This window comes from Amblyomma maculatum, chromosome 5 (assembly GCF_055883805.1).
Source record: "Amblyomma maculatum isolate TAMU_Amacu chromosome 5, ASM5588380v1, whole genome shotgun sequence".
Lineage (NCBI taxonomy): Eukaryota > Metazoa > Arthropoda > Arachnida > Ixodida > Ixodidae > Amblyomma > Amblyomma maculatum.
In genome coordinates this window covers 150,691,683-150,835,861 of record NC_139348.1, presented here as the reverse complement: position 1 = coordinate 150,835,861, position 144,179 = coordinate 150,691,683, and the positions used below count along the sequence as shown (strand labels likewise).

General features: G+C 44.6%; 3 protein-coding genes across 8 annotated transcripts; 2 read left to right on the top strand and 1 right to left on the bottom strand.

Annotated features, from left to right (window-relative positions):
* The first annotated feature begins 27,747 nt into the window (after positions 1-27,747).
* On the top strand, positions 27,748-32,894 carry LOC146189969 (4-vinylphenol methyltransferase 2-like). The gene is made up of 4 exons (XM_084603360.1): positions 27,748-27,945; positions 28,975-29,320; positions 31,721-31,880; positions 32,665-32,894. Exons 1-4 carry the CDS (start codon positions 27,761-27,763, stop codon positions 32,832-32,834), a joined length of 861 nt encoding a protein of 286 aa, XP_084459486.1. The 5' UTR covers positions 27,748-27,760; the 3' UTR covers positions 32,835-32,894.
* Positions 32,895-69,203: 36,309 nt separating this feature from the next.
* Positions 69,204-84,095, bottom strand: LOC146189968 (uncharacterized). 2 transcript variants are annotated; one of them, XM_084604693.1, is made up of 4 exons: positions 83,930-84,095; positions 83,743-83,763; positions 73,433-73,722; positions 69,204-70,176 (listed from the first exon to the last, which is right to left on the bottom strand). In XM_084604693.1, the coding sequence occupies exons 1-4, from the start codon at positions 83,962-83,964 to the stop codon at positions 70,004-70,006; spliced, it is 519 nt and encodes a 172-aa protein (XP_084460819.1). In that variant the 5' UTR covers positions 83,965-84,095; the 3' UTR covers positions 69,204-70,003. The 2 variants fall into 2 exon arrangements, with proteins under 2 accessions (XP_084460819.1, XP_084460820.1); XM_084604694.1 differs by lacking the exon at positions 83,743-83,763 and having other exon boundaries at positions 83,930-84,093.
* Positions 84,096-94,935: 10,840 nt separating this feature from the next.
* LOC146189967 (uncharacterized) lies at positions 94,936-140,149 on the top strand. Of its 5 annotated transcripts, none has more exons than XM_084604688.1 (15): positions 94,937-95,274; positions 97,476-97,756; positions 98,117-98,541; positions 99,709-100,034; positions 105,162-106,451; positions 109,189-109,272; positions 115,425-115,808; positions 117,400-117,837; positions 120,436-120,522; positions 123,377-123,589; positions 132,866-132,968; positions 134,465-134,556; positions 136,150-136,420; positions 137,893-138,029; positions 138,248-140,149. In XM_084604688.1, the coding sequence occupies exons 2-15, from the start codon at positions 97,524-97,526 to the stop codon at positions 138,830-138,832; spliced, it is 4,668 nt and encodes a 1,555-aa protein (XP_084460814.1). In that variant the 5' UTR covers positions 94,937-95,274; positions 97,476-97,523; the 3' UTR covers positions 138,833-140,149. The 5 variants fall into 5 exon arrangements, with proteins under 5 accessions (XP_084460817.1, XP_084460818.1, XP_084460814.1 ...); XM_084604689.1 differs by lacking the exon at positions 94,937-95,274 and adding an exon at positions 95,454-95,552; XM_084604690.1 differs by lacking the exon at positions 94,937-95,274 and adding an exon at positions 95,579-96,372.
* The last annotated feature ends 4,030 nt before the right edge of the window (positions 140,150-144,179 follow it).

The window sequence follows — 144,179 nt, the reverse complement described above, 5'->3', positions numbered from 1 at the left end:
CTACGCTATGTCTTGCCTTTGTGAAGAATGCTGAGCTCCAGAAATATGGATCTTTGTGACGCAGTCTTGGTAACAAGCCTTCCAGGTTGCATTGTTTATCTGAATCATTTCTTCGGTGGCAAGTAAGAAAAGAACGTTGCTGGACTGCGAAACCTCAGTGTAGATGAAGCTGCAGCTCTTCAGACCTGATGCTTTGTTATTCAATTGCCTCAAAAAGTGCTAGACAGAACCCTGGCATAGCATTTTAACGTAGGGGAGACCTACGCTGTATGCCAATCCTAGGTCACATTTCAAGACGGCAGAAAGAGCAGCAAAAAGATGTGCACTTTTGTCGGCCGTGTTCTGTGCCTGTATAATTAAAGTATTGGGGCTTGAGACACGGAAGCATTGTTACATCGGCATTTTATTACTGTAGACAGTTCGAGTGAATTGTAATTGGCTTCAGCATTTTAATTGGTTCAAATAACCCACAAGCTTCCTCCGACAGGTTTTCGTGTTTAACTTCCCAGGGCGACTTGGGGTATGAGAGACGGCGTAGTGGAGGACTCTGGAAATTTCGACCACGTGGGGTTCTTTAACGTGCACTGACATCGCACAGCACACGGGCGCCTAACTTTTCGCCTTCGTTTAAAAGCGGCCGCCGAGCGTCCTATGGGCACAGCAGTCTACCGCCCTAACCACTGTGCCACCCCGGCGAGGCCGAATAACCGGCAATGGAAAATTCTTTCGAATGTGGTGCGAAATGAAACTGAATTGGAAGCAAACCCGTCTTCCTTACTTAGAATTTGCAGTAGAATCACTGTATTCAGTGTATACGCCGTTCATGCATGCCGGAACAAAAAAAGAATATGTTAACTTGCATCCTCACGCCAGGGTGGGAAAATATAATCGAGCGCAGATTGCCTTGGTTCAAGGCCGAGATGATCCGAAATAATATCGATGGTGCTATTTACTTGCCAGCATTGACGTTTTACTCTAAATTCATGTCATGAGCAATGCGTGCCAGATACTTGTGTGAGAGTTCCGCGCGCAAATCGTGCAACGTAAAGTCGATGTTCGAGACTTAAAACTGCAGCATAGTTCTTTCCATGTGCCGGTACAATTGAGATGTCTACATTTATACATCAAGCACTCGCTCCCTGGTTGGCGCTTCTTACGTGATGTACAAATCAAACTTGACACCTCCCCTTGTCGAGCGCTCCCGAATATTTTTACTTGTCGACCCTTGACGATCGACGCAGCGGGATCTTATCCGCATGATCCGCAGTCCTGGTCATTTTGGTGCGCTAATAATAGCATTCACTGCCACTGACCCTCTGTGCATTGTAAACTGGTAGTTGTGCGTTTTCATGCGCCCACTCTCCCCGAGGCACTACAGCTGAACCGATGCCAACATGGTGTTACGGGAGCAGTAGCCGCTAGACATGTGGCGCCATACAGTCCTTCCACGAAGGGTAACCGGCGCACGCACAAGAAACCTGGAAAATGACGCCATCCACGCAAGAACACGTCGCATTAAGACTACAGCCTTGATAAAAAACTTTCTGAATGCAATTTGAGCGTTTTCACAGAAAGTTGAAATTTCGCTTTATTGTCTCGTTAAGAACCCAACGTAGCCTAAATTCACCTTTCAGTGCGGTGCCAAATTCATGTACTCTGCACCCCATCTTATAGCCGTTTCTAGGCAGAATTCTTCAGACGTAGATTGCATGTAGATGTAGATAATTTATCCTGGTCAGTGCCGATGCAAACATATGTATATCAGGATTTTTCTCGCCACATTTCAGGGCAGAATAACATAGCAATTACAGCATTTAAAGTCCGCAAAGGCGACAACACTTCACACGTTTGCTTTTAATCTGCACACTACATGGACAGATTTTTTTGTTTTTTTTTTGTCGATATTTATTCCCTCAGGGCATCAGTAGGGTATGAGATGAAGGATGAATAAATGATTAAATGAATGGAAAAAGGTTGGCTGATTTATGAAGTCCAGAAGTTAGCGATGACGAGGTCCCTGCGTCCAAGTGACGTATGAGGCAGGATTGGCTGCTGAAAGGCCACCTATGCTCAGGTGCCGGATTGTGTTGGTTTGAGTGCTGGGCAGTCCCACAGCAAGGGGGGGGGGGGGGGATGTCGGCCTCGACATCTTCGTTTTTACAGATCGGGCATCCTGGGCGAGGATATAAGTGTTGGAAGTGTGACCACGTCCTAGTGACAGCTGGTGTAAGGGCAACACCGACACGGATCCTCCTAAGCGCAACCTCCTCTGCACGGGTGAGACCGCGGGGAAGGGATATCGCACACGGAGGGATAAGTGCACGTGTGCGGCGCCGGAGGTGTTCCTTTCTTGACAAAAGGAGTGTAGCGTCATCCACTTCGAGGAGCCGTGGGATTGATGCGTCTTGGTTCACGAGGCGGGTTCATAAATCAGCTTGACTTTGGGAAGGCAACAGATCCCGTGGGACCCACTCAATGCGTATTGATTGTGGGATGCGCGCCGCAAGCTGGTGGATGTCTTGGCAAATTTTAGGGCAGCGGCTGACACGTCGGAGCAGACGTACTGCTTGAAGTGCGTCGGTGCGGATAACAACGTGTGCTGTAGGGAGAATGGTTATGGAAGCCACGGAGCAGAGTGCCTCCTGAACTGCCACGAGCTCAGCGCCGAAAGATGTAAGTGGTTCCAAAAGCTGAAACGTAGTTGTCTGATTCAGGCTAGGTCTCCGTGGACAGTAGATTGCCGTTTTGGCTTCACAGCCTTGCAGACTTCCATCCACGTACACTACTATGTAATCTTGAGGCAGGTGAGTATCTTGCTCTTCAAATTTCTGCCAAAGCACTACGTGGACAGTTTATGATTCACTACAAGCGGTCGATTCTAAATCCTTCATAATCACCGACAATAGCTGCAATGACCATTCAGTCTGAACGAAAACATTTATTCTTTGGTGTATGATATGTAAACAAAGTGTCTCAAGCACGTAAACTTACACACAAAATGTTTATTGTTGTGGTATGAATGCGCGTTGTTCCATAAAGCACGACATTTGTTGTCCCGCCATCGCGTGGCACATTACTAAAATGTCCGGCCATCTGGGACAGCCTTCACACCCAGCTCATCCAAGTCACACGAAGGTCAAAATTAAATGAATTCAGAATAAGACAAGTATCATTCCTATCTCAATTTTAGGTGCTTCACACTTGGGGCAAGATGTCTGGCCCCATCACACTGCTTGCAGAAGGTCATAATTGTCTCTAAATAACAAAAAAAAAGAGTATAGAAGCTCATCTGTTTCTTTTAGCGCGGAGTTGAAACCTAATCTAGGCATGTTTTTTTTTTTCTTCAAAAGTCACTTCGTGCGGACACACTGTTATGACAGACTCTACCGGCACACTCTGGTGACGTTACTCATGAGACAAGAAAAGCATTCGCCTTAAGAAAGGACCCAATGATGTAATCAGATGTTCTTCAGAGATGTAAACTCGCGGTCCATCAGGAGTGGGTGTCACCTTTGTTTTAACAGTACCGTGCATTTTCTGCTCATCACCGAATAATCTGCTGATGCGTCACCTATAGCAGCAATTTTTCGGCTGTCAATGGTGGCTTTCGGTCCGGCGTAATATTCTATGCCACCTACTCATTGCAAAAGTGGGCCTGAATTCAGCATACAGATACTATGACCAGCCCATTCCGATAACTGGCAGATCTCAATCACTGGCCACTCTATGAACTAACTAGTGACGTGCGTTCATAGTCACTCATTGTGTCATTCAACGCTCTAATGAGCTTCTCGTACAATCTCACTGCTATAGAAGACCATAATAGGTACCGCGCCTAAACGATGTCATAATATTCGTACCTGCATTCAAGTTCAGCCTTTCTGACAAACATCCCCAGCACACAGATTTCACATCTTGTTGAATAAGCTTCAGTCAGGAAATAAGAGGGTTGCGTTGAATATCTTTAGGTCATGAGCATATTGGGACATCTGAGAGTAAGCTGCAACTAGTACAGGTCATCGACGAAGAGGTGGAATAGCATAGGCTCCAAGTAAGCTCCTTGGTGTATCCAGATGTCACAATACCCCATAAATAATTTTCACCTTCTCACACAATTCATAGCGTACTAAAGTACCTTTCACGACCTTCAAGAGAAAAATCTACAATCAATAACATGCAACATCTAAATAGCCCACGCAAATAAGGAATGTGCGAAACTTTCTCGACTTGATTCGTGAAGACGTCTTCGTATGATGATGAGCAAGTTCTTTTCCGCATCTCATTCAAATGACCACACAGAGAAACAATCTCTGGATTCTACCAAATAATATTTTTGCCTCCCAGTATCATGGACGTTCTACTAGACATGTACAAATCATGAAATACTGTTTTTATCAATAGGGATATCGTACTCTTTCAGCTCCCTTAAGATTTGTTTTCAAAATAAATAAAATAACGGTGCCTCATGGCTGAATAATGATGTTCATGACCTCTTCGAGTATGCATAGCGCAATTTTTTTTCTAAATAAGCGGATGAAAACAATGCGTAAAAAATACGTAGTGCTTTTATTGCTTTGCTTGTTTTGCGCTAAGCGGACACTTCAAGAAATATATTAACTAAAGAAAACTGCCTGACCAGTTTGAAGACACAACTGTCGTTTATTCTTGATGTTTTATATGACTGGGAACAAGCTGCAAAAACATAGGTATCTGACATGATTATTACTTAAACATTCATTTCCTGTTCTTTAAATGAACATCATCGCTCTAGGTATTTCCGAGGGCTACTGTCAGATTGAAAACAAGAAATGTTTTCTTATAATTCCATAATCCCTTCTTTCCGCATTTTTATCAACAGTCGTACTAATTTCCCATCATCATCATCGGCAGCAGCAACAGTGGAATTTTGCCCACTGCAGGTCAAAGGTCCAACCCCTATACAGATAATTAACTCTCCAATACGATTGAGCGTATTTACCACAATATTCTGAGACGTTTTGAAGCCTGCAAGCTGCTCTGGACATCCTGACATGGCTGCTGAACCATTCAGTTTTCTTTAAACACGCAACAAAGCTTTGAAATAAACTTTGTAAACATGATGCAAAGACAGCACCTGTCATTTTCTTTTCACATGAAACTACAATTAGGCGTATGAATATACACGCGTACGACTAGAATGGAGATGTGGTACAAAATAAGGCTTTGTTTTCGGGTAAAATTCGATTCTACTAGGTTTTTGCACCCGAACATGCACCAAAAAATTGCGTAAAATCCGATTTTTCTCTATTTCTGGAACACCTGTAGCCACGAAACTTGTTGGAAGCTCGTGTGAAAGCAACAACGTTTTTCGCGAAAATCTCCACAAAATGGGGCTGTGCTCTGAAATCGAACATCTAAGACAAAGAACAAAACCGGTTGATAATGTGGAAACTGGGGACCATACTAGATCCATTCCAGAAGCGGCTGCTGAATTAGTCGTTTGGTGACTACCGACGTCTTTATTTCCATGACGGACGATGTAGGCTCGCTTAGCGAGGAGATTAATCAGTTCTGAAAGCAAGCCCCACAAATGAAAGTGTTCAAGTAATGGACTACTGGAACGACGCAACTGTGCGCTACCCCAGGCTTGCAAATGCTTGTTCACATTGTTGTGTCTAGCTAATGGCAACTGTGACGTTGAGCGAACGTTCTCTCAGCTACGATACCTCTAGAGACCACAGACCTCGGATGGACACCAAAATGTTGCGTATCCAGATGAGTATATATGTCAATAAGGGCGTATAAAGCGCCGATACACTAACCGTTGCACATCACGGAAAGTAATTACGCCAGAAAAGCCGAATTATGATAACTTCCTTGAAAGCAACGGAAATTTTAACCCTTATTGTTACCCACAGTTTAGAAATAATGGAGTAAATATTAGTTTCTAAATTTAACCCGATAAAATCCGAATTTTGAAGTGTTTCCCCTTAAAACGCTATTTCTCCCGTATTATCAAGTCAAAACGTAACTCCCGATTTTTACCCCTGAATTTAATAAAAAATAAATAAAAAACCCGAAAACGAATAACCCTATACAAATACATGTATAACAATGTAGAAAACAGCAAACATAGCATTTAACCACAATTTGCGAGGAAAAATATAAAATTAACACAGCAAACTCTAACTGGAACAAAACAAAAATGTGTTTGCACGACCTTCAGCCTGACATAATATAGTCTAAAATGACAAAACATTAACAAAAATATTATGCAATAAATGTTTATAAATATGTACCAATACTGCCACGATTATCTTTTATTAGAAGCTCTAGGTGTCGATCCGTCTTAAGAATGGCAAGGAAAGTATAGTAGCGCAATGTTTGTAATTTGTAATAGTGCAGAAATAAACAATCCATGGGCCTTTACTGCGTGTTCACGTTTCAATGGTATTAGATGTGAGAGATCCGGTAGCTATTAAAAATCTTTTAGAGCTTTAGAAGTAGAAAGAAAGGATGATAGACTGCGATATTGTATTGGTATTCAACTTTCACCAATCCTTATTTTTGGAAGGAGGCACGTTTCGACGCAAGATATGAAATGTTCGCAATTATGTGGACAACTTTCTTGTGCAATATTGTTAATCTACAGATATTTTGTTTAGTTACCGTGCTCCAGACCATACTACCGTAATTTAGGTGTGAAGAAAACAACCCACAGTAAATCTCAAGCTTAATTTGAGCGGGAAGAAAGGACCTATGTCTGGAGAATGCTCCGAGCAGAAAAAATACTCATTACATATCTGGCTTATGCGCCGGCCCCAAGTAAGTTTTGACGAAAAGGCTACCATTAGTATTCTATGACCATCTACGATATCAGTGTGTTTTCTTTAAAATGTAATGGTAGTTTGCGGGTTAATAATTTTATTTCCAATTTTCTAAAAAGGCGTGCGTCGTTTTTGCATTCATAGCAATTTCATTTGCTTGAGACCAGGAGGAGAGTTTAAACCACACACTGTTGCATTGTATTGCTGATGTGCTTGTTTTGTCCGAAAAACATTGCAGTACTAATGCCAGCATAGATTTTCAAAGTAGCTGTTTCACCAATTTTGCCAATATAATTGGTGTGAATAACCTGTTCCTGTGCTAGCTGCATCCAGTTTAAACGCGGAAGCTTCTTAACATTATCCGGCCACCTAAATTTCTACCACCCTGGCCAGGTTTGCACTCACTTGGAATCCAATTGGTTAACTCCAGGGACCATCAGTCTTGTTTTCGCATTAAATGGCCTGTCGATACCCATTTCTTATTCTCGATTGGGACTAAAATGTGTAGTAAAGCTGAGATCTGGGCAAGTTGGTATGCATTCGTACTGGGGAACAGTATGAATGCATACTGATGTGCATACAATGCATACATTTGCACTTATTGTGCCAAGTGCACATGTAAACATGAAAGGGAGTATGAAAGGAAATCAGAACAAAATGGCGGACTTCCGCTCACAACGTTCCGCTGCAAAAAGTGTAAGTGTGCACCTGAGTACGTGCACCAACGTTGTTTTCCGCCATAAAGATAAGCTGACAGACGAAATAATGGAAGCGCATTACATACACAAGCTTGGTGACCAATGCATCAGCAATCCTTCTGAGACACTAAATGACAAGGAAATAGCATACATCACCTCCCTTGTGACATAGTATTGATATTTATGGCCACTTTTTACGCTGTCTTCTTGCTTCTTTATGTTGTGCTTCTGTATATATTTCCCTTTCCGTCCTTCAATAAACCCAATTGATAGCACTTGTTTCGTCCTTGTTTCACCTTTATTGCGTTGTTCCCCAGTATAAATGGCTAAACTGTGATTAGATCGCGTTTGTTCTCAGACCAAGTCTACACATTAACTCGATACATTTGCAGGTGTTAGTGAGAAGGCCATAGGCGGCAAATTTCACTGCAGTAAACTCTTTATTGGGCTCACTTGCCTCCGCTAAAGAGCTTACAATTCCACGGTGACGGTAGCAATAAGAGTGTTCAGTGGCCGTCTAACTCCGAATGCCCGTCACACTTGTCAATTCTTGATTTAATGGCGCGGAGAAACATCTAGATATAGCCGCAAATGGTGACTGGGATAACTTGGAACATTGCAGAAACACACGCGAGCGGCTGCAACTGTTCGAGATACATCTCGGCGCATCTTTTGCGGCAGATAAAGTGATAAAACCGCGTCTCGCGACGGACATGAGCAACCAACGATTACAGAACCGATCAGTGCGGCACAATTACGGTGGCAAGGCTTATGCTGTCAGCTGTCGAAAAAGAAAAAATTAAGATTTGAATGGTTCGCGGGCAGTATGCACCTACCCTTTTCCCGTGAAAGAGCTTTCTCCGTCTTCCTTTTAGAGTAGAAACCTTTTCTTTAGCCTCCACGTTTCTGTCTCATAGGTGCGTACCGGAAAGACAAAGCTGTTAAGTACTTTCCTCTTGAGGTATACTTGTAAACTGATGCTCATGACCTGATAGTACCCACCAATTGTGCTCCATCCTAATCTGCTTCTATTAGTTATTTTCGTTTCGTAGTCCGGATCAACGGCTACTACCTGCCTCAAGTTGACCTAATTCCTTACCACTTACAGCAGCTCACTACATGCTGAACTGTTGAACATCACTTTAGTGTTCTGCATATTATTTTAGACTTTTCATTTCGCTTTGCCGATCTGTGTCATAATTCATCATTTTCAATTCTTCCCCAGAGTTTCTTATCGGGGCAGTATCATGGGCGAATCGCAGACTACTGAGGTGTTCTCCGTCATCCCCTTATCTCTGTTTTCCTTCCAGGTCTCTGAATACTTCCTCTAAGCTAGTTGTGAACAGTACTTAGGAGACTTCCTTACCGCACCCTTCCGTATGAGATTTTATTATTTTATGGCGGACTATAGTTGTTCTGCATGCATAAGGACAGCAAAAGGTCAGCATCTTGTTATCAAGAAAAAACTGCCGGCGCCAGTTTTCTTGGAATGCTTCCATAAGCTCGTCTTTATCATCGTTGGTTCAGGCCATACTTGCGAGCTCTTTGGCGCAATCAATTACCGGGTCTTTGACACCGCTGGAGTGGTTGTTTGTGCCAAAAGAGGAGAACCTCCAGCGGGCGGCAGTCGCAATTGACCAATAGCACATTCAATAATGCAATATCTTCGGATCGATATCGGGTTTCGTTCTGAGAATACGCTTACGCCTATTGACTCACACGCTACTGATCTCGTAGATAACGCCGAGTTCGGCATTTCTAATTGGGCATTCTTCTGAGCCCACTGCTTTCACTTATCTGAACGACTTTTACCACTAAAAGTCTCTCGTATGCTCTTCGCAGCCAACGCCTGTGATACTGCTTCGGATATTGTCAGGCTTGATATTGACAGAGAGCATAGACATCGCAATACGCACCTCCAGGTAAAACGACTGGCATTTAGTTGAGAAGAAACCTGAGAGAGGTGCAGCATAGCACGGACTGAAGAACGAGTGAGACAACGAATGAATGAAGTAACAAATTTGATCCGATGAAGAGAGAGAATATGCTAACAAGATGATGGGCAGCGCTGTCAACAGGCTGATAAATTCTTGATAAAAGACTGATAAATGTTCTGGCAAGGAATTTTGAAGGCTGAAGATTTCTTTATCACTATAATTATTGTTGAGCCGTGACTTGGAGCGGTTCTGTGATTTTCTTCTAAAGCAGATACCGAATATAAAACTATCCCGAAAAAAAAATCGAGTTCATCTTATCATGTGACTATAATTATGTATTCATTCCTAAACTAAACACCGATGGTTAAGCCCGTATGAAGCTATTTTACTCCCCTTATCAAAAACAACCAGTTTTCTCGAAAAACTGCATAGATTAAAAGGGGTTTTAATGATTCTAATTGCCTATCAGTATAACGAGTACTGCGAAGATTTGTTTCTCAAACATTGGAGCATTTCTCTAAAGAGAAATGTGCTCATTACCATTGTTGCGGATACGCAGAGTCTTTCAACAGAAAGAAAAAAAAAAGAAATTAAATTAATATATGGGTTTAACGCGCCATGCGACATCGGCTATATGACGGATGATGTAGGGGCGGGCCTCGGTGTCGTTGACCACGTAGGATTGTTTAACGTGCAGTCAAATCCTACAGCCGAGGTGCGCCTTTCAAAGTGGCCGGGATCGAACCTCCCGTTCTCGAAATCAGAAGTCGAGCACCCTACCACTGAGACACCGCGACAGAAGTTTAACAGCAAAAGAAATAAATAAATAACTCAGACAACTCTATTGTGGATACAGAAGGCACAGAGTGGCCTGTTCAAACTGGGTTTTGTTATGCAGCAGTCTGCGATCGCATGTTTCAGTAGTTGCGATATTCCAAACAGAAACGGGAATATACAATATTTTAGCGTTTGCATTAAGTTGTATTGACGGCAGCAACCTGTTTTGTTTTGACACGGCGCCTAACGACATGAGCGCTTCGTTTGAGACACCGCTTGTCTAAGAATTTCAAGCGCCGAAGACCGCGACGGATGATGTCCTTTCCAGCGTGACATATGGACAAGTATATTTCATTTCATTTCACTTCATTTATTAACCTTAAAGGCCCCTTTCGGAGTATTACATAACGGGTGGGGTAAATAAACATCGAATGTTACACTTTTCAGAGGTGCGCAGATGTATGGTTCTTGGCGTAGTGAGCTGTAATAGAATATGTGGAAAAGAGAAGGTTGTATAATTATTAGTTGTATAATTATTTTGTATATTTTTAATTGAGCGCGGGGTAATAGCCTATTCATATTTCTTTTGCAAGAGGCACATAGGTAAGCAAAAGCGCACAGGAACCGCGAAACAAACAATAAGCACTCTTTTACAAGTCGCACGCACGCACGGAAATCCCTGCGGGCTGGCACGTGACGCGAACACGCATCCACACAGGGTAGGTTTCGCCGCTAATCCGCTAGATGGAGACTCTGCTCGATCTCGAGGCCACACCCTGCACTCTGCTTCATATCCTCCTATTGTATTCTCCAGACTGGTGACGCCGCGTATCGTGCAGCGGTGAAGTCAAGTAGCAGAAAGACCGCGGATGCACAAAAATGGCGCTATCTAACAAAAATGTCAGTGTGAAAGATCTGCACTGGCCCAATTTACGTGGTTTTAAAAATGCGTGATGAAAATAGCACTGGTCCTCCCCCTCCACGCCCCTAACCAACCCTTTCCGAAGTGAGTCATCAGCCCCTGAATTCAAGTCTAACACGATGCACCGTGCAAGTTGTTCGCGGAAAGCAAAGTGGTTTCAGTGAGAAATATTTCAATGTAACTATGCATATTCTTGATAGATGCAACGCACTTATTGAGGCGCTTCCGACTGCCCATCATCGGGCGTTAATTGGCTTTGGTATATATATATATATATATATATATATATATATATATATATATATATATATATATATATATATATATATAGTAGCTTTCTATAAAGGTCGTTACAACGCCGCGCAAATTTCAGCATTATGCGCGATGCCCGATGTCAACGTCATATCAGTTGATCACTAGGCACGTGTGCTCTTATCGGTTCACATCCGAAGTGCAATAACACAGAGTTGTCTGCTTTGCGTTGGGACTTTTCCTTTTCTATTGCAACTGTAAAGTGCCAGACACAACTTAGCTAGTGTCAAGTGCTCAAGGTGCTCCAATTGTTTGGCACCCTTCTCGGAGGCGCCACTCTTCGTTATGTTCACGCCGCTACACTCTTAAGTAGCTGACGCAAGCGCCAAAGAGAGAGAGAGAGAGAGAACTTTTATTCGTCCAACATAGTGACTATCCCGCTCTTCGGGGGTTAGACCCGGAAGGTGGGACAGTCGCCTTAGTTGCAGGCCGGTAGTTCTTGGATTCCGGCGGCATCTTCGGCCAGTCTAACAATTTCTCTTTGGGCTCTTGGGTCTGAGCTTCGCAGAAGGGTCTCCCATGTGTCTTTAGTTATATTTTAGCCCTGCCTGGTGACTTTGCACATTCCTATACTATGTGATCTAGAGATCCCCTTTCCTTACATAATTAACATAGGTCTGATCGTATTTCTGGCCATATATGGTTGACAATAACTGGGTTCGGGTATGTATTTGCCTGTAGCTTTCTCCATGCTACTGCTTCCTCTTTGCCTAACGTGGGGTCTGATGGTGGTAGGGCTCTCCTGCTCAGTCTGTAGTGCATTTTTATTTCGCTATAGTTAATCAGGTCCTCTTGTTTGCCTTGCTCCGGTGGCACTCCTCCAGTCCGGTGTGTGAATTCTCGGGCTAGTTTGTGTGCCGCCTTGTTTCCGGGCACGCCTGAGTGGACTGGCGTCCAAACAAGGGTGACGTCTCTTTATATTCGCTTTTGATCGAGGATTCTACCTGCGAATTTTGCTATTACTCCAGCGGTGTAGCTCCTGATTGCGCTTTTGCTGTCACTGACTATGTATTTTGCCTCGGTCTGCGCAAGAGCCAGTGCTATTGCCAGTGCTATTTATAGACACTGCTGTAACCATTTCTCGCTTGCCATTGAGTACGACTGCATTCATTTTTACTTTACCGCAGTATGCAGCGTCTACATATGCAATTCTACCTGAAGTTTCCGTCTCGAATCTCCGTGTCTGTGTTTCGGCCCTTTTCTCTCGTCTTTGCTTATTATATTCAGGGTGTATGTTCTTTGGTAATGGGGGGATATGGATCCGTTTCCGGACCTCCACTCTCAATTCCTCTGTCGTGTCCCAGTATTCATTCGGTTGTATACCTATTTCCCTCAATATGTTCCTTCCACCCTTAGTTTTCTCTAGCCTTCTTTGTTGTGTAGCTAGTGTTGCCTCAATTATTTCATCTAAGGTGTTGTGTATTCCCAGCATCATTAGCCTGTCCGTGGATTTACCTGCCGGGAGGTGTGGTGCTCTTTTAATGTATTTTCTGATCATGCTATCGATCCTGTCTTTTTTGGCCTTTTGCAGGTTTAAGTATGGCATGGTATACCCAACCCTGCTCATTACGAAAGCTTGTATGAGCCTTAATAGGTTACTTTCATTAAGGCCTCCTTTTTTATTAGCTATTTTTCTTATAAGGTTTGTCGTTTATATGACCTGTCCTTCCAGTTTTTTTATGGTTTCTCCGTTGTACCAGTTCGTTTGGAGGACCCTTCCTAGCACCCTCTTTGCTCGACTTTCGAGACTGCTTGTCCCTCCACTTCTATATTTACGTCCACTTGTTCTTTTTGCCTTAGGTGTTTCGGATTGTATATAAACAACTCCGATTTTTCTGAGGGACATTTCATGCCCCTCTCTTTTGCATATGGTACAGTGTTGTTTGCCGCCTCTTGCAATTTTTGCTCGATTTCAGCATCGCTGCCTTTGTTTGTCCAAATGGCTATGTCATCCGCATATAGGCTGAATTTTATGTCTTCTATTTTCTTTAGCTTTTCTGGAAGTCCACGCATGGCTATGGCGAAAAGTGTGGGCGATAGCACCGCTCCTTGTGGTGTGCCCCTGCTCCCCAGTTCGAATATCTGAGATTCTATCCCCTGGTATCTTATTTTTGCTTTTCTGTCTGCTAGAAAATGTCTTATATATTTATACATCCTTTCTCTACGTTTAGTTCCGTGAGGCCCTGCAGAATGGCATCGTGTTTTACACCGTCAAATGCCTTCTTCAGGTCGAATCCTAAGATAACATTACCATCTTTTGATCTTGATTTTACTATATCATGGTGTATCCTGAGCATAATATCTTGCGTACTAACATGTTGCCTAAACCCTATCACCTCCCGGGGCCATAGCTCATTCTCCTCCATGTATTCTTCTCTGAATCACATGTTGGAATAGCTTACCTACACATGATGTGAGTGATATTTGTCTCAAATTATCGACAGTCGGAGGTTTTCCGGGTTTGGGTATAGCACTATCTCAGCAAATTTTCATTGCTCTGGGATTTCTCCTGTTTCCCAGCATCTCTGCATGAAATTAGTTAGCTGCACTACCGAGTCCTTCTCCAAGTTCCTTAGCATCTTGTTTGTTATCCCATCCGGCCCTGGGGCCGATTTTGTCTTTAGTCTACCGATTTCTGCTACCACTTCAGGTACCGTTATGGGAGCATCTAGTCGTTCGTTTGGGTATCCCTTCTAGGTTTCTAATTTATCTTTCCTTACATCTCCGATGTATTTGTCTTTAAGTTCTTTAAGGAAGTCATCATCGCTGCCTCCATGATGGTGCCTAGCCTTTATCAACTTAATGGAAGTTTGCGTTTTAGTTTTCTCTGGGTCTAGCAGGTGTCGCATTATACTCCATGTCTTAGCCATGCACATTTCGTTTTCCATTTGATTGCACCTCTCTCCCCAGTTTTGCATGATTTAGCAGCCGGGGATAGTAAAGAGTCATGGGGAGCTGGGAAACCAACGTACATGCACTCCGACAGAGGCAATAACGTGTTGATTTAGCCCAATTTCCGCAAGTCACGGCCAATGTAAAACTGGACGCCTTTCCCCAGTTGCTCCTCTGAGCACGTCAAGGTATATCGACACGTTGCTCGAATAGTTCTAATGATTAGCGCAGGGAAATGTTTCGTAATATGAGTGACAGCTTAGGCATTGGTTTTGATTCTTATGGCCTCGTTCTATCAATTTTGCTCCCAAAAATCGTACTCGTATGACATCGCAGATAGTGCGATTCCCTGCCATTCAGAAGGAATGCCGGTGAAATAGCTAGTGTCTGGAAAGGTAAGGAAATACGATTGCAGTGTCTAACAGAAAGACTTGTTCATATCGGCTAGCTCTCTAATGATAGTTTAAAAATCATTACTATGTTCAAAACTGGTTAGAATGTGCATGTGCTGTGTGCTAGATACCTGAAAGGAGAAGCAAAGGTAATGCGTATTCCATTCACTCTTAAATATAAGACTGAGCATGCCACTAATTGAGCTATAAACTATGCTTGCTAAACAGCATACAGCACTGAGTCGCAAAGTTGGTGCTCATTTATAAAGCCGGCGCACGGCGAAAAGCCTCTCGCCGCTACCGCTATACAGATTTTAAAACATTGCAGAAAGCCCTTCTATCTACAAGGGGAAGGCGAGCAGCCTTGCTTACTCTGGTCCGCTGCCCTCTCCCATTACCTGCAAGCGGTGATGACCGCCCGGCGGAGGAGCAACTCGCGCCATGGCAGTGCCTCATTTGGATCAGTCCAAGTCCTGCCACCTGCCATTTCCTGCTAGCCTAACTCCTGCAGAGTTGGCTCGTCTCCACATAGCCGCCCAGTTAATCGGGTCCAGCGTCCCGCCTGGACCGGTGACCGTACTGTGTGACTCCAGACCGGCTCTGCAGTTCCTGATCAACCATCACGGCACTAACCTCTCGGCGAATTTTCTCCTCGTCTGCCCCCTAGCCCTCGAAGATTCCGAGTATCAACCATCACTTCACTGGTATTCAGGGCCTATCGGGACCAAGGGCAACGAGGAAGCAGACACCCTCGCCAAAGCTGCCCACGACAACGGGGTCCCTGTCACTAGAGACGTCACGACCCACTACCCCTCAATATCTCTTTTGAGAAAGGCATTGAGGTTTCTCCACCCTGACCCTCTCATTACCGTAGACCATATCTCCAGTGGCTATCGGACAAACTACCCCGTCGGGAAATATCCCTCCTCACGCGCATCCGCACACGGCGTACACGGACACCATCTCGCATGTACGCCTGCGGCTGAGCGCCCTCCTCAGCCTGTCCCTCGTGCTGTGTCAGCAGCAGGTTGTGGCATCTCCTTGCATGTCCAACATCTGCCCGTCACTACCTTCGACTCCAGACTAGTTACCAGAACCTTGGTCTCCCTGCCGACACGAAAACGCGCCTGCTCTTCCCGGCTCGGAACCACCTTTTCGCCCACCGGACCTTCCTGATCTTTCCGGAAGAGTCCGGCCTAAGCTGTGCTCTTCAGGCCGCGGCGACATGAGAAGCGTTGCCGCCGCCTTGCCCCCGCCCCTCCATAGAGCTTCATCACAATAAACGTCTTATGTTTTTCTCTGTCCATTGTGTTTTAATTTTCACTAAATTTTTTACTCCATTTTCCTGGCCACCCATAATGGTACCACTTGTTAGCCAACCCCTATGTTGGCATGCCGCGACCAGTATCCCATTCCCAAAATACATCATAGCGCCAACCTCTACCCGCGCAGCAATTGACCGTCATTGAAGTGCTTCGGCCCGCATCCTGGGGCAAGCCCTCTCTTCAATGAGCCAGAAACATGCGAGTGGCATCACTCTTCATGGCGGCCCATCGTAGCTCTGCGGTCGTCGAACTGTCGCATTACCGGTAAACATTTTATTCATCATTTAGTTTTCACTTTCTTGTGTATTTAAGCATTGTTTTTGACCTGTCTGTGTGTCTAGAACACTGTCTAAATAAAGCTTTACATGTAATACATTGTTTTCCTGAACGCGATCCATGTGTTCTGAATATTCTGTAATGAGTACTCTATATCACTTCTTCACTGTATGTAGTTTCTTTAAATTCTAACTACGACCGATTCTCTGGCCAGCGACGGGCGAAGGCTGAGTACCAAATGACCAACCACTTTGTCAACCCATTTGCTGGTAACGGGTTCCGGCTTTGTTCCTCAAATCGAGGGAGCATCCTATGCGTCCAGAAAAGCTACTTCCACATGCTGCTCCTCCAACATCATTAAGCACATAAATGTTATCTGTATTTGATGCACAAGAAAGGCTATAAACGCCATTTTATTAAATTACAAGGCCGAAAATTCAACGAGATATGAAATGCATATTTTCTACGTTCTCAATGTTCAACTGCACTGTCGAATAAAAAAAGTTAAAACGGGACTTGCCTTTCAAGCTGAAAATGTCTAACATCGCAGTACAGTATTGCCACCAAAAAAGCAAAAGTAAGATTAATTATATGTCTATGACCAGGCTGTATGAGGCACATGATGTCCGTCCTGCTGCAAAACCCACCAGCACTGACCGCATTGACCTCACTGATGTACCTCACGAAGCTTTTAAAACACAGGTTTGCAAGTGGTTACAAAAACACTCCATATGAGAGAATTAAGCGTGAGATGGCTCGGGAATTGAATATTTAGGTACATTTGGCTGATAATCCAATTTCGAGACTTACGAGCTACTAGCTACACAAGGGGCAGATGAGACACAACCCACGACACAAGCATTGCACTTGCGTCGTGTGTTGTGTCTCATTTGTCCCCTTGTGTAGCTGGTAGCGCATCTCTCCAAATATGATCAACTAACTGACCCCTGTGTTAGCATTGTTGATAATCTAAACGCCACCCTCCGCTCTTGAAAATTTCTCCAGGATCAAAAGGAATTGCACCAGACCATGCTTCCTTCTTTCTCTCGAGGTTTCTATACAGAACTGATGCTCGGCCCCGGATACTACAGAATGTTTGGTGTTGTTGTCAACTAGCCAACATTTCACCGCAAATACGACTCCGTGTTTTTTTTTTTTGTTATGTTAGTGACGACCACTTTTGCAAGCAGTATGAACAGACATGGCTCATCACAGAAAGTAGGCGAACCTTCTTCAAGTAAAAATTGATCCCCAATTCTATGAAAATGTCAAATTAAGTTTCATGACTGGCCGTCGCAAATATGTCTTGGAGTACGCTGTAGATTTTCTTCGGTGCTGATTTCTGGAGAGGCGCGCGCAACAGTACTCTTAAGAAGACCACATCATTCCTCCACATTGCAGCATACCTCCGTACGTGGGGCCTGAATTCACCCACACTGCTTTTTTTCCCTCGAAGTACTGTCGCATTTGGCTGCCAGTCTCCAATAAGTAGATCACGACGTTTTTCTTGGCACTGCTTTTCTCTTCAACTCCAACCACCCAACAACATTCAACTCATTGCGACACGTGGTTGGTGAAATATCGATACACATGACTGCTACTAGTACCCCGAAAGTACAGCTGAACGTGCATGCTACAATGCAATGCCGACAGTCCCTTGCTTTGAGCTTCTCAGATCAGATGCCTTCTCGGCGCATGCACGGCCCTGTATCTATCTCATGTGTTATGCTAGTTAAAATTCCAATGCCAGCTGGTACGGCACGTGTGCATTTCGAGAAGCAGCTGGTGGAAGCTGCGAGCTCGAGCGTCACACGCCGGATGTGCAGTTGCGACTCCGCGGAACCGTTTATTGGATGGGCCTTCACTTTGTCGTACCTTCAACAAGTTCTTGATGAGTGGAACAATTTCGAGCTATCGGTGAGTAGCCTAAGCAAGCAACGTCGTTGATGCAATAGGGAAACAGAAAGGCATTCATAAATGCTCCAGAAGTCATCTTACCTTCAGTATAATGCGTTTCAGGACGTTGCTGCAATATGTTTTTCATCGGCTCTAATTAGGTTTCGGGAGTAAGAAACAAGCATTTCCAAAACACATGTAATCGTGTTTAGTAGTTGTCCTCACTCAGTCCTATGGTGTGAGGACTAAATGGTTCTAATCAAAGAGATTTGAGGGAATATATAAGAGCGATACTTGCATATCTTCCCCAAAACTCAGCTTGAGCGCATGATATGGAGCAATGACTTTTTCGGTTAAAAATTGGTCTAACTGATATTCTTTTACTTTGCGTATTCGCATTGATATTGTTACGGACGACAAGGAAGAAGAAGCGGGCAGTGGCGCGGGCAGGAGCGCTCGCGCTAGGCCCGCGAACATTCATTAAACGTCATCTACCATCGTCATCGGTCATGTTCTGTCTCCTGTCTTCATCGGCTTGCCGCTTCGTAACAATATTGAACCGTTGTTGGGACCAACACTTAAACACAAGTTCATATTAAGGTCGCAGAAATACTCTCGCATGATGTATCCTTTTCAAGCCACATGCGTTTACCGATATATTGCGAGATGCTTAAGGGTGCAGACAAAAGTACTTAAAATATTGATTTGGCTAAGCTTCGCCGCTTGGAGCATCAATCAACGTAGGCTCAGTGGAATTTACAGGCGAAAGGTGTGAGGTGATAGAAAGCTCCGGATCTAGGCCAGGAGGGCAGGCTTTGCTTCCTGTCCCTGCACTTTATATAGCAACGGCGCACAGCAGTCCGCAAAGTCTTTATGGCCGGTTGTTCAAGTAAATTAAGTTACGCTTGACCGATGGAAGCATCCGGTGTGCTCAAATGCCTCCTCCTCTCTCACATGCCAGGAAAGTGGAATAAAGTAATAATTACTCCTCAGCATCCACCAGAGCACAGCCTTACGGCTACGAATGCACGTCATGCAGCTTTACGAGAACTTTATTAGTTGAGATTACTGCATAACCTTCCTTGTAGCCATACGACTGTCTTCTGATGGATGGTAATGAGTAATTACTTCTTCATCACAAATATGCTGTACCTTGAGGAATTACCCTAACACATATGGCAACGGGCATTAGGCTGTTTTTGTGAAGCGGCCACGCGTTCAAATTTTGGTACGTGCAAGTGCTTCATGGCCTTGCTTTCTGACTGACTTGAAGTTGATGAAGACGGGGAGGAACAGAGGGAAGAAGGGGTTATTTAACACATGCGATGTCAGGCTGCCACTGTCGTCGAAGTCTGTGTTCCGAGAGCAGTACGCTTCAGTGCGGGAGTATATGCTGCCCTGGAAAAGCCGCCTAGATACCGTACCTGGATGCTTGTGTTTACCTCCCAGAATTTTGACGTTTGTGATGGTGGGGATTCGCTAATGTAAAGCGGCTTCGTGTTGTACAGCCCATTGATTTGAGGCATGAGCTGTTCAAGTTACTCCTTCCCGAGAGTTTTCGCATAAAATAAAGAAAAACAAAACAACTGTGATAGCCTAGTTGTTTAACGCAGCGGCCAGAGAAGCTGACCTGCACGCTTCGTCGTGGTTTCGATTCATTTTCGTGGCCGTATTTCATTTATTTGTTTCATTTGTTATGCGCTCATCATATGATAAGCGACGTCACTGGAAAAGCTGCCTAGATACCGTATCTGGATTCTTGTGTTTACCTCCCAGAATTCTGACATTTGTGATGGTGGGGATTCGCTAATGTAAGGCTGCTTCGTGTTGTACAGCCCACTGATTTGAGGCATGAGCTGTTCAAGTTACTCCTTCCCGGAAGTTTTCGCATAAAATAAAAAAAAACAAAACAACTGTGACAGCCTAGTTGTTTAACGCAGCGGCCAGAGAAGCTAGCCTGCGCGCTTTGTCGTGGTTTCGATTCATTTTCGTGGCCGTATTCCATTTATTTGTTTCATTTGTTATGCGCTCGTCATATGATACGTGACGTCACAGTTTTACAACAGAGTACCTTCAGGGCCTCGGCATATGATACCAGGAGTTCACTGGAGGGTGATTTCGTTCTGTGCACGCGCTACACCGTCGCGCATGAGCACGCTATATAGATGTCAATGGTTTCCCTCAAGACCTCCCTTGAACCTCAGGCTATCCAGGTCTGCTTGACAGGGCGGTCGCCCCTAAAAAGCATGCAATGGAAAGCGTGAGGTATAGTTCAAAACAAGCAATAAATTTTGCAGAGCTGAGCTCCTCGCATGCTGGACGGCTCAGGAAAACACGAAAACTGGTCAACCATACCGTCTTTGCGAACTTCGTGATTGCAGCCAGGCGCCTGACCCTAGTACAAAGCTATAGTGACGTTGCCCAGTGAGTGGCATCGGCTCGCAGATACCTGTGAGACCCCCCCCCCCCCCCCCCCCCCGCATCACCTGGCTGACAAAATCTTCGGAAAGTTAACGCTTTCTGGCTCACTGTAGAAGTTCTTTCTTTTGAACAATTTAATGTTAATGAATTTTGTCCAGAGGCTGCGGTCTTATCGTTGCAGATCAAAGTGGCACGCCTCTCTTACCATTTTGATATTAGTTGCGCATCTGTCCATCCGCCAATTTGTCCTACCTACTACAACGCATTTAGGAAATAATCGGCACCGGATCCATTGTATTGTTATGTGGTGTACCATGCTGGCATTCAGCAAGTGAAGAAAAAAGTATCTGGGTGTGTGGACGAAGACGACGCTCAGTGTTGAGCTGTACGGCTAAGCGGTGCCCATCAATTTCAGAGTGGTGTTACCCATCGGTGCGTGATTTCCACTCGTAGCATCTTTGCTGGAGGTGCTGGGTTATTGACTGCTCAACCGGCATTCTACGCCTGGACCTTCCCCTCTGCTCTGAAGTCCTCTCCACGCCACCTCGCCTCCGCTCAGAAAAATATTCCCGCCTTCCTCCGGAAATTGTTGTTTATATTCCTATGTGCCCTTTTCCGCTCGTGCCCGATGGAGACTACCTGGCGTGCCCAATTACAGACGTCGTCCTGCAGCGTCACGTCATCCTCCCACACCTCATCGTACACGTATCTCAGAATATCACCTCTCCTAGTCCTGAACTTCAGTTTGTCGACCCAAGTCCTCCCCGACGGAATATCATTAACTGAACTGTCCCCGCTAACCGACTGTGAAGTTTCAACCCTAACTACCGACCCTCCCTCTCCATCTTGCACAGCCCCTACAGCTCCTATGTCGTCTCCTTTACACCGCGCTCCTGTTTCCAGAATGATTGCGGCCGACCTGCAGCCTCATTCCGTCGCCATGCTCTATAAGCTGTTGCTTTCATACAGCGACATTATTGATTTTGGCGCCCGACCTCTTGGCCAAACGTCTGTTGTAGCCCACCGCACCGACACTGGCGATGCTGCTCCTGTTCACAAGCGACCGTACCACGTGATTGAGTGTTGAGTTGTGCGGCTAAGCGGTGCCTATCGATTTCAGAGTGGTGTTACCCATCGGTGCGTGATTTCCACTCGTAACAATATAATCCGGGTAAAGTCTGGAATGATATTCTCTAGAGCCTTAATGTTTGCCCGCAAAATGTTCGCGGGAGACTGTTAGTCATTGTGTCCCTTCACTTCGCTCGCGTGAGCATGAAGTCCCATGCCTGGACTCTGCGTTTTTGTTCAACTGGATCCCACAGCCGCCACGACTTCTGACTCCCTTAATGCTTAATCACGGTTTCATATGCGCAGGTCCACGCAGAACAAGGATAAAAGAGACCGGTATACGGCAACATGGAAACAAGTTTAATTAGTACAATTTGCTAGCCAGGCTATCGGTTCCGGTGCAGTTCACCCCAAAGGGCGGGGTTCTAGCCAGTGACGCTAGCCGATAGTTCGAGGGAGGACTTCGAACCTAGGTCACTAAGGTAGCTTAATTAGGGCTCTTTATTTACTACGAATTTTGTGCCATATACCACTGAGACGCTTCGAAAAATTTCTTAACTCGAAGCATTCTTGGAGTTGATGCGAAATTATTGCCGTATGGTCAATGTGCGTAGTTTTCAAGCAAAGATTAATTAAGTAGCGATACTTTAATTTGATAAGTAGCGATACTCGCGCATGCCGGGGAACTTCGTTGTACAAAGGGCGCACTTACATTTTGACGGATCGGGTGTAAAGGAGTCTGAATACCCGTGCGTTATATTCGGCCACAAAACCCCTTTTATGGCGACAAGATAAGCTGCGGCCGCTTTCGAAAAGTGCAAAACAAGGTGGGCTCCTCTGTTCTCCAGAAGTGAGCATGGGAGTAGAACCTTTTCCACTACATTTCGAAAAGCAGCCGCCGCGCATCGCCACAAATTTTGTTGACGGTGGCGGCCACGCGTTCCAGTGATCAGGCTCATTTTCTCGTGAATTTACGTAGGGTTTATTTTTCGCCTAAAAAAAATAAGCTTTTTTAAGCAGACAACCATAGCTTTGTATTCTTTTTCTTTCTTAAACTGAGCGGGAGTTACGTCAACGCCAAGTACGCATATGTTCTGGAAGTTCGAGACATGCTGATATTCACATCGGTGTCGGGGCACCTAGCTATTTAAAGCGAAAGCCTTACATATCTCACAAGACGTTAAAGCCGTAGCCGGAAGTGACCGTAGAATTGGTCCTCATATTGCCTCCGCACAACGTGACACCAGAAGTCATGATCCCATAAAGTCATGTGGCATCGTACAAAGATGTCTTCTCACGAGTGATAAATCATAGATAATAGTGTAATGCTGAGTACAAAAACCGTAATTCTCAATCATCTGACGCTATGAAAAGTCGTGTACTTATGACTGGTCATGTGACGTCGTGATATGTAAGGTTGAACAGGGTTTATTTAGCACCATGTGGTTTGAATGCTTTAACGTCCTAAAGCGACTTAGGCTGTGGATCTTTAATTTTCACTGACATCGCACTGTTGGGAAGAACCTTGCGAGAGAAACTGAGGAAAGATGAAAAAGAAAAACAAAACCACATTTGGAAAAAAAAGAAGATAGAAGAGAAGAACGTAGAGGGTGGAGGTTGGGGGTGGCTCGAGGAGCACGAGGCACGAGAAGAGAACAGGGAAGCAACGAAGCTGGTCACTTGTCCATGGAGCTCGGGCGGTGCGTGTTCGGCTAGGCCTGACATGGGTATCCAGACCTGGGGCCTGCTTGCCGCATCCTGTCTTGGTCCTCCTGCTGTTCCAGGTGATTGAACCAGGGAGTACTACCGCTGTAGCTCATCGCCGCTGCTGTAACCGCAAATCATCACCGGCACGGCCGTTCGGTGCCGTGCTGGACCCAAGCGCATCGGGGAGACCCGACTCATCGGCCGTGAAATGGCCACCCGACGCCTCCTGCCTCCACTGGGCCCCGTCTGGTGGCCTAGCCTTCCACTGGGCTTACCGAGGCCTCGTGCCTCCACTGGGCCCCGTCCGGTGGCCTAGTCTTCCGCCCGGCTTACTGAGGCCTTTATGACTACCCGGACTGTGACTACCCGGAACGTCTGCACGGCTTCCCCTACCCAACGAACCGGTGACTCTTGACAATTTTGTGTTTAGCCTTCTTGCTTCGTCTTGCTCGTCATACTCTCGTCCCATCCATCTGTCTAGATAAAATTATTCGTCGCTAACTTGGTCGGTCTGATCATGTATTTCGATTGGTGTCCTTGAATAAGCCACGGAACAAGGTGGCCAGTAGATCTGAAGGAAAGAACCTCACAACAGTACACTGACGCCTTGCTTTTCGCCTCCGTCGGAAAGCTGCCACCGCAGTCAAGATTCGAGCCGTCGTCCTCAGGTTTAGTAGTCGGGCGCAGTGACAACAGCCCCCGCTGCGGTTGTAGCGTCGTTATAGTAACTTGGTGCTGCTCATGTGACGTCAGGACTAAATTATGATAAGCGCTACGTGCTTCGGGATGAAAAAGAAGTGCGATTGCCTGCAAAAAGTGCTGGCGTTACACACTAGTCACGTGGCAGTGGCAGAGGGTCCACAACGACTTGCAAAAAATTAAGACGTCCCACTGGAGTCGCATATCAAAGAAGGTTCAGAATGACGTGAAAAAAAAAATGTAACGAGGTCGCACCGAAGTCGCGATGCTCGCTGGTCTTTCGGTTGTTGTAGCACATTGAACGCGTGTAACACATGGCACGGATAAGGGCGACCCAGATTTTCGACGCACATGCTATTTAGCCATGAAAAAATACACAAAATATGTTCAGGCGGTGAATTGCCCTTCGCCGCATAGGCACCTGTGCTTGATAGAATCAGCTGGTGTAATGAGACACCTGGCTTTAAAATCGAAAGCATTTACACACCACAGTTGGCTTCCAAATTCACAGCTGTTTCTCGGGTGTTTGGGCCTCCACAAGCAGAGAACATCTTTCTTTTTCTGCTGTGCTTGAGCCATTGGTTTCTGAATAAACAATATATCTATCTAAAACTGTCCGTACGTTTGAAACCTCTGCGCGCCTGCTGAGAACCACCTCTTCGTCGTCTCCGTGCGCTAAGGCCACTGCAGGAGAAAACAACTGGGATAATCAGACGGACGGACCACGCAGTAAGCTGGTACAGTGGGTGTCAGTTCTTTGCCGGCGATGTAACCGGCATAGCACACGGCATAGCGTGACAAGCGCAGTGAAGAAAGCAACGGCCTGGAAGGCACATTTTTACGGGACCATGTTGAGACCAGCTTCTCGACATTTGCCTTCGCCTGCCCCCTCCCCGCTCAAATTTGTGCTCAGAAGCGTCAACCAAAGTCATACGGCTTAACCTGTAGCACAGAACAGTTCGTTTATAGGAAGGCACTTTTTTGCGTTGGCATCAAAATAACAGGGCAATGAAGACTAATTTTCCGCCGCGGTGGCTCGCTGTTTCAGACACAAGGCTAGAGAATCGGAGTACCTGTGTTCGAACTCGACCACAGAGGCCGCGTTTTGGTTTGGGCAAAATGCAAATGAGTCCTCACGCAGTGTGTTGTAAGTGCATGTTAAAGATCACCGGATGGCCCAATTTGTTCCGAAGCCCTCCGCTTCGGCACCTTTCTTTTTTTTTTCTTTGAATCCCACCTTCCTCCTTTCCTTACGGTGCGGTTTAGGTGTCCATAGAAAGTTCGACAGTAACTGGGCCTTCCTTTTCCTATAGGGTAATTTACATTTTTTTACATAAACCTGGCATCACAAATAGTCATGCATAAAATCAGTATCAGGGTAATGTCATTTTCACTTCAGCTTGTGGAGAGGTTTCCTGAAACGGGCAGCTTCGCGCCTTGAAAGGGCACGGCAGCAGGGCTTGTACGCAGATGGCTCACCCGTTCGTCTTCTTTCCGCAGATCATCGCCATCCTGCTGCTGATACCAGCGGGACATCACGAAGTATATCAGCTTTCAGTAATCTACCATGTGCATGTGCTACAGAACAGCAGCTTTTTGCCGTCTCCTATCTTGCACCCTGCGGATGGGAACCCAACATCGTCTACTTCCAGCGGCAGGACACTCTTCAAGCCATCCACCGCGGCTCTTCACACTTCTCGGGACATAAAAGCCGACAGCGAACTTCCAGTTACCAAAAGGCACGGCAGCAGGGCTTGTACGCAGATGGCTCACCCGTTCGTCTTCTTTCCGCAGATCATCGCCAGCCTGCTGCTGATACCAGCGGGACATCACGAAGTATATCAGCCTTTACTGATCTAACACGCGCATGTGATCTAACACGTGCATTTCGCCTCCATCTAAATGCCGCCGCAACAAAAAGGTTCCAGTCGGCTGAAACTTGCGATATGTTGAAAGTGCCACGTGTCTGTTCTATTCACAGCTGTTCAACAGAAAGGTCAAAGTGCTGAGATACGTGGTTTAGCGAGAGTAGAAAATGGGAGAACGGACATCCTGCATTTCTTCCATTACATCCGTAATAACAAATTATGACGTACATCAGAAAGTAATTTAAAAAACGAAACAAGGATGTAACCTCATTTTTTACCTGACTAAAATTGTGGGCAAAAAGTAGGCAGTTTCGTGAACTAAAGAATGAAATATTCCATAGCAATGTATGTGGTGTTTAAGGCCAAGAAACAACACTTCGGCTGTGAAAGGCTCGATTGGTATGGATTAGTATGGTTTGGTTTTCGGGACTTCAAATCCCAGAGAAACTCCGACCATGTGATACAGCGTATAGGGGCGTTCCAAGTAATTGCAACCACCTGGGGTTCTTTAATGTATATTAATTAACCTTCCACAGTATACGGTAGCCTTGTACATCGCATCCATCGAAAATCAACCTCTGCTACGCTTGGCTTCCCTTGGAGTGACTATCAGTTATCTTCTCTGCACAGCATATCTTCCATTTGCATATAATGTGCATAATTGTCCTTTTTCAATTAAGAGTCCTCTATATATTTCTTAAAGATTTGCCAGTTTCCTCATATCCTCATTTACCGCCATTTAGAGCGCAATTGAAACAGGTGTGTATAGCGCAGCTGTCACTACCCTCAATTTTTATATTATCGGCGAAAAACGCGCGATGTTGTCTCCTCTCGGAAACGGTCGTTAACACAGATGGTATCCTGTTATTTTTTCTTGCTTCGGTACACAACGCATTTCCCATCATCCGCACTTATAGATCCTCAGTGCCCCGTGCTCTATAACTGCGAGAGCACCGCTCCAGCCTGCTCTCGATCAGCGCTAAGCAGGTCTTATTGGGCAAGTCATTTGCGCACTTCCATATATTTTACGTTTGAAATTGTTGATATGGCTTGTTTTAATGCAGATATATTTACGGACATTCCTATGGTCGAAAAGGAAGTAGCCATTCACGTCATCAACGGCACTGAAAATATAAAGACCAACCTGCTCCAGTGTGTTTAGGGCATTCCTTTAAGGTGAAGGCGAACAATGTTTAAAATCAGGGAGACATTATATTTAATTCTAGCGTACTCAAACGCCTACTGAGATTTTCTTTGTAGCCTGGCTGTCAGATGTCTGAAATTGGTAGGGACACTAGTCATATGTGTCATACTTCAAAGACAAGCTTTGCTGAAAGAAATATATTGCTAACACAGAGTGAAACGCGCATACACAAAGGGCAAACAGAAAAGAGGGATGCAGAGCAGTGAGAAAACGTTGTCGCCGCTTCTTTAGCGCTTTGCTCCAAATAGATACGCCGTATTTCGTGTTGGAATGGGATATGTGCAGGAAGAAACCCGCCAGTACGCTTCCTTGTGCAAACGTCCATTTTTTGACTGTCTGTGATAAATTTTATTCGTGCTTGTAAAAGATTAGCCGTTTTAAATCCGAAAACCAGTCAATTGACATTGTTGAAATCAAAATCATTGTTGAAAGACAAAATGTAGTTGTTTTTGTTGAAAGGATAAACATCATCTGAAAGAGCTATTTAAAATGTTCCTCGTTATATATCTTGTAGACACACTCTGGACGATTCCCTACGCAGAATACCATTGAAGAGGGAGATGCCTATCTCTGAAACACCGTGTGTTCAACCAGAAAAGGCGGAACTCTACGACTCTCAAGTAGACCGCTATGCAGCCATCAGTGCCGCCATTTTGATGACATTTGACAAGACCCTCGAGCCCTGCGACGATGAGAAGCAGCAGTTTATAGACATCGGCTGTGGTCCTGGAAGCTTCACGCTTAAGTACTTGTCTTTTGTAATTCTGCTTTATTTCTAATCAGTGGCTGACATTGACATGAGTGTTGCCCTTGTACATAAAAAAGAGTGAGATGTACGTTGTCTGTCAAACGTTTGCGGCCCATGGTGTCTGATTCGAAGCCGCTTAGTGGCGCTCCTTAAGCATTCGTGGATGTCCTTTCCATTGAAGAGAAAATGTACCTTCCTTATCTTCAGGAGATTCGTGAACTCGGTGAATACACCACGAAGCCGCACAATAAGGCTGAGAAGAGTAGCTCTGGGCTCTAAACTTTTTAGAGAGACTGTAAGCCTGTAGCACGCGCCGAAGCAGGACTAACAGCTATCAGGTATAACTTCTATTTGGTGCGCGTTTCTCCATTGAATGAATGAATCCGAACAGATTGATGGGGGCCAGCTCCCAAGTGTGCCCACAATTTCGTACACTTAAAACGCATTTCATCTGCTTCTTCTCGGTCTTCCGAACAAAGATATCTCGAAGTTAATATTTCCGGCCACATTTAAAATATATCAAATACGATATCATCACTTGTGATTGATTTGAAAAGTTGAGAAAGAAATGTGCCTTTTAAGCTCGCAAGCATCTTCCGGCTAAACAATCATGCTCTGGTACCCATGTCCGTAAATATCGGTTTTGTAACGCAGCCCAACAAAATGGGACCTTTAGCAATTTTTCTGACAAACAAATTAGAGCTACTGCAAGCATGGTCTCTTCTTTCATATTGACACGTCTTGCATAGACTCTGCAATGTACTTTGTTTAGTTAGGTACTAATCAGATTATGTACGAAGGAACCTTTCTTTCTTTAATTATTTTTGATCAAAAAATGATAAACCGAAAAAAGGCCGCAGTTCGCTTGGCAACAGTCGCGACGCCGACGTCAGTCAATCTTTGAATGTTCTTATGCAAGTGAACATATTGTGCTATATTGGTAGCCGTCCCAATCACTTATACTTTTCCCAATGCTCTCAAGCGCATACGCAGTGAATATATCTTGCCAACCGCTTATCGCTACAGGTATCTTCTCCCATCTGTGCTGCCTATCCGAAGACTAGTTGCTGTTGATAAGAAGGAAGCCATGTTCAAGTTGGCCGAAGAGAAGTACGCCCACCCGAATATAGAGTACCTACAGCTCGACATACTAGGAAATATGGACGAGTTCGTTCGAAAACAAGGCCAGTTCAAACGGGTCTACTCTTTCCTCATGCTGCAATGGATCAGGGACCAAAGCTTGGCTATGCGCAACATTGAGAAGCTGCTGACGCCTGGTGGGGAGTGCCTGCTGCTCTTTGAGCGGAGCCTGCATTTCTTCGACCTCTTCGTAGAAATGATGAAGTCTCCGCGCTGGTCGAAATACAGCCACGTACGTTTCTTATCACTATGTCATATTTTCGACCACTGGCAAAAAGTTATTAGGACGCGTTGCTATATAGAGCAACGCGTCCTAATAACTTTTTGTGCAGCTGTTATTAGCTTCCTACTTATCTTAGTTTTGTGAACTTATGCACTTCAAAGTTATGCAAGTTATGCAAGTCCGTACATCTGTTGCTCGCTGAACAGGCGTCTAATTGAACTGGCTGCTTAGTAGGTGGATATGTCAAAATAAATACTGTCTTCATTGTTTCTAGATGATTCAGCGGCTTAATTATAATTTATCTGCTGTACACTCGCTAGTCTAGTGATGAGATTTGAAACTTTCCACTGATTTTTCTGGGGATCACTTTCGTTAAACGGGACTAATCGTTACACTGTCATCGCAGTTACAGTGGAGACAATATCAACTCGATGAAGAAAGATCGTCACCAATATTGGTCTTATGTTCTTCTTATGAGAAGGGGGGAAGTACACATGGAACACATTATTAATGCGTACTGGTGTTTTACTTACTTTAATCAGGCTGAAACCATCGTACAAAGGAAGTGGCGTTTATATTTGGGTGAAAATATCAAACTCGTTACGAGGGTTGCAAATAGTTGTCGTCTAGACGGCAAACAAGCAGTGTTTATAGCATATGGTTCGGGAAGCCGGCCACTAATTCTTGAAACGGGCTTTTTGAGGTATGAAGGTGTTTTCTGCGGTATCATAAGCGCAGTGTTGCTGGACATAAAAAAGGTCAGTTATGGTAACTATTAAACTTGTTATCTAATTTCTGATAATTAAGTCTTGAGTAGTTATACAACTTGGCGCCATATTACAATTACAGCTTTGCAGCAGGACGTTAATTACCTGTGACCTAATCAGTTTATGGAATTTCAAAAACGCGATTTCCTTCGACCATCTGGTTCAATGAAGTAATTTCGGTTTAGTCCTGCAAATAAGTGCATTTTCAAGAAATCAGCGCTCTAAACGCAACTCGCCAGAGCAGACAATCATAATCATTGGCGACGTCGCATGCCTGTTCTGCGTGCATTACGGCTCTTCTCCTCTTACACTCTTCCCCAGCCCATGAAGGCCATAGATGGCCGGCGCTGCGACTTATAGACGACGCTGGAGCGTTGCTTATTTAGCACGGATTTTTCGAAAGAGCAAAGCGCACTGTTTGTCACGAGATGACTAAATGTTCTTGAGCCGCGGCGAGAAGAAGAAGGCTAAGGTTATTGCTAGAAGTTTGGGCTTAAACTGAACATTAAAAAGACAAAAACCATGGCGTCTTGCCCTATCAAGTCCTGGAGCATCAATGGACAAGAAGTGGAAGCTGTGACAGATTTTCTCTTCTTGGGCTCCAAGATTACCTCGGAAGGAGACTGCAGCCATGAAATTAGGAGACGCCTGCTTCTGGGAAAGAGAGCAATGGTTAGCCTTGACCGCCTAGTAAAGAGCAGAGACATTAGTCTGCCAACCAAGATCCGTATAACGCGTGCTATGGTCTTTCCAGTTGTGATGTATGGACGCGAGAGTTGGACTGTGAAAAAGGCTGACCGCCGAAGAATTGACGCATTTGAATTGTGGTGCTGGCGAAGACTCTTGAGAGTTCCTTGGACTGCCAGAAGATCAAATCAGTCAATATTGTCGACCATAAACCCTGACTGCTCATTGGAGGGTCAAATTCTAAAGTAAAAGCTCAGCTACTTTGGTCATCTGATGAGAAGAGAGGAGTCGCTGGAGAAATATTTGATGTTGGGAAAGGTTGAGGGTCGCCGGAGAAGGGGTAGGCAGCGAACGCGATGGTTAGATGGCATCCTCGAGGCACTACAGATGAAGTTATGTGATGTTAGGAAGATAGTGAGAGACCGGAAAGCGTGGCGTGACATGGTCTATAGAGTCACGAAGAGTCGGACACGACTGAACGACTGAACTGAACTGAAGGTTATTGCTAACAGCTAAATTCTATTGCTAACGTATGACTACAGATCTCTTATTTCAACCATGCGGTAACTGTAATAGTTAAAAGTTCATTATTAGAAATCAGTTAACGAACTCACTGGCTCATCATCAAATTTCTTTTTTTTTTTTTTATCTTATCCCGCGCTCGTACTTTTAAGCGGCAGAGGCTGTCTTTATGTCTCAAAACAGCATATTTTAAAAACAAGCTGCGAACTGTCCTAAACAACGTGCCGATTTCTTTTATGACCTCCCATTTTAAACGGTATCTCTATCAGTGCAACGTTAAAAACTTCCTATTTCCCGGCCCTGCAGGGATTAACGTCAATAACAGTGCTTCTATTTGCCTGCTTTAAAAAGTTAGGTCCCGCAAAAAACTTTTATTTCTAAATAATAACAGGGAGCAAAAGGTGCGAACCTGACTAAGCATTTTGATTTTTAGGTACTGCAAGACCTAATACCGGAAACTCACAAAATTAAAGATGTGAGCACGCTGAGGACGTATGCATACCACCTGGTTACTTCGTCTAAACTAATCCCGCTGACCTGCGAAGTCCTGACTTTTCCCACGCTGCCACGATGGAACAAAGAGAAAATGATTGGTAAGCAGAAGATTAAACAGCTTTGTTTTTTTTTCTAGTCAAGTCAGTATGCACTGAATGTGTGTCCTGTATTCCAAATTGGCTTCATCAACAACATTTTACTGGAAGAAATAGCGTCTTAAAGGACAACCCAATAAGCAAGGCAAAGTTATCAAAGTTTATGAACGCCTATGCATAAGCAGATAAAATCGCATAGAATTAAAATTATGTTTTCTCTGTAAGGACAGCATTGAGATAGTGATTTCAAATTGTAAACATATGTTAATTAAAATCTATAATTTCCCTGGATACATTTTTATATGGTACAAAATTTTCTTTTGCCGATAATGGTTAGCTACTTACGCGCGACCAGTTGTTGTTGCTTTGAGTCCAGAAACAAACGCACCCCATGTAATATTAATCTTGCCTTTTTGTCTCAGTATATTCCTTTATGGCAAAACCCCTTTATTCAAGCAAGCTTTGGTCATTCCGTCTGTAGCAGGGATTTTTGGTATCAGATTGTAAAGATTATATACGTCCTAACCTTGAATACACTGCTCGTTGGTTCCAGAAAAAAAAAAAAACACGAGGAAAAAAAACTTTTTTTTCTTGTTTTTGCGCATGTTTCACGTGGTCGTCAATACTTACATAGCACTAGAATAAAGAACAAAATCGCTCCAATTGCATATGTCGTCGCCGCTTAGCGCATCATTTGTTCTCAGATACAAAGCGCATACTCAGCAGCAACGATGCCGAAGACCACCATTTATTGAAATGGTGGAGTCATTGTTGCCTTCTTTTTCAGAGGGGTTCCTTTCATTCAATCCCGTGTACCTCCTCATCAGCGACGAGGAGAAGCAAGAGCTGCTTGCGTTTATAAGGGACTTTACGGAAACTCTGTTCACTAACCAGTCCGATAAAGAGAGCGAAAGTCGTCTTCTGCTCGTCATACATGCCTTCAAGCCAAAAAAGTAGCGCCACAACTTTATTGTGTACACACTTCTGAATAAAATGCCATTTATTTTCTAGCGTCTACATGTGGCATTTTATATTGTTTCGAGGTGCTTTCTGGTTGGTTGGTTTGTGGGGTTTAACGTCCCAAAGCAACTCAGGCTATGAGAGACGCCGTAGTGGAGGACTCCGGACATTTCGACCACCTGGGGTTCTTTAACGTGCACTGACATCACACAGCACACGGACGCCTTACTTTTCGCCTCCATCGAAAAGCTGCCGCCGAGGCCGGGATTCGATCCCGCGTCCTTGGGAACAGTAGTCGAGCGCCGTAACCACTGCGCCACCCCGGCGGGGTAGGTGCTTTCTATACATTAGCAGCGCGGCTGTGATCAGCCTGGTTGTGCCACATCTCAGTTCTTTGCTGTGACGCTCATAATGAACTTTCACCCCAGCACAGGGTGGCAAAAATTTATTTACGCGCACTTTTTTTTTTTTCGCTGTGCAATTAAAAAACACTTTTCAGACTTTCAATCTCAACTATACATCACCCCTTCACGATACATCACCCTTCAACGATACATCACCCGATACAATACCCCTTCAATGGGGCCTTCGAGGTTGTAATAAATAAATAATAAATAAACCTGTAGGTGGACCAGTCTGGGGTGGCCGACATGTTCCGCTTAATCAAACTTCGTGATTGTGTATTGATAAGGTTGTTTGTTAGTAAAAGCAGTTGAGGGTAAACATTACTTCGCGGTGAGCCTGCACTTCCTGTGCTACATACATAACAGGTCACCAACAAATTTCTGTCTACTGAGGGGTACAAACTAAATGTGCGCAATTACAAGACTCGAGCGTTTTGAACAATAAATCATTTTAAAATTTTATTCAGCCGAGCAGACCAAATATATCATACCATTTTATTGCTTTTTGGCGTACCCCAAAACAAAACCAGGTCAATGCGTTCGTAAAATTGAGAAATATTCTCCATTTCGTATTAATATCGGCTCGGTATTAGTATCTGCGCCTAACAAAGCCTCATTTAGGGTAGTTATATTCCACCCGTCAATAACTATTTTTATACTGGAAGTGCGGTACTGTTCCAAAGCACAAAATTTGCAGATTTTGCCCCATAACCAAGATAATCTATTTATCGTCAAGCTTCTTTGCGCGAATCTACTTTGAAATGAATGCAGCTCATTATAGTCACATGGCCTGTCAGTCCTCCAACCTCTCGCTTCTATAGCATTAGTTTCACGCAGAGCGGGCCCTAGATCTCTATCTTTACAACTGTTGTGCATTATCACCTCGTAAATTTCGTTTTCTGTTAAAGATGAAGGCTTTTAGACAAGCTTCGCTTCAGCATACTAGTATAGTATGCCTGAACTAGTCATTTTCTCTTGCATATGTTGCCTTTTCTTAATGACGACATTTATTCTCCTTCCGACTTCTGTAATGAATTTCCGATACACTTGGTATTGAATATTTTCAACTTTTTATTGCAGTGGCATGCTTTCCGTTACTTACTTCACGACAGATTTTGTTTAATTTTTGTGAGCAGTTCTAATTCTGCGGCTACGATCAATGTTTTGAATATTGTGATGTCTTGATGTTCTCCTCATAATCTCGTGATTAAAGCTTTTGTATTTTGTTTTTTGTTTACTCCGCATCTGTGCACTTAATTTACTCCTTAGACCCCATACTTAATATCGGCTTATAAATGCTCGAAGGGAATTCGCATGCAGCTTCTGTTTTTAGCAAAGGTCAGAAAGAACGGAAATAGAGAAGGCGAATAAGCTTGCGTCTCCTGGCTGTAAGGTCCCGCTTGAATGAAAATATGCTTGCATAATCGATTTAATAGTTCCACGGGTAAAGTGTTGATGTCACGCACACTGTGTGAACACTGAGTTAGCGCCAATGTGGAGATGTTGCTATAATTCATATTTGGAAAAAGCAGTGTGATGTAGAGTCTTAACAACCACGACTCCAAAGATTTCATGCTAGACATCACGCCTAGAAACTTGCGTGGGTCAAGCCGTGGCCTCTTGCGCTTGAGTCTTTGTTGGTGTTGTTATTTCGGATTAGATCGTTTCATTACAAAATTTTGTGATTGTGCGCAGGTTATCCCTACCTCCAGAAGCATTTGAAGCTTTAATTAAGGATGCTAACTGTAGCACGATATTCGGACGTAAAAAGTTGCGTGGGATGAGCGCAGTGTTTTAGGCGCAACTATATACATGCTGTCATTCCTCCCAACAACTTTGGCATTATTAATATTGGAAACATTTCCCTAAGAAAAACCTAACATTGCATGACATTGGGATAATTTTGCGCATTGGCGGAGTTGCTGACATTTAACAAGAAAAATCAATCATTTCGTTATTAACTCACACTACAAAGGCGGAGAAGCTGCATGGAACAACGCGCACTAACAAAATCACGTTGTCACATGCGACGTGAAAAGTACAGGTTAGTTGGAGCCAACTAAACTGGTCGCACAGGACGATTGGTGTGCGAAAAAAAATCGTAAAACTGATGTTTTTTTGTGTCGTTCCAAAGCGTTTTGACTGAAGGGGCACATTCAGTAAAAATTAGGAAAACACATAAACTCCGCCTTCAGGTTATACGACGCGATGGCGGCCTCTAGCCCTCTGACGTGCTTCCTTATCGAGAAATTGGTGTCGACGCGAAGACTAATTTGCGAAATGCATTTTGAGACTTAAAACGCGGGGTCGTCATCTGTCTTAGCGACGGCGTATCATGTATCGATGAAGTTCCAGTAGCCGCCGCATCTCGGTACGTGTCGCAGGATTTTCTCCCACAAGTTCTTTTTTTAAGCGGTACATCCATTATGAGGCACAGCGATGGTTTTTGAGGCGAACGAGCTACGCTACGGCCAATACGCCGTCGCTTAAAATTATTGCTATGACTTCTGGGTAGGACGCGCTTAACACGACTGTCTCTTTTTTTCTTCGCGGTAGAAATGACAATGACCCAAAGTAAGGAATAACTACTTCCTATTATAATTCAGCTAGACTGGTCAGAAGCACTTAACATTTAGGCAAAGTGAATTGCGCCTAGTCGTTAATACGCCCTCGTACGACGGCATAATGATTTTTCTTCAGGTTGCTTCTTCTTTTGAGCAGTAGTTATTGTTCTGTGTCCTGAAACAGAGGAAACAAGTCCTATTCCATTGTCATTTATAAGTGCAACGAGAACTTTGGCGGTCGATTCGGTGGCGGTCTGATTCTACGGGTAATCAAAGAGGTGCATCTGTGGGCCTGTCGGTAGTTCGTAGCTCACGACCGGAGCCATTAGAGGAGGCGTGCCAAGGCCTGTTTTCGAAAACAGTGGCCATTCATGGACACACTCTTGTTGAGAGCCGGCACCAATCAGTCGGTGCCTTCTTTCCCCTTTCAACGGCGTTGAAAGGCTGTCCAATACAGGCATCATTCGTTGGCGGCAGGTTTTCTGGGAATGGAAAACAATTGGATGTACGAAAAGAAACAGCCATCCTGATAGGCCTGGCAATAAAAGGAGAAGAGTTGTTATAAAAGACGCAGAGGCAACAGAAGACCATCTAAGATCGAATATGTCTCTGCCGTAGCTGGTAGTCTCGAAAAAAAAATATAGGGGGAAGGAGAAATGGAGAAAAGAAACTCGCACGTTCGTATGCGGAAACTCTTTTATGCACAAATCCCGAACATCTCACGAACATTGCGTCAGAGTAAATGACCCAGTGGGGCTAATTGCGGGAAATGGTTTGTTGAATGTTGAAAGGTACTGAACTATTTTATTTAAATTCAGCGTATTGCTCTGGCAGCTTACGTAACGTTCTAGTTTAAATAAAGCGGTTATATTCACAGATCTTATTTTCGTATAATTAACTATAGATGTTCTGTCGCCTCTTTTTTTCTGAAATATATTTCTGTTATTTCATGCTGAAATCATATATGGGCTATAATTTCTCATATGCTCTTCGTTAAGTCTACTGAATATTTGAGGGGCGCTATGAGAGAGGGGGGCTTGGAGGGATGTGGGAGAGGCGTTCACACTGCAGTAGAAATAGTCCAGTTGATGATGATGATGATGATGATGATGATGATGATGATGATGATGATGATGATGATGATGATGATGATGATGATGATGATGAGAGAAGCTGCTGACAGCATTATTAAAGGTATTGGTGGCATCATGCTCTTCAAGGTTCACCTCAAAGAAGGGCGAAGACCTTTTGGAGTCTCAACAGTCAGTAAACGGAGACCGCGAAACGTTACGCAGACCTAAGTGCTATCGAAACAATTCTTTGTCCTATAGTCGCACAAACATACGCATCCATCTCCAGATCCTTTAGCAATCGTTCTATTTTTATTCAATGGACTCTGCAAGACAATCGATTCTGTGTCTTTTGTGGTGATATTACCTACAAGCGTGGGACGGAGCTCTAAGCCTGTCCCCCCCCCCCCCCCCCCCCCGCCGCCTTTTTTTTTATTTCTGCTGTCTTCGCCATCAGAGGTCCATGAAGAAGGCTCGCCTCTAATCGATTGGCTCTTGACAAGGGGCCATTGTCCCTTTGCCGGGAAGACATTAGGGCAGTCCACGGTGTGGGGCCGTTTGCCTCTGCACGACCTATCGGAATGGCGGCAGCGCTTTTGAAAGCCGAAAGCGCAATGCGTTGTCGGGGTCTCATTCGGGGTACAACGCTGCGAACAAGCAAGACATGATTTTCATCTGGTGCCTCCTTATCGTCTCGGGAAAGACACAAGGTTAGTTATATTTCGCCGCGGTAAAGCTTCATAATAATTTTGATGTGGCCGAATCGTGGCTTAAACCGTGATAACGCAAGCCCGGGATGCCAACCTCGACGACTGAAAGAAGTACAAAGGTTCATACAAAAAAGATTCACCCTTGTTTTCTTTCACCCAGATCGGCTGCGGAAATATAGAGCGTGCTATTAAGTATAGTATAGTCAAAAAATTTGAAATCTCTCAGCGGTAAACAATATTGTAAGGCCCCCGCATCCGAGGTGGAGGTTCTATATCTAGGAAGTAGTGGTGCAAAACTATGGGTAAATTGACTATTGATAGCATAAAAAAGCTATCTGCAGTACTGATATTTATTAACTATCGATAGCACTGCCGATAGTGTTATTAATAGTGTAAACAATTGTGTTGCTATGAAAAGCCGAATCGGTAGTATTACTAAAGATAGTACTGTGAATAATTATGCAGTATTTTGTCAGAGATTTTGCCAAAACATTTGCGATAGTCTACTATCAGCAATACTCTGTCCATGTAATTTATTAATTTTTGCCGAATGAAATTAATTGCTTAGTTCCGCAATGAAAGCGTTAATTGCGCAAGTAGTCAAGCTCGTGAAAGACGACCGTGGTGTGACTTTTAACATGCATGGACTTCTCATGACGTTACTTACATATAGACAAATCAGAATGAGAAACTGCGGTCACCAAGCGTCACCTATATATCGATGAACATAAGATATTTACAGTGCACTGATGTTCCTGGAAGAAATAAGAAAAATAGCCTATCATGCACTACTACTGTATCGTAACAAAATTTTCCATTTGTAATTTTTTTTTACTACATCCGAGAAGACATAGCATGCTTTAACTTGCCGCCAGCCACGTACAGTGACAAAATTAATTGAAAGTTTATTCGGACTATCGATTGCTTCTTTTTGATAAATCTCGTAAAGTTGAAACGCCAGAACAACACAAGCTAAACTCTCAGTTAAGGAACTAGAACTGGTTTCGAACAAGGCTAGACTGCCGTAATCTACACGTAATCTACCTGGCATAATCGCCAGTCCCTACTGTTCTGAAAGCAGCAGCTGTACTACAGAGAGCACGGATCTCGTCAACCATATCCTCTAAAGTGTAAATTCCAACCGATTTCGGCTCAGAAGCAGGCGGGCCAGACGGTGCGTCTCGGGTCACTATTTTCAGCAGAATGCTACGTTTGCGACACTTGACACTTTATCCAGCAACTCTACCTAAGGTACAGTTGTGTTCAAAAAATAATAACCATAGCCATAGTCGTAGTCATAGTCATAGTCATAGTAATAGTAATAACCATAGTCACCATAGCGGCGAAAATTGCACCTCTCGGCTGACCCAGCGCCGTGCTTTGCGATCAGGATTCGCACTTTCGTTATCGGTGCGTTCGTAACCGCTGAGCCGAGCGTTGTTGTAGGCAACTCTGGAAACACTATTCTAGCGGTAATCTTTTTTCAACACAACTGTACATTTGCAGGTCTCGGTGATACGTAGACTGCGATAATGAAGAGCACTGTAATAGTTGCCACCACCATCACATCACGCACTCAGGAAACCAAGTTTATGCTGCAATGAGTTCGCGTGGTTGATTATATGCTATCGATAGCGCTATAAAAATTAATACCGATAGTACTCTATATGGTACTTTCAACAGTATATCGAAATTACTATCGATCGCACTATCAATAACGTTATCGATAATACTGCCGATAGTTTTTTACCATGAACAGTTCAACAGTGACACAACTATCGATAGTATCGATAGCACTATAGATAGTTTTGCATCACCACTAGGAAGACACGCATGAAAACTAGGAGAAAGGGTGCAACCGATACGAAACGCAGATCAGGCCCATTCGAAATGTTTTCCTATCTATGGCAGTTGGTGAAAATAAGTGTATAGTGTCATTTAAAGAATTAGTAATATTAACAACAGTATGAATTGGCCACAGTAAACAGCCTCCGCAGCAGGACCCTGAAACACTCCTCCAAGAAAAACGAGGTTACTGTTTATATATATATATATATATATATATATATATATATATATATATATATATATATATATATATATATATATATATATATATATATATATATATATATATATATATATATATATAACTAAGTTCGATTTGCTTTGCAATATAAGGCTAGCCAGCAGCGCATGTAGCAGAGTTGTTATAAATGTACCATTCTCGTCGATACGCTTAAAAGCACGTGTTTTACGCCAAAGACGCGTTTATTACACGCAGCCTTTAGAGACGCATTCTTTACCGATGTAAAGCGTTGTAGTATGCGTTATGAAGTATTTTTGTGGGCGTGATGTGCAGCGAATGTGACCTCTATGTACAGAGAATGATCCCAAGGATATGTGGAGGAAGGCCCTGGTGCTTGCAACCAACCAGTCCCTGAAGACTCTGCTCATCTTTATTGCTGACAAAAATGGTATGAGTCCCGTTTGCAGAAAGTTACATCTTTCGAACGATATATACATCGCCGCATCATGCGTACAGAAAACAGTTAAGGCAAGCACGCGCGTGAACTAGGTTTGTCACAACCATGATGATAGCTAGCAGCCGAGAAGTAGAAGTCCAACACGGAATAGGCAATTATGGCCCCATGAGGGAGACATACATATTTAGAACTTTATCGCTTACGTACCATTTCTGACATTAATTTATTACCTGCTCATTTGGGCAATATTCCTGATGAGCACAATACATATTCACGACATGGTATGTCTGACGTCTGGAATTAGTCCAGATTCAAATAGGGAACGAAACAGATTAGTACGAAAAGTTAATCAACGAATTAGCCATGATGTAGAAGGCAGAATTCAGGATCTCGCTACAGAATAGATATTCAGAATTAACCGACGATGACGACCTTAGTGTAGAAGCGATGAACGATACCTTCAGAGATATCGTTACTGAGTGCGCGGTAGAAGTAGATGGTAGGATAGCTAAAGAGGATGTCGGCAAATTATCTAAGGAGACGAAAGACTTTATTAAAGAACGCCAAAGCATGAAGGCCTCCCACCCAACAGACGGGATAGAATTGGCAGAGCTATCAAAGATAATCGATAGATGGAAAATGTCCGACATAAAGTAGTATAACATGGAAAAAATCGAGCATGCTCCAAAGAACGGCGGCAGCCTTAAAGCGGTGCGCAGGAAATTGGGCATAGGCAAAAATCAGATGTATGGGCTAAAGGACAAGGCGAGGAACATCATCACGAATATGGACAAGATAGTCAAAGTAGCCGAGAAGTTCTATACTGATCTGCACAGTAATAAAAATAGAGAGGACAACAATGAGATTGGGAGCAGAGAAAAGCAGTCAGACGTTCCGCCATTGCCGAAGGACGAGGTTAAGAAAGCTTTAGAAACTATGGAACAGAGGAAAGCAGCTGGACAGGATCAGGTAACAGCAGATTTGTTGAAGGACGGCGGGGATATCGTGCTAGGAAAACTGGCCACCCTGTATACGCAATGCCTCGTGTCATCGACGGAGCCTAAACCATGGAAGAACTCAATTATCTCAACTTATAAGAATGGAATGCTGAGGACTTGAATAGTTGGAATGAAAAGGACTTGAAACTCTAATAGAATCAGGACAACCTTAGATATCAATCATGCAAAAGATCAGGCAGGTTTTCGGAAAGGGTACTCTATTATAGATCATATCCTACCATCAACCAGGTGATAGAAGAATGCTCGGAATATAACCAGCTATTATACATAGCATTCATTGATTACGAAAAAGCCTTTGACTAAGTAGAAACCTCGGTGGTAATGCAGGCATTGCGAAATCAGGGTGTAGACGAGCCGTATGTGAAAGTACTGTAAGATATATATAGTGGCTGTGAAAACTGCACGGCAATCATAGTTCTGCATAAAGAAAGTAACAAAATTCCTATAAAAAAGGGTGATAGGCAACGAGACACGCTCTCCACAGTACTATGCACAGCTTACTTAGAGGAAGTATTCAGAGACTTGGAATGGGAGCAGTTAGGGATAAGGGTAGATGGAGAATACCTCAGCAATTTGCGATTCGCTGATCACATTGTCCTGCTAAGCGACTCGGGGGATGAACTGCAAATAATGATTGATGACCTAGACAGGAAAAGTAGAAAGGTAGGCTTGAAAATGAATATGCAGAAGACTAAGGTAATGTTCAACAACATCGGGAAGGAACAGCAGTTTACGTTAGGTAGCGAGACACTGAAAGTAGTAGGCAAATGTGTCTACTTAGGACAGGTAGTAACCGCAGATCCGGACCATGAAAGGGAAATAACAAGGAGAATTAGATTGGGATGGAGGGCATTTGGAAAGCACTCGCAGATTATGACTAGCAACTTATCGGTATCGCTCAAGAGGAAACTATTTAACAGTTACATCTTACCCGTACTCACCTATGGGGCTGAAACGTGGAGGCTAACGAAAAGGGTTCTACTTAAGTTGAAGACAACCCAGAGGGCTATGGAACGAAAAATGGTAGAGGTAACATTAAAAGATAGGAAGCGTGCAGAGTGGATCAGAGAAATAACTCGATTTAATGGCATTCTAGTGAAAATCAAGACAAAGAAATGGACATGAGCAGGGCATGTAGTGGGAATAGAGGGCAACCGATGGTCGCTTCGGGTACAAATTAGATTTCAAGGGAAGGAAAGCGTAGCAGGGGGCAGCAGACAGTTAGGTAGGCGGATGAGGTTAAGAAGTTCGCAGGGGTCAAGTGGATGCACTTATCACAGGACCGCATTAATTGGAGGAATATAGGACAGGCCTTCGCCCTGCAGTGGGCCTATTCCGGATGATGATGATGGTGATGATGTCTGGAGTGCCTCTATCACCCCCCTCCCCCCACCCATTCCGTTTTCTTCCTTTTGTAGACAAAAAAACACTGTTTCATAGTAGTGTCAGCACACGCTTTTGCTGAAAACCATATAAGATGAGTTGAAGCAAAATGCGAAGCAATTTTTGTCGCGTTGAGTTTGCAGGGAAGCATTTCGGGCAATTCGCATGCGCCGATCGTTAACCTTGACTTGCATAGAAAGAAACTTCACGGCATTACAGCGAGCAACAGCTTTTCGCATATACTGGTCTGTATCGAAGAAAAATATTGTCGTACTGACAAACACGAGCATTATTAGTGCGAAAAGTGTCCTGACATAAATGTGCCGGGCAATATCGTTTCCATACACTGACATGCATGCCCTTCTGTTCTCTCCAATTACACCGCCTCGCATGCGGTGTAATTAGCGTAATTGCGGTGTAATTGACCATGGTAAATAATTACGCGCACATAGTAGTGCGATGCATTTCATGCAAATGTTTACCTCAATTGCTTCTTCTGCAGGATGTTCTTTTGAGAATGGACGTTCTAGCAAAGGACAGATGTTTCTTTAGAACCCTGACGCATTTTAGCAGCGTGTAAAACAAAAGCGGTTGGCAGCTTACCTTCTAACGTGTCCCAAGGTAAGATAGCGAACATAAATTAAGAATTGAGGATGCAAGTCACCTTATCGCTCTTCTTTCCTGCTAATGCCGTATTTAGGAATTAAAAGGTAAAATATTTATAATTATTTACATGATCCTGCAAACCTCATTGTGGCCCAAGCAGGAGGGCAAAACCTAGGTACAAAACTATTTCAAAGTCGCCATAATTTCGAGAACGGTAAAAATTGTTGACTTCTGAAGGTTAGCTTGCGTAGTTCACCACCGAGGTTACCGTACTGCACATCACTGATCCATTCGGCCACTGTGAAAACAACACTTCACGCATGAGCACGTACACAGCTTCAGTCACGGAGCTTCACGCTAGTGCCTGTTTTGTTTTTTGTGTCGCAGTGAGCGTCGACTGGCCAAACTTCCTGCAAGCTGCTCCATCGGTCATGCTGTTCTCTGATGGAAGCCTGATTCCGGAAATTGAATCCTTCCATGGCCTGCTCCTTGCATCGACACCAGGGACGCTGAGTAAAGCGCTGGAGTCACTGAGGGTAACACCCATTGAAACAAGCGGAGCTCTCCAAGTTAATTTATCGACGTGCCTCATGCACAATCATACTCAAAATTGCGCTTGAGAAAACGATCTTAATGTCTCGCCGTAGAAAATCAATAGGATGTGAAATTAAAGAAATCTGGTTGACTAAAAATCTAAAAATATGTTCTAATCAGCCATCGAAACAGCCGCACAATAGAAGAGGCTTGTGCCCGCCCAATATAGACATACTCACGAAAAGCTTCGTTTGTCTTTACGCCTGCCAACATGACACCATTGTCACCTACTGATGAATATTCTGAATGAGCAACCATACGGCAGTTTTTCAAGTGCGATCTGCTGCCATTAATCACGACTACCATCAGGTTATATACGTCCTCCCATATTGCCCAGCACAACCACGATGGGTGATGACCCAACCCTGGATGCTCCAACTTGTTGCCGGGATGCTAAAGAAATCCTTGGTGCCAGTTAGCGGACTCGAGCAACCTACTCTGGCGTACACCTGGTCAGAATATTAGAACCGCACTCATGTGTACACTGACGGATCTGGGTCATCACAAGCATCGACTGCAGCCGCAGTGATACCCGCTCAGAAAACGACATTCCAGTTCTTTTCGAGGCATAATTCTACATAAACCGCTGCTGAGCATGTGGCCCTTCAAGAAGCAATTTGCCACACCTTTTAGGAACCACCTCAAAAATAGTGCATATTCGCGGATTCAAAACCTGCTTTGCGATCCTTGGGAAGTTTTCTGTAATTTCCAACTGGTATAAAATTGATAAACACTGATGTTAAATTCCGTTTTACATGATAGTATGAAAGAGCACTGATCAAGTGTTGAGGGGGTGACTGAGACTCCCCCTGAAAGCTTGTTCAGTGCTCTTTCATGCTATGTAGGCATCTTTTTTCCTCTCTTTCTACCTTGGATCTTTTACGTCATAGTCAGCTATCACAAAACAGAATATTTGATAGAAGTGTACCAGTATTTTGGAAAGAAGGCGCGACAAAACCGTTTGATGAGGATCTTAGTCTGGGCTGGTCGGTTCATAGTTCAACGTATTTCTCCTACATTGGGCCCTTTTTTCTGTCATCATTCGGAGCAAACTTCTGCCATAACATTGGTCAATCTGACTGTGGTCATCACCTGCCAGTCGGGGTGGCGCAGTGGTTACGGCGCTCGGCTACTGTGCCCAAGGAAGCGGGACCGAATCCCGGCCTGGGTGGCTGCGTTTCGATGGAGGCGAAACGGAGTGGTGTGCGTGTGCTGTGTGATGTCAGTGCACGTTAAAGAACCCCAAATGGTCGAAATTTCCGGAGGCCTCCACTACAACGTCTCTCATAGCCTGAGTCGCTTTGGGACGTTAAACCCTACAAACCAAACCAAACCAAACCTGCCAGTCGAGAGTCAGCGCCCATCCCGTCTTGTGTGTTATGATCGTGTCCTGTTTCTCTGCGCTGTGTGTGCACTGTGTGATTTTCTTTATTGTGAGAATGTACTAAATTAAAATTTGGCTTCGCGGTTGAACGGTTTTATATTAGACAGAAAACAGAGGGGAAAAAGTTCCCTCAGTTAATCCAGCACATAACGCAGGAGAAAAACAAATGGCTCTTATTACGCCGCTCTCGCAGTCGAAGCAATCACGGGCGACAATTAAAGAAACACTCAAAGGGCGTCAAGCGAGAGTAAGAAAATTCTTTATAGTGTACGATATTTAAACGCCTATTATTCTCCCACAAAACTTTTCGATCTAACTCATGCAACCCCACATAAGGGTAGAGCTTTGGGTCAGTTTGTCAGACATATTTAAGGAAGAAAAGGAATCGAAAATACACGCCGACGCACGAAAGGTGGCGCAGCCTCTCGGCATCCGTCCCAAGCGACGGAAGGCCGTACCTCCTTCATCAGCTGGTCTAAAAAAAAAAGTTTTACTATATTTCCTCGCTCTCTCTGTAAGAAGTAGAAGATCTGAACGTAAAAAGTGGCAACAAAATAAACGTTCACTAAAAGACAAACAGAATAACAAGGTTCCATCACAATTGATCAAAAGAATTTCGAGTATCCGTATATAAAGTAGCACGCCAAGCTCAATTACACACAGGTCTGGCCAATGTTTACGCATTCTTGCCGCCTTCAAAATCTCCCTCTCTGCTCTCGACTTTCACCTGCCGAAGACTGGAGTTTTTCTACTCGCGGTAGCAACCATTGAATTCCTGCTGTGTCTTGGCAGCTTTCCACCCCTGTCGTATGTCAGAGAGCGGAAATATTGCCGCAACCGGTCAGTGATGCATTGGTGCGTCTGCAGAAAGCAAACTCCGTCGCATCTCAGTGGGAACGCTCTCTCTGTGTGATTTTTTTTTTTGTGCTCTAACTTTATAATGCTCAATATGCACCAAATCGCCCAGGAAGAAGTTATACTTCAGTGGGAACGATCGGCTCCAAATTATCAGTCGTGCCTCCCTGCCCTAAATGTAGGCTGTCTTACCAATCGTTTAAGGAAGTAAGAATTATCTGTTCCCACCTAACCCTACAAGTTATGAAAGGAACCCGAGTTATCAACACCTGTCTTGCCATGCGACCTCGTCACCTTACACAGCCCGACGAGCTATAAGTACCCGGCCACGTCACCTACTACTACTTCCTCCCGTGATTTTGGCTCACAACATCGGCAAAGCCAACACCGGATTCTTAGTTTTTTTTTGTTTGTTTGTTTGTTTGTTTGTTTGTTTGTTTGTTTGTTTGTTTGTTTGTTTGTTTGTTTGTTTGTTTGTTTGTTTCGGAATAGGCGTCCTTAATGCTACCGCGTTTAAAGTGGTTGGTTCAGTCGTTTTGGTTTGTAAGGTCAATAGGTATTTTATCTCTTAGGACGACACACAATGAAGCCTCGCGAATTTTCGTCTCCTCTTTGACATATGCTTTTCATTTAGTTCTTTATTGGTGCCTATCTCCAATTATGGTTCGAAATCCTGATTTGATTTCTTTTCTTCATGTTGTCATCTCTTACAGAAGCAAAACCTGACAGGACAAAGTGCTCGCTGGGTATTGGCAGTTTCGTCACTGGAAGACAAACACTTCAGTCTTCCCGGGTATGACGGGGAGCAGCTAGTACTGCATTTTCCCAGGCCTTCGCCGGTGCACGGCTCCTGCGCTGTGCCAAAGAAGGTGACATCATGTTGAAACATATATTACATGTTGGCGCGGTCAGCAACATACAAGAAAAGAACAGCAAGTATTTCTTCTAGTTAAAAAGCATGGTCACACAGGCAGATCTATTTTGGAAACAATATAACATATAATATGACAAATATTATTCATTTAAAAGAAAACTCGCTGAGGGTGCACAACACCGAGTAGTTTCTTGTTAGGCTCGTTGGTATTGCACTTCTGACAACCTGGCAGAGAATCAGACAAGGGCGAATAGTGATAAGTTCGTCTCCTTTTCTGCCCGTCCTTGCTTGTGTACGCTGCGAAAAGCAAGAAACATAAAATTTGATATCAAAATGCTGATTCGCCTCGAAGAAACCGCAAGATAAAACATTTATCTTAACTTGTCATCCTGAACACTTCGTACCGATGAAGGAAATGAATAATTTTTTTTTGCCTATAGGTAGTCGGTCATATCGAATTTCCCGTTTTTATTACGACATTAATCACATCTCCTGCAATGTCATTCTCCGGAAACTTAAACCAATGGATAGAACGGTGCCATAGGAAACATCACATAGTGTGTTCTCAGCAATGGTTGGGTGAGAAGGCGCTTAATTGACCTCCTTAGAATAAATCAATCAATCAAATTTTATTTCTCTTATAAAAATAAGAAAGGGGCCAATGGAAAAAAGCTGCAAACAGCAGCTTTACTAGGCTCCCCCCCCCCCCATTTAGGTAAAGTTTAGCAGCACTTTTTTTCAATATGAAAGCCCTGAAACTGAGGTCACGATTGTACAAAAACACTAAATACAAAGTGCAATGTCAGTTTTCACAAGGCACATGGTTGGTGCACAACAATGTATGTATGTATGTATGTATGTATGTATGTATGTATGTATGTATGTATGTATGTGTATGTATGTATGTGTATGTATGTATGTATGTGTATGTATGTATGTATGTATGTATGTATGTATGTGTATGTATGTATGTATGTATGTATGTATGTATGTATGTATGTATGTATGTATGTGTGTGTATGTATGTATGTATGTATGTATGTGTATGTGTATGTATGTATGTATGTATGTATGTATGTATGTATGTATGTATGTATGTATGTATGTATGTATGTATGTATGTATGTATGTATGTATGTATGTATGTATGTATGTATGCATGCATGCATGTATGTATGTATGTATGTATGTATGTATGTATGTATGTATGTATGTATGTATGTATGTATGTATGTATGTATGTATGTATGTATGTATGTATGTATGTATGTATGTATGTATGTATGTATGTATGTATGTATGTATGTATGTATGTATGTATGTATGTATGTATGTGCTGCTAGGGCAATAGGAATTCGACAGTTTCGCTTGTCTTTTACGCAATGGCAAAGAAGCTACATCCTTGTGCAACTTATTCGCATCTGCACGAGACTAACTACAATTCTAAAGTACCGATGCTGCAAAAGTATATGTGTGACTGCTCGGTTGTCCATTTATCATGGCTTTGTGTAAAAGAGTACCTTCGATTATCATGGTTTTGAGAGAACTTACATTGGACAATACAATTTAGTTCAATCAAAACGAACTGCTCCACAGTAATATGCTGGGAAGATCTAATGACAAGGGTATAGTTTACATAGTCTACAATGTTTCTCCTGAAAACCTTCCACTAGTTTTAATCACAAAATGTTCGGTAATGTATCATTGCTGCCTTTCAACTCAGGCGCGTTTCAAAAATTTTCTTACTTTATGACACGTCAGCCTGCAAACTCGCACGAGCAGAATTTTCTTACATCCCGTTTCCTGTATTTAAATCTAGTAACAAGTAAGTTAGAATCTCGTGTATATTTTAACGTAAGAGCATTAGTGCCCGACTGAAAAACCAAAAGTTTTACGTAGCAATAACCTCATAAAATCTCATCAAATCGCATACACTCTCATACAGTTCACATCATTATTATAAAATATCGTACATAAATTGTGATAACGTATAAGAAACTATGAGACCTTATGCAATTCTATGCGACATGTATGTGATTTCTTATGTGAATTGATTGAGATTGTGTGAGAAAATGTGAGGTTATTACCTCATACACTTTTTTCAGTAGGGTACCGCCATGACGATAAAAATTTCCCATCAGCACTGGCCTCGTCGACCGTTTCAAACCTTGTAGCCTTGAAAAATTGCGTCATGCCGCTGTCAGGCTTCTATAATATGACAGCATAAGTAACCCCATGGCGACAACGAATGTCAGGCGGTGGCATCTGCGTTGACCGCTTTAAGCCTTGTAGCATTAAAAAATTACTAGAACTCCTCCAAAAGGTGGCACAGTTGATAGGCGACAAACGCCCGTAACCTTCCACTTCCCATATGAAGGGTGCCAATTTCGAAAACTTAAGCATGCCTCTGGCAGGTGCTGTAGTTAACGGGTAACAAGGTTGGACACCAAGAGATTGTATTGCATTCACACGCTGCCGCTCATTTCGCTCTCCCTTATGGGCGTCACCGGACGTATGATTGGTCAGCGGGTTGTGTGAGGCCACGTGGGAGTAGATGGAATGCATGGTCGAGATGGAGGAAGCGACCAAATCTAACGGCTCTTTGCATTTCGAAGGATGATGTAGAAATCGCACACACGGGACCTAACATCTCCAACCCACTCCAGTTCAAAGCCTCCCCTTTTCGAAAAATCACGGGCATGCCTTTGGCAGGTGGCACGGGAGCAGCCACTTTTATGACAACAAGGCTGTGATGACGTGTTGAGCTCGAAACCTTCACTTGAAAGATGACATCCCATGTGCTCTAAATCACCTGAAAGAAAAATGAGCATTCTTGCCTCTCCTATTTATTCACACAGGAGGTATCATAATCATCTAACACACTGAAGAAGAGTAACGCTCTGGAGTATATTTGCGTGGATATCAGGGATCGTCTGTGATTTTTATTCTCACTTTTATATTGGCCTGCTTTAGAGAGCTGACATGTTTTTGTCGGCGTTAGTCCATCCACTAACTGCTCTAAAACATTTCGGTTTTCAGGGCCCAGCAGCGGCCTTGTACTCCTTACATTCATCGAGCAACGGCAGCAATTGCTGGAACCGCGTCACCAATCCGAAAGTGCAGGTTTTCGAGCCGTACCCGAACGACCTCTCTGGAAGGACGCTGAAAGTTGTCTCCCTCGGCGTGAGTAAAACTCTATTCTGTGCTAGGTTTTTGTTGTTTTATTTTTGCATTCGCCCAAGAGTTTTGACTTGTGGTGCGGTGAATGCAAGACACATTAACAAAGGGCTGCACAGAAAAAAAAAAGAACTACATTTTGATAGCAGAAAAGTGCCGGAAAAATATGTAGCACGTCGCACTCCAAGTGCCTCTTTAGCTCCCTTTGTTTGGCCCGTGGTATAACGCGAATGCTAAGATTCTAAAAACGCGAATGAAGATGACGAGAAAGGATAAGCCATGGCGTAGTTAGTGCAGCGGAGTGTTCTGAGAAATGCTAAACGATAGTATGTTGAAGACATGAGGTAAGGCAACTTGAAAGGGCAACTTGGGTACAACTAACAAAGTAATGAATTAATCGGAGCCCAGTGGATGGAACAGCCCTTAGCTCTGCATTGGAGTGTGCTTACGATGATGATGATAATGTAGTTAGAATTCGTTAAGAAGAAAGAAAATAAAGAAGAAGAAGAGAGAGAACTCTGCCCAATTAATTTTAATGGAACTGATTATTATGTTCCTTTAAGTTACGTTTGTATGGGAGCAAACCATTACGAGTGAGACAATTGAATGTAAAGCTTTCTTTTTCAGCTACTACATATAAACTCGACCGGTTGCTGCATTCTTGTAGGGAATAACGTTGTAGCTTGTCCTCTGTATCTAGGCGAAAACATATTTTTGAACACGTGCCGCATACGAGTGAAACTGGCGATGGATGGAGGCACCTGTATTTTTTTTTTTTGCTTATTACCAAATCATATCGGATAGCTAACCCTAACAAGTACATGAGGAGGTCATGTTAAGGCCGATTTAACCTATAGGTTTCTCTTTAAACGTTATTCCCGCATCTATTTAACACTGTTTCGCATGAAATTTCCATAAACCAGACTGAGTAAACTTTTAATTGAATAAGCACCAACCTTATGTGACCGCATAAAATGTGGATACGGTGCCGAATTGGCGGTGAACCATGCTGATATTTTTTCTTTTTTTTTTTTTGCAACAATCATGAGTTGCTGTTGCCACGGCGTAAAAATGTACTCAAATACAAAACTGTGGTAATACCACATTCTTGCTACCTTCGGTCTTTTTGAAAATTTATAGTCGTCCATTTCTTCATGACGGCAGCCTTCAATCGCCCATCCGTGACTCACCTTAGAGACATTACTATCCCGTGATAGCTTTTTTTTTTCTTTTTTGTCTATTTAGGTGCGCCGTAAACCACGTTTATCTTGCTCTAAGCGACTGAAACCCTCAACCGCTTTTGACTGAAATTCGCTGCTTTCGCAGAATTCGGGTAAATTTAACACAAGAAATTACAATAAGTTATGAAAAGGTTTCTTCTTTCGTTTTCTAGCTACATTTCTTCTTATAATGGATAGGGCGCGTTACTGCGCGGCCTAAGAAAGCGGATTCGACACTGGTCGAGGTCGGCTTCACATCGACTGATGCTAAACGCAAAGCGGTCTTGTACAATACATTCAGTAGACGAAGAATATATCTGGCAGAAACAATTCCGGAACAATCCAATATCGTGTTGCTTATAGCAAATGCCATTTCGGGGCGTTGACCCCCATACATCACGGATCATCATTTCATGTTTTGTTTTGCTCTCATTGCTTTAGCAGTATATTCAAGTTTATTTTTCCGCCATGTATTTCCTTACTGTTGGCTCTCCTAACTGTCCTGTCGCAGCCCTTACGAGCATTTCAAAAATGAAAGTAAATTAACACATAATTACCTATTAAATTATTAATTGTATATTGCACAAAAGAAGCTGTGTATACTATAATATCCTTAACGTGGATTATTGCAGTACTCAAAATTGTTACTCATAACCCTCATTTGTTACCCATAACGTCTCCACAAAACCATTTACTAGATGTCGACCTCAGTTGAAAAACCTTGGAATGTAAAATAATCTTTTTCGCAAACTTTGACGTACAACCAACAGATTATGTTTTTTTATTAACTGAACGAAACAAGAAGAATATCAAACACGGTGCTACCAGAGTTTCTCTTCTCCTTTCTTGCTTTACTAGTAATACCGGGTGGTTTTTAAAAATTAACTTTTGTTGAGTGGACTGAGTATATTTCTACTCGACGGACAGAAGGAAATTACGTTGCCGCGCTTACACGACTACGCGCGAGAGAATTGCAGCGTAAGTTTTTAATTATTTGCTTTATAAGAGGCACAAAGGACAGCCATTACTAAAAGAGAGTCGGCTTCTTAGTGTGTCATTTTGCCACTGATTCCGCCATGGTCAGCCCACTCAATAAAGCATCATGCACATTTCACTACCTGTGATTATTTTCCTCAAGCCATTGCAGTACACTCCCTTAACTCAAAATACACATGACAAAAGAAAAACACAGGTGTTTTGTCCTGTGTGCGCGCCTCTGCGTTTTATCTAGCTTGTGTTTCTCGTTAAACGAGACCATTGTAATGGCTGAAAGTCAACTAGCCTACCAGCAAACATGCGTGAAGTACTTTATCAAGCTCGAAAGGATAAGAATAATGGCACAGTCAATTCATGAATGCGCTAGGTTTGAACACAGTACATAGTTTTTTTTTCTGTTATTTTTTTTTCAACGCGTTCAAAAGGACGCGTCAAAACGTTTCTCCATATGACAAGTGTTAAAAAGTGCTTACAGTTTTGTAAATACGATTTTTATTTGGCACATGTTTTGTCATACTCTGTATAGTGAATTTCTCTTTCAACCGAAACTTCTTTCAATTCAGTTGTATCCAGTGCGGAAGCGGCCAGCAGTGGAAGGCGAGTGGAAATGGAGCGGATTCGTGTTCGACGTGCTGAACTGCATTGCTGATTCCTTGCACTTCAGGTAAAGGTTAATTTTTTACTACAGCGCATCCGCGACGTTTTGAGTCATTTGAGTCAATAAAAAAGAAGTTCTAAAAGGCGCTTTTTATATCTCAAGGGCCGTCAATATGTTCGAGAATCAGTTTACATTTTTTTCTCTAGCTTTCCGACAGAAAGCGTCCGCAGAAGGTAGTATACAAGCACCTTACTATTTATTTACATCATAAATGTCCTTCCTGAAGAGGAATTAGGTAAGGAATGACAATTGTATTCTTGGGTTATTTGATGAACACAACCTATTCTGTGAGGGAGGCGGCATTTGACCGTGTCTTAAAAGGTAAGACATTTTCTGCTATGAGATTTTTGCCCCAAAAATGCCTGTGAATATAATATACACTGGAAGACATAACATTGCCACTCTGTATTTTAGAGCGCAGCTCTCTAGCGCCCATTCCTGCCTTTCGCGTCACCGTCGCCGTCGACGTTATCCCTCGTAACCAGCTCCGCAGCCAGGGCAGCGCGCTCTCCTGCCGCCACCGTTCGCCGCTGTGTGTACCCCCCCCCCCCCCCCTCTTTCCGCTTGGCAGCGACATCGTTCTCCGGTTGCCGAAGCGCCGGCTCGGCATCAGCAGATCACGGTGCGTGGATCCCAAGCCGAAACGCAGAGCCACATTGACTTGACTCGCTAGCGTCGTCAGCGGCATCAGTCAATCGCTGCTATCTCTTCGCCACGCAACGTTCCTATGAGCCCACGGGCTGCCTCCCGCAACCTCCCGATAACTTTGTTGCTCTCTTCGCTCCTGCTCCAATGCCAGCCCTAGGCGGCGGCAATCAGAGCGCCGGATCTCGACACGTTCACCACCCGAGCCGAAACGCATAGCTCAATCTGTCGAAAAAGGGGAAACGGCTGATGAGCTGTGCTCAAATTTCGCATTAGGAAGCAACCTAATTGTCGGCAATTTTTTTCTTCACGCTGCGTAAATGCATTTGAGCACTTTTAACGCCGAAACCTGGATAATTTTTCGTTTGCGACTGTATTTGCAATGTATAACGTTTGTTTTCTCAAATGAACAAAATATCATTCTTCCTGTTCCTGAAAATATGAAACCAAGAACAGTATACTCATGCATGTCATTTACCTCTTTTCGATTATAATGCCAGCCGTCAGTAGAGAATCGATGGAGTGACGAGATGACAAAGCGACTGATTTGTGAGTTGAATATGATCAGAGTGAGGCATTATAAGTTAACGCTGTGCTTTACTACAATAAATATGTTTTGTTTATTTACTTTAGCAATAGGTCATGTGTGCTTCATATTCATAGAAATAAAACGTCGTGCGTCCTAAATTAGCATTACTTGTAGCCGTTTGTACAACTCAATATGTTTGAATTCCAGTTTGAAAAATACGATCTCAGTTAAAGAGAACAACGTTAAATCTCCTTCTAAGTGCTGGGATCATGGGCGATGTTACCTACTGGAGAACACAAAACTGGGCGAGTTGGTTTGCGTACAAATGAGACATGGTTTAACAGCGCGAACAACCAACAACACGGACAAGCTGGGTAGAAGTGGTTGTCCGTATTGTCCGCAATGCTAGCTAAACGGAGCGGTTAGGCATAAATATTACTCATGTCGTTACAATGTGCTTATAGAAACGGGCTACTCATGTGAATTGTGAACTATGCGTATGCCGAAAATTTCTGTCTGGTGGTAATAATATTGCTGGCATGTTTTCAGAAACAAAGCTCCAAATTAGGAAGAATCTATTCCATTATTGTCGTTATGGAGAGAAATAGAGAATGAGAGATTTTCAAACTATAACCAGCTTCAAGACAGTATTTATAACTAGGTGTTCGAACTCAATGCAGCCATGTTTCTTTTTTTTTTAAATTACGGACCATGTATTGGCAGTGAAGCCAGCAGAGGGCTGTTAAAGTAGCGTGGCCCCCTAGTTTGCAGTATTTTTATGCCGCGCGGCTTTATTTATCGTTTAATATAAAGCAAGCTTTTCATATATTGATTTCAGGGGCAAGAAATCAATTTAGAACTCGTGAACAATCTTGAAACGCAAACATCGAAAGCATCAAGCTGTCTGAAATATTGTTTACGGCGCTGCCAATAATGCAGCTTTATTTACCGCCCTTAAAAGAAAGCCACCACATGACCAGCTTCTGACGCATTATCTCTCCGTATACACCTGCAAAGTCCCATCGGACAGAGAAATCCCGGGAAAACCGTTTTGCACTCCCTAGCTCAACCTTCCTAACTGCTCTAGTTAGACCAATCGGCTACAGTGCCGGAGTACTCAAGTTTTAACACAGCCGCGGCGTACGCGTTTCCACGAAGGAGACAGGCAAATGAAGCTCCTGTTCAGTGTGATGCCAGTTCACTGTGAGGAGGCTAAAATTGTGACGGAATTCTACTCCTACGTTCCGCCCTTCTGTCACGGTGCTTTTGAGGTGTGCACCGAGAAGTTAGACAATGAATCTTTCACTGCCTGGAAAAGAGAGGTTATTTTCATTGTTTTTCAACTTCTACGGGAATATTCCCTCGACGACAGGGGACATATCTTCAGAACAAATTTTGGGATTTCTTACGGCTATTCAGATAAACGCTTCCTTTTAAGCTGGAAGCTTGAGTAAAAGGTGACTTGTTTTGCTATGAAAAGATTGCATGTTTATGAACAGCAAAACAAAAATACAAAGCTTCGGCATTTTTCAAAAGCCGTTCTGTATATTCATATGCATCCAAAACCACTCCTTTATTCACAATTTTATCGATTTTGACGTTTTGACGTGCTATCTCTTGGCCACGATAAACTCATTTCCGCTGGCGTTGAACCGACTGTTCTCCTCTAACAGAACATAACTAACGGGGAATACAAGGACGAGGGGAATTAAATTGATTTTGTTCCGCTCCGGGGGCAGGTACGAGAGCACGGACCCAGAGCATCACTACTACTTTGCGCAGCTAGACAACGGAGCACACGTAGGGGTCATTGGTGATGTCGCCCGAAAAGTGAGTTCTTTCATCAACATTTGCAATCATTTTGGCACCTTCCTGTTGGCCTGCTCCTAGCTTACGTCTGATTTTACGCGTTCTGTTCCTTTTGCAATGGCTATTTGAAGCATGAATTTGCGTCGATTGAGTCACCTTCGCTGCACGTTTTGAAATTATAGGCCGGAAAAGATCCGCGGTAATACTAACTTCTTCAAACTGCCTCATACTTAGCATTTTCCTGTTTCGATGGTCCTTCGGGCCCACCGCAGGTGGCCGACGTGGCAGCAGGTGATCTCTCGCGAACATCGGCACGAGATGCCCACGTGGATTTCACCAAATTTATCCTGGATGATGCCGTGACGTTCGTTTATTGGCGTGGAACCACCGAGCCTGGGCTCTGGACGGTGCTCAAGCCTTTCCCCGCCACAGTGAGTCCCACAACACCGCACTACCTATGAATGCACAATAAAAAAACGAGAATGTTTAGAGCCCAGACACATATATTTGAGTCTATGTGCATCAGTGTTAGCATAGCATCAGGTATACTTGGTCGAATATGTCTAAAGACAACAGTGAGATGCTTTCTGAGCTGGCACTCAAACTATTCTCAAAGAAGGAAATTTCGTGCGTTCTGTGCCACTGAATTATGGCTAATGTTCTAAAAACGCAAAAATATTCACGCATCACCTTTAATGGGCGCATTCCCTAGCCGAGTTAAACATCTACTTCGCGATCAGCCGAAAGGCAACTTTTGAAAGAATGAATTTTTCACACGTATTGCACACACGAAGAGCGCGCTAGCTGGCCGTGCCCGCTCGTACAACAATAGATAGATTTAGCTTACCGTGATCCGCGATCCGCCATTGTGACCCGCTACCGTGCGTGGGCGGAGCGCACAAGCTGATTGGCCCCGACGCGGCAGGTTTACCAACATCCAGTATGTGGCGCCATCTATCGGCGTCAAGGGGATCTGTGCATGCGCAGTGGAACGCGCGGTGGCGGATCACGATAGCGGTTCGCGAATACGGTAAGCTAAAACTCTCTAATATCCGTAGCCATCCTAACTCGTATTGGAAAACGTGCCGCCGAAAACTTTAGTGCCCTCCACCTGGCCTAATATAATAAATGCAGCAGCAAATAAACCTAGGAAGGTTATGACCCCGGATAACCTCATCTCCACTGCGTCATGATAGGTTTAAAGCACGTGTATCTTTTGTTTCTAATGTCCGACCAAAATTCGTACTTTTGTTGCCGAACGTGATTTTCTGATCAGTGTTTGCAAGAAAATGACAGTGTTGGTCATACTCGAGAATCCACTAATACAAAAACAATAATTAATGTGGCTGCAGTTTGCTTACGTAAAACTAAGTGACGATATTACCTAGATTCTATTTCGTAAACTCTTATTTCTTATTAGCTCTTGATTTTCAGTGAAAGCTCCCTGTCTTTTATTTGAACGTGAAATCCTACCAATTCGGCAAGCTTGAACTTCTTTATGCTCATTTGCTTCTGAAAAAAACGCGCTTGAGTTCTGGCGGCTCTCGGATATACCGGTAGAGTGCCTGCGAAGCCATTGTTTATGTGCAGGGTAAAAAGGACAAAAAAAAAGATTGGCCGTAGCACGTGGCCGCGTGCCAACTATCCACTGAGATAGATTTTATAAAATAAATACATATGGAAACACAACACAACAAAGAGCACGGTGTATCTTATTAACAGTGCAGACTAGCCGCATCTCCGCAGAGGCCTGTTAGTAACATATTTACAAAATGTTCAGAGAAATAAAAGTTTAAAATACAGAGTGATGCAGACCGCGCACATAGCAGGGAATTGTAGAAAGTAGCTCAAATTACAAAGATTTGTATTTGTAAAGAAACGCGGCCAAACGAAGCAGGGCTAAATATGATTTTTAAAACAGCTTTGTATGAGCACTTGACGTTTAAAACTTTTATTTATTTTTTTTACCTGGTAATTGTCATTCATTGACGAAACTCAACCGAATTTTGGCCACCACTCAGCATTCGATCGATCCTACATATGAACCTTGGAAGTTGTATTTATTTTCATGTGCTGTGCGATGTCAGTGCACGTTGACGAATCTCAGTTGGTTGAAATTTCAAGATTTATTCACTACGATATCCCTCATGGCCTGCGTCGCTTTGGGACGTTAAACCCCATAAGGCAACCAAATACATCCCGGTAACAATATTCTTATTTTCTTCTAAAATCTATTTAATTTTTTAGCTTGCGACGCATATGGTCTAGTCCTTCTGGTCCTTGTCTAGTGCACTTTGTTTTCCCCAATATAGTACCCACTATCCCGGCTGCTCAACCTCACGCAATTTCGCGGTGTTGCTTTGGCATCTCATCAACAATCGTGAAAAATGAACAAATCTAAATAAAAGATTGATTGATTGATTGATTGATTGATTGATTGATTGATTGATTGATTGATTGATTGATTGATTGATTGATTGATTGATTGATTGATTGATTGATTGATTGATATCTTGTTTTTTGTTTGTTTGTTTGTTTGTTTGTTTGTTTGTTTGTTTGTTTGTTTGTTTGTTTGTTTGTTTGTTTGTTTGTTTGTTTGTTTGTTTGTTTGTTTGTTTGTTTGTTTGTTTGTTTGTTTGTTTGTTTGTTTGTTTGTTTGTTTGTTTGTTTGTTTGTTTGTTTGTTTGTTTGTTTGTTTGTTCATCTTCAGGCCATTACTTAATCACATTCACCATGTTTTCCCGTCTTACAGGTCTGGGCACTCACGTTCACCGCTATGTTGCTGGTTGGAGCTTTCCTGCTCGGCTTCAAAGTCGCCCGGACGTTTCTTATGGGGGAGCAAACCATCCCCAAGCGTGGCAAGAGGGTGGTCACCGTTGCCACTCTGCTACTTCAGTCGCTACTGAGACAAGGCGAGAAGAATGTATTACTTTGCTTTTGGACACGGGGTGATCAAGATAGCAATGTAGAAGTCAGATGCGGTCATTAGCGGCTCGTAAAGTTTAGTCGCAGTCTGAGGCAAAAACAGGGGAAATGGGACTAGCCACTACATCTTTGCGGTGACCGGTGTCCATGGGGCGACTGGCCGGAGCTGATTATTACTTCGCAGGCATTCTAAACGGATAGATGATTTTTAGGCATTAAAGGTTCTATTGCCTAAACGACTAACAGTTAAGTCCCTCTTCGCGTTTTAGCGCTCAGAGGGCACCGGCCACTGAATAGAGGTACAGGATTTAAAGTAAATTAGAATGCTGAGACTGACGACTGGTGATTAAAAGGAGAAATGTGCGACTTTTTTCCTGCATTGGCATCCTTCCCACTTGATTTTGCTCGGTGCGGGCACAAGAAGGTTCATGATATGTATTTGTGGATTCCTTCACGATTACGTTGTAGACAATATTAAAAACCTTCCACGAGTGCACTAATTTTCTCCTCTTCCACAATTACGAGTAAGCACTAATCCAAGGCCTCAGATTAAGAACAAAAATCAGTTGTCACATTCATAAGATCACTCGTAATCACTCGTAGTTTATATGTCCAGATAGTTGAACTTTTGCCACGAACGATGCCAAAGTGGAGAGAGAGAGAGAGAGAGAGAAACTATTCGTCAGCGATTTAGTTGTTTTTGCCTTGGGCTGCATTCAGCTGCTCCAAGGTGGCTGGCAGTCCAAGTCTGTCAGCGACCTCTTGCGCTCTTGCCTAGGCCCGGGACTGGACGTCTGGGTCCCGGCTGGCGAGAACATCTTCCCAGTTTTCCAGCGAGGGAGATGGTACTAGATCTACCAGAGGCGGATCCTCCGCGCAGCCCCAGATTATATGGTCTAAGGTGGCAGACTCGCCGCACAGTTGGAAGTACGGATTTACTAAGTCGGGAAAGATTTTTGCATAAGTCTAGGGGTTTGGCTGCGACTACGTTTGCAGCCGCAGCCGCGTGGTAGCCTGCTCTCGGCTGAGCGAAGCGTGCGGAGGAGGCTAGGGGCTGTAGAGGAGGCAGGCTCGCCCTGAGCTTTTCAGATTACTGTGTGATTGCAAAGCCTGAGAAATGTTTGGACTGTAAACCTCAATTCCACCCTCTCTCCACCTTTAACGGCAAGGTACGTCAACATTAGCAGCTCCCGTCCACGCACATGCCCTTTGCTATCGCTTGCATCACTTATTCATTTAAGCCTCTATCTCCCAAAGGCTCATTAGCAAATAGTCGTAAGCTTGCGTATTATGTGCCAGACAACCCAATATAGGTATCAAGCCCCGCTTAATAAGAAAGCCGTACAAGCGTGCTTGTGTGCCTCAGAGTTAGCATTGTAAGGAGGGGTGCTGGAAGTTTCAACGTTCCTCCTTCACCTCGCATGTACAGATGCCCCAGTTGGCAGCTCTAGCCAAATCGGTCATGTCACGTGGTCGCGTGACGTTGCACAACCCGACAACCAACCAGTAGTCGGTCATGTCAGCTGCCAGCAATCACTTGCTAGAACTGCCTGCTGCCACCTAAGGCGCTGACAAGGCCGACGCTGGATTTTCAGTAGAGCAGGCCTTTAATTCCATTGCTTTAAAAAGTGTGCAGGGTTCGAAATCGTGGAAAGCGTCTACTTATGGTTTAATGCGAAAGCATGTATTGCCTCATGAATGACGTCATCGCAACCTGTCGGCAAAGTATGTGGGCAGAGCCTGTCATCAGGGCGTGTCCGCACCACAGGTCATTCGTTAATGAGAAAGCTAGAGAAAACTGGTTTTAGAGAATCAGGCAAGCTAGAGGGTTCGACTCCCAAAGTACGGTCACGGGTTTGAGCTCTTGTCAAGGTCATGGGATCGAGTCCAAGAAAAGTGGTAGGTTGGAGCCTCAGAAAAATCGTGGGTTCAAGTCCCAAAGAATGCCGCGGGAACCAAAATGACTTTTTTCCGAAAGCCTACATCTCGCACAGCTTTGTCCGTGGCTTTGCTGTTTCCCCGACTCGGTCATCGTGTGATTGTCCGTACTAACACGTGCAGACTATTCAGCAAAGGGTGCGCCTAGGCCTCTACTGGGCTGCTGGTACATGATGTGCCTCGTTCTCAGCACTGTTTACTGCGGCCGCCTGACAGCCTTCTACGTGCCCACCTTGGAAGAGCCCGTCTCCTCCCTCGAAGAGCTCGTCCGTCACCGTCCGCACACCATGGTGCTCGTCAAGAACGGCTCGCTACCCTACGAAACTGTGGTGAGCTGGGCCGCAGTAGCAGACTGCCGTTCTCCACATTCTCGTAGCGAGCGCAGAAAAGCTAGAAAAATAGATTATCGCTCCTAGAGCTATTGACCACAGCTCATTAACTTCTTTAGTGAGGAGAGTGGGTTCTTGGTGCAGTCTATTTAGTTCCGAGAGTGATTTTCCACATCGTCTCACCCCTGCATCATTTTTAACAAGCGTGCAAGTTACAGTTGTACGTCACTTCCAGCTAACTATGTGGATGCATCGACTAACTTGCTCTAAGCACTGTTGAGTATACTACCATTTCGAAATATATGGAGACAATGCTGCTAACTGCGATGCAATAAGGACAAAGCGACGTAATACAGAATGTAATACACAGCACCTCCACCAAGTGAAAGGGGTTTTACTGAGGGTTTAACAGGGAATATAGCCCTCTGTAAGCTGCACGGCGAACAGCACAAGAACACAGTCCGTCTAGACACAAACCAGCGAGCTCGAGCAGCGCAGCGGCACTTCGTCGTCCTCTTCGTCGTCTTTGTGATATCCGCTCTTCGTTCACTACACAATGTTGAAGAAATCAGATGAACGTTTTAAGGGAAACTGAAGCAAGTTTGAAAATGAGGAAATAAAGCTGAACATAAATTTGTTGCCTGTATTTTGCGATGGTTTTTCACACAATATGAGCACGCACCATTCCGGCTCGTAAAACTCGATACGAAAAGTGGTAACTGGCTGCGGTGGTGGTGGTAGAAACATTTACTGCCAATATTACATAGGGTAGGGGCGTTGCCCCCTACATGGCATTTGAGAGCCCCCTTCATGTATGAAGGGCCCTCTTACAAAACAAAAGAAGGCCCTTGGGGGGCTATCCGAGCGAGAGCGCATGTAATGATCTTGCGCTGGCCCTCGCCGTGCACTGCTGTACCGCTGTGTGACACTACAGCGCCAACACAAATGTTGGCGCCTGATAGAAAATGGAATGGCGGGCGCGAGCAGGTTATATGACACAATGTTTCTACCTCGAAATAAATATTATGGAAGCTCTTTCCTGAACAGCATAAAACCTAGATCTGCCGATGAAAAGTTCGTAACGTAAGCAAAAAATACGACTCTGGCGATCAAGGATATTTATGTTAACGGGATTTAAAAAATTAATAATAATAATGGTAATAATAATAATAATAACTAATGGGCACGAGCTGCTCGTGAGGAGGAATAAGCTAGGGCAGTGAACATAACGGTCGGGTCTGTCGGGGCCGGTTTTCTTTATCATGACTGAATATAAAGACAATTAAAGTTCAAATAAAATTGCGTCCCGCTCAATGCACGCACACGGTTACACGTGTGAAATTGAGACCGTGAGGCAGCTACCATACTTCTTCCCAAGCATACTTGTATATTTCATCATTTTTAACGTCCAGTGAGATTTGAAGACTTTATCGTCTACTGTCTCATACGGACGAATCAACGCGGATTCTGCAGTTGCTCAAGTGCTGCCAAACTCCAGCGTGGGCGCAGCAGTAATATTTCCTGTACTGTACCGGCATAGCTAAGTTACATACGTGACTAACCGAAAGCGCATGCACCCATCGTCATGATACAGTGAATTAATCATAGCGATAAGCTAAGCGTTGCGTCTTCTCACGTTTATATTGCGTCAGTCAAGATATAAATGTTGTTTTCCTTTCAGCTTAGCGGTATTACTAAGCATCATGCATATGACCGCGACTAGAACAAATTGATGTGCTGTCGTGAACAGCGATAGTAACCATCGGAAACGAAGAATGAAATAAATCGGCATTTGTTTACTGCTGTGCATGTTATAGCCACTCAAGCGCTCTGCTCTATACCCTAAATTCACCTTCACCTCCTCTTAAACTCGTACCTTACCCAATATCGTCAAAGTCTGCCTTCTCAAGGTGGCAAAAAAAAATCTCAACTCAGCTGCACTAGTCACGTAATTTTCGCGGTTTTACAGTTGCAAAAAATGTCGCCAGTCAAAGGCATCTATAATTTAGCCGTCACGGTGACGCCGAGTGATTTACCTACAGCTCTCGAAGCTTCTCATCTTTCACAAGCGCGTGTGTAGTGTAGCTCGAGCAATGTGAGTACTGCGACGGCGTTGTCCGTAGAAGTACCTGACAATTTTATTTTGCCACACTAAAGTTTCCTTAAAACGATGGACCACAGCAAGCAAACAGTTAGGGAGAGCGTCCAGACAAAAAGTGTACCAGTATATGGTCTACACATACGAAATTCTAGAGGTCACTTAAGACTATTAAAGTGCGATGAGGCGAAAGCCTTTGTTTGAGACGCCGCCGATTCCTGCTTTACTGCGTCTGCTTCTGTTTGCTGTGTGGTGTGGCGTCCGAGGAAGCGCCAAATTAAAGGCGCCGCACGGACGCCTGGATCGAACGCCCGGCGAGGTTAGCTTCGTATGTGTGAATCACCTGATGTCATTGATCATGACCAAATGTGACGTCACGTTCGGCCGGCCGAGAACGTCACATTCTCGAGGTATCCCGCGGTATCCCGCGGAGTCTCGCAATGAAGTGGGACACTCCTCGCGGACGCACACACATACGGAAACTCTGACGAGTTATTAGCCTTAAAGGCTTTCGCCTTAAAAATTAGAATCTCGCGACTGTCGTGTTAGTGTTGATTTTCCGTTGATTTTGCGTGGCTTTTCGTTCAAGCATGGTGAGGAGCTGCACAACGTTACAGCAAGAGGCTACGGAGCCTTCTCTGCAATTTATCTCTCGTCTCTGTGCAGAGACAGCCCGCGTACGAACCCCTGTGGCGCCGGCGCCTGGTACACGTGGTGCAGGCGAGCACCCCAGTGGACGACCTGCTGGTGGAGGTGCAGGGGCGCCGCGCCGCCTGGATCGCCGAGGCGGCGTTCGGTGGGGCGCGGATCCGTGAGGCCCGGCTGAGCGGGGTCTCTGTGGCGAGTACTTCGATGGCCGTCTCCCGCTGGTGCATGGGCGTGGCCAAGGGGAGCCCCTTGCTGCCGCTCTTCAACCGCAAGTAAGACTGCGTTGTGGCCGATCTCAAATAGAAGACGTCGCGTGGGCGTACACCGTGCAGGTTATACACATCGCGAGTTAGCCACAGTGCTTGTAGATTATTTTGTTCACTTGCAAGTATTACAGCGCTAGCTGCTGGAGGCTGTAGTCAGCATGGCACTGTCCCGCGTGTGATTTTAATTTTCTAGAAAAAAAGGTAACTAAACTTTAAAACGTGCCAGCTAGGCCATGGTAATAATAAGTCCACTTAACTCTTGACTTCAAGTGGTCGTGAAGCGTTAATAGTGATAATATTCGAATGTAAAAATCCACAGGCGGTCCTCGTGAGTATTTGAGTCAAATATTAGAATTCTGTATGGAGCCTATAATTTGCAAATACTTTTTGAAATGTTCCTAGCGACCTCTCGCAGCCGATTAGGGTGACACGTCCGCGCGCTTCCTTGCCGACGACGCTTCGAGTAGTAAACTTCGCATTAGCAGCTGCACAGCACCACCCACCCACTTCTCAGTTTCTCTTCTTTATTCTTCAAAAAGCACCCTTTAAATAAATAACGCCTGCCCTCAAGGTGCCACTCCTATCGCCTTCACAACACTGCCAGAGAGACCTTCGTCATCCAGGTATATATATATATATATATATATATATATATATATATATATATATATATATATATATGGTCCACTGCGATAGTAGAAAATGTTCTTTTGCACAATGTCGCATGGGGCTTTCGATCACGGGTGGAGAGCTTGAAGTGCAACAGCCAGTACAAGCACTGGAGTAAAACTACGCTGGCTTCTTAGTTGGGTACTGCAGATCGTGACTCAGGCAGCTGCATAACAACCGCTGCGACTCTAGGGACCCTATCGTTAAGCCATATTATAGCCATATGATAACCCGGCCGCATCATCGCATAGTTTCGCAATTAGAGGTGTGCCGGCAACCAAGTGTTCTCTTCGATTCTTTCCTCTAGCGTAGCACTCTTGAACACACACTACTAAAGACGCTAAACTGGAGGGACGAAAAGTCATTTGTTTCCACACACGAAGCCGCTTGTCCTTACTATTAGAAGCGTGTTCTCATGTCGTACAAGCCGCTGGTATCGGTGACATAGCCATGAGGCCCATGACACAGCTCGACAGCCAATGCTGCGTTGAACTTACAGCGCTGAAGATCAATGTGCTCGTTTATTACAGGATCGTGCAGCTGTGGTACCATGGCCTGATCGACCACTTGAGAAGGAAATACTTCCAAGCCGATCATGTGCCAGCACCGGAGCCTACGCGTACTTTGACCCTCACAAACTGCAAGGCGTCTTTTTGGATGTGGTTCCTGGGTTTGCTACTGGCTTCTGCGGCATGCCTCTTGGAACGCCTTCTGGCACCGCGTCTTACACCACGCCCAAAGCGGCGGCTGAGCAAAGCTATGCGGGTACGCAAGCATGTCGCGAGAGCGAAGAGGCGCCGCAGCTGGTTCTTGGCTACTTCGTACCACCGCAGGGTGTCGCTGAAGGCTTTCCCGCCCTCCCGCCCTACAGCCCCTCATCTCGCCCATTCGCCGGGCAAGGCCGACTCCACGTACCAGTCAATAAAGTTATCTGTACTGCAAATGTAAAAATCAGGTACCTAGCATTCACTTTGGATGGCATCTCGATAAGCACGCCTACGACTAGGAAGATCGGCTTTTTAAACCATGACACGGACAAAGATCATAACTGAGGACTAAGTTGGCTGGCCAGCGTTCCGGCAAGAATAGTTGTCTACGTTTGGGCCAGAAAATGCCACAGAGGAAGCCAAGTGCTCTCAGTGTCCTGATGTTAGCGCACTGAGGCTTCTCTGGCTGCCCGTTATTAGCACGGATATTTATGGACTGACAAGACACAACTCAACTTCACACATGCGAAATTTTCGTCGGCGTATCCATCGGGTGATCTGCGTGCGACCATAAATTTCCGGTGATAATAATCGACGCTGTCCGATAACAAAGTCCGGGAACCATCAATAATTTCACACGCACTCACACTATCTCAATAAACAGCGCGGTCGCTATCCTTACCTTGACACTAACGGGCATAAAGTGCGTCATGCATGTTTTCGAGCTGAGTGATCCTTTTATCGAGGCAAAAGCTCATACAGTACTATTAAACATGGTAATTACAAGACGTCATTCACGCCGCCAGAGACACATCGTCCTTGCGCCGTATCCCGTCACATACTGCTACCTCGCAACAAACAACAAAATCGGATAATTCAATAATCTTTCTAATTTCAATAATCTAATAAGCAGCTCAAGGGATCAAACCTCGTTGTGATGGCTATATATAAATAATTGTCATGACGAAATTCCCTCAGAGAAAAACCGTAAAGAACGCTGCTTAATGACACATTGTGAAGTCTGCGAAGAAATTAAAACAATATATATTGCTTTGCTTGCATCAGTGGTACTACTCGGGCATTCAATTAATCTGCGCTATCTCCCAAAAGAATTTTTTTGTAACAGCACACCTTATACAGATGATATCATTGCAGGTACTGTAGGGTAGCTTTTCTTTTCAAAAAAAGTGCAAGTCCATTTACTTGATGTTAAGGTAGCTGCTGCGCTCTCTCATTGTATTGTCCTATTGGAGGCATTGGATAATAGTCCTTTCCTTTCATCTGCAAATTGTCACGCTGATTTTCTTTGCTTGTGCAGTTTGCCTTTTTCAGTCAAACACATTTGTTGTATTTTATAACATATTCCTTAGTCTGCGATGGTGTGCCCTTTTTCCGTTCCTGCATTGTATTTTCGCTTACGTTTTGATGTTACAAACTGAATTTTTGGATTACTTTTGAGCTGTTACTTCATTTTACTACATCTGCGTTTCATTTGCACGATGTCAAATTTCTATGTATAATTCTAGACAGTTATTCCCCATACTCAATGTTCCGCAGTGGGGCCTGAAATACCTGAAGATAAATACCGTAAGGTATTTTGAATAAATAAATGACGACGGTTTCAGCCTGAAGAACCTTATCCTTTCCGTGAACTATGTGTTCACCTCGAGGAGGACGATGGAGAACTCCTAATGCTCCAATTCAATGTTTTATGAAAAGGTTTCCATAAAGGCTATTAAATGTGCAAATTATGCAAAGTGAATGCTCCATTAAGCATTCATGCCCGCACACGGCAAAATCCTCAAAAGCGATTCGATAACATAATTTTTAAATATTGTTATTCCAGCGTCGCGCGGCGACGTCCGGCGCCGGTCTTGCCTGCGAATACTGACATCTGGCCCACGTAACCTACGTCAGTCATGAGGGAGCTGCCATTTGTTCGCCAGAAATCGTGAGTTTGTAGACGAAGACGACGGAGGCAGGACTATGAAGACAGAAATAAAATGTCTGCCTTGCTAATATTCTTTGAATTTTTAATCTGTACATATAAATCTTAGTATTCTCCTACTGCGTGCGTTAGTAATTACCCTTTTTTATTTTGGTTTTTCATATTTACATTTCCTTCTCTATTCCCTAGCAATTATTTATATTTATTTTTTTGCGATGTAGTTATACATCTCAAAATCTAATATCTATGCACCCCAATTCTTGGCCGACCTCCCTGTGTGGGTATGTGCCGCCAAATTAGAGGAGAGCAACAACAACAGCAGCAGCTCCGCGCCGCTCCATTATAGCCACCGCAAAGCCACATTCACACTGGCGACTCGCGAAGTTCGCGAAGTTCGCGAGTCGCCAGTGTGAATGTGACTTTGCGGTGGCTATAATGGAGCGGCACGGAGCTGCTGCTGTTGTTGTTGTTCTCCTCTAATTTGGCGGCACATACCCACACAGGGAGATCGGCCAAGAATTGGGGTGCATAGAATACGCGAAGTTCGCAAAGTTCGTGTGCGATGTCAGCGCACGTTAAAGATCCCCAGGTGGTCGAAATTACTCCGTAGCCCTCCACTACGGCTCCTCTTTCTCTCTTTCCACTTTCACTCCCACCTTCCTCCCTTCCCTTACGGCGCGGTTGAGGTGTCCACAGCAAACAAGTGAGACAGTTACCGCGCCTTTCCCTTCCTATAAATCAATTAATCGCGAAGTTCGCGCGACAATTTCGTCGACCCGCAACAAGCGCCGATCAACACAGTGTTCACACTGGCGTGCGACTCGCTTCACAGTTGCCTCTAAGAACGAGATTTGAACGAAGAGCCGACTTTCGCGCCTTTCCGGCCTCTGCTACCACGCTCGGGTTAGACCAGTTCGAACTCCTTTCAGGTATGAATATGTACGAGCAATTATTTCAGCGAGCAAGATCCTGTGGTTATGCCCATGCGCAGGGCTGTTTCGGCAGCCAAAATCGCTCCATTTCGAGATACGGAAGCGGCGGTAGTATGCGCGCCCTTGTTTACGGTCTTACGAAACAGCAGCTCACGAAATCGCCTAATGCCCGCGCGTCGAGCACATTACGAAGAACACGAGTACAAACATCACTGAGTGCGCTTCACTCTCACAGTGATCCTTCACAAGTGAGCCCAACTGCGTGTGCAGCAAGTCTCGTTCACAGGCGCATGCACTCTCCCGCCGTAGGAAGGAGCGACTTGAAGGAGCGTGCACCCATCTGTAACACTTATTTTTCTTCGACTAGATCCTATGCGAGTTGGGAAAAACGAAGAGGGTCGTTTGTTATAGATTAAAAATTTATGCCGAAGGGTTTATTCAATAAGATTTTTGCTTTCCTTAGCCCTCTGTGCAACCATTTCAGCGACCCTTCAAGTGGTCACCCCAACTGCACCTTAGCGAAAAAAAAATGGAGCAGAAGAAAAATAAAAATTCGAAATATGAATCCCGGACAAAAGCGCACTAGACACCTCTCCAACTCTAAAATTACCCAAATGAAAGCACACCACGCTTTGCATGGAACCCGCTAGTTGATGTCTCTAACATACCGTAGCCTAACTTAAGCCCCAACAAAATATACAGTAAACTGTCATATACTTACTCAGTTATTTGTCATGTATTGGCTGCTGGTTGCTGACACAAATATAAAGAGCCTAGTAATCAAACCTCAAACTTGACCTAGCCGTAGGTATGAACTTAGCGGAAGCCATGAAGTTGTTGGCCCCTTTATTTAAAGCATAAACAACCACTAATGCTCACCTAACCGTTCGGAATATAATGTCAATTGTCATTAAGCTGTGCAGTTTATAGTTCAATCAAGAAGCGTATTTATTTTCAAAAAAGCTGACCGAAGAAAAAGCTGCTTTATTTTGCAGCTTGACAAAGCTCCAGCCACTTGCTACAGTAATCACTTGCACAGCACAAACAGTTATATATAAATTAGTAACAAAAAATATGTAATTTAGCAAATTAGTTGGTTGACATATGCCTCACTTCATCTGAACAGACCCTCAGGTACATGCTGCCACAATGCATGAGCAGTATAATTAAGGAATAGTTATAGAAATCTCTCCTCCACTTCACTGATGTTATTAAGTACAACACAAAACTGTGCATCCAAGTTGAAGATGAACAACATGAAATATCAGGGTTAAGACAGATTCACTGTTTACTTCCATGTAAAAAAAGAGCATGCACAAAGGTTGAGAAATCAGACTCCAACTCACAACACACATTATGACCCATGTCACATCACCTCGCAACAAAATAGGTTGCACAAGCAATATAATGCGCTGCACCAAAAAACGCAGCTTTTGATAAAAACATGACTTATGATTGCAAGTTCATTACAAGCACATCGTGACCGACCAGCGGTTCATTCCCATTATTCTCTGTTTTGATTGGTCCTAAGTACCATTCCTGCAAGCAAAAACACCAACACGACAAGTGCCAGCTACAGAACATCAGACTTCTTTCGATCCCTCCAATTTTGTAGACCTATCACAGAAAGTTACACAAGAAAATGTGCGTACTGAGCACAGAATGTAGTGAGGCAGAATCAAAAATGTCCATTAGGAGCCAGGCCCAAGTGGTCTTCAGCAGTTCATTCCGCCTTCTTCGTACCGTCAGCAACGGCAACCGCGCTACTGCCAACAATCTTCAGCGTACGGAGCACGTAGACGAGGGCGTAAAGACAGCAGCCGAAGCTTGCCACAAAGGTACCAATGAAAAAGAGGATGCCAGCTGTGACAATCACACCAAATGTGATCAGCGTACCTGAAATACAAAGCAGAACCCAAAGTTAAGATTAATTATGTGTCGAATTGGGTCCATTAGAATGCACCCTATATCTTGGTTTTCTTGCAATAGACTGAAATAATTGCTAACCCATTTATACCTCAAATATTTCTACCTCCATTGTTCTTTTAAGAGAGGAGGGGAGTGAGGGAGGAGAAAGGTAGGGTAGGTCAAGCAAAAAATGATTTCTTTAGTTCATTACTAAAAACATATGTCACAATGTGAGAAGCACAGCCGTACAACAGAAAATGCACAAGAGCACTCCAAGAAATTTAAAAATGGCATCAAACGTCATGAATCCTGCTAATAAAAAAACAGCACACGCAAGCCTTTCTTTACATGCTGTTCTCTTCCCTAGGCCTTTATTATGTATTCACTTCCTCACATAATTGTTAGTAGAAACTGCAACTGCATTCATTAGAGGAATTTTCGTGAAACACTTAAGCCAAGTTGTTGGTGTTTTCTTTCTCTTTTTTTAGCTGTTCAGAAGACTTTCACTATGTGTTGCTGATTTTTTTTAATTTGTTCCTTCACGTCACTGTACGTAACCTTGGCCAAAATGGCTATGAAGTAGATGAGGAGGATAAAGTTTTACGGGAAATAATTGGTGAAAGAAGAAATGAGCAAGAAGAAAAATAAAGAAAAGTTCACAGCAGAGTGTCATCACAGTGCAGTACAGCCACAGCCTCAATAACGGCAATTCTGTGACATTCCCAACTGCAGTTCTAGCAGTCATAAAGCAAGTGTTTCAAAGATCTGGTTGTCCAGCATTTTGGGTCACTGTTTCTGTGAACGGACACGAGACACCAACGAATTAATGAAACAAATGGACGACTGCCACTGCCTTAAACCATTTGTTGAGGTCAACGCTGTGAAAATTGCCACTTGTAATGATGGGACTTGCTGCACAGGTAAGAAGGAAGCATTAAATGCTGTTCTGCAAACATTTCACATCACATGCCCTTTATGGCTCGCAAAGGTGAATGAGGCTTTATGCTATGGAAGGAGGGATATTTAGCAGGTCCAGTTGGCTTTTGTGTTGGCTGTTATTGGTGATCCTATAAAGCTTTTGTTTTTAATGATGTAATTTTTTTTAAATTACAATAATTTACACATGAGAATGTCACTGTGAGCGCAAGGCATCAATGAGATGTCAAGGTGGCAAATGTTCGAACACCCCAAATAGGCCTTGAATTTATTTATGCCGCACTCTTAATGCAATTGCCGAGTCTGCTATTGACAGGCATGTGCTCTGGCGGACTGGCACCTGTCAAGTATGTGCAGAAGTTCGGGAAAAAGTGGCTAAAAAAACCCCAAGTTTCAAGACTGGGGCAAGGAGAAAAAAGCTGCTGCCAATCAAATGCAATAGAAAAAGCCTACCCCCGTCAGCTGAAAAAGCCATGGGAGCACAGCTGCATTCTGGCATGAAGTGAAAAGATGCTTCTGTCAAAAATTCCCTCTTTGAGCTTTCCGAATTCGTTCTCACCATGATGCTGACCAAAACATTACCGAATGTGAACAGGGAACCTAATGCGAAGAGAGCTGATGAATACCATCGTAACTACTTGAACCGGACTCCGAAGGCAGAGTAAATGCTGCTCTGAGTATGAACTGCTAGTTAGCGTAAGCCAAAAAATTGGCACGAAGGTGTACGTCGGTAGCTGTGCTGTAATCCCAGCTAGAATGGGTGGCACGAGAAGACTACCTTCCACAGCCGAGCCAAGCCAAGATGAAGCAGACGACACCTTTCACTAGTGAAAGTGTGTATCTGCAGACAGCAGTTAGTAGCCTGGATAGACAGAAGTGCCTTTGCAACCTTAGTCTAAACCTACAGAAGGCAGGTGGGCTATATCTGAGAATTAAATTGCTTGTGATAAGAAGTTTCTCATCATAATAGAAGAAAGTGCTTTCTTTCTAATATTCTTAAAATATTGGTTATATCGTTTACAGACAAAATGAAAAAAATAAACTTAAAATTTTGCTTTTTAATACAAATATTGAATTTAGCAGTTTTTAGTGGGCTCTGGGAGCTTACTGCTGCGGGCTGCCCTTTTTTTGAATTGGAAACTCTGATGCCAAGTGCACTTTGTGAAATTTCTTTCAACTGTCTTCATAATGAGCATGATGAGAAGGCAGAGTTCCACAGCTCCTCGTAGAGTGCGAATATAGATGAACGGAAAGAAAGGAAAGACAAGTTTGGGAAAAATGTCGAGAAACAAAAGAAACAAAATTCTTGTGATGCCTGTTGAACTATTGCCATAAATGTGGAAACGTAAAACTGCCATTTTTACAAAATGATAATTTTTTTTAAAAGTTCATGTAACATTTCTTAGGAACTGCCCATCTGTTCTGATAAAATGTTCCCAACATGTTATAATCTGTTGCCAAATGTCTGAGCCTAAATTTCAAGATAATAGGTAATTGTTATAAGTGTCTGACAGCTGATGAGAAGTGAGTTACCTTTTTTTTAAGTTGAGTTTAAGACCGCTAATATGTGGAAATTGCATGCAAATTTTATTGGGTATGCTTATTTCTGTTACTGGAAAAAGGTAAATTTAATTAATTAAATTAGCCTCATTTTTGACACATGAGTACTAAAAGGGAAGATGACATTCCAATAAACAAACTTCAAGGCTTTAGCCACAAAAGTGACTAATAGAAATAATAACTTCAAATTTATATATGCAGCAGTTTTTGAGACATAAGACTAACAACCCTTATTTGTATTTAGATATTGGACAAGTTGGAATACAGAATCCTATGTTTTGAATAGTATACACTGCCTTAGTTCTTGGTTTGGTTTGGTTTGTGGGGCTTAACGTCCCAAAGCGACTCAGGCTACGAGAGACGCCGTAGTGGAGGACTCCGGAAATTTCGACCACCTGGGGTTCTTTAACGTGCACTGACATTCACCTGCTAATATGCCATTTTCCTATACATTTATAACAAAAGTTTCTACTAACTGTTGTAGGACCTCTTCCTGCATTTACGCGTGCTGTGTTACAGCCTTTTATGAACAAAACCTCAATAAACTATAATTGAATCACACTTGTGAAAGTGGCCACATAATATGCAACTCACATAATGCACACTAAATCAAATATAAAAACTTTCAATCTCATCCTTCTCTTTTCTTCAACATTTATCACAACATAGACATAGGGGTCTTGTGCCCCAACCATAGCAGTCAGCAGATTCCATGACACAACACTCTCTGCATGACCTTCCAACTCACCCTCGATGAATAAGAAGCCCATGAACGTGAGGAGGCAAAGGACGATAATGAAGCTGAGAAAGGTCAGCGCTGGCAGGCTGAGAACACCAAGTACGATGGCTGCAGCTGCCGAGAGCACGGGGCTGTCCTTCAGGTACGTCCGGTACACTTCGGACTCACGGATCACCTCGATCTGTGATGCGGCACATTGCAGCAGCTGGTTAACGCTCATCGACATGTTTTCCATCATGCTTGGGGGTCGATCTGCCAGGTCCTCCCAGTCTGCGTCGATGTCAGTGGCCCGTGATATGCTGTGTGCAAGTACAAAAGGAAGGCAAGTGTTTTGCAACAAACCATAATACCACAGTCATACAACACTAGACTATACCACAAGTCTCCTGTCTGGAACCGTGAGTGAAGATATCAGTGAGCTCACATGCTTGTGATTTCACCTGTTTACTGATCCCTCAGAAAGAATATTGCTACACTACATGGAATCATATACTAATAAAACTGAGAGCTGCTTTCATAAATAAGCTCTTGATTCTCCTACAAAGCAAAAATATATCATGAAAAGGCAATTTTAGACAATTAAAGCAGAATAAATTCTATGAATGAAGCTATCTAGTTAGATGAAGTTTAACGTCCTGAAGCTGTACATCAACAATGATGGACACCATAGCAGAATGCCACAGATTAGTTTCAGCCACCTAGGTTTCCTTAATGTGCATTGACATCGTACAGCACATAGTGAGAGAGAGATATTTTAATGGCAACAGGAGATGTCTGCCTGGTGGTGAGCCTAGCATGCTACTCCTGATGAAGGTTGAGGGATGAGGGTGGCGAAGTGTGGGAGGGGAGGGAGAAATGAATGAGAAAAAAAGAAGGAGAATCTGTGTCGCACACTTTCACACGCACATAATCACACACAGATGAGTTTTAATGGGTCTCGATCAACCCAGTGTCCTTGAGAAAAGTTAATAAGACCTTTGTAGCTCTCGCAGCCAACGATCCGTCGTACCACATGCAGCACATAGGCGCTTCGCATATCGCTTTCGTTTAAATATGGTCGCCACAGCTGTGATTTGATCTGGCAACCTTGGGAAGAGGACTTGAATGGCATTATCACTGAGCCACTGCATGACGCCCCAAAAATGAAGCATTCCAGGCAAAAATTTAAGCAGGGCAATGCCACTGTTGTTACCTTGACCCAAAGAAACATCCAGACGCAAGATTGTAGCAACAGCACACAGCAAAATAAAAGGAGACAGTTCAACGACCATTAAGTTACAGCATAGGTGCAAAAAGACGCATTTTCATTTGTAAACAAACTTAAATTCGAAAGGTGATATGCCAATGAAAAAGATAACAGTACTCTGAAGACCTCTGGCGCTGCATAGTTACTCACAAGCAACACACACACAAGAGATTACAGCAAGACGTTCACACCGATGATGCGCCCAACTACCAACTGGCTGTTATTTGTGATACGAAGAAGAAGAAAGCATTACAAAAAGACGTAAGGGTACAATAAGAAGAAGAAAACAGAAAATTCAGAATAAATGGAAAGAAATAGTGTGAAAAAAAAAAATGAAAACAATGGCAAATTGCATCTACCTTCTTGTCATATTGTCCGAACGAAACAGTATCACTTCCTTCCTGCTGAGTGCCACAGACGGAACACTCATGCATTCCCCTTCTTGACTCGATACATCTTAAATGCTTCGATAATCTGTCTTTTCAAAGTGTCTTTTGCCCGAGCCAGCACCTTAGTTTCCGTGAATCTTGCTACACAATGTTTACCCCTCGAGTTCTATTATGCGTCTTCCGTTGGACGAGAGCAATGGTTCGCCAGGTTTCCTGGAGTCGACAATGCTGCACACACATTTCTACACACTACTGACATGTGACTGACGTGTGGTACTGCTATCACGATAACAGTACCACATGTTCCTCCAGTAACTGTACTTTCGTGAGTCACCTCCCTTGCATATGGTTACTCTCTAACGTTGCAACAATAACAGTTGGCTAGTTATATGAGGCTTTATGATGCATAATCAACTATGGCCATCATGTACCAAACGCAGCAACAGTAACAGGTGCATTTCTCGAGTCTGAAATAGCAGAATAGCTTGACAGATTAAAATTATTTCAACTAAATATTAGGACAAGCAGACATAGTTCATGACATGTATGGTACCATACCTTTATAGACCAGCTAGCACAGACTTAAAAATGCACAGTTTTTTAGACGCCCCACTTGCCCTTGCAAACGCCCGGGACTCCCTGAGCACTTGCTAACCTCACACAAGGGAGGTAGAAAGACAGAGAATGCAGGTACTATCAGGCACAGAGTGAGATAAAACATTGCCCAGCTATATTTATCAGTCTATACAAGTATCTGGAATCTCTGTTACAGCATCCAAAGATAGGCTTTTGGGAGGCTTTTGAGTGCAACTTCAGCATGTGAATAACCCCAGAATAGAGAATAATGTTGCCAGCGAAGGCATACACAGACTTTATGCCTTAAATGTAAATGATATGACCATCCCTAAACTGAATTTTTTATGATGTAGCCAAGTGTAGTAAACTAAACCATTGCAAATGCCAGTATGTAGCCAAAATGTTCCTCAAGCAAGCTCTAAAGCAGCTGAAAAGTCTTAAATTAACAGATTTTTTTTTTTTTTTTTTATTGGAAGAGGGCCAATGTAATTTGCTACTCTGAGGGGCTAAAGCTGGAAGGACTTTTCTAATAAGAGCACTGCAAAACAAAGGAAGATAGCAGGAGAGCTGGATTCAGGATTCCAATGGAAAAGGGCCCGCTCAAATATGTGCCTACCCTTGACAGAAGTCAAGTGTGCCTGTTCGATACTCCCCAGTACCTGATACCACTATGTAAGACAACATCATAAACACTGCGATGACAGTCAGCTATTACCACATTTAACCAGTAGCTGAGACTGCACTGCATTCTTTTTGCAGTCACAGTACAGTCTAGACAGAAGCCCTTCTATTCATAGCAACACCATGAAGTGCCTCGACAAAAATGCACGAGCCAGACTAAAAAAAACAGCTTATCTGCCACTGCCCTGTTGAACAATATGCATGCGTATGAAGTTTGCTCACTCTTAAAACTTATCAGCCATACAGTGCTATCTAGGCACACTGCCCCCTGTCAATAATGATATCAATCTTGCTGCTTCAAGCTACAGTCTGCCGCTGCTCTCCATAAAGACAATCTTGCCCGCAGAAAGATGCTAATCCCAATAATAATTTTTCTATTCCTAAGCATGACTTAACTGACATGGGAATTTTATACACAGCTGCCCCCAATTTCAATAATTCAAAAATCTTATTTATTCCAGAAGTCCTCAGAGGTGCAGGTGTTTTTGTAAGAGTTAGTTTAGTTTGCTGGCTTCAGCTGCATAAAACCGTTCAAAGCATGCTGTAAAAAGCAATGACTAAAACAGACTTTCTTTTCAGAGTCCCTGACATCTCCAATACATTGCTACATCCCCCCCGTAAAAGGTAGGCTTCATACTCTTTACAGAATGAGGAATAGACAGTGAAAGCTCCTCCCGTCATAAAGTAAATACAGTAATTGGAAGGTACCAGCAACGGTACCAGCTATGGCGCCTGCCATAGTGCTCACGCCTCTAGTGCATGGGCACCACTGTTTTATGCAGTTCAGGTCCAGGCAGGTCTATTTGGCTCACCGCCTGCTTCTACCTCGATGTGACTACCGTCCAAATTACCTGGTGTGAGCCCATTCGAATTAATGAAAGTCTGACGCCGTAAACTTATACGGCACTGACTGGAGTGGCGCTCCTAGTTCAAAACATTCAAATTAACAACGATTGAATCAAAGAGGTTTTACAGTACAGAAAGGTCACCTGCTTTCTCAAACTACACAGTAGGGCAGTTATAAACTGTAGCCTGTCGGATACCTCTGCGTTAGCCAATCGGCCCGCATTCTCCCAAAAGGCATTTCGAACACTGAACATTTTGAACAAGTGAATATGCTGACCTGCATAGCCCCCCCCTCCCCCCCCCTTCGTTCCTCCAAAGTCCCTAGAGCCACAATGCAGCGCAAAAATGAGGATTTGTTATCAAACTGTTATTTTGACGTGACGTAATTGAAACACAAAAATAACAGTGTGCGTTTAAAATTAAAACAAGGTTCGCCATGGACACAGAATTGAAAAGTATGTGACGACGCGCTCTCACAACGATTCTTTGAGTCCTCAATCGGTTTTCCGCAAGTAAAGATGGCAAGTGAGCAGTTCTTGTAATGCAACATCACACGTCTTCAGCCACCAGTATCGTCAAAAAAAAAATAACTATGAAAAATAACTTGTATGTTGACAACTAACAGTCCAGCAGTGTAAAGATATGGGCATACTTGGCGCCCCCCTGAGAGCATCAGAAGAGGCGGCTGCCCCTTGACCCTCTGCCCCCCATGTGCACACACCTATCCTGACCTGTACAGCGGTGGCAGGTCAGATGTTCCCTCAGACTGTGATTTATGACAATTTTCATCTGCTTTTAAACGCAAAAACAGGCAACCTTAAAACCCCTCAATAAACCAAAAGTGTCATCTTGTGAAGATTGCCACCTGCCTCATTCCCCAGCATTCAACCCTCCCATATTGGCCAAGCACCGTCACATGCTTTTGCGTGCTTTTTTCTTGCTTGCTAGGTTGCTATACCTCATCTCCAACAGTGCCAAAAATGGTGTGTGGTGCACACTAACAGCATGTTTCACTAAGTTCTGCACCTCTTCCATGCTGTTTCTAGCATAACCCGTCATTCGCGATTCCGTACTTCTCCACTTTCGAGTGCTGCACACATGAGAACAACCTCAAGTGGCTATCCAAGATATATTCACGAATCGAGATGCGACGCAGAGAATGCTTGGGCTGCAATCGGCCAGGCCGACTTCAACGCAGCACACGAGCGATTCCTCTCTCATCACCAATCTTGCATACAGTACATTCCACACAATGTGAGCAGATTTGTTAGTGTTTTGCACTCTAAAGAGCACCCTGTTCACGCTGAGTATATTTAAAATTTTCGCGCCCAGCCTGTATGTAGCATAGGTTTCAAAAGCCCTTGCTTTTTATGGACTCTCATGCTTTTCAGCGCATTCTTTTTGGTCTGAATCTTTTGAATGCATTACCATATATTTACTCATTCGGCAAACCAAAGGGTACTTACTTGCAAATGGCGACCTTTTCACGCCCTAAAAATAGTTCATTGATCGTAGTAGTAGTAGTAGTAGTAGTAGTAGTAGTAGTAGTAGTAGTAGTAGTAGTAGTAGTATTAGTAGTAGTATTAGTAGTAGTATTAGTAGTAGTACTAGTAGTAGTACTAGTAGTAGTAGTAGTAGTAGTAGTAGTAGTAGTAGTAGTAAGTGGTTCTTTATTATAATAGAATAAAATAAAAATAATAAAGGAAGGAAAAGATTTTTGCCAGCCTCGGTATCTGCTATCGAAATGAGCTGAAGCACCTGAACTGGGGCGGCGGAAATAAAGGGATAGTAAGGAGACAGGTAGGAGAAATCAAAGAAGTGAGCAACAGAGAGAAAGGATAGTTTAGTTTAAAAGGTAAAGGAGAATATCCCCGTTTCCGCCACTGTCGGCGGCGGAAACTCACTCAAAGGCGATGCATGAATGACCTAAAACTACAGCGGAAGCTCGTTAATTCGAACCTCAATAATTAAAAATTTTCAGTTAATTCGAACTGCACCACTTGGTGAGGCCAAGCTCCATAGAAGTCTGAAATGCCCCGCCGTGGTGGTGCAGTGGTTAGGTCGGCCGACTGATGTGCCCAAGGATACGCGAGATCGAATCCAGGCCGAGGCGGCCGCTTTTCGATGGAGGCGAAAAGCAAGGCGCCCGTGTGCTGTGCGGTGTCAGTACGTGTTAAGTAACCCCAGGTAGTCGAAACCTCCGGACCCATCCGTTGCGGCGTCTCTCATGGCTTGAGTCGCTTAAGGACTTTGACCCCATATAAACCAAACCAGAAGTCTAAAAAAAGCCCGTTAATTTCAACGCGAGTCCATTCCGCCAAGGATAATTTGCCGCCCGAAAGGACGACATAGTTACGAGGCTGCAGGTACCAAAAATGGGGAGCGATGATAAAACCGGGTAAAAACATGGAAGAATGAAAGCCAGGACGACGATATGACCGTCCTACACCGATGACCGGCGCCATGAACCGAAGGCGCCGCATAGGTGATGACGGCCGCGGCCGCCTACTCCATGCATGGCCTCTGAGATCACCCTCTATGCATGGCCTCTGAGATCACGGAGGCCATGCTTTTTGTTACGCGTTACCTCCGAGATTCTCAACTAAAAGCACTTGATTTCTACCCCTGTTGATTCGAGAGTACGGTTGTCGGCGCTGTCCCAGCCAACGCCCACGTATAAGGCTACGGCGTCGGACGAGCGCTGCGGATCTCACGCCGATTAGACCTCGTCCAAGCACAGTTGGAACAGTAAGCGATTGTCAAAATACCACTCTTCAAACATGAGCTGCATGGCGAGACGATAACCGTGCACCTTTGGCGTGCGCGCAACGGCAAACTTGGCAAAAGACGGGCGACCTCGTCTCCGAGAATCTGTAGTTTCGTTTTCGTTTTCATGATCTCGCAGTCCATGCCAGCATAGAATTTGTGCTGCCTGCAAGAAGCAGGCTGCTTGTTTTGCGAGGGCACCGCCGCATGGATGCACCACCGCTATCGCATCGCACCGTGAAGGATGCTGGGAAGGCCCTTACCATTTCAAGCAGTTCTGCTTAGATGTTCCCGACAGTGTGCAGCAATAGAGCATTGATGGGAATGTGAAAAATGCTTACTGTCACGCCTCGTCTAAGAAGCGGGCGATTATAGTACACTCTTAGAAAGTGGGTCTTGTTAGTTTTTGAGTGGAACTCTGTAATTATCTGTAAGGAACACAAATAATGCCCGCGCCGAGGAGCGAAGTCGAAATTAATGGAGCACGATTTTCCAGCGGCATTTCGTTCCGTTTCCCTTTGGAAATATGGTAATTTCATTTACAATCCAGTTGGAACAGCTGACCCTTCAAAGCTTCGGCACGAAAAAAAAAAAAACAGAATTGAAACTTGATGCTCTACAATCAACGTTCCGCTGGGATCGCCACAACATTCTGTTTAGTTATAGTCAAGCGCCCTAACCACAGTGCCGCCGCTGGCGAGGCGGATCTTTGATGTAACAGCTTGGCCATCTAGATTATATAAATGTCAGAAGACATCGCCCAGATCAAGTGTTGCTTTAATTCCATTAGTATATATGCTTTCCTTGAGCGGCGTTTTCAGGTTGCCACTTGGAACTGTCTCGCTCCACTGGCTAGACGGAGTCAGAACTGCATTTTACTGCTTGCAATGTAAGTCCATTTAACCAATGTAAGCTAATTTTCGAAGAAAGTGTGCGAAGGGCCTGAACAACACGGCCCGGCAAACGTACTTCGCCTGACGGCTACCGCCTCTGTCAGCGCCTGTGGCGACGTTGATCGGGCTAGGCGACCGTGACTGGTACAACGGAAAGCAGGCGGAGGGGAGCGAGGAATTTCTTTCGGGAGGAGTCCTAAGTAATTTTGGTTGGAAAGTGAACATTACGGTACAGACCTGCCCGGTCGAAAGGGGAACTAGACCGGAGACTGCGATACTCTGACCAGACTATAAAAGAAAGCGACGTTTCTATGCCTACTCGGCACTATCTACAGGAGTGATCGAGTGACAGCAAGAGGAGATTACCAGCTTGGGATCGGTTAAAGCTGCTGGGGCCGTTTTATTCACACCGTGTCCAACCATTTCAAGAGGCAGCTAGAATCCTTGCAAATCCTTAGGAGGAAAAAAAGGACGGGGAGGGCTGAGGGGACGCTCTTCATACTCTGCGCTGGCGAGACGAGCACAGTTCTCTACTGTGATTTTACTACTATGACTCGTCACCGAATGGTGCGGTCACGCTATCCATGATCTTTAACCTTGTTCGTAATATGCGACAGTTCGCAATAACTGCAGCCTTTATAGGCGAGCTCGTATTTAGAACAGAAAAATTATTTTGATAAAATAAGGTGTCATCGGATACAAAATAATAGAGTTATCCTGCCGCTGGGAGCCGAACCAAAGTGACCTGCTAAAGTTTTTCAAACATTTTTGGCTTAGATGCATTAACTACTAATTCGTTATTCAATTTGACGTGGCCCTCCGCCGTGGCAGAAGCCCGACTACTGTTCTGGAATACCCGGTTTCGAACCCGACCGCCGGCGGTTGCGTTTCGATGGAGCCGAAAAAGAGGCGTCCGTGTGTTGTGCGATGGTCAGTGCGTTATAAAGAACCCCAGGTGATCAAAATTTTCGCAGCCGTCCACAACGGGGTCGCTTATAGCCTGAGTCGCTTTTTCAGTAAGTGTCTAGCATGGTATGGTATGTTATGGTATGGTATTTACAATTTGACGCCCCAAAAGCGGCATCGGTTATGAGGGAGACCGTAGTGAACAGCTCCGGTATTTTCCACCACCTCTGTGGTTACACCGCACAGTGCAAGTACCCTGGCGCCTTGCCACAATAAAAACATGGCCGCCGGGATCGGACCGCGCCCTTGACAGTGGAGCGCTAACTTCAGTACTTTAGCCAAGGTCAATTAATCTCCCTAGTCGCTGAGCCACCCCGGCGGGCCAGAACTGGTCAGCCTTCACTCGATGTCGGCGCGCAATATCGAGGCACGTACTATATACGTCACGTCGGCTAGAGGCGTATACGACATAATTATTCATCCACGTGTTCGGCACCATAACCAAGCGAAGAACGACAAAAATGTACAAACCAGATTAGTCAACGCTCGCACCACACGATGACGTAGTGAAGTGTCCCTCGAGCAGACCGCCAGCAGTTGCGCCACTGGCAATTTCGTCAGTGGTTCATGAAGAAATGTACTTTGAGCAAAAAGAGCAGCCAGTAACCGCCATGCACACACTGCTACCCTCCAAGTGCAAAAAGAAGCCAATATTAAGAGGGGAGGAATGTAACAAACGTGCTAGTTTGTCCCTGTTATCCAGCCTGTCAACCACTCATAATGCATTGCTGTCACGCATTCATTCCCTCCTTGCCTGCTACGGCTGTGTATACCTGCGCATGCGCTGTCCCATTTAGTATTCCCCTCGTTTTAGCTATATGCTCTCAATCCAATATAAACGCCGTTCATTTGCCTGGCGCCGCTGTCTAATGCGGCAACTGCGAGCACTGGGCCCAACGGCCATGCATTCGTAGCGGTCGAGGACGAAATGCCGACCCGAGAGAAGCAAGAAGCAAAAAACAAGTGTCAACAGCTCGTCAGTTTGGACAGCTGGAAGGCAGCCGCAGTCTGCTTGTGCAAGACAACCAGACTCGGAAACTATGGGACGATGGCACACTTCCCCAAAAGATTACAATGAGCCTACCAAGAATTTGGCGAGATCTTCATGCATTTCTGTTACCACCGTGCACAGACTATTGAACCCAACGTTACTAGATTACAGCAACTGCAGTGTGCATTAATTTAAATTCACTGTTTCTTAATACCAGATTACCGCCGCTGCGGTGTGTATTAGTATGGAATGCATTAGTAATGAAAACATGCTGGCTGCACCAGGCAGCACTGTAATCCAAAACGAATGGACTACTACTTCAACGGAGCGAAATATTTCACAAAGGATACAAATAGGTAAGCCGGATATTTGCATGCACATGGCGCCAGGACGTTCCGCGCACGTTTTTGGCGTTCGTATTTCGTCGCTCCGTAACTTTTTATAGAGGTGGTATAATTGTTATATTAATGTACATTGATTTTTTTTATACTTTCCTTTTTTTTTTTTTTGTGTTGGGTTCGCTGACAGAAGCTATGAAAAATAAAGCGGAATATGCATATTTACGCGATGTGCCCTTTAAAAAATTCTGCTTCTGAACAGCTTAAATGAAAACGTGTAGCTTACTCGAGTGATTGGTAAAGGTGGAAAACTACAGCGTCAAAGCTGCTAGGCATCGCGATCCAAACAATAATGGCCACGCTTTCCGATATGCATAGACGCATGACAAGTGTCAACCATGTAAACAATGTATTGCACCGCCAGTCGCGTTCGTTTATCGCAACAAAAATGCTGGCACAACACGATCGCCTCTTTATAACTTGCAAATGCTGGCAACAGTAAAAGCACTATTCGAATTTGTCAGCTCCAAAGGCTCAACGAAGTAGATTGAAAACGAGCTTTTTTTTTTCTGTATCGTTTTCTCAATTCAAAACAGAGCATCTGTGCAATGAAGAATTGTAACTTACGGTAGGCCGGTCTTCGAGAGCCTGAGAAACGGGAAGAGAAGCCACCAGTTTTACAACTTTCCCGGCACAACTGCACACAACAGAAACCTTGGCGAATATCCTCCCGATTACTCGCAAGCTCCGGAGAATCAATGATGCTCGCACAAGGAAGACAGCCGTCGGATGAGGAAAGTAAAGTGTTATATACCTACTACCTTCGCTGACTGTGTCCGCCTCTGGCATTGGAGAAATGTATTGGCAACAACGCGTGTGCGCTCAAGTCCGCCGATTTCCGGCAATATTCAGCACAAGGCCACCGACCACTTCTGTTGCTGCAGCTTCTGCCCGCCACCCAACAAACAGATACAAATTACAATACGACGACGCTCTCACACCCAGTGTTGCGAGCCGCTAAACTTGGTATGCCTATGGTTACCGAAAACAATACCAGTTTCAGTTTCGAATTTCAGAGGTACTGGTATTATCTTACCTGCATCAACCAAGAACATTATTTTGGCTAGTTAGCTCTACTGCATGCTCTTATTTTTACCTTTCAAACGCCACAACCTTGGAAGGAACAATGCTTGAAGAGTTGCATTTTTTTGCCGTCGAAGATGCCCTGCACGTTCACCACGATCATGACGTTCGCCCACCCTGCTTGCACATACATGTATGTACACGACTTACTTGAAGCCGAGGTAACTTACAGTTACCGCGTTTGATTAATGATCGCCCCATATAATTTCGTTATAGTGAAGTCATATGGTAAATCGGTGAGATGACTATTGCCTGGATTGTTGTGCAATTGGAAATTGGCGTACAGTTTTCGACTAAGCAAATCGAGCAGCCGGCATTACTGGAAGCGTCATCTGGTGAATAAAGAAGAAAACGTACAGTTTGCGCGGTTGCTTTGAAAAGGCCGTTTAGTTTCATCCACTCGGTGAAATTAAACTCGCAAAGAACAGTCATTTCTCCTCTTCAAAAAAAAAAAAAAAAAAAAAAAAAAAAAAAAAAAAAACAATAATATGTAAGAATATTTGTCGAAACAGCAGTGCAACTACTGAGCCAGACCTTAGGTTATAGTTTCTTCGTCTGGCAGGGTATGTCGTTTGTTCGACCGACTTAGCCTCCCTTCTTTTTTAAATGTCCTTGCAGCTAATAGCAGCTTCTTCATTAATTAAGCACAATTAACCCAGGCAAGTGCTCATTTACCCTACTTACCAAAAAGAGTAAAACATAATGTGCTAATTTGCGGGCAATGTTTGCCCCAAATAGCCGATTCGCGTAGAGGCATTGTTTGATGTCCAGCCACCAAGTATGAAAGTGCCTGCGTTAATGCAAACAGTACTTACCCAGCTGACAATCCGGAACGGTATGGGTGCAGTAGGCGGGCAAGTGTTACTCACCTATTTTCCGTCAATCTGTATTGCAAAATGGCTAATGTGGTTCAGCGCCGACTGCAGGTCGACTTCTCGATTGCGGCCACTCACTGCTTATCGCTCAACGGAAGCAGTGCGGAAACGCAGCGCTTTGACGCTGACGGCGTTTCATATCAGTTGTAATAGAGCTGCGCACGCAGCGCATTTTCATGGGTCGCAGCATGTGTTCCTATAACTTTTATTTAGCTTTCTTGCTGACATGCTCTGGAAAAAAAACTGTAGATAATAGTGGCCAATGACATTGGGACGGGCATCACTGAGCAGTAGGTACCGCCTCAGTTGCGAGCATGCATCTCGGAGCCTTAACGACGCAGTAGAGATCCGAACCGCCGAACCATCAATGTGCTGCTAGTCTCAGGAACCAATCCAGTTAATCCGACTGAACATTTAATAAAGAACGTGCTTTATTAGAGGCTGACTCATCATCTACCTCGCTTGTAGTTTTCCCTGCTTCTGCCGCTCTCTCTTTCTCTCTCTCTCTCTCTCTCTGTGTGTGTGTGTGTGTGTGTGTGTGTGTGTGTGTGTGTGTGTGTGTGTGTGTGTGTGTGTGTGTGTGCGTGCGTGCGCGTGCGTGCGTGCGTGCGTGCGTGCGTGCGTGTGTGTGTGTGTGTGTGTGTGTGTGTGTGTGTGTGTGTGTGTGTGTGTGTGTGTGTGTGTGTGTGTGTGTGTGTGTGTGTGTGTGTGTGTGTGTGTGTGTGTGTGTGTGTGTGTGTGTGTGTGTGTGTGTGTGTGTGTGTGTGTGTGTGTGCGTGCGCGCGCGCGCGCGCGCGCCATGTGAGGGGTTTCTCGGTTAATTGTGCATCGTAATATGCAGATAAAAACCGGTAAGCAGTGTAACAGTGTCTGGCAAACGTTTCGCGAGCATGATCTGGCTTTGATCGTTACATATGGTGTCTTCGTCTGAGGCGCACTGCCCCGCGCCTTTGTGCAGGAACTGACGTCAAACATGGCTCCAGCCGAACGTGTGAAGCACACGGAGAGGGCCCGTCGTTGTTTCAGCCGTCTATTCTGTCTCGGAGGCTATCCTACATTCCTACAAATGGTGTGTAGAGCTAGTGCTATACACCCAGCTGATATGCTTTCTCTCTTTTTCTCTTCGTCAAACTCGCTATCGGCCGCTGTACAGCAAATACGGATACGATGACAGCATCGTCTGCGCGCAGCGTCTGCTAGCGCGCGCTACACGAAGGGATTCTCCCACCGTCGGTTCCCACGGTGGCACGGTGCCGCACACTCGTGTCGTGCTCGCTCCAGCCGAATGTACGGCACTGCACGAGTGGCGACCAGCCGAACGTGTGGCAGCGCACGAGTGTGCAGAAAGCTCCACGAGTGTCGTCAGCCGAAGACACCAATAGTTTTTGTGTGACGTCACGCAAACCGCTTCCGCCGGGTGTCCGCCGTTACCGGGCACTGACCTTTCATTGCGGTGGGCTACAGCTGATAGAAGTCATGCAGTCCGTGCGCTTTCATTCGATACGCTCCCGAGTGACTCAATTACAAATGTAGAAGCTGACAAAGGTTTGAAATTATCTAAAGGGCCATAATTGACTAGTGGATTGGTGAAAAGTCTGACTGCTGGGCAGGTATCGAAGTGTGTCGTCGGTCGGTCGCGATTTTGCAGACAAGGAGAATACGAGTTCGTATATGGGAGTGAAAAATGTTTGCAAAAGCAAATAAATGCATCAAGGTAGATTTGAGCTCGGGTAGGTTGGTGCGAGTGCAGAATATCTTATCTGCAAATTAAATGTGCTTGCAACAGCCTATCGGCGTCACAGCTGGACATAGGCTACTATAATAGCACGCCGCAGTAAGTAGATGGTTGCGTTCTCGTGTGAGGTTTAAACGTCCATGCACTAGCTTTTAGCGCAGAGCATATACTCATCATCATCATCAGAAGCAGCAGCAGCCGGACTATATACCCACTGCAGAGCAAAGGTAAAGAGGCTCTGCAGAGCACTGCAGAGCCTCTCCTATATTCCTCCAATTAACCCGGTCCTGTGCTAGATGCATCCGCGTACTTTACCCCTGCTTAACCTCATCCGCCCACATAACTTTCTGTTAGACCGTTTACTGCGAGCAGTTTCACTCACCCCAACAGATGGCGCCACTAGTACGGCCGTCATTGCTGGCCTTCGGAACGCATCGGCGCGCACTGCGGACTGCTGCTGTGCATCTTGTGTAAGAATGCCGGCTGACTTTTAAACACCGCTGCTTGGATGCAGGTATCATCTGTATTGTAGAAGTATTTTGCAAGGAAGTAGAGCTAATGAACCTGTTGTTTATAGGCGGAAGAACAGACGATGCTTTCTACATAAGGTGCACATCATGGCCTAGCTAGGCCGCCGTTTTTTTTTTCGGAACTGTATCACGAGCTCATGCTCCGTTCTGGAAAAATAAAGCGCGCTTGTGCATTGTAGTAGCTCATTGTAGTAACTCATTTTAGTACCGGCAGTAGCCATGGGAATGTGAGAACGACCCTGACGTTTTTTGAGGAGTTGTATATTGCGCCATTGATGCCGCGTTATTTTCGCATGACGTTAAAGGGCAACTCCGGGGGTTTTCCGACATTCGAATATTCTAATAAAAATTTTACTGTAGATTCTCCTCTCCGTCCTGACGCATTCCACAAAATTTGGGCGCTGTACGATAATCCGTTCGCGCACAACACGACTTTAAAATATGCTGTTTTCATCGCTTAAGTTGAGACTATTTCTGCCAGCAACACTGAGCTTCTGACGTCACAAACAGTATACCGGCGTTACTGTCCACTTCCCGCATGATTATGAAATTGTGAGGCTTATATTGAACTACCTCAGACATTTTATGCAATGCTTCATGATTTCCATACTTTATTTTCACCATCCAACGCACGTACGAGTGTTTCTCTAATACTGAGTGTGACGTCACCATTTCGTCACCTGGGACGTCGTTTCTGGCCGTGAAAGCAGTTTCGGTTTCGATCTGCTGTTTTTTTTTTTTTAAAATACTTCTCTTTGGAATTTCGAAAAACGGTTTTCTGTGTTCGAGTCAGGACGTGCCGAGGAATGTAATTCAACCAAAAACACAGAATGATGGAAAAACCACCGGAGTTGACCTTTAAGGAGTACCTTGACGTGGCTATTAATGCTTTTCGATGGAGGCGAAAAGCAAGGCGCCCGTGTGCTGTGCGATGTCAGTGCACGTTAAAGAACCCCAGGTGGTCTAAATTTCCGGAGTCCTCCACTACGGCGTCTCTCATAGCCTGAGTTGCTTTGGGACGTTAAACCCCACAAACCAACCAACCAACCAACGTATATGCATTTGTAAGAATTGATTGTGCAGAGAAGGAAAGTCAGTGTGGGCATGTCAGTGAATTTGCTTACTTTAACTAGGTACTGTTCCCAAGATATATGCGGTATCGAATCCTGGCCTCGGCGGCTGCTTTTCGATGGAGCCGAAAACCCAGGCGCCCGTGTGCTGTGCGATATCAGTACACGGTAAAGAACCTCAGGGGGTGGGAATTTCAGCAAACTTCACTCATAGCATTTTAGGAAACGTAGCGCAAAGAAGACAAGGACAAAAAAGAAGGAAACACACACGAGCCCTTTGATCTTTTATTAGAAAAGCTAACAGAATATATAGGGTACAAAAAATTATCAAATACATGTAATAAAGGGGTGAAATTGACAAAAATTGACAAAAATGTGGAAAAAGGCAAGTCTGCAAATATACACAAAAAAACACGTGAAAAAACTACTTGACCACTGATTCAAGGTATGTAATCTCTACTTTTGTTAAGTTAATGGAAGCTTCGCTAACACACTTATCCCCTCCTTTCATGATATGATATGCTTCTATAATTTCTCGTGTACGCTGATTGCGCGATGTGCCAAGAACGATAGTTTTATCGAAAATGGGGCGGCATTTACACTTCGTGCAATGTTTAGGCAAATTGTCTTGTGATGTAGGGGTTAAAGAATTTCCATGTTCGAAGAGACGGATATTCAAACAACGGCCAGTCTGCCCTATGTAGTATTTTTCACAAGAAAGAGGAATTTGTAAATTACCTGCGTTCTGCACTGTACAAACCTAGATTCATGGTTAACATAGCAGCGATGCTCACTTTTTAACGCGTCTGCCTTTCTTCTTACCAAGGCACACACACCTGATAATTTCGTGGGGGCTGACATTACTGTGCCTACATCATACCGATTGGCGACATTCCGCAAGCCATGTGAAAAACGGTGAACGTACGGCAGAACCACTGACTTCCTTTTATTGCTGCAACACTTAGACTTTTTCGTGTCTTTTCCCTTCACCCAAAGCAGGAGTTTATCACATCTGCTACTGATTAAAGGAAGCGGATAACCATAACTACTCAATCTATTGACTTGATCGAGAAAACTTTTACAAATTTTATGCTCGCAAGATTTAATTAAAGCAGAGCGCAAACAAGACGAGACAATTACGTTTTTCACCACTTTGGAATGTCCGAAGCGAAAATGTAGTAAAGGCTTAGATGATCTAGGATGATAACCCCAACACACATGCTTGTTCCCAAAATGAAGAGATAAGTCCTTGTCCTTGTCTTCTTTGCGCTACGTTTCCTAAAATGCGAATGCACCAACTCGCCCAATTTAGCATTCTTGTGCAGCTCCACTCATAGCTTCAGTCGCTTTGTGATGTTAAACACCACAAACCAAACCAAACTTTAATTAGACAAGCACTGCTGCAATTGTAATAACTGCTGTTTTTATGAAAACTAATGTACGGACCAATGATAAAATTTACCATAATAAGAGGTTTTATATCCCCACTTGCTTGGGCTGCCTATACAGTGGGTTCTGAATTCCGATGCAGTTTCCAGTCACTTTCGCCCGGGCGCAGGTGATTGCCGCTGAGCGCCTGATGCGGCCATCAAGCAGCGTAATAGTCTTTTGAAGCCAAGACGTTTACAGGAGGTAAAATTATACCTTATCAATTGTCGGGGATTACACGCGCCTCCATATTGAGCAGTAATTATTGTGCATAGTGTTAAATTGTGAACATTTATAATGCGTCTCAGCCAGCACGGTCTGAACATGCGTTCGCCCTCTGCGCAAGAGGATAAGAAAAAAGTTTGAGGGGACAATCAGTTTGTAATCTATTTAGTTTTACAGAAAGTCACGTTTTCCACAAAGAGCACTAGAGAGGGAATTGATAAAAAAAAATTAAAAAAAAATGAGTCGATGGCTGACGGTTTGTCGAAACGTTCTAGCCAATGCAGATAGTTAGGAGGATGCAATAAATGAAATACGTGATTAAATTAAACCTTTTTTTTAGCACCTACACACACACACACACACACTATGAGCATTCACAGGAAGTTTTTCGGCTGTCTACAAGCTCGTTGTCCCCAGCGATAGCGGGTACGCCGCACCGCGCAGCCGAGTACTATACGCGACGAAAGCCGTCAAACCAGAAGGCCCGAAGGCCAGCGATGGCGGAAGGGTCACATGATCAAATGTGGCAGCGCCCATGCGCTCGCGCTGTAAAGGGTCTTATTCCCTTGGAATCCAGTTTGTTACCCTGAGCGACCAGCGGTTGTCCTCTCGCACTACATGCCCTGTCCATGCACATTTCTTCTTGATTTCCACTAGAATGTCATTAACTCGATTTATTTCTCTGGCCCACTCTGCGCGCTTCCTGTCTCTTAATTATCTTAACTAACATATACTATATATATATATATATATATATATATATATATCTACCACAAAAGTTTACAGGGTACCATGCACTTACTTCGTCTACCTCAAGTTCGACTATTAAAACGGGCGGACGCAGCGTGTGGCCGGTCCATATCCACACCCGTAACCTATATGCTGCATCGGCGCCCAGTCCGGATCCGCGTCGTCCACAAGACTTGAACGATTTGTGGAATACTGCAGGCATAATCGAGAACGTTACGTTCCCCACTTCACTCGATCGTTTTGCTGAGAACAATTACATATGCAGTCGCAGACTCAACAACCATGCACGCGGTGACGCGACTACAAGGCGCGTATCAGCAGCAGCGGCCGCGATAAACATCACGCCAGTAGGTTTATGTCAATGAATGTAGTTTACTTTTTCTGACTCGCGTCGACTTGTAGAGCTTCTGCTAATCCGTGCCAATCGGACGTCCCGGCTCTCTCTGAAGTGTGCTCGCAAAGCATTGCTGTCGCCTCTGGCAAATAGCTAGTGTCGGGCTCGGTGTTCGTCTTCTGTGCTGAATATCTGCCCTGCTCGAGCTGCCAAATATAGCCCCCATCGACACGGTGATATATATATATATATATATATATATATATATATATATATATATATATATATATATATATATATATATATATATATATATATATATATATATATTATGTGTGTGTGTGTGTGTGTGTGTGTGTGTGTGTGTGTGTGTGTGTGTGTGTGTGTGTGTGTGTGTGTGTGTGTGTGTGTGTGTGTGTGTGTGTGTGTGTGTGTGTGTGTGTGTGTGTGTGTGTGTGTGTGTGTGTGTGTGTGTGTGTGTGCGTGCGTGCGTGCGTGTGTGACGCGATAGCGTAAACATATATGTAGTCTTCACTCGTTTATTTACCAATCCCTTAATTGGTGCCTGTAATATATCACACATGCTTGTTAGCATGAAACACTAAGCTGTGAGGTTATTTAGCTACCGGTCGTAGCCTGACATCCCTTAATGCCTTCGTCGATCAAATACGCGCGAGCTTTCAGAACGAGACTATCACCGATTTATTTCGCCTTTGGCATTTGCTGACATGGTAGAATGTTCCCTGCCTTCCATCCTCATCTCCTATCAGTGTACAGATACAATGTAAGTGCGGCACACAGCTCCCGCGCACAGGTTTTCACTCCATGAACCTAGATAGGCTTTCACCTTAAATCCTAGTGAGATCCCGACCTCGGCGGCTGCGTTTCGATGGAGGCGAAACGAAGAGGCTTCCGTGTGCTGTGCGATGTCAGCGCACGTTAAAGGTCCCCAGGTGGTCGAAATTACTCCATAGCCCTCCACTACGGCTCCTCTTTCTCTCTATCCACTTCCTCTCCCACCTTCCTCCCTTCCCTTACGGCGCGGTTCAGGTGTCCACAGATACAAGTGCGACAGATACTGCGCCTTTCCCTTCCTGTGAACCAATCAATCAATCAATAAACCAGCGTGGCCTCGGAGCAGTGTGCATGACTGGGTATCCAAGAACAACCAGAGTTGGCAGCTCCTCGCAACTTTCGGCTAGCATGTGATCTCGTTAAGTCGCACAAACCACCGAAGAATCAGTGTTCGGCGATGTCAGCTGTCACCAACCACCTGCAATCGCAATCACAATACCAACGCCGGATTTTCTGGATAACGAGGGCTTTAACACTATCAGAATAAAAACACCCTCCTCTCCAGAGGCGTGGGGGGGGGGGGGGGGGGGGTTATTGGGTGTCTGAACACCCCCAGTAATTTTCTGCGCACTGCATGTCCCCTGCGATCGGCTTTTTTGCCCTATGTTTCCGACCGGCGTCGTATAGCACCCAAGGAGGCTATAGTTCTATGATAACCTCCTTGATAACACCTCCCAAAAAAAATATTTCTGGCTACACAACTGTTCCTCTACCCGTAACTATTCCAGCTGCTGTGGCCATCTCGTGAAACACTTGTATAATTTTCTTTGAGAACCAGCCATCGGCTCAGCAAGTATAGAACACAATTCCCTTCATTTTTCCAATTACAAGAGCTCCTTCATCACAATGAGGGCTTCAGGAAAGAGTTGTATTTGAAACAAGGGTATATGTGGAAAATAAAAGTGCTATCTAAAGCGAAACTGATTGCTTCAAAAAAGCGCAAACTCCAAACGCGTGAAGGGCTTTACCGAGTATCGTGATCGTCGGTGTCATTTACTCTTTGTTCTGACGTCACAAGTATGAATCATGTGGCGGGAAGATCTGTAAATCGAATTTTCTAAATACATGCGTTTTTGATGTCGGACAAACAATACTCTAGACTCGAAAGGTGACAAAAATTAAAGCCACAGCTTGATTGATTTGATTTATAGGAAGGGAAAGGTGCAATAACTGTCTCACTTGTTTTCTGTGGACACCTCAACCGCGCCGTGAGGGAAGGGAGGAAGGTGGGAGTGAAAGTGGAAAGAGAGAAAGAGGAGCCGTAGTGGAGGGTTACGGAGTAATTTCGACCACCTGGGGATCTTTAACGTGCGCTGACATCGCACAGCACACGGACGCCTCTTCGTTTCGCGCAGCCGCCGAGGTCGGGTTCGAACCCGGGTACTCCGGCACAGTAGTCGGGCGTCTTACCACTGCACCACCCCGGCGGGGCAAGCCACAGCTGCCACCCTCATTGACAGGCAAGCTGCTGGGGAAGGGGAACGTCCGTCGGCAGCGAAATCGGTTTTCCTCCCGCCGCACACTATATCTGATCATCCCCAAGCCTCTCGCGCCCACATCTTTCGCCATGGTTATTTAAACTTCTGTCCCCACTTGCAGTTAAGTGACGTCCTTTTCCCCTTAGCTCCATGTGCTCCCGCAGTGCAAAAAGTATTCACAGAACACTAAGGCGATTCACGCGACCTTACGTATGAACGCGGGTTTGCTACGTGATTTTCATCTATGTAAAGAAATGACAGAAATGTTAAACGCTCGTTTCTCTATACTTTATCGTTCAGTAGCAGTGCACCTGGCTAACCTAGTTTCTTCCTGGTATGCAGCGAGTGACGAAAGGGGCACGCGACGCCGACGTGTGTTCGTGCGTGCGCGCGCCGAGAAGGCGCCGGATCAGTCACCGCGCCCGCAGCTGCCACGACGCAACGACGCCGCACAACACTCCCTCGACGCAGCGCATTTTGCCCTCTCTCACTCTTCCTTTCCGAGCCGCCGCGCGCATGCGCTTCGCCTATGGGTAGCGTGTGTCACTAGGACAATTCAAGTTTGATTCTGTCTCCCCGTCCCCCCATGCTCTCTGGTCTCGTGACATCACAGAGCCTGTTCACCAATCAATGACCGGCCACGTCACGTGTCAACAACGGGCGGTGGCGGACGCTTCAAACGGTCGACGCCGCCGACGCCACTGGACAATGTTTTCCAACACAGGCGTACTAACGGTCACGCGTTAAAAATAGTTCTGCATAGAGACACTTCCCCACAACCTGCCCCAATATCCCCCTTCCAAGAATTCCTGGCAAGTCCATAAACACGGCTTCTACTTAATTTGTTCAAACTGCTTCGATCTATTTTTTTTTTCTTTTTTTATCCCTGCTGTCGTTTCGCATATTTGAGTAGGTAATAATTACTGATAAGTAGTCTGCATCGTAATGAAACTGCACCCCCCCCCCCCCCCCCCCATCCCTTTATCGTAGCTGTGGTCAGCAATGGGTAAAAAAAAAAAAAAAAACGCGAAGACGGAGAAACGAAGAGGTGGAGTAAGAAACTCAATAACGTAGAAAGAATACGCCTCGGACGCTCTAGTGGCTCTAGCTAGTTTCGCCTAACCGCGAGGAGTTGCAAAATAAATAAATGCGGCGAAGAAGAGGAGGATGATTTTTGTGCTGTGCGTCCGCGTGGCAACAGTAGACCGGCATGCCGTCGTTGCCCTGTCCCCTACTCTCCTCCTTTAAAGAGAGAGAGAGAGAGAGTAAGATGGAGGAGTGAGGAAACAAAAAAGATGAAAACGCAGCGAGCGCTGGCACGCTGCCATTGGGCGAGCTGCGGTGAGGAGGTTGTGACGTCAGCAATGAGCAAGAGATCGGCATCATGCCTAGCGGAGGCTGTGGGTGAGGGCAGTGTAACGCTCCAGTGTTACAGAGGTTACAGCTGTGGCGTTTTGGCGCCTCTTTCGCGACGTCGGCGAGTCGAGACGACCTCAAACAAGCGTGTGCTTCGGAACCATCGCTGCTCTCATTGCGTTGAAGCCAGCGTAGCAGCAGCGAGCCGCAGAGAGGGGGAGAGAGTCAAGATCGCCACCTCCTCCTCGCATCGCCAGCTGCAAGCACTGCAAGCGCCCAACCTCGCCGCTTTCGACGCCTATCCATAGAGAAAGGGATTGTGGCCTGGCTTCGAGCGGTCGAGCCGCGTCACTCTCTCCACTCCACTCAAGTTGTGTCTTGTGAGTTATGTCCATGTTGATGCGGTCCTCTGCCAAAGTTCCTTTCCAAAAGCTAGTCCTGTCATGTTTGGAATATTTGTCAAACGCGCGGTCAAACGTAACTGAGTCGAGCACGTTTCCGCCCGGCGTTTCCTAGCGGTACTCGCGGTCGCATTGTCAGCGAACAAAACCAACAAAACCGCATAGAGGCGCTAGTGTCTGCATGGTGTCGGCGCCGCCAAACCGTCCTGTTTGTTCGGCCTGTTAGCAGCGTTCGTGATTCTTGAAAGCTGAGATGGGTACAGTCGAGTATTCTATTGGATGTGACGAGCGCCAGGACATGCGTAACTCGTTTAGTAATTCGGGCTTTACACTGTATGTTGATAATAGTGCAGCGCCGCCGCGCTCTCATGCGCATGGCGACTAGCCCAGTTTAGCGCTAATCCAAAGAACGGCTTTGGGGTTAAATGGGGCTGTAGTACATGTGTTGGGCATGCATGCTGGCGTGAACATTTCAGCTCGTTTGTTGCATGCAGTGACATACAAAGGTTTCAGCCTCGAGACGCAGGATTCTAGCGTGTTAAAGGACTGTTGCTCAGAAGCCCGTTGTCGAAACTCTCAACATGGATGGTTTCTGCCGCTGCGGCGTCATTAGATTGTCTACGCTCATCGCGCGTTGCCTCGTGCTGCATGCGGCATACGACGTGGTGTTTCTTTTGAGCGATTGGATTTGTCCATCGCGTTACCAGCGCATTTATGCACAACATCCAATATGCGCGGGTAATCTACAGCCGAAAAAACGCAATTGAACGGTGATTTATCTAAATTCCGATCTGCCCAGGCGCGAATAAGCAAAGGCAGTGATAAAAGAAAAATATATGCTCTTCGCGAAAAACTGCCATTTCGACACACACTTGCCAAATAGGTGTCCGAGTTCGCGTTTTCGTTGCAGTTCTGATTTTTTTTCTTCATTGCGTAGTTTGGTTTGTTGTGTGTAACGCCCCAAAGCGACTCGGGCTATGATAGAGACGCCGTAGTGGAGGGCTCCAGGAATTTCGACCACCTGGGGTTCTGTAATGTGCACTGACATCGATCACACATCACACGGCTTCATAGCATGTATGTTGATAAATGTGCTAAGCGCGCGCAGTAGCCGCTGCTTGCATGACGTGAATAAATATATTGTATGTTTTAGAATCCGTGTCTACCACCCTCCCCCGCAGCATTGTAAACAGAGGAATATGGACCTGACCTAACGGCCTAAATGGTCCTACAGGCATCACGTGGTGCTTCTCATACAAACGTGCGGCATGTTCTGCCTATTGCATTTATTGAAAGATGTACCAAACTCATGGGGATCTGAAATATTTCACTGACACATATCGCAGAGTGACATGGAATATAGAAGTAGCAGCCCTTCACTTCTATATGTTTTTGGCTGTAATCTTTATGAGGGAGTGTTCTTTCATGTTACTGTACTTCTTTTTTTTTTTTTTTTGGGGGGGGGGGGGGTGCTTAACAATGTTAATTTTACTTTTGACATCTTCCTCTTTAGTGACAAATATAACTAATTGCCCATTTTCAGAGGTCTGAAGGATTGTTCCTTATTAATTGCCCTGCTCCCAAGCTTGGTCAATTTTGAATTCAGTTTATTTTAACTTGTGACTTGTTAATGTCATTGCAAAGCATGCAAATGCCGAGAAACAAGCTTATGAAGACCAGAAACAAAAGATGGCACAGGTGCATTGCTGTTGCCCATTTCACCTGTTAGTTTTTGTCCCTGTGCTGATTCTTCTACCATGATTATCCACTAACTTTCCCATCTCACCATCATCAATAAAGGCAAAAGCAGGACTGATGCACATAAATACTCTTTCTGAGACAATTGACTTAGGCTCGTGATTTCAGAGTAAATCAAACTACTTCATAATTCAAGGCAGTGTGCATTTTTTCACAGAAGCACCTTCTTTTCTTCAACTGAGCCTCTTTAACTACAAGCTATGTATCTCCTACATTTTAGCTGCAACTTGTAAACTCTATACATTCAGGGACAAAGAACATGTCATTCTATTTTCATGTCTCTCGGTGGGCAAAAGTTATCCCTGGTAGTATTCTATTTTTCATTCCTTAATTTTGCTGAAGTAAGGAATACATGACTGAAACAAAACAACAGGTATCTGAATAGTACTAAACTCAACCACCATTGGTTTTCTTGTTTCCAGATGGTGACTGTGTGACAGATGCCTTAAAATCGAAATGCTTGGAAGTGCATGACCCTTGGAAAGGGTGGAACTGCACATCTGCCAAGCATGGACAATGTCGAAAACTCTACCGACGATGTTCCCATGGCTTCGCCATGCAGCTCCATGGACCGACTGCTTCACTTGTCCACCGAAGAGCAGGAGATGGACGTCGAAGGCATCAACACATCTTCTGGAGAGATAAACGAGACCCTGTTATGTTTAGTCGATAGTGAGGAAGAGAGCGGTCACGGCAGCACAAAGTAAGTAGCTTACTGTGAACTTGGATGTTGCCAGATTATTTCGTCGTGCTCAAAACAAACTTTTTTGAAGCTATTTTTTATTGGGAATTGCTCTTGCTTCTTTTTTTTTTCAACATTTGTAGTGATGTGTTAACATTTGTTCTGGTTCCATTTTTCTACGCATGAATTTTGCTATATCTGCATTTTCTGTAGGCTTGACAGAAGTAAACGTACAGCCCCACAGTTGCAGGACCTCAGTTGTGGATAAAGCAGCTGACCTAACTCCTAAAGAACAAACTGCCCTAAGAAATCTATAAGTTTGAACAAAATAGGGCTACTACGATGGTTCGTATTTCAAAATTGTTTCATTTTGCCCAACAGGAGCAAAGATGGAGACGAAAATTTCTTGAAAGAGGAGAAATGTGCAAGAGCTTCGGGAGTATCGATAAAAGAGAAAGACCTTAGCATCGCCCGAGACTTCAGTGCTCAAGACAGCTCTATTTCCAAGAGAATTGGAACTTCTGCCAGTGCCAAACGAGAGTCAAATGCTGGAAATGGAAAGACCTGTTCATCAGAGAGCTTGGAGGACTACAACTGTCATGATGCGATAACGATCAGCTCTGAGGATGAAGAAGTTGAAAAAAAAGTTGATGTGGAGTCCACACCGGAAAACATTGGAAGTGTAGATTCACTCTGTATATCAGCAGTCGAGGGTGCTTGCAACAGTTTACCAGGAATGGACGTTGAAGAAGGATGCTCTGAGAAGCCTGTCAATGCAGTCGAAGTTGAGCAGCTATCTGACAATGGTAAGTTTTCTGTGAATTTATATGCACTTTCTTTTGCCTTTGACAAGCAACATCTACGTCATCAGACACTAACCAACATTTAGGTTATTTTAGAGTGACATATCTGCTACTCGGGATGTAACTTTGGATTTTACTGACCATTGTTCAAATGACCTCGAGGAGCCATGCAAAATCGTCGTGGGACTTTGTCGTCTCGCAATGTTTAGCCATGCTATATTTTGTGTGGTGTGACCACAGCGGTCACGTGACCACTGGTCACGCTTACCTTCACCACTGACGTTGTTAGTGATGCTACATATGACGTCACTATTTCACGTTCTTTGCTATAACACTGAGCTCGCTGCGCGCATTTAAATTGGTTTATAGGAAAGACTCAGTACCAGTCACACTTCTGGGTAGATATCTCGATCGCGCTATAAGCAAAAGAGGATGGCATTAGAAGAAAGAAAGAGGTTTCATAGTGGAAGGCTTTGAAATAACTTCAACCACCTGAAGATCTTTAACAGGCACTGATTTATCTTTAACAGGCACGGACATCTTTGCTCTCCATCTTAACCGGTATGTGGTTGTCGGGTTTGAACCCAGGTACTCCGGCTCAGTAGCCGATTGCCTTAACCACTGAGCCGACGCAGCAGGTGCTTTTGCTCATTGTAACCAGTTTTAAGTTGGATTAAACTTCCACCATTTTTTAAGGTTGCTACACAAGCGACCAAAATTTGCAGGGGCAGAGTTTAGTAAGAGCCCCTACACAGAAGAGCTTTATGCTCACATGCATGCTGTTTCACTGTTCATTAGCACATTGTAGTGCTAGTGACAAAACAGTTGACACTTTTACATTATTAGTGAAATTTCTGGATGGCATACATTCTCGGTGTAGAGCTGACTTGCGGGCACTTGACGATTTGGCTGTGCAAGATGAAGCTGCCTTTGGTTTAGGTAACATCAAGGGCATAAAAAGGACTCTCTCTAAATTAAAATCTATGTAGCTCATCAGATAATGGCATAAAACAGTTTTCTCAAGGGCAAAGATACTCACTTTGTTGAGGAAAACTATTATGGCGAACCACACTCTTGTTGCGAGTAGAGCCGGCACGAATGGACGAGGTAACTTCGCTAAGTGTGCAGGAGTGTACAGCAGATAGTGATGCGTGTACCTATTTTTTGCAGGTGGGGACAGTGTAAATGCGGAGCTTGGAGGCGGTGGTGCAGCTGCAGTCAATGCGGCCACTTCTCAGGTGGCACCAGGGATCCCGGAGGACTCTAGCCTGATTTTGCTGACTTGGGAGCAGCTGGAGCAGTATGTGAAACTGCGCATGCGCGACTGCCTGGTGGCGGAACACAATGCACAGCGGCAACCCATCGCAGAGAAGTACTACAGCCTGCAGAAGTCTCTCGTTCGATGGCGTTCCAAGGCAATGCAGATGGCGCAGCAACTACAGACCCTCAAGAGTGCAGGGGACAGACAAGCTGGTGTCCAGCACCGGCCACAACAGGTGCGTTGTTGAAACAGCTCTTTGAAAGGATGCCAGGGCAAAAGGTTTGTTCGCACTCCACTCTTAGTAAAACATTGATTGCATTTAGTAAAATATTGATTGCGTTGGCTCTTGCTGCATACGCTGACCTCTATTAGTCAGCAAGCACCACGTTGTGTGGCTAAGAAACTTGCGCTTAAAAAGGGGACATCTTTAGCGCGGTAGCATTCAGCAGATAATCTGGTGTCGGTAGCGTTGTGAGCGAAAAATCACGAGACCACGTGACGTGGCAGAAGTAGCCTACTCGTGCTTCTCTTGTGAAATAGGAATCGAAATATTCCCGGGCCATCGGACAATGAATGAGACACGCAGGCGTGTTCGTAAGGCTTTGTTAAAGTAGGACATTATCTATCGAAGTGTCGGATGGTCTTTGACATATTCGGAAAGGACATGAGGTTTGTTGGTGATTCATTATAAGTTAACAGTTCAAAAACCGTAATGGGAACCCGAGAGAAGAGGACGACACGACGAGCACTCATTGCTAAGCTATAATTTGACATACTGGGATAGCTTACGCCTGTATTGCTAATGAGTATATGTTAGATAATAGAGGTGTAAATTGAAAAATAGTGAATGAGCAATTAGCAAAGTGCATATGTGCGAACAAGCCGCTTCAAACGAGGAACTGGTGAACAGGTTCCATTAATGCTGCTGCATCATACTAGTTAAAGACTGAGCTTTTTAAGTGTCCTTTATGCTCCATAGCTCAAGAAGAAGACGAAATACAAGACGCAAGTGCTTGTCCCTCGTCGTCTTGCTGCGCTATGGAACATCCAATGTACCCTCTGGCCTTTGCCCTCTTAAGCATCCTCCAAATTTTCATTTTGTTTTGCTCCACTGGACTATGAAAGCTAGGTTTTCAGTAAAATTGGGTCTTTTTCGTTAACATGCACTAGGCCTATTGTGCCAGGGCAACTTCAGTTTGTCCTTCATGCTTACTTAATCACACGGGTGTTGCAAAAGTGCCCTGCGTGGAATTTGGCGCTGCATTTGAAATGCCGTGACCTTTTATGATCTCTGCTCACATGCGGTGCGGGTGGATACCCGGACTTAGACTGCGTGCCAAATACACTTGAAAGTAGAAAGTGAAGCACCCATTACTGCAGCTCAGTTGAGAGGGTGCTGCACATGACATGTGAAGGTTGTGGGTTTAGATTCCGGCAGCAGTACGCAGCTGTCTTTTATTTTCTATGAAATTACATTCTGGTCTGAAACCACTGTCTAGCCCTAGTCTTTTGCGACGGTTAACGAGGAAGTAAACTAGTATTCTTCTGTACTTTCCTTGCAAAGATGTTGGCATCCCTTGTATAAATAGTCTTTTTCTGAGTTTTAAAAGCTCAGCATGTATTAAAGGCATGAAATTTGGGCGCTTGCATGATCTCACATCGTTGTGTTTCTTTAAAATGTACTTTTTGGTCTTGCTGGAAAGTTATTGGTGAAAGCAGCAGGCAGACAGATTTGCCAGAATCGTCATTGTACTTTAAATGTTGGTTGCGTATAGGTAGCGTGAAATTCCAAGCAAGTGCCTCCTCTCTGATGCACCGAAATTACCGGAAAAGCAGGGGGGGGGGTGGAAAAACTGGGGGGCTTTGCCGGAACGGCTGGAACTGGTGTAAATAGTCACCTTTTATTACTTCGTTCTATCCTTAAAATGAATGGTCGTCCTCTGAATAATTTTGGCTAGTGCATATTTCGTTACCGTGCAACTGGTAAGCTGTGGTGCACACTGAGAAACTATTGTACGTGTGTAATGCTAACCGTCTGCACACTGATGTTTCAGATTCGTTTGTCGCTGGAAGCACAGTAAGACAAACATATGAGAAAGCAGGGCGACTATTCTTTGCTGGTACATACACTCTGTTATGTCCTGCTATCAAAGACGAAAGTGTTCGAATTTTCCATGGCCTGAAGTAAGCGAAACTGGTGGTAATTTATGTAGTTTATTTCTTTGTGTCAGCACGGTACTGCGACTTCACGTGCACGTGTTTGCTTAGTGTTTTTTCTTTTTTACATCATTATGATTTCAGACAGTTCTCTTAGTACTCTCTGACTCTGAAGTAGCATTTTTTACACATCTTAAACTGGTGACTAAGCAGGTATATTTTTAATTATGAGTCATTTTTGGAAGTGGTGCTCAAAATTCTTGACTGAAAAGAAAAAAAACCTAGCTTCAGGAGCGAGTGCTACCTTTTGCAAAGTAAAACATTTTTTCTTTGTCTACCTTGGCTTTATTGCTTCACTCAGTGTCCATTCATGTTTTCTGATTTATTCTCAGTGCTGGGTTTTATTGCGAAAGCAATACTACGATAGGTTTTGGCCCGTCACATAGTCTGTGGCCACAGTCACGAATAACCGTTAACAGTCGAGAAGAAGAAGAACGCTCGGTCATCCGCAGCCACAGTGTAAGAATAGTTTAGGTGATGACACTGCGGCCAGTGCAGCGTCCAGATTGTGTTCGCCGCCGCCTCTCCTTTCGTTTCGCGGCGACAGGCAGCACAATTAGGCGGAGGCTCACGGATTTGCGCTGCGTAGGTTATAGATGCTAAGCGTTGATCGTTTGTCGCGCTCGATATCGGGGTATAAAGAAAAGCAAATACATACATGAATACACTGGGATTCTGCATTAACTAATTTGATTATATAAATGGATGTGCAGCTCATTTCTCGCCTGCATTTTTTAATAGCTCCAATAGCTAGCATACATTGAAGCCAGTATATCGATCATATTTTATGTTGTGGCCTCCAATGTTAGCAAATGAAAGCAAAAAAAAAAAAGACGTCCTCAAAGCACCTTGAACCACTGCACCTCGAGCTTACACATGTACTTGGTTACAAACTTCGCTCGACACGCCACACCTGTCCAGTCTTCTGCTTAGTGTTAAGGCATTGGTGGCTATACTTTGCGCCAGTACAGCAAGCCGTGTGCAGTACAGCAAGCCGTGTGCAGTACAGCTTGATGAAGGGCATGTCACACGGTTAAATCCAGCGCAGCTCCTAAAGAAGTAAAATTTGGGCTAGTTGCCCATGAATGGGCATAATTTTTCTATCCTACTCTGTTACTTTAGAGAGCAATAGGCGCTCTTATATTGGAACCAAAACGTCCAACCTGAAGGTGGTATGTACAGTGCTCTTACACTTGATTAGAATTTTAAGAATGGTATGCTGAAAGGAAGGCTTTATTCTGTCACAAAACTATACATTATATGGCACAAACTGTTTAAAACATAATTCACAAGAAATATAACAACAGTTAGTACATTCTGTAAACTGGGCAGCCGAACGATGCACTCACAGGACTCACAGGCACAATCTAACACTTTTCGAGAACATGGGCAAGCCTTCACACACACGCACACGCATGGTTGCGGTGTGCAAATTTTCGAACACACACAGGGCAGGCAGCGTGGGCCCCTGGGCTCCCATACTACAGCACCATCTTTACTCTTATGGCAAAAACCACTGCTGACACAGGGTCATCTGCGAACGCAATCTATCTGCGCGCTCTCTCTGCGGGGAGCGGCGAGGAACAACACCTAACTTATTCTTACACCGTGTCTGCAGCTAATGCTTTCCCTCCACATTCGCTTCAGCAGCATTGAGCCCTTCTCATTTTATATGTAGCTTGGTAGCTTACGCTCGCGTCATACCCTTAAGGGACAGAACACTGGAATTTAGGTCTTGAATTTTTTCCGACGCAGTGGAAAGATTGATGTCTAAAATGTTCGATTCCATAACGGTTTTGGCAGAAACGCTGCAGAAAATTAGTGCCGAGAATTTTTCGATCAGTGCATGCACCCATTTTTATGTAGTCATGTTCTGGAAACCATGAGCAGTGACTGCGATGATGACTGGTGGGCGACAAAAAAGACGTACCGAAAACAAATATAAATTTCGCTCGCAAAACAGTAATGAGACATTTTTTTGCTTAGAGTAACGTCCTTTTCAGTTTCCCACTCGTTGTTATGGCACAATAACGCACACCTCGTCGACAAAAGCTTCAGTGGGCACTATCATCACTTCACACACGGAATTCCAAACACTGTGACGCCATCTAGTGACAAAACCTGAAAGCATGCCTATCGTGGTGTGAAAGGGAGGTTTTTATTTAAGGACGCACTGAAGAGAGAGCAAAATACAATAAACTATGACAAGCACTCCTAGGAGAAAAAAGAACAGTTTGCAGTTACGAAAATCAGCGATATTTTGCTGATAGTAATCATGTTGGGTACTACACTGAAAGTAATAGCGTTTCTACGCTAGATAGTGCCTCAGTTATATTAATCCGATTTTCAATGGCAAATTAAAACTGTAAAGCCTCTTTTCTGCCTCTTTTCTTTGATATTTTAGCACTCAATCTGTAATATATGAGGCAAGATCTTTTCGTCTCCATCATAATCTCATGGCATATTTTGGGCCGTGTTCTGTCCCTTTAAAGGATGAGCTTAAGTGTCCCCAATAATGTAGCACCTTACACTGATAGGGCGTGATAGGAGAATAATGTAGCAGGCAAAAGAGCCTCCTCCGTTTCTTTCGCAATTCAACTCGGGTTCATCATCATCATCAGCCTGACTATGCCCACTGCAGGGTGAAGGCCTCTCCCATATTTCTCCAATTAACCCGGTTCTGTGCTAGCTGCATCCACTTAAACCCTGCGAACTTCTTAACCTCATCCGCCAACCTAACTTTCTGTCGCCCCCTGCTACGCTTTCCTTCCCTTGGAATCCAGTTTGTTACCCTAAGCGACCATCAGTTATCTTCTCTTCGCACTACATGTCCTGCCCGTGTCCATTTCTTCTTAATTTTTGCTAGAATGTCTGTAACCTGAGTTATTTCTCTGACCCAATCTGCACGCTTCCTATCTCTTAATGTTACCCCTACCATTTTTCGTTCAATAGCCCTCTGGGTTGTCCTCAACTTAAGTAGAACCCTCTTGGTTAGCCTCCACGTTTCAGCCCCATAGGTGAGTACAGGTAAAATGCAACTGTTGTATACTTTCCTCTTGAGCGATTGAGTTGTATACATTCCTCTTGGCTTAACCAGAGCTAAACCACAACTAATTAATATTTTTCCCTGACTGCTTCTTTGCAGAGGTCTGTTGGCATGTTAGTGCGGCTGCCTTGCCCTGAACAAGAACAGCCTCCTTCCCCTCCTGTCACTGTGGAGCCGCCTCCGGTCACCATGGCGACGCAGTTGGCACCATCTTCAGTTGCCATGGCAATACCAACTTCAAGATTATCGCCCTCCCCACATTTCATCAAGTCTCTTGCAGGGGCTAATGTTGAAGCACCTCCAGCCATGGCAACACATTTGGCACCAGCACCAACCCCGGCTACCACGGCAATACCAACCTCAAAGTTATCGCCTTCCCTTCCACATTTGATCAAACCTGTCACACCGACCATTGTTTCTCGTGCCACAGCGCCAGCGATCCTGCAGCCGCCAAGATCACATTTGAGAGAAACTGCGAGTAACTCTGTTCAGCCGACAACAACTGTCACCATGGCGACGCAGTTGGTGAAAGTACCGCGTCCGGTTGCCATGGCAACACCAACCATTGCCGCTCGTGCCACAGTGCCAGCGATCCTGCAGCCGCCAAGATCACATTTGAGAGAAACTGCGAGTAACTCTGTTCAGCCAATAACAACTGTCACCACGGCGACGCAGTTGGTGAAAGTACCGCATCCGGTTGCCATGGCAACACCAACCATTGCCGCTCGTGCCACAGTGCCAGCGATCCTGCAGCCGCCAAGATCACATTTGAGAGAAACTGTGAGTAACTCTGTTCAGCCGATAACAACTGTCACCACGGCGACGCAGTTGGTGAGAGTACCGCATCCGGTTGCCATGGCAACACCAACCATTGCCGCTCGTGCCACAGTGCCAGCGATCCTGCAGCCGCCAAGATCACATTTGAGAGAAACTGCGAGCAACTCTGTTCAGCCGATAACAACTGTCACTATGTCGACACCTTTGGTGCCAGCTCCAGTTACCATGGAGACACCAAATTCAAGGTTGTCACCTTCCCCTCCTCCTTTCATAGAGCCTGTTGCAGTGGGCATTTTTAGATCACCTCCAGTCACCATGGCAACACGGTTAGCACCAGAACCACCTTCGGTTACCATGGCAACACCAACTTCAAAGTTATTGCCTTCTCCTCCACCTTTGACCGAACCTATCTCACCGACCATTGGAGCACCTTCAGTCACCACGGCAACACGGTTGACCCCAGCACCACCCTTGGTTACCTTAAAGAACCTGGTTTCCAAGTTACCAGTCGCACCAACCATTGCTGCTCGTACCACACTGCCAGCGATCTTGCAGCCGCCAAGATCACATTTGAGAGCGACTGCGAGCAACTCTGGTCAGCCGGTAAAAATGGTGAGAAAAATTTAGTTTCCAATTTTTGTTGAAGGTGACATTAACAGAATTTTACTAATCAAAAATGAGATCAATGCTGGGATGGTGGCAAGCATGATTTTGTTTCATAATTGAGAATTTTAGTTGAAAAGAAAAAGATTGCACTGAAGAGCGTTTTGCAGAATTTTTGTTGCTTTTTTTTTTCTGGGTTGCAGTGAATAAATAGCTTGTTGCAGACAACATAGTAAGCCAGTGGCAATAAAAATATGCGCTTACTCTTTACGCTTTGCTTTCGCTGGGCTAGTCCGTGTCACTGCGGTGGCCAATGAAAATCGTCTAATCTTAATCCGAAAGTAATCTTAATCGGTGTTTTTGGATACGACCCAAATAATATTTCAGTTCTAACCTGCTTCATGTATTGAACTGTTAAATAATGGAACTGTGAGCAACAAGTATGCAGAGAAAAAAAAATACAGAACGAGGAGACGGCGTCCTCGCCTAATCAGATTTTGGTTAGCTGTTGGGAGACCTTGTCGCGTTGCAAGACAAAAAGGAGTTCCCCACCGCTCTAGGAGGTCTCATTCTTGTGAGGTGATCTGCACTTGTTTAGGGATTAGTGAAGAGTTTTTAATGGTTTCCTGTAAATCCCTTCATCCTGTGGCGACGGTGGACAACATTGAGAAAAATGTTACTGGAACAATCAATACGATAAGGAGGAAAATGCTGTGCGACTGTTACTATCGTCCTGCGTCTCTTAGATGGTTCCATCATTTCTTTTTCCCTGCTTTAGGAGAGGAAAATAGGCCGTGCCAGAGTGAGTCCCAGACTATTCCTTTAATTGCCATCTCCTTGTCTCAGTGTTAATGTCTGCACTCTGTGTGCTGCAAAACTAATTCATAAATCTCATGCTAATTACAATGATTGCACCTTAATTTTTTTTAGTTTCGTGTAGTTAGAATGAAATACTTTATATTTGCAGGAAAGACTGCCAAAGGGAAGGGGAAAGAGGGGGATTTAATGTGCTTTAGCCCATTGCCCCCCCTTCCCCCCCTTTTTTTTTAATCCAGCCCCAAGCTTGGCTTTGTAAATCTGAAGTATCACCTTTAGCATCACCATCGAAACTTTTTGCTCTGCTGGCTGCTTACAGCACTTCCAGGAGTATCGAAACCTAATTTTAAGTCCAGTTTTTCGTCTTCTTGTCCACGATACTTCATATGGATCGGCACATGGTATTCATTTAAGACTGCTGAATAATTTGTGAAGAAATTTTTTCTTTCACTTGTTCCAGTTTCAGCAGCCGAGCGATCGCTGTGACATAAAAATTTGCACATTAGATCGCATGAGGGATGAAACAGTTGTAGTATAATTGCTACTTCTTTAGTATTGCAATTCCAGCTATTGAAGCAAGCTAGATTTAATGAATAAAAACGACGGAGCAGTTTCTTTGCATTCCTTCCGGGACGTATGCAAATTCGGCATCATAACCATCGCTCAGCTTTTGAAACTGAAAAAGATGCGAAAAGAAATTCGGTTATTAATCATTTAGCGGTTGTAGGCAAATTTCTCGGGGTGATCCATGTAGAGTAATGCATTATGCAAAATTGCAAAAACCAACCAAAAATTACCTATCTATACTTCTTTAAGATGGGGCTTGGCATTGAATGAGGTGCGGAGTAAGTGGATGAACATATTGTTACGAGTGGAAATCACACACCTATGGGCAACACCACTCTGAAATCGATGGGCACCGCTTAACCGCACAACTCAACACTTCGCGTCATCTTCGTCCACACAACCAGACACTTCGTTCTTCACTTGCTGAATGCCAGCATGGTGCATCACATAACATTACCCCCGCCACAGAAGCACAGTCCCGGTGCGTTCTAGGTAAACTAAGCAGGGTATGAATAATACGACTTGAGTCGTGTCACATGCACAATGTCGGAAGCTTGTGGTGCAGAAGACTTCGGGTTGAAAGGTTCGATTTCGATTGTGACGTTGGTGACTCGGAGCACGATATGGTAGAGGCCCTGTGTAGTGTGGTAGAAGTTTTTCGCACAAGCCCACCCGGCAGAATGGGAGCCAGAGGAGAATGAAAGAGCCTGGGGCGTAGTGCACATCGCGGTGGCGACTGTTATAATGAGATTGCTGGGAGCCTTGGGAGGCAAAGAGCCTGTCGCGACTCGCGAGTGATGTGACGAGCATCATTAGCGCGGGAGATGGCATCACGAGCGTAAGTACTTGTGGCGGTGTCAGTAGTGGGTAGCGATGTATCAAAGGGGAGTATAGGTGTCGTCCAAAGAGCAGATAAAAGGGAGAGTAGCCGGCGGTATCATGACGAGAAGAGTTGTAGGCGAATGTTACAAAGGGTGGATTAATGTGCCAATCCCGATGGTCGCCGGAGATGTACATTGATAACATATCTATGAGCGTATGGTTGAGGCGTTCTGTGAGGTCGTTGGTCTGAGGATGATAGGCGGTGGTAAATTTGTGGCGGACGGTGCACACACGAAGTAGCTCGTCAACCACTCTGGAGAGGAAGCAGCGACCACGATCCGTGAGTAGTTCACGAGGGGCACCATGTTGTAGTATCAGGTCGTGGAGGAGGAAATCAGTGATGTCTGTAGTGCAGCTAGTCTGGATCGCACGGGTAATGGCGTAACGCGTAGCAATATCTTAAGGAACATTGTTGGGATCACCTTGTATTCAAGCTTTGAATGCTCGCGCTCATTTAAAGGCCCTTTCCTGGCTTTTTCAGAGCTCTCCATTGTTGGTTCCAAAACCAAGTGCTGGGCCGCTTGTCACCAATGCAGCCAACGTGACTTCGTTGCCAGGTCACACGGTATGTCCCAGTACAATTTATTGCATGCAGTCCCACATAATTTGAATGTTTGCTTTAATTTTGCCAAAGGTATCCCATTTAACTGGTTTCTAAAGAAAGTCCAGGTTATACGCGTCATTAGAACAGATGCCTCGTAGTTCAGCGAGACTAGGGGCTGAATCCAGTAGAGGTTCCTTTCGGGAACCGTTCTGTTTCGAGATGACGTCTGTTGTGAAGGCGTTGTCAATGGGCACGACGCTTCCAGGTGATGCATCAGACAGTGTAGCCAGGCCAAAGAATGCCGGTTTATTTTTGGATCAAGGGGTATTATATAGCCAGAGGGGTGAGGGAAAGAAGGAAAGAAAGAATGAAAAGATTGGTGCCGTCACCGGTTCATAGTTGGCGATTTATCGCTTCTGCTATCAGCAGCATCCCTTCCTCCTAATAACCATAGCGATCCACAGGTTTCTTGACCCAGGTTGACCTGCGCAGCTGTGTCTCTTGGGGAGCAGGGTCTGCGGGCTCTGACGTTGATGCAATGTTCTGTATAGCCAGTGGATGGTCCACTGGTTCTGCTGCTGGACTGTCTGTACCTGTGAGTGTGGATCCCTCGACGTTGCGCTTGCGGATTTGATCAGCATGACGAACCACCACATTATCCTCCGTCTTGACGGTGACTAGTCGAGCGCCTGTTGTAGACTTCACCTTTCCGGGTGTCCACTTGTCACCAACACCATAGTTACGGACTAGTACAGGGTTCCCCGGAGCGAAACTCCAGCTGGCGTCGTCCGAAGCTGGCGTAGCTGCTCTGCTCTGGACAGGTTCGTTCCTGAGAGGAAAACACATGTCAAGTCTGGTGCGTAGTCGATAACCTAACAGTACTTCTGAAGGTGATAGGCTCGACTGCCTTGGGGCATTCCTGTAGTGACACAAAACTCATGCGAGTGCGGTTGAGAGATCCACGCCAGGCATCTTCTTTAACCCATCCTTAACCGTTCTGACCGCGTGTTCTGTCAGCTCATTGCTTTGTGGGTGGTAGGACGGTATTCGAATGTGGGCAATGCCATTTCGGTGAAGTCCGACCCTGTAAAGGGCGTGCCGTTATCAGTTACTACAGTGCGCGGTAGTCCGAACTGGCTGAAGAGCGTACGCAGCGCGTTTACCGTGCTGCTTGACGTTGCATGCGAGAATGGAATGGCCTCGATCCATTTGCTGTGGGAATCAACCACGATCAGCAACATTTTGTCCCTGATAGGTCCAGCGAAATCGAGGTGCAATCGGGACTATTTTTCTTCTGTAGCTGGCCAGTTTACTGGCTCACGTGCTGGAGGCATTGGTAAAGCCTGGACACAGTTTCTGCATTCATCGGCCATTCGGCTAATGTCCCGGTCGATCTCCGGCCACCAAAATTTGGACCGCGCTACCTTCTTCATGGTGCAGACGCCCTGATGGGCTTTGTGCAATATCATCAGCAGTCAACCGCGTGCCTGTTTGGGGACTTCGTCAATTTGACGTCAGCAAGACAGCGGGCGCCATCTCACGGGGAGGAGGGGAAAGACAGCGGCCAATCAGCGATGGCGCCAGATCGTAGGCGTGTTCACCACGAGCATGTGGCTTTTTCTGGTACCAAATACTTGCACCAAAGAGAAATATATCTAATAATTACATCATCATCATCATCATCATCAGCCTGATTATACCCACTGCAGGGCGAAGGCCTCTCCCATATTTCTCCACTTAACCCGGTTCTGTGCTAGCTGCATCCACTTGACCCCTGCGAACTTCTTAATCTCATCCGCCCACCTAACTTTCCGCCGCCCCCTGCTACGCTTTCCTTCCCTTGGAATCCAGTTTGTTACCCTCAGCGACCATCGGTTATCCTCTCTTCGCACTACATGTCCTGCCCATTACTAGAATGTCGTTAACTTGAGTTATTTCTCTGACCCACTCTGCACGCTTTCTATCTCTTAATGTTACCCCTACCATTTTTCGTTCCATAGCCCTCTGGGTTGTTCTCAACTTAAGTAAAACTCTCTTGGTTAGCCTCCACGTTTCAGCCCCATAGGTGAGTACAGGCAAGATGCAACTGTTGTATACTTTCCTCTTGAGCGATACCGGTAAGCTGCTACTAGTCATAATCTGCGAGTGCTTGCCAAATGCGCTCCATCCCAATCTTGTTCTTCTTCTTATTTCCTTTTCGTGGTCCGGATCTGCGGTTACTACCTGTCCTAAGTAGACATATTCGCCTACTACTTCCAGTATTTCGCTACCTAATGTAAACTGCTGTTCCTTCCCGAGGCTGTTAAACATTACCTTAGTCTTCTGCATATTGATTTTCAAGCCTACCTTTCTACTTTTCCTGTCTAGGTCATCAATCATTATTTGCAGTTCATCCCCCGAGTTGCTTAGCAAGGCAATGTCATCAGCAAATCGCAGATTACTGAGGTATTCTCCATCTACCCTTATCCCTAACTGCTCCCATTCCAAGGCTCTGAATACTTCCTCTAAACAAGCTGTGAATAGTACTGGGGAGATTGTGTCTCCTTGCCTAACACCTTTCTTTATGGGAATTTTGTTACTTTCTTTATGCAGAACTATGGTTGCTGTGCAGCCACTATATATGTCTTCCAGCACTTTCACGTACGGCTCGTCTACCCCCTGATTTCGCAATGCCTGCATCACCGCCGAGGTTTCAACTGAGTCAAATGCTTTTTCGTAATCAATGAATGCTATGTATAAGGGCTGGTTATATTCCGAGCATTTTTCTATCACCTGATTGATGGTATGGATATGATCGATAGTAGAGTACTGTTTCCGAAACCCTGCTTGTTCCTTTGCTTGATTGCAGTGTAAGGCTGTCTTGATTCTATTAGCGATTACCTTAGTAAATACCTTATACGTAACAGACAGTAAGCTGATTGGTCTGTAATTTTTAAGGTCCTTAACGTCCCCCTTTCTTGTGAATGAGGATAATGTTTGCATTCTTCCATGGTTCCAGTACGGTCGATGACACCAGGCACTGCGTATACAGGGTGGCCAGTTTTTCTAGCACGATATCCCCCCTGTCCTTCAGCAAATCTGTAGTTATCTGATCCTCTCCAGCTGATTTCCCCCTTTTCATAGTTTCTAGTGCTTTCTGGACCTCGTCCTTCGTCACTGGTGGAACGTCTGACTGTTTTTCCCTACCGCCAATCTCATTACGGTCCTGACTACTTTGGCTACTGTAGAGATCTGTATAGAACTCCTCGGCTACTTTGACTATCTTTTCCATATTAGTGATGACATTGCCCGCCTTGTCCTTTACCGCATACATCTGGTTTTTGCCTATGCCCAATTTCTTCTTTACCGCTTTAAGGCTTCCCCCGTTCTTTACAGCATGCTCAATTTTCTCCATGTTATACTTCCTTATATCGGCCACCTTGCGCTTATTGATTAGCTTTGATATCTCGGCCATTTCGATCTGGTCTGTTGGATTGGAAGTTTTCATACTCTGGCGTTTCTTAATCAAATCTCACGTCTCCTTAGACAGCTTACCGGTATCCTCTCTAACTATCCTACTGCCTACCTCTACCGCGCACTCAGTAATGATATCTCTGAAATTATTGTTCCCTGCCTCTAGGGTAATGTCGCCATCCTCAGTTAGAGCTGAATACCTATTCTGTAGCGAGATCCTGAACTCTTCTGCCCTCTCCCTCACCGCTAATTCGTAGATGGGTTTCTTTCTCACTAATCTGTTGCGTTCCTTCTTCAGATTTAGGCTAATTCGGGACCTCACCATCCTGTGGTCACTGCATCGCACTTTCCCAATTACCTCTACATCTTGTATAATGGCGGGGGTTGAACACATTATGAAGTCGATTTCGTTTTTAGTCTCCCCGTTAGGACTTTTCCATGTCCATTTCCGGTTCTTCCGTTTGCTGAAGAAGGTATTCATGATTCTTAAGTTATTGCGCTCTGCAAACTCAACTAGTAACTCCCCCCTGCTATTCCTAGAACCAATGCCATAGTCACCTACTGCCTGGTCTCCTGCCTGTTTTTTCCCTACCTTGGCATTGAAGTCGCCCATTAGTACAGTATACTGCGTCTTTACTTTTCGCATTGCCGATTCTACATCTTCATAGAAGCGTTCAACTGCCTGGTCATCATAACTACATGTAGGTGCATAGGCTTGTACAGCCTTCAGTTTATACCGCTTATTAGGCCTAATTACGATGCCTGCAACCCTCTCATTAATACTGTAGAATTCATCTATATTACCCGCTATATACTTATTGACAAGGAAACCTACTCCTAGTTGTCGCCTCTCTGGTAAACCTTGATAATACAGTACATGCCCATCCTTCAGTATAGTATATGCCTCATTCGGCCTCCTAACCTCACTAAGCCCTATGACATCCCAATTCATGCCCTCTAGTTCCTCTAACAGCACTGCTAAACTAGCTTCACTAGCTAGGGTTCTAGCATTAAACGTTGCCAGGGTCAGTTTCCAATGGCGGCCTGTCCAGCGGAGCCAGGCTTTCTTAGCACCCCCTGCTGCGTCACAGGTCTGACCGCCGCCGTGGTCAGTTGTTCCGCAGCCGCTGGTGACTGAGGGCCGGGGTTTTATGGAGCTTATCATAGGAGGTTGCGGCCAATTACTGCACCAGGGTGGCCAACTCCTGTTCTGGTGAGGGAGTGCGTTGCCGGAGGTGTTCACCGGCATCAGGTCGCACCCCAAACCTGTTTATGCAATTCCATCGACACGTGGTTTTTTTTTTTTTTTCATCCGGTGGAGAATTGCGCGGCACCGGGATTTGAGCCCCGGTCCTCTTGCATGCGAGGCGGATGTTCTACCGCTACGCCAGCGCTGCACCGTTACAATAATTACATAGTAATGCAAACTAGTGAATAATAGACTGAAATATTTTTGGAAACTTCCTGTTAACAACTGCCGAGCAATTCTCTTTGCTCATGAGTACCTTTTTCGCTGCTAGATAGTGTCGCATGCGCGGCGGCAGCGCCTGCTTCCTGGCTCGCTGTGAAGTTTTTGTAAGTTCTGTCTTTTGCACAGAATGGCATATATCCTAAGAACGAGGTCTACAACGCCCGTAGTAGGCAGTCCGAATCACGCTAGCTCTATGACCAAGGAGTTGCTCTCGCCGTTGCGAGTACGAATGAGCTGCTTGATACCGGTACCCGCGCCGGCGCGTCCGCGCTCGCCTATGTAGCGGGACAGTGTCCGTAGCCTTATCGGCCGCTCAAGCGTCGTGAGTGTGCGCGAACTTTCCGTGAATAGCTGTCAATGTAGGACGCAGCTGATGACACGAGGAATCCGACCGCACTCGATCCAGTCAGCCACCGTCTGCTCTCCTTCCGCTGATGTAGAAGGGGGCAAAAACCCAGCCCGCACACTTACGAACGCGAATTATTTTTCTATGACTGCCGGGAGCTCCCGATTGCAAAGTAGCAATCGAAGCGCGTAGAGCACCTTTGCTTCTGGCGGCAGCCCGGCCTACCCCTTTGTCCCCACTTCCCTTTGCGATGGGCACACAGTACGTCTTAGTCAGTGTTGCCGCAAAACCTCCTCAGACATGTAGAAAGTGTTGTCTCATTTTTTTTTTTTACTGCGTCGGTTGAATAAAACCGCAAAGCGCTAACCCCCCCCCCCCAAAAAAAGATACCACCGCCGTACTCAAGCAGCTGCGGCGCGCGCCGTCGCTCGACTACGGCCATGAGGCGCCACAGCGAGCGCAGAGCGGTTCCCTCTCGAAGCGGACCAACTCATCGCGGTTCCTGTGCTGGCCGGCAAAACGGTTCCTTTCGGAGCAGTGGCCCCGCCCCGTGACGTAGGCGAAAAACGCAGAGCCGCCTCCGGAAGTTTTGGGGGTCACGCCGAACGTGACGCAGCAAACCAATTAGGAGCGGCGAAAGGAACCAGTTCCTGTGCGGAACCATTGCTGGATCTGGCCATAGGTTTCGTGCTGGACGGGGCACTATTACTACTGCACTATTACTATTATTACCGTACAAACTATTGTCCCATATAGGAGGAGGGAGAAGGGATGTACGTTTCATAATCGTTGTTGAATGGGGATTCATTTGTCTGCCGGAACTTTGCCGAAGTGCTCTCTCTCTTTTGTGCGATGGTTTTCTTTGTTTTCATGCCACGAATTTTTATCTCTGCTTTGACGCAGGCTTCCGGTAGTATACTAGTACAGGTGTCCCCTGTGAACCAACAGCCACCCATGTTTTCATCGGCCATGGCAATGCAGCCGGTTTCTACGGCAGCAATACCAGTTGGCATACCAGCACCACCGGTCCGAACAGTGGCTGTACCGGTCAGCATGGCATCATCACAAGTCCTGGTACCAGTAGTACCGGGTGGCATGGGTACATCGTTTATCCTTATGCCGGTGCCTTCGGCCGGTGCGAGACAGCCGGCTACCCCGCGCTTCTTTGCCCCAGCCATGGTTGTGGCTGGTGGTGATGGCGAATCACTGGCAAGTCCACAGATAAGGATGTTCTGCATGCCACAGCCGGTGGTAGGAGGAGCCAACGGCAACATGCGGGCGGAAGAGGTGAGTGGATACATCACGTTTCTCGTCACTAGTTAGCTTCTGACAGGTGATGGAGCTAAGACAGTGACAATGTTAGTTATGTCTGCCAAGATAAGCTGCACCAAACTAGTGCTCTTGCCCCGTCAGGGTAGTGCAGTGGTTAAGGCACTCGACTACTGTGCCCAGGACGTGGGATCGAATCCCGGCCGCAAGAAAGCTAGGCACCTGTGTGCTGTGCGATGTCAGTGCACGATAAAGAACCCTAGGGGGTGGAAATTTCCGGAGCCCTCTACTACGGCATCTCATGACCTGAGTCGCTTTGGGACATTAAACCCTCTAAACCAAACCAAACTAGTGCTGTATGGCATAGAGCAGTTGTGATATGCATACTGTATCCAGTAATGGGGTGTTGAGCTGTAGACGTGCGGGAAAAAAACACAGGTCTGTGCCTATGTGTAAATCTTTTAATGAACCTTGTGGGAGCCAACTTTTTGGGTGTAGGGGAGGTGAGACTGTTGAGGACTGTAATCTTTAACCCTTTCCTGCTTACTAGCACAGCCCACTGTCCAATATGGCGGGCACCCATTGGCCTCTTCTTGAAAATGTCTGTAGAAGGTCTGTTCGATTTGAGTGCGATTTGAAGGGACATGTGTTATCGGTGCAAATAAACTTGCCCTTAACGAGGGCAGTTTCTGTATTTGCTCTGAGATCAGCTTAGAGCTGGTGCCATCTTCACTTTACTAGTGTGGATGGGCACCCAACGACACTTGCGCTGGTGCTTGTGTAAGCGTACATGGCATCAGGTTGCTTACAAGTTCACACCAAGCTTTCTGACAACGAAAACATGCCCTTTGTGCAATGGATGAGCGGTATACCATTTAGAGTGTTCCACATTTGGAGGGAAAAAAAAGCAACTTAGAAATAGCCAACTCTGCGGAAAAGGTCAGATTGTAAGCATATATTGCATTTACTCAATTTTAAGCACCCCCCTTTTTCAGGATCACAGTGCCCAAAGAAACGGGGGGGTTATGAGCCTCCCCTTCTGTTTTTGACGGCAATATATTGATGAGAGGGATGCACGAAATGAGAATTTGTTTTGCAAACAAGCTTGGAAAACAACTTTGGCAAATACGATTACAGTTCATCTAAAGAGCAAGTTGTAGACAGCCCTCTACAAACTCATTCGACCTCCGTTACGGACCTCAGACAACTGAAACCAAACCAAGCAACACGTGCCAGCGATGCCTGTGAAACCTGCCGAGTGCCGCAGATATACCAGGCCCCAATAACAAGCCGACAGAATTATTGGGGTAACTTTCTGCCGGTGTTCTGCATTCTGTGCCACGAGTGCAATAGGAAAATGTTATGTCTCTGCCGTCATGTCATGAATTGGGCCAGTTAAACTTTTTGCCATCTGACTTGGCCAACACATGTAAATATTTTCAGGTCTCTTGGAAAAGCATTTTAATGCTTTGTTATTGGAGCCCTGCTGCTGCTTGCCTTGTTTTCATTTGCCATGCTTCCCTGCTACATATTTCTTCAACTGTTGTGATGCAATTGAGTAGCTTTGGGATGTTAAAACCCATAAACTAAACTGAACTTTGTGATGCAGGGAACAGTTGGCATGTTGATGCAGCTGCCTTCTGCCAACCAACAGCAGCAGCCGTCATTTGCACCCGTCCTGGCAGGGCCATCCGTTGCCGTGGCAACAGCACCAGATGCCAAGGCAGTGCCACCAGTTGCCAAGGGAGGGCTACACTTTTCAAAGGCGGGTCCACCAGTTGTCATGGCAACACCGCCTGTTGCCATGTCAGTGCCACCAGTTGCCATGGTAGCATCACCGGTTACCATGGCAACGCCTCCAGTTACCAAGTTGGCAGTACCAGCTGTCACGCCGAGACCTGTGTCGAGTTCACGCAGCGATTCTCCACGTTTCTTCCACCCATCCATGGCTGCCCTTCCTAGTTTTCGTGCCTCACAAATAAGCTCACCGACACCAACTAGCCACCCTCTAGTGGCTGCAGCCCAAACCACCTCGATGACAACGGTGGTGCGTCAATATTTGTTGCAAATCTGTGTGGAAATTTAATTTTGAACACTGTTTCTTGAGTTTTGAGGGTGCTGGCTTGGAGCGTACTAGAGTAATTTTCGTTGCCTGAAATTCTGTGGTATGCACTGAAATCTTGGCATTTACAATAGAGTCTCGGTGATACATATCCTGTCGTGTAGCGAAAAAATTGGATAAATCAGGATTCCATATCATCCAAAATGAAAAACTCTTTGTCCAGGAATGGAAAATACATTCACACAGATTTGTTGCCTTGCACAATCCACCTTCAACATCCTGCCTGTGTATAGAATGCTGGTGTTTTGAGCAGGGTGTCAAATCGAAACCAAACCAGTAATTTCACTTGAAACTGAACTGAACCCTATTGGTTTTGCCATCTTGGAACTTGATCCAAACCATTAATTTCACTTGAAACTGAACTGAACCCTATTGGTTTTGCCATCTTGGAACTGAATAAAAAAAAAGAATGTTTCGGGGGAACTCTTTTAAAAAAGTTCTGCAGACAGCTTAGGCCCATCTTAGGAGCAGCACCTGATACATTTCTTTTTTCTCCTTATCGGGTCTTTCTGTGCAGATTTAACTATTGAGAGCTATGGTCCGCAGTCCAAAGATGACACCCAATTCACAGAATAGCAAAAGTGGGTTAAGAATTGCATTGGGGAAAGAAGCTTAATTCTTCCAGTTAATGAATTTGCCAATCTTAAAACATGTGCATTAGCACTAAACCGATAGAAAACCTCTTGGTTATTAGGTTGTCTCCCTTTCACATTGGCAGTAAATAGTAAAGAAATTTTTGGATGTACTCTAACAGAAAAAGCATTGCACGAGAATAACTTTCCTTTCTTTACAACCTGTAAGTCCTTACAAATTCGTATTCATATGCAAGTGGTGGCGCCTTCCGTGCAATAAATTTTGTGTAGCTTGGTTTGCATACAGGCTTTACAGAGAGAAAAAAAATAGCACCAATACGGTTGATTAAACAGCTTGCCTGAGATTGAAAACGTCCGTTCCCAAAACCATTGGATCTGGTTCAAACCAGAACCAAATGTCACTCGGAATCAAACCCGAGACAAAAACTGAACCAAACCCCTGAAAATTCTGGTTTGGCACTCTTATTGAGCTTATGTGACAGATGTTTTGTATGTGAGGCTGGAAGCCAATGCAAATATCACCCTCAAACAGTCAGTGTTCTTGCTTTTTGCACTTAGTTACATTGAGCTACATTGAGCAGCAGCTTCTGTGATTCATCTATGTTTCCTATGATGTCGATATTAACTGGTTAACAATGAAGCCTTTTGCACACTTAAGCAATAAAAATTAGTTTGCTGTTAAGTTCTAGGGCATGAAATACTTTTTACTCGCATTATCATTTTTGTCATTAAGCTTGCACTTTATTCGAAACTCATCCGTATACCTGAGCCAGCTCCAAGTTGGTTATGATGCTGCTCCTTTATGTCATTAACAATTTGCAAAATCAATTTCACTACCGGTTGTTGTCTGTAATCTGTAGTAAATAGCTCTCACATGCTTTTCATTAACATGTGGTGGCGAAAAGTGGTTTAGTTTTGGTTTTGGTTTTGAGGATTAATGTCCCAAAGCGACTCAGGCTATGAGAGACACCGTAGTGGAAGACTTCAGAAATTTCGACCACCTGGAGTTCTTTAACGTGCACTGACATCGCACAGCACACGGGCGCCTAGCTTTTTGCCTCCATCGAAAAGCGGCCGCCGAGGCCGGGATTCGATCCCGCATCCTTGGGCACAGTAGTCAAGCGCCCTAACTATTGCACCACCCAGGGCTATTACTGTGCATTAGTGTAAGCTGTATGCATATGCTTTCACGTGAGTACAAGATAAAGCGTTAGCAGAGAGGTCGTATCACAGCTATGGAACATGTATACCATGGCATTTTACCACATAGTGGCACAACTTCAGGCGAACGCTGTGCACTGGACAGATTACTTGTGATAGTGCGAGCTGACTTGTAATGAGACCAACTGGCAATGTTTTCATTTGCGAACTGTCTGTGGGACTTCCGGTCGAGGCAAGCACTTATCCTATCTGAAGGAAACAGCTCAAAAGTGCACAAGAATGAGGATGTTCTGTACGAGTTTGTCTTGCCGTTTTCTGTTCGTTTTTGTGCAGCTTGGCCGTGAGTGAATGTATCGTTAAAACTGAAATGCTTGAAGACTGAAAACATTGGGTAAAAGTTGCAGACTACAGCAGGTTGGTCATTAATGGTACCTTTATCTCGGAAAGGAAAAAAAGTGGGAGATTTATTAAAGAAGGAAGTCATTTGAAGTTATAGTTTGGTTTAACTAATTTATTGATTTTTTATTTGTATAGGGTCTACTGTACCCACACCATGGCATTATTATATGAGAAATATCTCACACGCACACACAAATCTTTAACACACACACACACAAATTAAGAATGTACATAGTATAGCAGGTGATGCAGTGTAATAAGTAATAAAAAGGTGGGTAACGGGAGCAAGATAGTGAGACAAAAAATAAGTGTGCAAATCATGTTTAGGCTCAGCTTGTATTTGAAGACGCTGTTGTTTGGGCTGTTGCAGAATGCTCCTTCGTCAACGTCGGAGCCAGAAACCGTGCAAGTTATCATCGACACAGCTTCTGACGGAACTCCGCTGCCAGATGAAACGGTATGCTTCGCTTCTTGTGACCATCACACAGTCACACAGGTTTGAACTTTTTGTAATCGGCTGTGCGAAAGCACCGGAAATGATGAGAAGCTGAGATGGAATACATGCGTGTGGCACAGAGTCTTGGTAAACCTAACCTAAAATGATGCCAACAGCCATAAAAAATTTTAAGGGCTCTGTACAGCCTTAAGAAAAAGAATTAGGAACTGCCTGTGTTCATTCATGTTCATTACTAATACATTAATTTATACATACAGTAGCAGGGGGCAGCAGAAAGTAAGGTGGGCAGAGGAGGTTAAGAAGTTTGCAGGGTTCAAGTGGATGCAGCTGGCACAGGACCAGGTTAATTAAAAAAATATGGGAGAGGCCTTCGCCTGCAGTGGGTATAGTGAGGCTGATGATGATGATGATTGATACATCTTATTGTAGCCAGACGACATCACCAAAATTTATTGCTCGTTGCTTCGTTCTGTGCACGGCAGTTCATTCGCGGTACAACAGGTGTACAGGCAGGGTTGAATGATATTGTTTGCACGAAATAAACATACATGCGTAGAGAATGCCGCCTTTGACTTGTGACAGAAACCAGAAACTGGGCTGTTGAACTTTAGAATTTCAGATTTGGTCCGACAACAACTATGCTCAGCGACAATACTTTTTGACAAGGGCAGCATGCTTATAAATGTGTCACTTTGCGATTTCAAAGTTGAAAATGTGCGCATGTTAGAAATGTATGTACAGCCGCCCAAATCTTTAACTGGCGCGTGCGACGGCAGTCTTTTCTGTGCTCCTTCGCCTTAGTGTGGATAAAAGTTGACAAAAAGTCAAGATTACGCGAGGGCATGGTGAGCCCTTACTTATGCTTGGACGTTTCGCAAGTTAGCTTCTCTGTAATGCTCAGAATCACAAAAAAATACGGCCGTCACGCACGGTAGTTAAAGATTTGGGCAACTGGTTATACATCAGATAATGAGTTTTGTGAGGGAATTATGTTTTATACGAAAGCTAATAACTGTAACTGGGACTATATACAGTACTCTACTTTATAGAATGAAAAGGTGTGTTTTCAGCTCTGCAGCTTTGGTAGCGTTGCCAAGAAAAGTCGTTGTGGAGTATAGTCATCTTGTTCTTAGGCCGTTTGAAGCTTCGAAAGTCACGGAGGCAGCCTTTGAAATGAACGCCAAGAAAGCTGCAGATATTGGACTCTTTAATGCAACGCTGACTGCTTCTGACCTGTGCCGAGATCTGCCTCGTATCTTCCCAGCACATATTGATTTGTGCGCATGTCACTGTGCTGTCACGGCTATTTTCTGATGAAGCATGTTATAGGGTGAGCTGTGCGGCTATTGCAGTTACTTAGCCTCGCAAGGCAGCAGAAATGTGTCGAAATTTATTTGCTGGAAACACTTCTTGCAGTTTTCAATAATGGAATTTTTTTTGCCAATATGTGCCACTCTTCGGTTTAATTTAACATGAGCTGAAATTTTTATCTTCACATACTCACACCTGCGCCATCACATTCACAACTCGGCATATTTTAATGCGATAACGTTAAAGGAGACTCCTAGGCTAAGCAGGTGCGTTCATGCGGTTTTGGTTAAAGCGGGGCTTTATATGTCTGATGGTAGCCTATGCTATTGTGTCACACCCTTAAAGGCGGAGCCTAAGTGTCCCTCATAGTTCAACTACTGCAAGCATTTTAAAGTGCTCATCCTTGGAAAACAAACACAACTTGTATTGACCAGAGCCATACGAAAGCTGATGTGGGATACAGCGACATACATCTTTAAGATGATCGCATTCTTTTCGATTGCCTGGCTTGAATATTTCACATTTCTTGAGCATTTATTGAATATGACACATTTTGACACTTTATGGCAGTGCCTATGTTTCTTCTCCACATTGCACCTTTTACACTGAGATTTGGAAGTATTCAGGGCGCGTGTACAAATCTAATATACAACCCTGCTTTTTTTTAATGTTTCTGCTTTACTGGTATGGCCCCGTTGGTTGCCTATATTTTTGTCCTTTACCTTTATACCTACTCGCCACCTTCCCTTAGTGTAGGGTAGCAAACTGGTTCGTTCTTCCGGTTAACCTCCCTGCCTCTCCTCCTCCTCGCATAATGCGCTCCTGATTGTAACTCGCAGTAATATTTAACACCTGAAACCGTGAAAATAACTTGGCGCCGATTCTGCTGCGCACAAGAATAATGCGGTGAACAAGCATCTGAATATTTCTTAAAACATTTAATCGAACAAAATTGGCACACACAGTTACAACCACAAGATGTGGACATCATGGACTACTCGCCATCAGAGTCGGAAGAAAGCTTTTTCTCGCTGTCCACTGACCACAAAAGGTCATCTAAGGGGTTGGAAACTGCTTTTTTTTATATGCACGCGTGACCATTGCTAGCGGGAAGACCTTCGATGCGCCATGAATCTATCTCTCAATGCCCCCTGAGTGCCTTTTTCTTGAGATCGCGTGAGGACCTGGTCACAGAACCAGTCACACTATGCTGCGCGCACACGATCTTTAGTGGCTTATTGAAGCCATGATACCATGATTTAAGCACACATCGAGCGGCTGAACACACGCCCGACCAAAAAGATTGGAGGCTGCTCACCAGAACCTTCACCGGCTGTGCTGATACCGATGATACCGGTGGCAATGTGGCTGACCATGGTTTATTGAGCTGCTTCGTTTCAGGTTTTGATATTTTTGTTTCAGTTTTGAGTTCGATTGTAACGCGCATGTATTTTTAAATGCTTATTTTCGGGGGGAAAAAAGGTGCGCGTTAGAATTGTGCAAATACCAGTGTGCGATTTTACAACCTATTTTTTTCTTGCAGGGGTGTGTTGGCAGGATACTGAGGCTAGCCCCTTCCGAACTACAGAAGCTCGCATCAGTGTCCTCGGCTGGGGCAGCAGCACCGGTCGCCATGGAAACCCCTGCCTCCAGCCTGCCAAGTGCATCCCCACCTTCTGTCCATCCACCCGCGTCTGCCACCAGCACAGGAAAAAGCTCATCGAAAACTACAGCGCTGTGGAAACTGCTAACAGAGGTAACGGCAGAAATACCAGTGTGCTGACTAAACCGTTACGTGATATGGGGTGTAATTTTTTTTCATTTTTTTTCAAAGAAGGGAGTCTTGCTTATTTGCTTATGTATTGTGACACTGTGCCCTGTCAAAATGTTAAGCACATAGCAGGTGTTGGAAGCTTTCTTCATGTCTTTTTAACATGGGCATGGAGGTAGTGTCGAATATTTCCTGCAAATTTTTGGTAACTGAGGAAATTGTTTTCTATCATGCTCGAAGTGGCATCCTTAACCCTTTCACTGTCGGCTGTTTCTGACCGGGACGCACCCCCAGTGTCGGCTTGGTTTCAGAGAACGAGCATATCAGTGGCCGGCACAAGGGAGAGAAACGGCGCGTAGTGAAGTCGAAAGAGAAAAAGATGGAAAGAGGCTAAAACACTCGTGTGCTGCTGCTGCTAACGGCAAGCTGTCCTCAAGCGAGGGCGCGTGGAGAGAGCGTATGCAGCAATCGAGTCATATGTCAGTCGGAGAGAGGCAACCGCGTGCAGCCCTGAACTTGCCACGTCGTAGCGGAAGCGCGACAAAGAATAAAAATAAAAACCTCCAAACCTGCCGCAGATGGCAGAACAAACTTTGAACCCATAACCACACGCGCGCGCCGAAGGATCGCTCGCTCGAGAGAGTAGTGTCACGGAGCGACCACGCCCCCTCCCACGAGCAAAGAACGGGCGGGCGCGGTCGCACCATACTCTTCCATATATGTGTCATATCGGCGCGGAGCGAGCATATCAGCTTGTAGAAAGATTTGACAGATGGCGGAGCAAGTCCAAGCGCGATAGCTTTACGGTGAGGCGCGAAGATTTGAACGCAAGATAGAATACGTACGGGTACGTTATTGACACTGCGGGGAGGAAACGCGAGTATGTACCGGTACGTTCGTGAGAGTGAAAGGGTTAAACAGGTATATGTGTTAAGAAATAAAGTACAGTATTTAGTCTTTTTTCATCTTATAACCTCTGTGGCCCGATAAGCCTTCAGACTGTGTTGTCTGAGGGCTCATCGGCATGCAGTTAGGGTTGGTAATAGTGGCACTCCAATGAGTTACTAAGTTTCAATAGCAACAAGCTGATTCCACACAGTCGGATAGTTTTACTTACTTTTCTTTTTTTTTTTTTGCATTTAGAGCATTAAATGTATTTGTTCAGCACTAGTCATAATTGAAATCCGTTTACTCATACACAAACCTCAAGAGCACTTGCTACTGCCTGGATTGCTGGCAGTCTTGCTGTCCATTTCCCGCTTGCAACGTCTTGTCGCGTACACACCCTAAACCTCAACCTCACTCCGAGTGACCCTGTGTGGACACGAGGTCAAAATCAATCGCTCACATTCTATTTCTGGAGGCCCTCAAGTGTATCTAATGAGCAAAACGACAGTACAGCGCGTTTCACAATTACAAGCGTGCTGATGAATATTCTCCCAACTAAACCGCGCAATCCTCACACTTCAAATTTCGCACAAAAATGGCATTTTGTCGTTAGTGTTTTTTAATACCAAATTTATTTGGGGTACAGTCCAGCCCACTTATAACAATACTCAAGTGCCAAGAAAATGTCATTGTTATAACCAATAATTGTTATAACCGGGTTTGCCAAAAATTGCAGTCAACATAAGGTTCAAAAATTTTAATCAAGCAGAAAAAAAGTTGTCCACTACTTAACAAAAAAACCATAGTCCGTGAGCTTCGCTTGCTTCACAGAAAGCTTATTAACATTGGTCTCGAGAGCATCTAATTGTTCGACGTGCTCAATTGGAAGGCCCCTTGAAAAAAACGAAGTCCCGGAGGGAATAAATCATATGCAGGGCCTCCTGTGAGGACACTACTTGGAGAGGCTGATCTGCAGTGTCGTCGTCGTCATCGCTGTCGTTGCCCGCCGCTCGCACATTTTCCACGATTGCCTCGTCAGTGAGGATTTCGGACGTTTCCACATCATCATCTGCATGCAGAAACTCATCCAGTCCCGATGCATCATTGCTGAGCGCAGACCACAGTTCTGGCATCCCTTCATTGGTCGGAGCTACGCAAGCATCAGCCACGGCAGTCGTGCGATCCCGAACGAAGCCTGCTTCCCTGAAACAATTCTGCACCATCGAAGCACTGAGTTCTGACCATGCACCGAAGATGAACTGAACTGCCATCAGTAGGCTAATCTTAAAATCAGGCTGCTAATCACTTCTCTGCACAGCCATGTCCATGGCAAGCACTAACCTGTTCAGGACGCGGCGGCGGTACAGGGCCTTAAAATTAGCGATAATGCCGGCATCCATAGGCTGCAAACCTGAAGTCCGGTGAAGGGCGTATGGCAGACGGATCTGCCATTGTACGACGAGAAAGCAAAACGCCACAGGCGTTGCACACACACCACGTGCACCCCACACGTATAAGCACTACGACTGTCGCCACACAGAGAGTCGGTGGGGACGGCGGCGGGGACGCGACCATGTGACGGAGCGCGGAGGTGGGGGGGGGGGGGGGCAAGGGTAGAGAAACGGAGTGCTCTCCTCTCTTCATATCGTGGGCGCAGTCCACTCGTCTCGAGGGGTGGAAGGGTGACATGCGGAGCGAAATGCGCTCGCTTTGCGCGATTGCAGACGCTCGCGTTTTCGTCGGAATCACGCGTATTTTATTTTGAAGCTGGGTCACAGTAGCCGGTTTTAATCGTTATAACCGTTAGTGCGGCAACCCATCATTGTAGTAAATGGATTTTTTTACTATTGGATACATAGTAAATTTGACGGTGACATGGCTGTTCATTGTTATAGCCAATATATTGTAATAACCGGTATCGTTATAAGTGGGCTCTACTTGCCTGATTCAATCAAAAGAGGTCTGATGTTCTTACCGTATACAGCGGCGGCGAAGCAAAAGAAACCATTGCCCCAACACCAACACCGATGGTGCCATCTTGTGCAACAACCTTCCATCGCCTCTTGTTTTGTTGTGACAGAGTTGGGGGAAACAGCACAAGATGACACCTCTGGTGTTAGCGCTTGTGCAGTGTGCAGTGGTTATTTTTGCTTCGCCGCCGCCGAATACAATGAAAACATCCGACTTGTTTTGATTGAATCAGGCAAGTACCCCAAACAAATTTGATATTAAAAAATACTAACGACAAAATGCCATTTTTGTACGAAATTTGGGCTGCGAGGATTCCGTGGTTTAGCTGGGAGAAGCATTCTACAGTGCGCCTCTAATTGTGCAATGCGCTGTAGCAGCCGCCCACTCTGCTTGCCCCACCATTGCATGGGAAAGGCAATATTCTGTAGGAGAGACAGCAGGATTTCAGATTATATTTGCCAGCTTATTAAGAGAAAGCATTACTTCGCTGTGTTCACAGATTTCTGTCCGCAGACCATGTCAGCAAAATCATGTCCGCAGCAGTTGTAATTGAGAAGTGGTAGAGGTCAATGAGTGGTGTCAATCGATAGAGGGTGACGTAATGTTGTGTCCAAAGAAATAATTAGGCCAATAAGCTAATTAGGTAATTAATTACAGGCAGAAAATGTAAAAGTAAAGGTGAAAATGGTCTCATTAGCCAATTGCTTGGGGCCACATTTGAATATATCAAATACTAAAATAGTTAATTAAATCAGTCAGTTAAGGTCACGTCAAGGATGTGACGTCACACAACCTGAAGTAGTTAATTAAGGGGGGACACGGGTCTTGCGGACCAAAAAATCGCGAAAAAATCACTTTTTAGAAAATGTGATTTGCGAAATCAGTAGCTCTTTATCTACCTATCTGCTAAGTTTTTCATCTCTAGGGTCGGTATTTTAGTCACAATGCCAATTTATATAATCGATGTCGCCCAAATTTGGGCCGAAAACGACCCCCGAAACAACCATTTTCCGCGAGGCGTAGCTCCCATTTTGTGCGCGGCACCGTAGCCATCTTGGTCTCATTCGAAAGAGCCGCCTTTCGTCTTCAAATCGCCGCCTCTGCTGTTTACATTCGCCCATTGGTCGCATAAAAAATAGCAAAAAAAGAAAACGTGGCATTTGCATTCCCATTGGCTTTCGGGGTGCACGTGACGATAAGGCGTCCCCGCATTGGTGGAGCTGGCTGACGGCGTCTGCTCGGCGCGCCCGAGCCGCGGGGAGACGGCGGAGACGTGACGCCGGCCGCGCTTGGTTCCGAACCGCGAGGTGCGTTCATGGCAAGAATTTGTGAAAAAAGTGAAAAAAATAGTTGAATAATCATCTCAAGTGATGCCCTGCCCCGGCTGTGCGCGCTCAGGCCGACGGAAATCGTGCGCCGAACGATCGTGTGTACGAGCCTGAAGTAGGCCTAGCGTGTTCCCCAGCACGGGGGACTGCTACTGCCAGCGGTCGCACCCGCCGCGACAGTGATAACGCTGGCCGCAGATGAGCAGAAAGATAAGGTCAAAACAGGAAAAGCTTGAACTCGCGCCAACTCCAGCAACGAAGCGGTAGACGGATTGTGTTCGTAACGATGACGGCAGCGCGGCGGACAGTCCGCTTGGCGATGCGGAGTTCACGATCGTCAGATCTAAACAGTTTGCCGAGATTGGCGAAGCGTAAAACATACGGCGGCGATATTGGCATTTAAAAAAGTGAACGGGGATAAGGAATCGCCGTCAAACTTATTCTCCAATGCGTAAACTGCGGGACACGTCGTCTTCGTAGAGCTCGCCGCGCGTTTGCGCCGATCGGACCTCGTTCATAGTCCTTAGGGAATTCACTTGCTTCCAGTGCAATGCAGAGCACTGGGAAGCAGCAAACAGCTCCAAATTACATTTCTTTTTCGCAATAAACGTTCCTCACCGCGGTCTTGATGCGAGGACGTAGCAAAACGACGTACGTAAAAAAAAAAAAAAAAAAAAAAAAAAAAAAAAAAAAAAAAAAGACGAAAAAGTGACAACTGAATGTGCTGCAACTGCAAATCAAAATGAAAGAGGCAACACTTGGACGTTGGAAAGCAAAGAGACTACATTCCTGGAGGTTTATAGCCATTTTAAATTGTAAACTTGTGCATTGCACCACTGAATGTCTGAGAGCAGACAGGAAGCGTGCTTCCTCTGCAGCTTTTCAGACTGCAGCAAAACAAAAGCAGAAGGGCAAACCCAATGCAGATTACTGTCCAGGAGCCTTCTAGGCCACAGTGGCCTGCATTTCTACAGTTTTTGTTTGATTAAATTAGTGTTTGACATTGCAATTCGTTTTTTCCATTTTTCTCAAAATGAAAATTTTGCCTACCCTTCTATTTTGCGGGTGGCATTGTGACTCTCCTACTCGTTCGATTGTAATGATTTTTATTTTTACTGGCTCGTGAGTGTTAAAGGAACACAATAAAGCTATTATACAAGGTCTCAACTGCATGAAAAATTTTTAAACATACGAAGATGTAGAAAGGGGGTGGTTGCACTTGTGAAGCTGAAACTTAAAACTTCCACAACTTTGGCTTGTAGTAAGGCAGGAGCACAAAACTTGTTTTATTGTGTTCCTTAGACATTCAGGAACAGATCCATGTGCATTTTAGCAATTTCCCTTCAGTAGATATTTTTACAAGCTTCCCGCAAGTCTGGAACAGCAAAGTTGCTGTAACTACTCAGCAAATTTATGTAGAAGAAAACTAACAACATATTTGAAACCAGCACAAGAATTTACATAAACCCTGCAAATTTCATACTGACAGGACAAATATTAAGAAAATTTTGCTCAAGACCCATGTCCCCCCTTAAGGCAGTCAGTTAGGGTGACGTCAAGGTTGTGATGTCACGCAACCGGAAATAGAGCCAAAGAAGGGCATAGGAAGGGATCGGCATGCAATTAGAAAGTTCAGTTCAGTCGTTCAGTCGTGTCCGACTCTTCGTGACCCTATGGACCATGTCACGCCACGCTTTCCGGTCTCTCACTATCTTCCTAACATCACATAACTTCATCTGCAGTGCCTCGAGGATGCCATCTAACCATCGCGTTCGCTGCCTACCCCTTCTCCGGCGACCCTCAACCTTTCCCAACATCAAATCTTTCTCCAGCGACTCCTCTCTTCTCATCAGATGACCAAAGTAGCTGAGCTTTAACTTTAGAATTTGACCCTCCAATGAGCAGTCAGGGTTTATGATTGACAATATCGACTGATTTGATCTGGCAGTCCAAGGAACTCTCAAGAGTCTTCGCCAGCACCACAATTCAAACGCGTCAATTCTTTGGCGGTCAGCCTTTTTTACAGTCCAACTCTCGCATCCATACATCACAACCGAAAACTAAAATGGATAAACAAGCAGTGAATTAATGTGACGTAGAGGATGTAACGTCACTCAACCAGAAGTAGAGGCAAAAAAAGGGCATAGGGAGGGATTGGCGCTCAATTTGGAAGTACCATATACTAAAATGGGTAAACAAAGAGTAAATTAAGCAACTAGAAGCAACCAGAAGCAACAGCAGCATCCGTGGTTTCGCATTACACCAATGCAATTCTGCAGTGGACTTCAATTTTTTTCAATATCCTGCAAGTTTTTGTGTTGTACTTTTGTGTTGTAAATTGTGTGTAGTGATTCTGTAAGCATAGAACATGGTGTTAGAAGCACAAAATCATATTACATAATTTATTATTGTATTTTTAGTACACAGCAGTTTCGTTTTTGGTTTGTAGTTGCCAAGTTTTTACTTGCCGTCAAAAAACAGAAGTCATAACATTGAAATGTCACGTGAACAAAAAACCAGTGACATCAATGAGTAGGCGTGCATTATCTGCTTTTATTGCATGTGCCTGTTCTCTCGTGGCAGAGTCACAGTGAGGAAACAATCAACTGCGTTCACCAACATGATATTGACGATCCTGTCACACCGCACAAACGCAGTCTATTCAGAAACATCATCATTGTTGCCCGGCAACAACTCTTGCTAACTTTTGTTCTCCGACAGTTGAACAACACCATATCACACCGCAGAAACTTGCTGCTTGTAGCAGCGCCAATGTCGAGAGCCGCTTGCTTTGCTACAGCTACGCTATACGAGGGGCTGGGAAAGATTATAAAGTGGAACTGGATTTCATTTTAAGCTTGCTTTGGCTGTGAAGGAGGGCGCATAAATGCTCATGTATTTACAGTTTGCATTGCACCGAGGCGCAGCTTTCATGTGTGCGAATCTGGGGATGGTGGAGAGAAAATTCACAAATTATAGCGAATGAAAGTGGTCGTCGAGAATAGTTTTGGCTACACTCAACTTAAATCGACAATTGCTTACATCATAGGAAACACGTACCACGAAGAACCGATGTGACCCGGTTTACTGAGCCATGATTCAAGCGGCCGGCAACAGACGTGGCACTGCTTGTGGAGAGCAAATTAGGCCGATTGAATGCGGTCACCGAGCACACGTCTTATCGAGCTTATTTTATTATGAGATAGGCTTTTTTTTTTTGTAGTAAAGCAGTGACAAAAGACAAACCCTTCTTATAGCATTGCCCGTTCCGAAGTGCTGTGCAGCAATCCCGAGTGGGCCTAGCTAAGTGTTAGGCGGACAGGGAGAAGCACAGTTCGTCGGGCGCAGCCGCGGATGGTGCCGCGTTGCCAAAAGCTCCGCACTTATTTGTGTAGGCATGCTGCTTTTGCACGAGTATAGCAGGCAGTCCTTCTGATAACATTTGTTCAAGCCAGGCAATGCTGCTCGACCAGTCCGGTCTTGGCTACGGCGACTGACAACTCCGTCCGCCGACCATTGGCGCGGCATTAGCGGCAGCCTTCACAAGTTTTAGTGAATGAAAATGGCTCTTAGGTGTAACTTTAGCTGCAGTGAGGGGGAATCACAATTGTTGCTTACATCGCGGGATGCGCGTATACCATGTCAGTTCGTTAGAAAGCTGCACACTACTATGTACGAGCTGAATCGAAGAGTGACAAGAGTCGATGCACTCAAAACCTCACCTCTTACATCGGAAAACTGTGCAATGATGTCACAAATGTCTGATTAGATTTTTCTTTTGAGGAAATCTACGTCACAGTCAGTGCGCTCGTGATGGGTGCAGAAATGCGAGAGCGAGCGTTTCCAGAAATATTAAATAGGATTAAAATATTTTCTAAACCTCCCTTGACAGTGGTGATCCTTACACACAAATGAAGTGCATGGCAAGTTTTAACTTGTAATTTGATGTCTCTACATCTTTAAGAAACAGAAGTTCATGCAGTAAGTCAGCTATTTATACAGTAAAACCTCCATTAATTTGAAGTCCCTGGGACCACTGAAAGCCTTCGAATTATCAACAACGGACGAAAAATGGAAAATAATTGCACGATACATTGCTGCCTCAACACAGCCCCTTTATTTAAATGTTCATTTGAAGTGGTCATCGATGCGCGGCTGCTTGGCATGTTAGTTCGTGACACCATAAGTCATGCCCTCCATTTGACTAACGATGCTCAGCATATTAGCGTTACCACCACTCACTCCACAAAACTGCGCACAACATTTAGTGACTCTAAGACCGCAGCTAAAGCCGATCGTGGTTCAGCATCAAGACCATTGTCGTCGGAATGTCCTCTGTCAGAGATCTCACTTTCGAAGTCCGCATACGACGTTTGCACATCGTTCATGTAGTCCATGAAATTGCAGCCGATGTCGTCTTCAGCATGTCGTTTGTGCACACATAGAGTGCTTCCCCTTCATCGTCTAACATACTATCGGTATCAGACAAGTCATTGCAACCGTCACTCTCTTCATTGGGCAAACTGGCACCTTCCTGCTTAGAAAACCCAGCGTGCTTAAAACAGCACTGAATCAGGTTGCCCTTTACTTGCTTCCAGGCATTTGCAATTAAATAAATGCCACCTAAAAGATCCACAGAATACTCTTTGCCATGGTCAACAGATGGTGGCGATAAATCTTCCTTGCATGCAGGATGATTCCTTGGTCCATGGGCTGATACGTTGCAATCACATTCGGGGGCAGAAAGATAAGCTTAATGGCTTCCAAGTTCTGGATATCACCATGGGCTGGGCTGTTGTTCTCTATTAAAAACAACTTTCCACGCCTCAAACTTACGGTCAAGGTGGCACGCATACTCATCAGAGACCGCTGCTGTCATCCAGGCCTTTTGGTTGCTTTTAAGAGTATATCATCCTAGGAAGTGCGTTGGGCATTTTTGAAGCATCGAAGCTTCGCTGCTTTCCCAGTGAAAACTCTACCGGCTGTAGCTGCGTATAGAACACAATACTTTTGTAAACATCGCAGTTTTTTCTTTTCTATCTGAGTACCACTTGCCTGCTTTTGCTCTTTTCAGTCTAACAGTACAGCTACACAGACTGGTCCATTGTCAACAGACGAGGTCATCGACCTCACTCTAGACGACGAGCCTGAGGGCACTCCAGCTCAGGCCATTCCAGGTTGGTGCATTCGTCTACGTGTAGGGCATTCCATCGAAAAAGAGAAATGCCATGCTGTCTAGTATGTTTCTTTTTGTTTGCTTGCTTTGGTGTGACATATTGCTTTGAAGCATGTTCGTAGTGCCCTATAGTAGCTCGTATTCCGCGGGCGTATGTTATTTCTGGGGAAACATGGGTAGCCTTTAAAGAATGCCATTAGATTACTCCGGTACTAAACCGGTTCCACAAATACACACACTATGGGGAGTTTGTGTGAGCAACGGGCCTTAGTAAATGTTATAAATCGATTCGTTATTATTGGAAAGTATTAGAAGCCCCACTGGGAGGGAAAACCAATGTCACCAAATAAAGTAGAATCCTGAAACCAACTGGCATAATCAACTAATTACTTGAACTGATATTTACAGCTACTACCTTACCTGCCACAGCTAGCAAGTTGCATTTAAAGTGGTAAAGAAAATGAAATCCTCCTTACCCTTGGACCTTTTTATGTATGAAATACTGCTGTCTGCTTTTTATTTATGAACTACATGGCACCTTTGATAAAGGTCATTAGGACAGGGGCTGCACTTCCAAGTGATTTTTATTTGAAAAGGTCTACATAATTTGATATCAGACAACATAGGTTACAAGCGTAACTTTGTAAGACGTCATCTTTCAGGCTCGCTAGAATGTTCACCACTTAACCCTCCGTATTAATTAAGCTAACTCATTTATGACTCAGTGCGCACGCATGCAGTAGCCCAAATATTGGTCAGATATTATTATACGTCTCATTGAAGTTCAAGCTTGCTAAGGAAGGCTGTTTACAATGCTCAAAGACCAGTTCACACACTCGGTGGCATTCAATTATGATACGGTGCAAGTCAGACTGCAAAGTGCACCAGAGCATTGGGACCCACAGATATAGCCAGCTGAAGACAGATGAAACATGTAAAATTCTGTTTTGACAAATTTCACCAGTGCCCTGCGCTGTTGTAAAGGCATCGAATAATTGCTGTAGTGAAATCACTATAATCGAAAAAAACCAGGGTCATAGGTCATTCACACATTCGCCTGTCTTCTCCACTCGATGGTTTCATTGTAAACGCGTTTGCACTGATAGTCAGCTCTACTCACAGTAGGCGATATGAACTTGCACAACAGCTCTTGTAAAAATGCGGCATATGTCAAGATGTAAACAGCATTGTCAGCTTTGTTGCCAGTCTGGCCGCCCCGTCCTAAAGCCAGTCCCCGAGACCACCACTGGACTCAAGTGAATTTTAAGGGACCCCCAAAATTTTCTCCACTTCCAGAAATAATTCCAGTAGAGTGACACAAAAACAAAACAGAAATGAAAAAAAAAAAGGGAAAGTGGATTCAATCTACCGTTTTCCACGTTCAAAAATGTAGCACTATAATACATTGCACCACAATGGCGAAGTTACTGGGGTTTCTGATGTCGGAACCATAGGGGTCGTTTTTTTTTTTTTTCCGCATTTTTGTTTTGCTTGCAGGGACCGGCCTGTCATCGGCTGCCCGTGCACTACCACAGGCGAGTGCTTCAGCTCCGATGGTGAAAAATACAGCGCCAACATCACTCTCTCAGGTGAGTGCTGTTTTTTGTTCACTCACCTAGACTTTCTTTTCTTTTTTTCTCCCACTTCAGATGTGTTTTTTACTCTTTCTTTTTTATTCAGCCTTCAGTTCTATTGGATAACATGCTACGATGACAAGTGCGGAGAAAGGGCTCGCGTTTCTGTTCGATATGACGTGGAGTGCAGCCCACTTCATTTGCTAGAGAGCAAAGTGTAGCAGTAGAGTCCAGTGTACCGTTGCCTCTAATATTAAAGGGAACGGTGAGTTTTCACAAAGGAAAAAAACTTCTGCTGTTGTTCTGGCGTTAAAGTTTAAAATATCTATGTAGTTACTGTATATACAGCGAAAGGCTACTTGGCAATAGTGTTCCTTTCTCTAATACTAGAAAGTATAATTATTAGTTGAATGAGCAAACTGAATACTTTTTTGTATACTGCAAGGAACTGTCATACATACCTGCACATTTTTCTCGCAGAGTAGCCACACCAATGTGATCTTATTGAATCCACCATGGTGGCTCACTGCATGGTTGTGTAGGTCGACTGGTGAACGCCAGGTGGTCGAAATTTCCGAAGCCCTCCACTACGGCGTCTCTCGTAGCCTGAGCCACTTCGGGACGTTAAACCCTATAACCTAATTTTACCTTGTTGAAATTTCATGACCACCCTACTGCCCTCAGGAGAATAGGACAAGGGCAGACACCTCCCTAGAAACAAGGTTGATAAGAATAGAGGTGGATTGGAATATCCACTTTGTTATATTTACTCTGCTAGATTGCGGACTATTTATGTTGTCTTTGATTATTAGCTGCCAGCTTTATTTTTATTTATTTTTTTTTTTTTTTCAGCGAATTGGCTGCTCGTACTTAGTTTGCATTTTCAGTACGGTTTGCTTCTGCACATGGTTACGAGAGAGAAGAGAGTATATATGCTGGGTGTGCGCTGAGGTCTGACCAGAAGCTACCCTCCCGGGTGGACTGGGAGTGCTAATATTTTGGAGCATATCACACCCACCCATGACTGCATGGCCGAATATTTTTCCTCAAGCCACTCGCTACATCTTTTACGGGACTCTCATGTTGAAATCCAGCGGTCTGGCTGGGCCGAAATTTGCAGTTTAGCCGACTGTTATGCTGTCCGTGGGCAGTAGAATAAACCAATTTTCATTAAACAAGTTTTAAAAGAAAAAGAACTGAAAATATAAAAAGAATTATTTATTTCTTTATTTTATTTTATTTATTTTTCTTTTCTTTTTCAGTTCACAAACTCTGAAATGGTTTATAAATTGCTGGCACCTGGCAATGGAATTAGGAAAACAAATGCAGTGGACAAAATGCAAATGTGTTACAGTGAGACCGGTAAATTTAAAATTAAGAGATTTATTCTAGCTTGAGCTGCCCTTAAGATTTAAGACAACAAATAGCGACTCTTTTATTTGTCACTCCTCACTCACGCCTTCATCTACACACTCGCACAAAATAGCCAGGGAATTTGAAGTAGGTCTTTGCGACTGGTGTGGTCCGAGAGCTCTTGAAGTGACAATACCGTGAGTACGCCTTCAAATGAAAAATTCCTTCTGGTCCTAATCCAAGCATGGCTTACAGGTCCAGTCTTTGTCGAGCCATCCTGCTGCTGCAACAACTGGGGTGACCGGCTCTTCCTCTTCCTCCGAGTTAGCGGTTGCCAGCCCGTGCTGCCATTCGGTGGGGAAGGCTGCACACCCGAGCCACCTTCCAGCACGGGTCAAGTACTACATGCCCAATTGCGTACTGGTGACCCACGGACTTCCCGGCACCGAGGAGCCGGAACCCAGTGGTTCTTCGGAGGGCCCAGTGCCAGTCACCTTGGTTCCTGTGAACCCACCCAGCCCTACTGGTGAGCAATGCTGCCATTGCCACAAGCAGCATCTTCACTGGTTAAGTTTTTGATGCGAAAGCTTCACTATGCTAAGTAGAGCCAGTCTTCACCGGGACTTCAATGTGACCTTCGTTTCACCTTCAAGAAGCAGGAGGACAAGCTGTTGCTATGCGGTTCAGATGTTCAGATAATCTCTATGAACCTCTAGAATTTCATCACTAACAGTCCGTTAACCGCGGAAATCTGAAAAACTAGGAGGTACTTTAAGAAAAACTAATTCCGCACTAATTTATATCACTTAATTTTACAATTTCTGACCTCCTAAGGACCACTAAAACTGCGTGCAAATACACAGTCGCCTGCGGGAAATCAAGTGTAAAAGTGAAAACTGCTTCGTGTGTGAATGCAGCATTATGACCACAGAAATTTAATTTAGGTGTGTGGCCGTTAAAGCTAGCTCTTCCACAAATTCATTTTTTTAAAGGGTCTCCTGCATATCTGGCAGTTTGCACCTTGGCATAGCTTTCATAAATACTATGTTACAAACGACCATTACTTTAAGCATGTTAGCAATTCACGTAGTCGTGCGAGCAGAAAGTAAAATTCTGCCTATTCTTACACTCTGTTTCATATATTCTAGGGATTGCAGGGATCTTTGTGATTATAAACCCCATAATTTTAATTAGTATAGGCGTGGGTAGATTAGTTTCTTGTTAGGATATCTGCTGTATGAAAGGAGCTCCTGTAAGCAACATCAGCTTCACAGTGTGCTCATATTGTTACTTTGTGATTATGCCCTTTGTTTAAGGGTGGACAGGAATCTTGAAACATGTTTCTTTATTTTTAGGCTCATTGCAATGAAAATGCATAGTCTCGCAATCGCTTTTTTATGTATCAGTTAGTTTTCAAAATATTTCTCATTTTCCCTCCTCTGTTTGTAAAAACAGTAGAGATAAAACCACTCATCAGAAAACTGTTAACATATGGCTATATAGTATAAGGAACCCAACTTTATTGATCAAAGCAATATTTGTCATTTCACAGCTTGTTGAAGTTCAATGTGGGGGAAAGTAGTTGATGAACCATTTTAATTAGAGCGCACAAAAAAACTAGCAAGCACAAATCTTTTCCCGACATAGTATAGTTATCTGCCCTAGATACAAAGATTTCAGTCTTGTAAACTAGCCAACCATTAAAAATTAGTGTTTGAGAAAATGAGAAATAATGAGCAGGGATTGGATTTGCTCAGCTTGTTCGCACCTTATATAAAATGAAATGGATGACCCACGAAGTGAATAAATTGGTAGGTATGTAAAAAATGGGCTTCCAAAACGTCATTTTAAAAAAGTTGCTTTTGCCATTAAAAGTGCTTTCTTTCAAAATATAAGGTTTTTTTTTTAGATTTTTTTTCTGAAGTGCGTTAATTGCAGTGAATACCTGCATGCCAGCTTTGCTTTCCTTCAGTGAAGGACACCTACTGTATTCCACAGGTCTTGGAACAGCTGTACCGGGAGGTACCCCAGCTGTTGGTGGCCTTTTGTCATCTGCTGCTGGTCTGTTGGACAGCCCTAGTGAAACATCTGTGGCCGACTCTACAGCAATAAAGGAAACATGTATGGAACCTCAGGTAACATGATTTGTGTGTTCTCTACTGTAAACAGCTTTGCCCTTGCGCTTCCTGGTCACGTGCAGTGTGGCTAGAGAGCGTGTGTGTCATGTTCGTTATCGTCTCGCCTTCGTTTTCGTTATAATTACTGACACAAATACTTCAAGCACTGTCGAAGTCTCTACATGTAGTGTTAACTGGTACGTCTCTCTTTTTTTTTTTTTCTTTCCTTATGCCAGGTTCCAGACAACACCCCATTACCACTGCCCGACGTAAGCAGCTGTCTTGTGACCAATGTCACGTGGAGTGGCTCGGCGCAGGCAGTTGTGCAGAATTCTTTACTATCCTCACCGCCTATGGCTACAACTTCGCTGAGTAGTGTGTCTTCGCCATGCGTTCCGACACTTGTTGAAATGGGCGAAGATGACGCACAGATTTTGACCACTGCCGAAGCCGGCGCCTGTGACGCTGAGCGTCCGAAGAGAACGGCCGCTGATCGAATGAGAGATTGTCGGCTGCGGAAAAAACTGGTACTAATGGCGAGTCCCGTGAAGAAGGTCCCAAAGTCCGGTGCTCAAAGAATTAGGGAATTTAGGGAGCGATTAAAAGCCAGGTCACTTGCTAGCAATGGCAACGTTGATGAGCAGCAAGTCCTGGAACAGGAACTTTCGAGTGGATCTGACCATGCGGACAGTGAGCCTGTTGAGCAAGTTGAAGACAACGTTGATCTCATCCTCATTTGTGAATCTGAGTCATGTCCTTCATCGCCTGATTGCGAAGAAAATGATTTTGAGATGTTAGAGACAGATGCGGCAAGCCCGTAGCAATGCGGGGCTGTGGCTTGCGAGGACGTTTTTTTTTGTAAGCTAGGTGTACATTACTAGACTTGGTTTTTAGCACAGACAAACAAGTCAACTTCATTCCTCTCTGTGCTTGTCTATCTGTGCTAAAAACCAAGTCTGGGGCTATGATACCCATATTTTCTCATGTTGACGTATATTTCACCTGGCAGCTTCACGATGGCGACCACGATCTCATCATTGTGCGACATTACTGTCATCATTGTGTGTGACATTACGGCAATTTTTCTTTCATCGTATGTTGAAGCACGTCTACCAAAGATTCCTTGCCGTAACTGACTGTGGCTATGCTGGTTCATAGCCAATTTTTTTCAGAGACCAAGTGAGAAGGTTGGCTGAATTAATATTGAAACACCTATTTTGGGACAATTACAGTGTGCATATGCATAGTTTATTTTATACTACACAGAGTACAGTCTTTGGCTGCTGAGTATTAGTTTACGGACTCACTTCATCACAGTGGGGGCATCTTGGTTGAAGAGAAATGTAAAATTTGACACTGCAGTTTCAGTGCACGTTAAAGAATCTCATGTGGTCAAAATAATTAAGAACCTTCGCCACTCTGTGCCTCATAGATGCCTCACAGTACCGCTGTTGACATGTATAAACTTGTAAATCAAAGCCTGAAACCAGGGAACCAAGAAGCTAGCAGAAACACAACTCTGCCGTGGTAAGTTTTTGTTAGCGTAAGCTAATCAATGCTGAATTCTGAATGCAGAAGAAAGCATGGCAGCTTTGCGATTGTAAAGCAATCATAGCTTGTTGTCTTTGACGTTGTTGAGCCTGCTTAACTCATGTGCCGAGTGCCGTATGTCGTTGGGTGTTTAAAGTTCTACAGTGTGTTAATAGGTACTGTAATGCTTTTGCCTAATGTCCTACATTGTAGGACTGCTGTGGTACTGAAAAATTATTTTCATAAATTAAAGAATGACTGAATTGTGAATTCTCGTGAGGCATTTTATATCAGAAAATATTTGAACGTTTTCTTCTAATGTTTTTAATTTCGTATAGTTTGGGCATATGTGAGTTAATAGTACTCAAGAGACACACAAGCGGAATATGGATTTAGAAGGACGAAATTCTCGTGCACAGCATTCTTTGTGAAAGCTTTGTTTGCTACTGTCACGGGTATAGTGCTGCCATGTGCAGTCTCAACGATTTGTTGTCCTATTCCCTCACGTTCTTACTTCCTCTTTTTGCTTTTTCAACTTTAAGTGTTCTGTCGGCTGTGTAGTTCTTCTTTCAAGATGTCGCTTTGTAAATAAAACCACATGTTCTTAGTTCCTACTTGTGTTTTTCTCTCCCAGTTGCTCTAGCCCTGCTGCATCTAATGCAATTATATCCCGATGCATACTTTCAAGGTCACACCTGTGGAAAGTAGCTGTGCAACTCCTGAACCCAACCTGGCATCAAGATACCTAATAGCAGTGGATCAAAGGCCGTGACGTAATCATGACGGCACATTGGGCCATGTCTAATAAACGGAACTGACGTCGCATCCGGTCATGACGCCACCCGACAATTCACGCATATACGAAGGTGATGGGGACCTTCCCATGGTGGGTGGCAGTGGTTTTGCCACTCACTGATTTGTCGAGATGTCACTTCACATGACATGTTAAAGTACTGATTTGTTGGCGTGGTGTGCCATGTCATGTAACTGCATGGCAAGGTTGAGCTTGCCGATGGCAGATTTGCTGGTCATGTGACCTCGCAAAGTGTCGTGGCGGCAGGTTATTGATTCTTCAGCTACAAATGCCAACAAAAATTGTGACGATGAGCAATTCAGGTTCCATGCAATGACAAACTTTGCACACCGCCGCAGTGGGATCGGTAGTTAGCACTCGCCTTTCTGCCTCTGAGGATGCGGGTTTGATCTCAGTCGTGTTTCGATGGAGGTGAAATGCAAAGCACCCGTGTGACGTGGGATGTCAGTGCACATGTAAAGAATGTAACGAAGTTCAAATTACCAAACTCCTTCCTCCAATATGGCGTCCCTCTTAACCAATAAACACTATACCAGAAACGGGGTTTGGTTTATGGGGTTTAGTCTCCCAAAGCCACTCGGGCTATGCGAGACGCCATAGTGGCGGGCTCCGGAAATTTTGGCCTCCTAAAATGCTTTAACCTGCAGCGACATTGCATAGCACATGGGCGTCTTGCTCTTCGCCTCGATCGAAAAGCAGCTGGGATTCAATCCCACATACTTGGGTACAGCAGTTGAGCACCCTAACGAAGTGCGAAAGTGTTAGTTCATGGGTTTCTTAGTCATTACAGCATGATTTAAGCCGTGACTGTGTACGTTGAAACTCAAGAAGAAATCGCACAGCACATGCACAGATGCATTTGCGTTTTGCTTCCATCGAAACGCGGCCGAAACACAAAGGCATCTGTGTGCTGTGCGATGCCAGTGCACATTAAAGGACTATAGACAGCACATTTTGATGGCATTCTTGTTATTGATGTGTAAGCCATTCCTGTATATCTATCCGCACGCAGTTTTCGCCTACGACCGCTAAATAATTTTTTTTCTCACCAGTTTCTGTGTCGGCAGCCGAGTGATGGCTGTGACGTTACAAGTCTTGACACGTGGCATGAAAAACAGTGATATAATCGCTTCTTCTTCACTTATAGTGATCCCTGCTTTTGAGGGAGGATGGCTTTATCACTGTAGTGATGATTATACCGCTGTATTTTAATCCATCACGTGACCTAGACTTGACTTTGACGTCACATAGCCATCGATAGCCGTCAAAACCGAAACAGGTGACAAATGAAATTCAATTATAAATTATTCAGCAGTCGGTTGGTTGGTTGCACAACTTTTATTTCCATCGGAAATAGGTGTCCTCTTCCCCGGACGCCCATTTCCTACTAATTGTGACCTTATTTTCAGATGCCTCTGTCTGGGTTGAGTCCTACTTTTGAAACGATTACCCTACCCGTCTCTCTTAGTCTCTCTAACTGGGAGGCTCGCACTGTCTCCGCCAATTATGTCTGCCCTTACAGTGGACACGATAAAATCAGTTAAGATTAAGCGGCATATACTTTGATAAGAACTTACAATTTTCACTATTGTCTCTTTTTAGAGGTATGTATATATATGCACATCTCTGTCAAGGATATCACTGACTTGACTTTCCCAATTGGGAATGTTTCCTTAAGACCAATTAGAACCAATGGGAAGCCCAATTAGTTTCAATTGGGCGTCCCAATTGGGATTGAAGAAACCCATTGGGTTTCTTCAATTAGCCCAGTGGGTTTATTCATTCCCAATTGGGATGCCCAGTTGGTTTCTTCATTCCCAATTGGGAGTCATGAAACCAACTGGGCGTCCCAATCGGGTATGAAGAAACCAATTGGGCATCCGGATTGGGATTGAAGAAACCCATTGAGCTTCCCAGTTGGGAATTAAGAAACCAGTTGGGTTGGACAGTACCCATTGGACAAACCATTTGGGATTGGCAAACCCAATTCAATCTGATTGGTCATCCCAATTGGACCCATTTATTTTTTTTTTGACTGGGAAATTATGCATAAATGGCAGGACACATACATCCCAGGACTCTTTGCTCCCACAAAAATGACTTGGGGAGAATCAGGTGTTGAAGAAACTGTGATGTCCTAATTTCAATCTGCCAGGAATCTGAATACATACCACGTGACTATGCGGGATTGTGTTTGACTGCTTTTCTGGTATTGATTCAGACAGATTGCTGATGAACTGACTAGCAACAGTTGGTACTTTAATTATTTATCGAATGTTAACGGGAGCTCCAATGACGATCTAACATATTTTAATTATCGCACAAATTTTTATTATCGGATGCGCCGATTTATGAGGACAAAACTGCAGTTCTCAATCGACGCTCGCACGGACTGAAAACGCAATGGAGGATGTTTTAGGCTAGGCTAGCCTACTCTGTTTACGCCACATGTAAACAGATGTTTGTTAGGATTGCTTGGCGACAGAAATTATGACAGGGGTTGCTGAATACTTATTTGAATGTGGGTGGATACATAGAACAGGCAGTTGTATAAAAAACGAAATAGATCAGCGAAAGCGCATAGAAATGCACAAAGCCACATAGCGGATGACCTCAAAAATCATCAGGATAAACGATTCACAACTGAAGTGAATATAAATAAATAGTTCAAGCATATGGTACCACATATGAAACACTATAGAATTGCATAAAAATTTCACTCAACTATACGAACACTTGAATGAATTAAGGTGCTAGATTTGAAAACACACAAGACTCAGGCAGAGTCATTAAATAGAGCTGTCAAACACGATTATTTGCACCACATCACCTTTAGGTGATTAATCTGCTCTGCTTTAGAGTTCTGCTCTTGGTTTAGTGACCACATAAAAATGGAATTGCATCTGGACGTAGATATATTATGCGTAGTGTCATTTCTCTGTCATCGCGGTAGGACATCCAGGCTCGCGAACCTCCGCCTTTTGGGAAAAAAACAAACAAAAAAAAAAAAACAGCAGAATCACACATATGCTGCTTGCGTTCGTAATTCTTGAACTGAAAAAAATTGTGACTCTTCCAGCTTGTTTACGAGTTTTGCAAGCTCCGCAGACAGATAAAGAAAACTTCCGTGGTCGAAGTTTGAGCTGAATTATTTTCTTTTTGTGACGCACACGATTTGCTCGAAATGAGATAACGCATAACGAGTATACTGCGTTTTGATTTGTGCATGAACTTTCGAGTGACATATATCCTGCAATTTAAGCTATGAGACTGCTAGAACCATGGTGATGTACTTATGATCATCTGCAGGAAAGGCATTCAAAATAGTATTCAGAAATGTGGCGCAACAAACACAAACACAAGAGAAAATACACAACACACACGCACATTACCAACTGTAGTAAGAATCTGAAAACACTTCCTCTTCACCACTCCTCCTCTTCTACACTCAGGTACATCTCATCTTCCTCTCCTTTGCCAAGGGGATAGTGGCACTTTCTTCCTCGCAGACCATAAACATCGCCCAAACATGGCATCTCATCTTCCTCCTCTTCTCTTCTTCCTCTTCTTTGCCAAGGGGATATTGGCACTTTCTTCCTCGCATACCATAAACATCATCCAAACATGGCAGTCACAAATACTACACTGTCTTGTTACTCCACACCTCTGCTTTGCCCAGTAACTCATACCACGCTGGACAAGCAAATATCACCACATAGTCGCATAGTCGTACAATAAAAACCACCGCCACATATATACAGTAGGACATGTCCATCCACACCACATAACTTGTGTAGTCCCTAAGTATTGAAAAACTTTACCCT

What these genes read in the sequence shown, in the direction of transcription:
- LOC146189969 (XM_084603360.1), top strand. Translation starts at nt 27,761, where the DNA reads ATGCCTATCTCTGAAACACCGTGTGTTCAACCAGAAAAGGCGGAACTC. An exon ending in GCTGGTCGAAATACAGCCAC is followed by an intron (nt 29,321 to 31,720) that starts GTACGTTTCTTA and finishes TTTGATTTTTAG; the next exon opens with GTACTGCAAGACCTAATACC. An exon ending in GAACAAAGAGAAAATGATTG is followed by an intron (nt 31,881 to 32,664) that starts GTAAGCAGAAGA and finishes CTTCTTTTTCAG; the next exon opens with AGGGGTTCCTTTCATTCAAT.
- LOC146189968 (XM_084604693.1), bottom strand. Translation starts at nt 83,964, where the DNA reads ATGCCAGAGGCGGACACAGTCAGCGAAGGTAGTAG. An exon ending in ACAGTCAGCGAAGGTAGTAG is followed by an intron (nt 83,764 to 83,929) that starts GTATATAACACT and finishes CCCGTTTCTCAG; the next exon opens with GCTCTCGAAGACCGGCCTAC. An exon ending in GGGCTTCTTATTCATCGAGG is followed by an intron (nt 70,177 to 73,432) that starts GTGAGTTGGAAG and finishes TTTGTATTTCAG; the next exon opens with GTACGCTGATCACATTTGGT.
- LOC146189967 (XM_084604688.1), top strand. Translation starts at nt 97,524, where the DNA reads ATGACCCTTGGAAAGGGTGGAACTGCACATCTGCCAAGCATGGACAAT. An exon ending in CTTCGTTGCCAGGTCACACG is followed by an intron (nt 109,273 to 115,424) that starts GTATGTCCCAGT and finishes GCTTTGACGCAG; the next exon opens with GCTTCCGGTAGTATACTAGT. An exon ending in GCAACATGCGGGCGGAAGAG is followed by an intron (nt 115,809 to 117,399) that starts GTGAGTGGATAC and finishes TTTGTGATGCAG; the next exon opens with GGAACAGTTGGCATGTTGAT.